The sequence below is a fragment of the Watersipora subatra genome, chromosome 2, assembly GCF_963576615.1.
Source record: "Watersipora subatra chromosome 2, tzWatSuba1.1, whole genome shotgun sequence".
NCBI lineage: Eukaryota > Metazoa > Bryozoa > Gymnolaemata > Cheilostomatida > Watersiporidae > Watersipora > Watersipora subatra.
Genome location: NC_088709.1, coordinates 59,128,882 through 59,273,060, shown reverse-complemented (window position 1 = coordinate 59,273,060; position 144,179 = coordinate 59,128,882). Strand labels below are relative to the sequence as shown.

The 144,179-nt window shown below is 35.9% G+C and overlaps 5 protein-coding genes across 6 annotated transcripts in view; 4 read left to right on the top strand and 1 right to left on the bottom strand.

Moving 5' to 3' along the window:
- The first annotated feature begins 60,203 nt into the window (after positions 1 to 60,203).
- On the top strand, positions 60,204 to 74,255 carry LOC137388610 (transcription intermediary factor 1-beta-like). The gene is made up of 10 exons (XM_068075089.1): positions 60,204 to 60,236; positions 61,593 to 61,757; positions 63,739 to 63,895; positions 64,511 to 64,697; positions 65,313 to 65,509; positions 67,028 to 67,198; positions 69,536 to 69,644; positions 70,451 to 71,155; positions 73,000 to 73,129; positions 74,135 to 74,255. Exons 2-8 carry the CDS (start codon positions 61,606 to 61,608, stop codon positions 70,678 to 70,680), a joined length of 1,203 nt encoding a protein of 400 aa, XP_067931190.1. The 5' UTR covers positions 60,204 to 60,236; positions 61,593 to 61,605; the 3' UTR covers positions 70,681 to 71,155; positions 73,000 to 73,129; positions 74,135 to 74,255.
- Positions 74,256 to 86,140: 11,885 nt separating this feature from the next.
- On the top strand, positions 86,141 to 86,704 carry LOC137388389 (uncharacterized). The gene has a single exon (XM_068074874.1). It carries the CDS (start codon positions 86,141 to 86,143, stop codon positions 86,702 to 86,704), a length of 564 nt encoding a protein of 187 aa, XP_067930975.1.
- A 4,352-nt stretch (positions 86,705 to 91,056) lies between these two features.
- On the top strand, positions 91,057 to 128,031 carry LOC137387485 (copine-8-like). 2 transcript variants are annotated; one of them, XM_068073919.1, is made up of 15 exons: positions 91,057 to 91,254; positions 92,727 to 92,814; positions 96,201 to 96,304; positions 101,853 to 101,892; positions 104,867 to 104,975; positions 105,865 to 105,997; positions 107,930 to 108,076; positions 109,058 to 109,175; positions 111,732 to 111,793; positions 112,003 to 112,155; positions 113,366 to 113,438; positions 117,107 to 117,234; positions 120,887 to 121,047; positions 123,384 to 123,457; positions 126,846 to 128,031. In XM_068073919.1, exons 1-15 carry the CDS (start codon positions 91,172 to 91,174, stop codon positions 127,311 to 127,313), a joined length of 1,941 nt encoding a protein of 646 aa, XP_067930020.1. In that variant the 5' UTR covers positions 91,057 to 91,171; the 3' UTR covers positions 127,314 to 128,031. The 2 variants fall into 2 exon arrangements, with proteins under 2 accessions (XP_067930020.1, XP_067930019.1); XM_068073918.1 differs by having other exon boundaries at positions 109,055 to 109,175.
- Positions 128,032 to 129,775: 1,744 nt separating this feature from the next.
- Positions 129,776 to 132,138, bottom strand: LOC137387828 (pyridoxal phosphate phosphatase PHOSPHO2-like). Its single transcript, XM_068074340.1, has 3 exons — positions 132,097 to 132,138; positions 130,993 to 131,465; positions 129,776 to 130,168 (listed from the first exon to the last, which is right to left on the bottom strand). The coding sequence occupies exons 2-3, from the start codon at positions 131,459 to 131,461 to the stop codon at positions 129,915 to 129,917; spliced, it is 723 nt and encodes a 240-aa protein (XP_067930441.1). The 5' UTR covers positions 131,462 to 131,465; positions 132,097 to 132,138; the 3' UTR covers positions 129,776 to 129,914.
- Positions 132,139 to 136,179: 4,041 nt separating this feature from the next.
- The window catches only part of LOC137388660 (uncharacterized), a 19,983-nt gene continuing 11,983 nt past the window's right edge, over positions 136,180 to 144,179 (top strand). Inside the window, exons 1-2 of the mRNA XM_068075126.1 lie at positions 136,180 to 136,251; positions 143,056 to 143,202. Of these exons, the coding sequence (XP_067931227.1) occupies positions 143,060 to 143,202 (143 nt within the window). The 5' untranslated portion in view covers positions 136,180 to 136,251; positions 143,056 to 143,059. The remainder of the gene's footprint in view (positions 136,252 to 143,055; positions 143,203 to 144,179) is intronic.

Sequence of the window (144,179 nt, the reverse complement as noted above, 5' to 3'; positions counted from 1 at the left end):
GCTGTTGAAATCAAGCCCAGAATCCTGTCACCGGAAATGGGACATTTTAAAACTCATAAACAGTCAAAAAGTTTAGGCAGTTCTTGCAAAGCCTGACCTGACTAAAGATGAGAGACAAGCGGGTTTTCAATTTTAAACCAAGTTGACAAAACCAGAGAGGGAAATCCAGACTGCAAATACAAGGTTTTCTTGGTAAAGTTGTGAAGATAAAAAACTCGATTTTTTAAGATGTGTAAATCAACGGCAATTTCATATCAGCAAATTAAATTTGATGGAGGCGCAGGTCGATGCGTATAGGCCAGATATTTTCTGCATTGTTGAAACAAAAGTAGATCCAACAGTCCATGATCATGAACTTTTTGGTGCATCTTATACAGTACTCAGATAGGACTATAAATTATGTGATGGTGATGTCCTTGCAGTTTTTACAACTCTTCACTATTAATTCTTATAAGAAGACATGAAAAGTTCTGGGGAATCACTCACATCCTTAGTTTTCGTCTTTCCACAGGTGGCTTTTGACCTCATTACCTACTACAGGCCAACTAGTGAGATTTACCTGAATAATCCTTTGAGCTTCTAAGACAAGGACTCCAAACTTTTCACTCTAGTGATTGGTGATTTTGATCTTTTGGATGTTTAATTAGTCCAATGAATCAGGGAGGGTTAAGATTTCCTTCAAGGGCAACACTTTCACTAGGAGGCTCTTGATATTTTAGAGTGTTCTTGTCTGATTCAACGTGTTCATGGCCTTACTCATAATAAAGGCAATACACTAGATTCAGTGTTCGGGGGATCAGAACTTTTAGAAAGTCGCACTTAAATATACACCGATACTAGAGTTCTCAGGCCATGATATGATCCTAATTGAAATTGAACCAGTACTATCACACCTACCAATTACCTTGATACTAGCAAGCTGAAATTCAATTTCAAAAATTCAAACTGAGGAAACTGGCATTTTATTCTCAGATATATTCGAAAAGTTTGAGTATTAATAATTACACCACAGATCAAATGTTGCACATTTTTACAAGTACCACATTATTTTTATGTCCAAAGTATTTTTCTACAGTGTTATCAAATTCAAAAGAAAACGTTCAAATAACACAGTCTCTTTTGTACCTAACTAGCTGCATTACCTAACTAGCTGCCTACAGGAACAGATTCACGCGCAGCATAAGGTCTATTGAGAGTTGTCTTTCATACTGTATAACAACTCCAAATATGCAGTCCGCTGAAATTGTTGCCCTGATGTATTATTATGTAAATTGTCTACTGAAATTGTTGCCCTGAATATGCATACACATATTGCATGTCAATAATGTTGGGGAGAATAATGGAAATCTGCAATGTGTTTTACGGCTAGATGCGTGTAAAATCTAGTAAATATTCTAGATTCATGTGTCTAGATTCATGCGTCTGTCCATACCCATCTATATTTGCAGCTGACGATCGCGCACTTCTGCTGTCGAGCCCCCGCCTTGGCTGACCAGTTTTTACCCGCCGAGCAGTTGACAATTGCGCTCTTGCACTTGCCTCGCAATCAATCGCTTCGCACTCGCAATCAATCGCCTCGCAATCAATCACCTCGCAATCAATCGCCTAGCACTCAATCGCTTCGCAATCGATTGCCTCGCACTCGCCAAGTCATTCATCCGGAAAGCCGCGCCTGGATGCTCTCGCTGCACTCGGGGCGAAGAAGGTCTCCCGCGCATCCCCGAGTGACGCCACAGCCTCAAACCGTTCGCTGCATTACCCGTCCACGGGAACAGATTCATGTACAGCAAAAGGTTTATTGAGAGCTGTCTTTCATAATGTAAAACATCTCCAAATATGCAGTCTACTGAAACTTTTTGCCCTGATCACACTATGCATACACATATGCAGTCATATATGTCAATAATGTTGTGGAGAACAATAGAAATCTGCAATACGTTTTACAGCTAGTCTACAATGCATCAGTCTCAAACCACTCAAATCGGCGTTGCCCTATTTGTGTACAGAGAACTGATAATGAAATTGACATTGCTAGGCTAACTGAAGTTCTTCAAACTTGCAGTATTGAAAGGTTTTGCATCGTTTAAAAAATTATACAAAATATTTTGCTAATTTACACTAATCATAGCTCACCAGTTTTTTGTCTATAGCCTGTGTTTTGACATGGTATATACAAACAATAATGACGTTGTGTCGATAAAATTTATATGTATAACAGCTCAGACAGTATGATGTCAAGGCAGATACAGCATTAGCACGTTACAATAATAAAACATAACGCCAACATGATAGCCTTTTCATGAGATACAATAAGGATAACGAATGCATGAAAATATATATTTACTGAAAAATATGTTAGAAAATGATGCGTGTAGTATAGCAGAACATGAAGAACATAGCATGACATAACAATAACACAATGTTAGTTCAATGCAACATTTGCGGATAGACAACATTTTTTGTTTTTCTTTCGGGTGTATGAACAAACAGTTTTCGGCTTGTGCCTACTTTTTAGCAGGCGGCGTACAGCTGGTCATGGCTAAAGCAGGGTGACAGTAAGTCGATACCGGCTGCTTTCTTTTCACCATCGCCTATCGCAACCCTCGGAATACTCGTGCAAGTTCTGTAGTAGTAAGTTACAGTAGGCCTACTCATAGCTGGAAAAAAATAGTAACTCAGCTGCTGAAGGAAATGAACTCGTCTAACTATCACAAACATTGGCAAATCCAATGTTATTAAGTAGTTGAGGTGTGGCAATTCATAGGCAATACAACATTGAATAAAACGTACTAATCTTTTCAATGTAGAAATTTAGGTAAAACGAAATAGCAGTACTCGTGCTATTTCGTAGTGGCTGTAGTTCTGTAGTACTCGTAGCTGGAAAAGAAGCAAAAGTAACTCAGAAGGAAATGAACATGTTTACTATCACAAACAGTGGCAAATCCAACGTTTTCAATCCTTTCACCGAAGTAGACTCATTTATGCGTTTTTTATGGTCGACCGCCGTAGACACATTTCTGCGACTTTCCCAGCAATTGCTAGTAACTGAATTTTATTATTCGTTAATAACATAACCAACGATCTTTAGGACTTTTATGGTAGTGATAGTGTTTTCCTAAGAGTTCTCAACAAAATTAGCCTAAAGTTTAATATTTTAATCATCGTTTGGGGATTTCCAACTTAAAAACGAACATTTTTGTGTAAGTTCATCAAAGGCGTCCAAATTAGAAAACAAATAACTACTTATGTTGATGACACTATAGCCGATTCAGATTTTTGTGACTGCACAGATAATTAAAATAGAAATATGAGCACTGACTCTGATGGCGATAATAGTAATGGTTTTGTAAGAATAAGGAACATTGTAGAGGATCGTTTTCTTTTGTAGCTTCACATCGCTTTATCAATGCACAAAATATAAATACAACAAATTTTTGTATAGCAATGCTTGTTAACATGTTGACAAAATGAAATATATAACCAAAAAAACCCTCTAGGTGGAGTTTGAAATTGAAAAAATAATGTATACATACTAAGCAATATCCGCAAAATGGCTGGCGGTAGGCCGATAGCTAAATTTGTACATGGACGCAAGTGAAAGGGTTATGTATTGGAAGTGTGGCAATTCATAGACAATACAAAATTGAATAAGAGGTACTTACCTTTTTTATGTAGAAATTTAGTAGGTGAAAACTGCAGTTTTTCCAGTGACCGCAAAAAACCAATGTTCGCGTGACCTTCTCGGTACACGTTGGCAGTGAATATTAATCGCATGTAAATTACTATTCATTAATTTATATTATTTAGTGATTAGTCCATTTGTATAGCGGTATAGGCACTTTTTTATAGGCCGCAGAACTCAGGACGTTGCTTTTTAACACGGCAGAAACTTCACTGTTTCAAACGCACCAGTGTTGTTGGCACCGTAAAGAGGCGCGCGCTAACCAGAGATGATGTGATTTGTGTAAAAACGCTGAATAGGTTATGTATTACAGAGGCGTGTACTAACCAGAGATTCCCGTTAATGCGCCCTAGATACCTTGTAGCGGCTAATAGTCTGAAAAGTACGGCACTCTATAAGGCGGACACTCAATCACGCAGCCAGACAACGATTGCCGTTTATATAGTAGATTAGAATAAGGGAATCAGAATAAGTTGCATAAAACACCAAACCAATACTCTGCCGAAAATTCTAATTACTTGAAACACCTGAAAAACAAATTAAAAATGCATTCAATGATGCCAATCTAACTTCATCAACTGTCAGGTGTCTCAAGAACCTCAAAAAGTCACTCTCTAACTTCATTAATAAATCATGAGGCCGAACAAACATTATTGGATGTCTAGATAATACTCCTACAGAGGATACTGCCAATACCTTTGCAGTTTATTTTTCAACAATATATAGTAAAGACATAAATCCAATGCTTAAGTTTTATTTGCGTATGCCATCTTTGGGATAACTGATAAAGATAATAATAATAACAGAGGTAAGAATTTCCAACCCAATCGACTCATTAAAAATTCAGAAGGCTCATGGCCCCTATAATATTTCGCTGTGCTGTCTGAAAGCATTCAGCAGTGAAGTAATAGATTTTATGCCTTCCACTTATAATGTAAACCTGTTTAGACCAAAGCTACATTTCTGATCACCGGCGAACAGCTAACGTTGTTCCAATATGTAAAAGTGGGAGAAGAGGTATTTCTAAAAACTACAGATCTATTGGTCTCCCTTCTGTTATCTCTGAAATGATTGAGCATGTTATAATTAGCTCCATCTAACAACACTCAGATTGTTTCAATATGATAAGTGGCAGACAACATGGTTTTCGCAGACGATGTAGCACTACAACTCAACTTCTTGCCGTTATTCACCATGTGACACAAGCTCTTGTGGAGTGAAAGGTGTATCGCCTTATTTTTTGCAATTTGCCAAGGCCCATGATAAGGTACCTCATCGAGTACTCATCCATAAAATTAAGGATTGTGGGTGAAATGTTCCTAAGTCAAGTTCTCATTTTATAATATAACTAGTGGAATGCCTGGCGTTGCCTAGGTTTTGAAAATCAGCTTATAAATAATGAGAGGTAATGTAGTTGCCTGTCATTTGCCATTGGCCTGGCACATTGTCCATACCTAATTTGAGTAAGCTTACTAATAAGAGCCAACTACTTGCTCTCACGGGAGGCCCTGTATAAAACTATGCTGCGCCATAATGAAGAGCGGTAGTGTGCTTTCATTCACATAGCGACATTTATCGCCCAAAGAATCTGTCAATCTCATGTAGCTAAATTGGTAAGACATTTGCCTGGCAAAAGGGAAGTTTCGAGATCAAGTCTTTAGCGATACAGATTCTTCATTTTCCCAAACAAGAGTGAAGCGATTGATTGGGAGATTTATGATAAATGCACGTGCGCACAACTCCTGAAAAATTATCCGTTAACGGCCGTCACCAAACCCATGCAACGAAATCCTATCAACAAATTTAACTATTTTTCAGTAAAGTTGTTTAAGTATAATAATGATACACAACGCATATAAACCTATTTAAATATGTTACCAAGCCTTTGAAAGGTTACCGCAAATTCCTAAAACTAACCCATCTGATTGGATTATACATAAATAGACAGATTTATTGTCACAAAATGCTTGAAAAGCTTGGTTTAATAAAAGTTAAGACCGGAAATTAAAACGCCGAGCGACAGAGAATAGAACAATAAAGTCTTGCGCATTTCACGAAAAAAAAACGTGCACTTTTCACCAGTCTAGAGCATTGTCGGATTACCGAAGGTTTCGACAATTAACATGGGAGTACAGAAATCGTTTCATTTTTGCCGATTTCAATTTTTTTCATTTTCAATTTCATTTGCCGACACATTTAAGTACTTTCGTATTCTAACTGATGTCCAACACAGTAGAAGTAAAGGGAATGACGATGATATTTTTTAACGGTTCTTATAAGATTATTACAATAATTAATTATAAGTTTGGATGACTACAGAACAATGACTACGTAGTACAGATTTTCTAAAAATCTAATGCAGTGTAAGTAAAGGGAAAGACGATGATATTTTTTCTAATGCTTCTGATGAGATTATTACAATATTTAATTATAAGTTTGGATGACTACAGAACAATGGCTACATACCCTAGGACACTTATATTTCGCTAGTATTTAGTTTCGTGAGTAGCATACAGAGTAAAATTTCGCTGCAACTTAATTTCGCAGCTCTGATGAGTGCGAAAATATAGTGATGTGAAAATAAATGTAGTGGAACAAACATCATTAGATTCCTCAGGTCCAGTTCACTGGTACGAAATATTTTTCAATTTGAGACTACAGTACTTTTCAGACTATAAAACGCACCTCGATATGAGCTGCATCTGCTTTATTTTCCAATAAACGATAATAAAACAATACATAAGCCGCACCTTTGAATAGGCAGCAGAACTAAGGACTATGCTTGTTAAGGTGCCAGCAACTTGCCTGTTTAGCACGGAACAGTGGAGAACGGCACCGTTTCGTATTATCCGACGCTTTTTAACTTAGTGCCTAACGAGACAATACCGTGAGGCATTGTTTCGTATTTTCTTTCACCGCTAGAAGCCACTAATTGGAGATTCTCGTTAGTGCGCCCTAGCGGTTAAAGAAAAAGCCACAGATTAGCCGCACCTTTATATAAGCCGCACAGCTCAAATCATCAGAAAAAAGTAGCGGCTATTAGTCCGAAAAGTACGGTAGTTTCTATTTGTGAACCACAGGTAGAAATGTGTAGGCGATATCAATAATGCAATTTGATCGCTTGCTGCCATTTGTTTCCTGGACTATCAATGACATCAAGGTCCCTGCCGCAGTGACCTATGTGGTACCGATATTAGAATTCAAGTATTTATAGCAAGGGCGGTGGCCATGGCTCCAGGTTGTTATTGCTTTTGGTTGGTAATAAAATTCATCACCACAATAATTATTATTCAATTGTATGACTTTCCCTATTAGACTGTCATCCTCATCAGTTACAAGTTCAATGACTAAACTAATACCATCATCTTCCTACTTTGTCTAGGCTTTTCCAAAATAACTTATTATCTTAATTTGTTTTGCCATGCTGCTCAGTCAGTGTATTAGCTATAATGAGTTTAGCAAAAATTGCCCAATGAGCCAACCACACACGAAACTTGCCTGCATTTTAATATGACGATTTTATTGTGAATATCAATGAACAAAGCCATTTAATTTCGCGTTTTCGCTCGTTCGTTATGATAGTTTAGTTTCGCTCATGAAATTCTCGCGAGAGTATGTTGCTGCGAAAATGCGAAAGTTAGATGACGCAAATACATAAGTGTCCTAGGGTAGTACAGATTTTCTAAAAATCTATATAAATATCACAACTTCGTGATATTGTGATATATATATGTAAACAAATTTATGCATTGGTTTTATATTATTACTATATTAATAATATTGGTTATTCTAATAATATCAGTGCATTTTACTTCTAATATTGGCCAATATTGCATTTCTCTTTTTGCAGGACGAGAGATATAAATATATAATCTTTTTCTTTCATTATTACTATTTGTTGTATATAATAACACCCACACCCAGTACATTACAGCTACCATTGCAGTTATCTCATTTGACTGCTAATATTGCATTTCTCAACCATCAGTACCCTTTCTTTTTTCCAATATCACTTTGGTCGAGGGCTGTATGACAGTCGAATTTCTAGTAGTATTTCAATAGCTCTAGCAACTAGCTCTGGACAAACTGAACTAAACACAGGCTTTGAGATATATAGATTAAGAGTTTTATTAGTTAGACGGGCGCCAATGTCATCTGCGAATAATTCCATGGTCCGTTTTAGTGAGACAACAAGAGGAAAAATAATTTTTTTGATAGATTTTCATGTAATGCCTACAAGTGTGGTGGATTATCTCGCGCATATATGCCCTAGCTGAGTGTACTGTACATTTAGTAAAAAGAAGGTTATAACTATTACGTTACCATAGCGACTACTTTACTTTTACACTACACTACCTGCAACTGTTTATAAGCTGCTTTATTATCCGATCAACACTGGAGATCCACCTAGTGAGGCCAGCTGGTAATCGTTACGTGTGACGCAATGCTGTAATGCATATTTTAATTCATTCAATAAATTGATTAAAATACTCACCGTTATTGATCACTATGCTATATTGTACGCCATAGTCTAGTGATTAATTACAAGCTTTCGTAGTCAGAGGTTCGGAGATCAAATCCTCTGCAAAGTCAAATTTTTATTATTTTAACTTTATTGCTATGAGCAGATAGATAGAAATTGAGATTTATATATGGATATAATATATATATATATATATATAGATATTTAATAACACTTTTAGGAAAAATATCGTAGGGTTGCAGGCCGGATTTAATGGTTTTTGTGTGCTTCTGTACAGGGTTGTCTCACAACCAAAAATGATCTAAATCGTAGATGTAAATCATCATTTAAATATTTGATTTAGAATCATGATTCAAAGCAGGATTTTTTAGGGAAAAGAATCTTGATTTTGTTAATTTTTTTGATGTTTTCACATTTTCGCCCGTTAACTCAGTTAACATTTTTGCCCGTCAGCTCTGTTAACAAACAATCTTGTTCTGCTGTTTTTGTAACAGACCTGTCAACACCCTACTATCATGGATTAGCGAGCGTGATAGAGATAATTGAATAGATACGTGGAATAATGCTACAGAAGGACTTTAGAATTTAGGACATACCTATAGTATGATTAGTTTTGTGTTGTTGCAACTGTAACTGATACAATTTTTTCTTACTATTCTGTTTGGTAAAGGAAACGATGGTATCAAACTTTTCACTGCGATTCAGTCAAGTGCAAATATCCACATTAAGGTTTATTCATTCAACTATAAGTAAACAGCCAGGTACTCAAAAGTCGATAAGTTGGTATTTATGCTTCTCGAAATTGACACCATCATTCAGACCAAAGAATAATATGCTTAAATATGTCATAGTTCTTTTTAACCGCTTTGGTTCATTCATCATTGTTTCTAAACTAATAGCTCTACTCGGCTAACTTACATGCAGTTTTCACATTATTTAGTCTTTTATGCTTGTTGAGTGCAAGAACTGTAATAATTAGGCTAATTAGAGCATTTTATTCACTGATACTAAAATTTGGGTTCACCAGTATTCTGACTTGCAGCACAATGATTTACGTGAGCAAAATATCCAATCTATCAAAAAACCATGAACATTGAAACAATGATTGAAATCATTGGATTTCTTTCTTCTTAACTCTTTTCTGTTGTTAAACAGTTTTTCTCTGATACAGTTTCTCTCTAGTACAGTTTCTGACTGATGCAGTTTCATTTCCGTACATTTCCTCTATAATACAGTTCATCCATGGTGTTATTACTCCATGGTACAGTTCATTCATAGTACAGTTCATCTACGATACTGTTCTTCTATGGTAGTTACTCAATAATGCAGTTTATTCATAGTACAGGCCTCCAGGGTGCAGTTCCTCCATGATACAGTAGTTCCTTTTAAATTGAAGTTCGAGTTCCTGTTGAATTAGCAGCTGAAGCTTGTCTGAAGTGCCCTAGCTAACTCATTTTTCGTTTATTTAGTTTTTACTTTTATTTCAGCTCTAAATAGTGGCAAAATAGTCTTACCTTTTTTAGGCTACATGTACATCACTCATAGCATATACAAAAAACCTTGTGGTATTCAGCTCGGCATTTTTAACCTTTCTTTAGATTTAACATTTATCGATATAAAAATTCATCAATCAAACCGGAGACTTGCCACACATCAAGACACTCGCTAGATTTCACAAGCTGTATTTTAACAACCATATTACTTTGTTAATAATAAGAGTTTGTTATTAATACATACCCAACAGGTCTTTCATATAATTTTCAAATGTGAATATTAATCTTTTATAAATGTTTTCTTGTTAAAGTGGTTGGCCTCTTATTGTTACAATTAAAGAGTGTAATAATCTCATAAGAATCGTTAGAAAAATGTCATCGTCATTTCCTTTACTTTCACTGCTTTGGACATCAGTTGGAATACCAAAGTACTCATTATAAGTGTCCAAAATGTTGGAGTCCAATAGAATCGGCAAAAAAGAAACGATTACTTTTTAGTACTTCTACGTTAATTACAGAAACCTTCGGCCATTGGACAATGTTTTAGACTGGTATAATGTGCACGTTCTTTCTCGTGAAATGCGCACCAGTTAATAGTTCTACTCTCTGTCGCACGGCCTTATCGGCGTTTCTTTGGCGGGTCTTAATTTTGATTAAAAAAGGCTTGTCAAGATTTTATTTCGATTTTAGGCCAAATTAATCTGTCTATTTTGTATAATCCGATCAGATGGGTTAGTTTTAGGATATTGCAGAAACTTTTCAAAAACTTGGTAACATATTTAAATAGGTTTATATGTGTTTTGTATCATTATTATACATAAACGACTCTACACAAAAATGGTTAAATTTGTTGATGAGATTTTGGTACAAGGGTTTGGTCACGGCCGTTAACGGATAATGTTTTGAGAGTTTTGTGCACATAGGCTATGCATTTATCATAAATCTCCCAGACCATCGCTTCGGCCGTGTTTGTTCTGTGGTATTTCATTCTCACACCAACCATTCGGTTTCACTAATATTATCTTCAGAGTCGAAAAGAGTTTGTAAGTTGTGTCTTTACGAAGAGTCGGTTGTTTTTGTTTCATTGAGTCAACTGCCATTTTACTGGTTCATTTAAATTGAAGCTTTATTTCCTGGTTGCACTCTTACTCATAACAGCTGCAATAACAGCATAAATCATGAATTTGTTTTAATAGAGGATTTTCAGTCGATTTGAAATTTGTCTGTGATGTTCACGTTGAAAAGAACAGTGTTAAATTTCTTTTTTAACACAGTCACTCGGGTTGAAAGGAATTTTTGGCTAATGAAGGAAAAACAACCCATTTTTCATAATCAACCACTTTTCTTTGTTAATATCCTGTCATTAAGCCACTGTTACAGCTTTATTTCTTGGCTACAACTTTGGCCATGACAGCTGTTACAACAACAAAAAAGAATGGATATGTTGTAATCAATAGTTTTCAATGAATTTTTAATATTCTGCGATGATTTATTTAAGTTGCAAAAACACTCTGTTGCTAAAGCTGCTTTTCGACACAATTGTTTCTGTTTTCTTCAACCTCGAAAACATAATAAGGTACTACGATGTAAGGTTCAAGTCATTTTTCTCTGCAATTTATTTGCTGTTGAAGTCAGCCAGCAGGTGCTTCATCAAGCATTTGGAGCTGAATTACTTCGGCTAAGATCTGGAAAGTGAGACTTACCCTCGTCCAGAAAATGGGATAACAAGATTCATGAAATATAATAATTTATTAAGATGTTACTACAAGCATAACCATTTCTAATTAGCTGAGGTATAGTTAATTTGCTATATAGCTAAATTGAAAGTAAATTTTTTTTGGTTAGTGATTTTCAATATATCGGTTATCCCTTTTGGATAGCCTGCAGTCTGCAACACCTCAATGACAGCGGCATCATTTTATCTACAATCACTTTTTATGTTTTCTATATTACGTGACAGCTATTTCTAACTGGACTGACTTCAATTTTGTCACAACATTACCAGTAAAATAAAATGTGATTACTAACTTCATAGCTCTACTACTTCGTTTATGTTTGTTGAACTGCATCTGGTTACTCATTAACCCTGGTGTTTATAAGTGTTACCAGTTTGATGAGTATCTATGTTCAGTCCTAGCAATATACATAAACTCTGAGTTTTTAAGAACAATGCACCGTTGCCATATAATTTTAATCCATTCCAGTGTTGGCATCATCTAGCGAAAATGTTGTATAGAGTGGTATAGAAACCCATAATAATGATATAATGCAAACATTCCCTGGTAAAAATCATCAAAATTTTGCATCGGTGATGTACATATTAAAAATTAGTAACAAAGTAGTGTGTTAACCTTAGTAACTATAGTTACCTACAGTAACTTAGTGGTTATGATCCGCAATAAAATGTAACATTGCAATGTACAATGTGTATGTGCAGTAGCAGCAGTACATATCGTAGGGAGGTCTTACCTTTGAGACAGATGAATAACATAAAATTTGAATTTAACTTACTAAACACACACTGAAAGGAGCATAACGTAGCTTCGAATTTAGCTTAAATAAATTTAGCTTATTAAACACATACTTAAAGTTTTAGTATGTACTTTACTAAACTAACAATTCAAAAAATGTTTTATTGTCCTTTAAGGCTGATCTAGATCTGTACTATGTATTGTCCTTTAGGAAAATTGCATTAAAAGCGAGGATCTTCTGTTGTTTTGTTCACTCTCATTGACGTTTAGTTTGTTGTCTTAGTTTCTTTATGAACTTTTTTTACAAACTTAGCAATTTTTTATATAGATTTGCTCATATCCGTTTTTGAATTGTTTCTGTTACCATTGTATATTAGTATAGTTCCTTTAATTTTGCAATTCTCACATACAACGCTAGTTATATTTACCGGGACAACGTACAATCAATGAGTGGTTGTTAAGTTTTGGTGATCGACATTATAGTAGTGATTCTTGGGATGACAAGATTGGAAGTAAACAAAGTGAGAGCACAAAAAGCAATTGGACCAATAAATACCCAGGAGTGTTAAAGAACTAAGGATTCTTGTCCGCTTTCACTTTCTTTTTCATTCGCAGGACCTGAATATAGGTCTGAATATCACAAAAATAAAGCAACAGATGCGGCTTCTTTAGAGCTTTCTAACATGTATTCTGATGATGGGCTAATTGAGCGTACACACATCCAAACAAAAAGTTGACGGAAAAACAGTGACAACCGGGCATCCAGTTTAAGAATCACAATTTGAAACTGTTTCTGATGCTAAATATTCTGAAGGGAATCGTAAACAAACCAGAAGACTTCATGTCTTGGATTATAAATCCTCTTCCTAAGATGCCAATATTTGCAGAACCCACTTTTTTAAGATGAGAATAATTTTAGAAAGGTTAAGTACATCTTGTAATTCATCCTTCTAAAGTTATCACTTGATTAGAACAGAACAATGTCTGCTCGACAATGACCTGGCGTGAGTAAGCAACAGCTAAGTACCCTCCATCTACATTTGTATTTCTCCAAGTTTGTCATCTGTTTTCTGTAGTCTGTCCTTTGGTGTGTCCAGCTATAACTATTAAAATCTTAGAACTAAGATTCTGCTTCCTGTCGAATTTGAACTCACGGAGATTGCGTCCACAGGTTTTTCTAACTACAAGCTCAACCACTGAGCTACAAAAGGCATATTAATCAGCCACATTATCATGTACCATATAGCGTATGCACATGCTAAAAGACATTATTTGAAACTCTATGAATTCTATTAACTTCTATTTCTGTCTTTTCATAAGGTTCAATTGCTAAATGGGCGTGAAGGTCAATACTTTTCACGCGGACAATTGTATTATCTCACGTAGGAATGGCCTCTATATTCACTCACCGTTCATTCAGACAAAAAAGACAGTACTGTATCTCATTAGGAGTAGGATTAGCCTCTACACTCATCATTAAAAAACAGTATGATATCTCATTTTCACATTTGTACCAATGTCGAGAGGTAGTAGTTTCGTCGTATTCAGAATTTAGATGGATAGCTTCTGGTGGAACAGTAATCTTATGCACACACTTCTATGCATAAATTGTTATTATTAATTCAACATATTCAGAATTTCTATCTTGTTTTCTCCGTCCGTATTAATTGTATCATTACTGAATCATCTCTTATTGTAATCATCATAAAACAGACTTGAATTAGCTATTACTTGCTAATTATCTCACTTTCACATTTAAACCCTTTTATAGTCGTTTTATTTTTAATTTTTTGAACTGCCTAAACCATTTGTCTCATGATATGAAGTTTGAAAGTTACAGTTGTTTGACAAAGTTTGAAAACCTTTACAGTTGTTTTCATTGCCTCTCTTAATTTATTTCTATTGCTCAAAAAAGCTTTCCTCGTGATATGTAGTTTGAGTCTGTTGGTCGGATTTTTGACATTTCATTCGTGTGTCCAGTTATAGCCGGCCAATCTTCAATGCTGGTTCGTTAAAATAGTCTCTCTTGAACCTGAACGTTTAAAGTTAATGACGCCATTATTTCTAAAGCTAGCTTAAGTTATAACAAAAGCTCTCATTCTAGTTTTAGCTTAAGTGACTGTCTTGTCAAATATGTTGCATTTTATTCTCCTCTGTCATCCTCAAGAAAATAATAATATACATGCATTTCAATGTTTGGCAACAACAGTTACCTCATTTCATGTATATACGAGAAAATGCAGTGTGGGTGGATGCGTTATCATGGTACAGCACACATGAACCTGTGTGTCACAGTTCAGGTCTTTTGTGTCTAGCTTTTTCCCTAAAACGTCTCAAAAACTCAATATAAACATATTGATTCACAGTATAACTTTGTGGTAAGTACTCATGGTGTACTACTATGAATATCGAAAAATGCAATCAAAATGGTCTTTACACCGAGAATTTTTTGCCTTTTTGGTCTTGGGGGGCCTAGAGATTTCCACTGGCTATTTTAGAATTTAGTCTCTGGGTCGTAACCATACACCCAAAGCTCATCTCCAGTTATTACCTTCAGAAGAAAGTTTTTTATCATTCCTTAAAGGTTGACTTGCAACAAAATTCACATTACAGTTATTTAATATGAAAAGATTCACCATGTCTTACTCTGTTGTGTTGTAGGTGCAAAATATGTGGAAAGGTGATTACAAGCTCTTAAAAGCTCAAAAACGAACACAAAATCGCAGCCACTCGAGACCGCCTTAGTTTGGACTCTCTTTTCAACGTGGCTCAAATGTGACGCAGTTGTGAGAGATGGTTTCTGTTTACACTTTCATGCAACCTTCTTCGTCGAAATATTTTCACAAATATACTTCACGCATTCAATAAAACCATTTCCATTGTTCTTATGCGTCTATTTTATCGTCATCGTAATGCTGTCACTTTTAGCAGTGATATCCTATAACTTACCGTAAAAATTCGTTCAATTTTTTAGCCTTAGCTTGAAGGAGTACATATCATTATCTGATAATCATGACAAGCCTGTTGGTCACTTGTGATAATCGAAAAGTGCTGAGGAGATTATTTGCGAAGTATTGGGTCACATGATCAGATTACGACTTGTCAATTAGCCCAAACCGAAACAAAACTGTGAATTAGCGAGCATCTATATTTGATACGGGTTTTCGGTAACACCCGAAGTGTTTGTCATAAACTAGTACTACGATTAGTTTTATATTTAGCTTTTTATTGGCCTTTTTATTCACGTGAGAACATCACGTGACAAGACAATAACCAAATTTCATGGATACGTCATCGAAATAAAGAGATTCCAATCTGCGGCGGCTTTTCGTTTTTGAGCTTTTAAGAGCTTGTAATCACATTTCCGCATATTTGGCACCTAAAACACAACAGAGTAAGACATGGTGAATCTTTTGATACCAAATAACTGTAATGTGAATTTTATTCCAAGTCAACCTTTAAAGCTTCCTTGAAATTTTTGCAAGCGTGCATCCTGAGCTCTTTTTGGTCATCAGTTAGCAAGCATGGCACGAACTTTGCTGCGACTCTTTTCATGTTTAAATCATGAGTTGAAACTTTTTGAACAGTTTCAGAACTAAGTCCAGTCTCTTCAGATATCCGTGTAATAGTTAATTGAAGATCTGCCTTGACTAGTGACCTCACACTGTCGATTGACAAGCAAGTTTTTGCCGAGGCTGGTCTGCCAGACCTCGCTTCATCTTCAGCGCTGTCTCTACCTTCATAAAAAACGTTTGTGCCACTCAAAGACTTGTGTTTTTTAGAGCAGCATTTCCAAAAGCAATATTTAACATTTCAACTGTTTCAGTACTTGTTTTCCCTAATTTAACACAAATTATAATGCAAATACAGTGTTCCGATTTATTGGAAATGACGATAAATTTGTTAAAAATTTGCCCAAAGCATCTGACAGACCTTGACATATCGTCGACTCGCGTGAGAATGCATTATCATAGCAGCTTGAAATTTTGTGAAAACACTCCGGAGGGGTTTCCCGGCAAGCGCTGCAATAGGCCTTTTCATCAGGCAAATATTTGAGTGTATACAATTCCATTCCAGGAACTTTTGGATCAGACCTTGTATAAGCCTGGTTCCCATTTACGTCGCAAAGCACCGGCAACAGAGCCAGAGGCTATTGCGGTGAAATGTGAACTTACACGCCGGGTACCCCCGGTAGTTGCCAGCTGTCAACGCAAGAGTTTAGCGCTGTTCAAATTTTGCGAAAAGCCGCAGGCAAAACCTTTCCGAAAAGCACCGCGCAGGTGAAGGTCACCATTATCAAAACGGCATGGCAAGCAAATATTTTATGTGATTATGTTTAGCGATTCAGCTTTATATGTAAACAAAAGCCGCCGAGCCAGCGTTGCTAGCATTTTGCTGCGCAAGTTACCGCCGTAGTCTTGCAATCAATATGGGAACTAGGCTATATGTGTGTTTTGTTCTCTTTTGAGTTTGCAATTGTAACCCTTGTTTATGCATATAAATTACACATTTGAAGTTTGTTGAACATTATTATTTTTAGTCTTGACAGTGTATTTATTGTACATTATGTAATACAAACTGATACACGCATCCGTAAAGATCTTCTAAGACCCGGTTTGTTACAGAAATTGTACTGTTTGAGGGAACTATGTATTAGAACAGTTGCAGTGCATTCACTATAGTCTTTATGACATAAATTCTTATGTAGTCGACTTTGGAGCACTTACATAACTTGACCTATTTAATTACCTGTATATGCAAGTAGAATAGCTCACACTAGCTCATTGTAAGTAAGTTGCACATTAATTTTCAGAAATCACTACGTCAAAGCTGGTTTGATCTGATTACCCACTCACCAATACGATATTGAACGTCGTTATGGACAAAAGCTAGAGCCCATTCTCTGTGATTTTTCAGAATCACTGGTAATCTATTTTGCTATCCATTGTGTCCATCTATGACATCCTTTCACTTGATTTCTCCACACTGTTCTGTCTTCAGCTATCTTGACCCAACTTCCTCGTAGGATACTTTGCGTGTTGAGATTTCGCTTTAAAGTGTCTTTGAAGCGGAATTTTGGCTGGCTTTTATTGCGAGATTCTTCAGATAGTTGTGAGTACAGGATATGTTTAGGTAGTCAATAGGTCAATAAGCAATAGGTAACGCGATCTTACATACTGTTAAGTAAATAATAGCTCCATATATAGGTCAATGGTATCTCTCGGCCTTATTTTGGTGTTAAAAACGTGGTTACACATGGTATTTGGAGTTAAGTGACTTTACTGCTTTCAAGCAGATACGTGTGCTGAGCGGAATGTGACCACAACAGCCTATGCAACAATGCTATATTTCATTGCATAGCTAAATGCTAGACTGAATCATTCAGTAAAGGCCAACTAAGAAGTACTGATGAATCTAATAATCTCCCCTAAAATCAAAAGTAGCTGCCATACATGAAATTTAAGTTCTAATTTTGCTTTGTGTAATGTGAAGTTTGAATATTGTCCCTGTTCAAACCTTTTGTCTGTGAGATGTTATTATTCTATGGAGCTTTAGTGCTATTATAATCCGTACAATTTATTTGGATAAACACAAATTATTTGTTTAAAATCAAGGTGAGAACAAAAAGGCATTCAGTCTAAATAAAACACTACTCAGCTCAAAACCATTCAGCTTAGCTCCAAGTCAAGAGTGTATAACGAAAGTATTTGTGCAAGATACTAACATACCGTAAGACCAAGAAGGTTGCTTTGCACTTTGAGATGAGCCATTAAAAGTACCTTCAATAATGCTTGCAAACGGCTTAAGCAACTCTAAATGGGTACATATATGATAATACAGCGCATCATATCAAATCATGCTAAAACAAGGCAGTGAAGTCAGAATAAAACACAACAAAATGAAAATAAAAATTAGTAACATCAGTACCTTAAAAAAATTAAATTAATTTTTCGAGTCATAATTGGAAGCACAGAGTTATAAATGCTAACAAGCAAATTGAAACATCCAAAAGCCACTTCTGAAAATGTTTTGAAAACACTCATTTACAGAATAGTTTTTTAGGGTAACACAAAGCTTGTATACCAGCATATAATCATGTCAGCAAACTTGCTGTATATGAGTTAGAAAGCTAAAATAATGCAACCTTCAGCTAGATACAATTAGTTGAGTTGGAAAGACTGTTATAATATTTTATCGCGTATGTAGATTTAGTAGACATCGTGAGAAGTCAAACAACTAAATAGTATTATGTGATGAGAGGTAAATAGTTTCAGAGATTCATTCTTGAGCAGAACATACTTGGCACATATGCAAGACTCTATCCATTGTGTCCAATACCTGCAGATTTCATAGCTCTAGCAGAAAAAATGTGACATTTTACTCTCTTCTACACTAATTGATAGTGTAGTACTGTTTTCTCTTCCTTTCTCGGGATGATCAGAGTGTCACCTGATACGCACAAATCAAGAACTTGAGAAGAAGTCCTCTGATATGGGTCTGTAATCTTCCACAGATGTATGCCTAAAAGAAATATAGAACCTACATATCAATACTTTTAACAAAAAAGGATTCTCACATTTTAATAGTACAACCTTAAAGCAAATCATTTTTGGAGACAGTCTGCTAAGATGTACCATGAATGCACTGATGTTTAGAACTTTCTACTTTTGAGAATGTTTCACGTATATCATTTTATTCATTCTACTTATAATTTTCCTCTGAGCATCTCACCATTACTATATTTGTCAGACGTATTCAAATTTTACTCAATTGCTAAAATACTATTATGTTATTATAGCATAGCTTTAGATTACCACTACAAGTAAAATTTCCAGACATGGCATTCCTTTCACTTCCATTATCACAATGTTTTTCTGATCTTTATCCTAATACTAATAAACTAATAATCCCTACTAATAAACTGATTTAATTCATTCTTATGTAAAACTTATGGTAACCCAATAAAAGAAACTAATCCCAGACTATGTAAAACTAGGCGAAAACGATACACGGCGCGATCATCCACTTGTTGCCTTTCCGAATTGAGGATCTTCAGCAAATGGTAATAATTGATTAAGGATGAAAGGGTCAGCAAACTGAAAATTTACTTCTTATCACATCACCTATTGACAGCAAGAATAAAAACAATAAATATAACATTGAATTACCAGTATCAGCCTGTAGTATGTGTATCTCTGTCTGTTCTGAGCGCAGAGGTGTCACTAGTATGTACCTCCCTTTATAACTGGCTACTCCACTAGGCTCCACCACCTTTGTACAAGTCCACACCGTCTCTCCTGTCTCTATATTCACTCTAAACACTGTTGATGTCGCATGAGAAGATACAACAACAGTTTTCTGGTCAAGAGCACAGAGAGCCATAGCTTTCCATTTACCACCTTGCAAACAAGGGATGCGTTTAATAACTTGTCCATATAGTGAGTAGACCGTGAGACATTTCCTAGACCTATCAGGGACTATTACTTTATCTCCAGTTACGACCAGCTTGTTGATATATTTACTAGTGGACTTAGACGGTTTCCAGCTAGTGATTAGGTTACCATTCAAATCAGTTACTAGAACTTTACATGGATCAACTAGGATATACAGACACTCATTATACAAACACAGTCCATCTATGTACTCTTCCTTTGGTGACAAAAGTAAAGTTTTTGAGTTGGCTGACTCATCTATACTATATAGAGTTAACCTGGCTCCACCAACATATGTGGATTTGTCATTATGAGTGACTGTGAAGCATGCGGATGACACTGGAACTTCCACATAGAGTTTGAGATATGTTGGAGGGGTGTGTTGGTGGACAAATATAGCAGCATCATCTACGATATTCAACTCTAGTTCCAGTCCTTTTGCTAAAAGCAATAACGAAGAGTACAAACATAAAACAAACCAGATGATGACACTAAATTGATTTTTACCCTCTTCAAGATAGTATTACTCTGACAAAGTCATTCGGACTGAAGAGTAGAATTGAACACAGTATGCTACCACACTACTTCTCTGTGTTTAAAATGTTTCACAAATCGTTTGAATATGACGCACAACTATTCTTTCCGTAAACATTGACCATCAAAAGGCATTATGCCTAAGCAAATACATGTACACTAGTGTAAAAGGCTCGACCGAGTTCCTCTACTTGCTCCTCAAGAAAACAAACCACTCGAAAGCAAGGCATCAAATGTATTATGTATATACCATAAAATCTCTAATCGAACGCCACCTCTATTTGAATGCCACTTCTATTTGACCGCCACTATGAGAAAAGGGTTGACAAATAGACCGCCACCTTTTATTTGAATCACATCCCCATTTGACCACCACTTTGACTATCTTTGTTTTTTATGAAACCATAATATCAAGTGATCAGTAAAAAAGTGTCTGAAAACCACATTAATACTGAATCATTTACTTTAACAATCAGTTTTCTCGTTGTCCAACTCCAAAGCTTTTTTGCTTGTTTTTTTAAACTTTCAAAGCAGCATCATAGAACTAATCAGTAACGGTCTCAAACTAATAGTAGCACTTTTTTAACTGCGGTCTTGATACTTGGAAGTAGCCTACATATATAAAAATGGTTTAAATTTACTATGGTAGATGAATTTTTAAAGCAACGCCATAGAAATAATTAATATCTGTCTCAGGCTAATAGTAGTTCCTTGTTCAATGCAGCCTTAATACTTATAAGAACTAAAAATATGTCTTTTAGCCTTCCCACAATTTAGATCTCAAACTAACTTGTCAACACATTACAACACTCGTCATTCGTTATTTTCATTACCCCTTCCACCCTCCTCCTCTACTGGAGGCCATAGACGGGTTGCCTATCATATGCCATCAGCAGGGAACTCTTTGTCAATTTAGCTTAAAAAAATTGATAGTCATCATTTTTTAGGACTGTTTTGAAGCAGTACTTGCTCGACCCTCTAGAATAGATTTGTTCTGATTTCTTCCGCTTAGGCTATCCATGTTTTCTTCATTAACAATCTTATTTGTTAATTTGGGCTTGCGGTGTTGGCGGTCTCTTCGGCGTCGGCTTGGCAACCGAGTCTGACCCCGACAATCCTCTACCGCATTCTCTTCAGTGGAAGCCCTGGGGCTGTCCACTTCACGTTAGAAAAAGAGATCAAATGTTATAGGGGCCAGTGGTGTCATGCATTGTCCTACAGGCACCGGACCTCAGTATCCACAAATGTACCGCCTTGCCCAGTTAGCTTTTAAGCGCACATCAATCTGGCGGTCTACAGAGTAACCTCCTACTAGCAACAATTGTCTTATAGCAGCTGGAGTGCTTTCTTTCTCTCTTTTTTCTTGCTGGTGATAAAGGGGTTTGTCAGCTGTCAGGCATTCTAACACTCGAACTAGCCGCTGTGAACACGGCTTTGTGCAGGCTGAAGGCTCTTCAGCACATCTGCTGGGCTAAGCAAGTGGGCTGTCTGTTGGCTTTTCAACTCGTTTCCTTGTCCTAGCAGGCAGGCTGTTGGCTAGGTCAATCCAGGCTAGCTCGGCTGTAAAGAGATGACCCGAGATCGCCGAGTCAGCTTCAGCTCCAGCAACTCTATCTTTCGTTCAGGTTGGCCTTTCTTGAGCATATGCCTGTCCATACCAATCAACCTGGCTTCCAGCGCCTTAGAGGCTGATGTGCCCTGGTCAGTGTAAAGGTACACGACTTCATGGAAAGGTCAGCAGGCCACAATCTTTCCTGTAGGAACATAAGCCACTTGACTTTGTCATTGAAGTAGACAACACTACCAAACTCAGCACCCTCAGGGCCCTTTGTTGTGACATGACTTGATCATGCCACAATGATCATGTGCCCTTGCCACCATTGGCAAGGGCACATGCAGATGGCGAATTGCTGTAATGCATGTCGCCTACTTTTTCAGATGCTTGTGGTGACATCACATAGTCCGCAAGTCCTTGGTTTGTTTTACAACACCTCGGTCACCCTCATTCAGGCCATGTTACTAGCAAAACGCTCCGTCTAGATGATAACTTTCTTCACTGCCTTGGGAAGCAAATTACAAGTGGTTGTGGAAGCTGGGTTGAGGTCTGCACTTTGGTCAATTTTTTTTGGTCAATTCTTCAATTCATTTTGGGCAAGTCAGCTTGGTCTCAACCAGGCAAGAGATCTGAGCTGTGTTGGCAAACTCGACACGTTTGACCTCCTCTACACCATTGAGTTTGTTGTGGCATCTCTTTAGAGGGTGCGTTCTGAGCTTGCTTTGGCTGACCATTGGAAAGCAGAGCACCAATGAGATGTGACTCAGAATGAGTGTCTCTGATTGAAAGAGTTGCTCATGGAGGCAGCCTGGCCAAGAAACCCTCTTTCCTCTATGCTTGAGGGCCTCACTGCCTCGTTTGAGAATGGCGAGCCCGTGCTCTTACACAGGGACACAGAATCCTCATCTGAGTCCAGGAAACAAGCCAAAACGTCCTCCACCGGCACCCGATGGCTTTAACAGACTCAACATATCTGCGATAGAGTTTACAGTTTTAGCCAGTTGAGCCATGTCAACAGGTTCATAAGAACCATAAAGTATTGTTCGGTAGGTATCTGTGTGTTTCTGACAGAGTACTTGCTCTTTGTGGTGTACAAAAACAATGGGCCAAAGCCAAATAAGCTCCCAAGATTAGAGCTTTTTTGCAGCCTTTGTATCTCTACTTGAAGGTTGCTCATGATTGGTTGATACTGTTGATAGCCAAATCCATTCTCTATACCAGTCCGGCTGCCAAAATATGCAAGCTGGCCGAGCGTTATGTCAAATGGCACCATGGTAGGTTGTCTCTGGGGTCTGGCTCATTGCCCTGTGGTATCAGCTTGTTGATCTTCTAGTTGTTTTCAGAGTTCTTTCAGCCAAGCTTCATGTTATTTGCTTGACTCAGGGTTGTTTTTAGCTTCGACTCACTGCTTGGCCAACTCCAGCCTAGCTTCCAGCTCGACTCCAACTTCTTGATTTCTGGCCCTGGCCCCTTTCATATTAGGGTTTCTGGGAGGCTAGGTAGTGGCTGGTGCTCATCCCAGCTCCTTCGGGCAATCATGGAATAGTTTGAACAGGCGCTCGTTTGCTCCAGAAACAGCTCTTGGTGTTCAATCAAGCAAGTATGGTTGGGCAAGGCTTTAATGACCTGGAACAATCCTACAAATTTCGCCTGAAGCTTAAGGTTGTCTTCTATTTTTCTTTTTTAATATAGCTTTCTTTCATGGTCTATAGTGCTTGTTCCTTTCTGTATTGCTGCCAGTATGGCCAAGGGTTTTTGTCTGAGAGCCGAATATACCTTTTCCAGCTTCTTGAGTGTTTCCTGTGTGACTGAGTGTTGACTGAGTCTCTGTGCATTATTGATGAAACTATAGCTGGTCTGGCAGGCCCAACTTTCAGCTGAGCTTCAATAGGCTTGTCGTCTCTCCTGGTACCAACTGAGCCGTAACTCGGTACGCTTTCATCAGTTGAAGGAGTAGCGAATTTCACTATTCCTGGACTCGGGCTAGCAGCAGTGCTTGACCGGAGTCACCCAACTGTCGGCTGTTACGCTCCACTATGCCATTGGCTCGGGGTAGTAGAGAGTGGTATGCGTCTTCTACGCCCGCCAGAGCTGGTACAGCTTGGTCATTAACTGACTGTCGAACTATCCCCCTGCACAGTGCGGATCTGCTTCAGCAAGTACATGTAACAGAAGATCCGCAGTTCCAATGCACTAGCCACTATTAGAGCCGTGGCTTGTTGAAGGGCCAAAGCGTCCTGCCGTCTTTTGAAATGGTCAGCCAGTGAAAGGACACAATTGTTCCTTCTAAGCATTGTGGGAATCAGTATCACTAGGTCCATGGCCATTTTCTGTCAGCGCATCCTGCATAAAGTCTTTGTTTGCTGTCAGCCTTTTTGTCTCTCCGTCCTTCGCTGCTTGGCGAACCTTACAGTTCCCGATCACTCTTCTCACTATGGTCATCACCCCAGGCCAAACAGTTGTCGCCCTGATGGCCGGTGAGTAGACAGCACACTACCAAGATTGGCCGTGGAGGCATGACCAACCGCTCAATACACTGTTCAGGGCAGTCGGAGAAATGGCTGGATCCTGAGTAGCTTTTGGCATTCTCAATTTCCCAGTTCCAGCCGATCTTTGGTGAGTTCCTAGGCTCGAGCGATGGCTTGGTTTATTGTGGCCACCAGTTCCCGGCCAGTTGCCTGTATCCGGGCCAGCTCCTTGTCAGCATCACCTTGAGTCATCACCTAAGTTGTTTCGCAGAGTGCCAGGGTACTCTCAGTCAGTCTTGGGTCACCTTGGCTGCCGTGATGACAGCTGGCTATCCCATGCAACTGCCCACCTCTCATGCAGTCCTGGTTGCCTCCTGACACGACTTTTGAGCTTCCTCAAATTTACTTGCTAAGGCCTGGCTTTCTATGGCAAGCTATTGTTCGCTCTTTGTTTGGCTCTGCCCTTTACTAGCATTGTCAACGCGACGGCTGAACTTGGACAAATCAGAAGTATTATCGAGGGCCGTGACTCCAGTCGAGACTCAGCCAAGTCCTGACGTCAGCCGCCTCCCCAGTGTTGGCTCAGCATCTGGCCCCAACAATTTTTGCATTTTTACGCAACATATTTGCCAAATTAGTTATAACTTTGCTTCAATTTATAAGTGGGGCCAGAAATCTTTGTATCTCATTCATGGCTATCGACATAGGATTAGATATGGTTAAGTGCCAATGAAACTGTTACCAAATAAGAAAATCACTGTTAAATGTAACGTTAACTTTCGCAAGTGGAAACGTTAACAACAATTAATCCGACAAAGCTCAAAGTGCAAGTTTTTTTCTTCCACATGAGTATGTGAAGTAGTCAAATATAAAGGCAGCACCTATTGTTCTCAAATGTACTGTAAGTGTCATACGTCAAAATTATTCAAAGGAAAACTTGCTAATGCATAGTCTGATGTCTAAACTGAACTGTATAGAAAAAACTGAGCAAACTTTTCACTCTGCTTTTGTGATTAAAAGTTTCAAAGCATATTTATTATGTGTAAAAACAAACTTTTATATTTAAAATGTTTAACCTCCGAAGTGAACTGTGTTCACGAACCATGTGTTCAAGAACATCAAGAAGCAGGAAATCTGAAAAAATTGTTTGGTCAGCTCGAAGGCTCTTTATAGGCAGTTACACAGAGATGTTAGCATGCAGAACATACATTGAGCACAGAGTGACTTATGGTTGGTTACTGTCAAGGAAGGCAGATCTTCATCAATAAATCTCCTGATCTCATCATGTACATCTGTGAAACTTTTTATCACGTCCACCTAAAAAATCGAAAAAAGTATTATGTTTGCATAATCTTATATATTGTTGATTATAGCACAAAGAGTTATATCAACATAAGTGGTGTATGTCTAACCTAATGAAAAAAGTATTGATGCTATTTCACAAACCAAGTAAAAGAAGATTAGCAACATTAACACCATTACAGCGAGCTTCAAACTAATTATAGTGAATTCAGCTATTAGTTGATTATAACTTGGGCGCAGATATATTAAAATGATTGTCATTTGGCGTTTTGCCTAATTATCTTTTGACACCTAATACACTGAAAATAACAGAAAAGTGTTTATTATCAGCAATTCTGGCTCTTTAAAATATGCAATTGTTATAAGTTTTGTTCATAGCTTTTTGAATTAGAAGGTTTACATTATTCTTTTAAAAATGGTATGGTGCGCCAGAAACGCTAACAGCCAAAATACCGACATCCACATTGCTCTGTTTACAAATCCTGCTTGTAACTAACAGCATGAACTAATCAAATTAATTTTTTCACAAAGCATGAAATTGAGAAATTCACTTCCATTTTAACCCTTTTCAAATATCTTTATCTACTTAATTTGTTATGGTAACACTTTTACTGAGGCGATGTCGCAATAAACATTGATACGACTCGTCTGTTAGTATGTCATGGATGATTGTCATGCAGACGAAGAATTATATGATGCTAACCATAATTTTTTAGATTAGTGTGAGTCATAAAATGATGATGAACATGTGTTTGATGGATATGATGCTACGTAAAGATTTTTCGAACTTTCAAAAATCGTGCAAATTATTTTGGTTTTAGCTCGAAGAACTGTAAAAAACATTTTTTCATTTAGAGACATTTGTTGTTTGTTGCTGGATTCTTTTACCAGAGTCATACCAAATGTCATTATATTATGAGCATATTTAGAAATAGTTCATAAAAGTTTCAAAACTTCCTACCGTTGGACCGATTTTTCAAGAAAACTGACACACATTGAACATTGGACATATTGGACATGGTCCAAAGGGTTAATAGTTTTTTCAACAGGCAGTCATGTGTCAAATAAGCGATCTTCTTCCTCTACTTCATGAGATTCACATTCTTGCAAAGTTTTAACAAGGAAAGTATGTGTAAGTGCTTAAAATGAAAATCTTAATACATTGCACTTGAAACCTGTTTTTTAGTTTGGAAGAAAAACTGGGCTTCCCCAAAAATACCAGGAACCGCGTATATAAAAGGTTTATCAGATCCAAGCAATGATCAGATTTGGGTTTTCATCAAATTAAAAGAAGCCGTGACTTGCCTCCATTACAATATCACACTTTAAATTTTGTGTTACAATTACTGATAATAATAAACAAGAAATGTTTTTGTTGTGCTTTTTTGTTTCACGTGATATTTATTTACAGGACGTTACCAGACTTTTTTTATAATTTTTTAGATCGTACCCTTCGTATAGGCTAGCTTTTGCTAGTTTAATTTTTTATGTTAAAAAAGCATAATTAAAGTGTAGAGAAGTTTTATGCTACTTTTTCCTGAAATTACAATATCTTATAATAAAATAAAATACACAATCTGTTTTTACCATTCTCATATGTGGTATGCAGTAAACGCAACTATGATTAAACAAAGCTGGAGTATGAGTTGATACAGTTTTGCCACAGTTGATAGATACTCCAACCTAGGCTTATCCATTAATAGATTTTTAATAAAACAATCACAGAATTTCACATTATAATTGCTTTTGCTACATATGTGTACAGTTTATAATGTGATAAAAAACTTTAAAAAATTGTTTTTTCACTTGGTGCAAATTGAAACTATTTACATGAATTCTAATGGGGAACATAGTTTTGGCTTTTAAAAAATCACTTTTCGAACAGCCTTCTGGAATGGATTATGGGTTAAAAAATGAAGTGCAACTGTATATCTAAAACTGAATTGGTGGAGGAATATTACATAGCCTTGAAATTTCAACATATACATATTTACTATTAATTTATCTGGAGCCGAGATACTATCAATGCACATCAATTATAATGAGAAGGTGGCCTGAGAGATCGACACAAACTTCTATGGTTTTAAAAACTTAGCCGTGTTCCCTTAAGTTTATCAAATAACCTGATATTACAGTTTATGTTTGAAAGAGCGTGAATACTAATGAAGGTACCAAATCTAAGTTGGTACCTTCATTAGTCTTGATTTTTCTTCATTAGTCTTCAAAACTCCCCTCATGAAAAATTGAAATAAAAACATGTACTTACCTGATGTGACTCTTTGAACTTAGCATCTTGTTGCAAAAGTAAAGTGTTCATCTCTGTTATCTTAACTCCTAGATCTCTTTCCATGAATTCTACTAGCTGTTCCTTGGAGGTCCTCCTGTTGTCTACCAGCTCTTTCTCTAGTTCATCGTACATTCTATTTAGTTCTGATAGCTAAAGTAATGAAATAGAAAGTGCATTAACCAAATTAATTGATAGACTAGATTGCTCGAAAATATTTTTAATCGAAATATTTAGATAAATTTGTACAGCACAACACATTTATCACTTACAAAGCATTTGTTATTTCATTTTCAAGGTGAATTTAGTCCGTGAAGGAAAGATTTGGCTGATGCCATAATAAAATTTATCTAAATATATACAATGCTACATTTACAATGGAACTAATACAATATTAGGTTGTTTGAGAATACATATAATGCTTGGCATTATTATTCTCCATAGGATAAATATTTACCTGTTTATCTTTTGATCTGTGCAGCTGATCAACAAGCTCCTTAGTCTTCTTTTCATGATCTGTCAGGACCTTGGTACTGCGCTTGAAAAGGGTGGCTAAGTCTCCTTCCTTAGCTCATGCCTTCACTTTCATCTCATCTCTTTTGTCTTTTAACAACTTCACCAACTTTTCAAGAGTGACAGGAAAATGGGCAGAACCTGAAACAAGTTTGACTTGGAACAAAGCACATGCTCTGAGAATGGTGAAGGATAGGTGTTGATAAAAGTGGTTCAATACTCTACAGGTTGCCTAAAGAAGAACAAGTAACAAACCGCTCACTAATCAGAAAGCTGTAACAATGAATATTTTGACAAAAAACCATGTGGAAGTCAATATAGAGCTTTAGGCAAAAACATATTACTGAACATCACCTGGGAATTTGCTAGACATAGAAAACCTGCAATGCATGCAGCAATATAGTATTACAGTAGATCATAAAACTGCAGTTTCAGCTCAAATCACAATAGAACCCTTAGCAATTCACTGCAAAGTAAGAATGGAATTCAGAAAAACCCCAGTCAATAGAGTTATCAACTACCTAGTAAATAGGAAAATATCATAAAGAACCTTTGATAAAGAAAATTATTAATAAGTGTGCAAGAGGATATTTTATGGAATAAATAATATTTAACAAATAAATTATTCTGAAACCATACATAGTCTTTCGGGTTACGCTCTACATTAGAATACTAATGATCCAGTGGAATTCTATTACCAAGTGAAGGTAAGTATGTTCTTACTAATAACTGTGGAAACTTGTACTAAAGATATTCACCATCAACACATTCTTCGGTACAATCCAGGCAAGTCTTACAAAATACTTGAAAGCATGTCGAACATCCCAAGGTGATTGGTTTGTCCAGATGTGTCACACAATTCTGTTCAACTATCATCTTAGCCTTCTTCTGATAATCTTTAAGGTCAAGGAAATCTTTATGTAGCGGGTAGAACTGATGATGTAACTGAAAAAAGTATAGTGCCAGCTCCATATTAAAAGTACAGTCAAACATGGATAACTCGAACTTCACGGGACCGAGCAAAAGTGTTCGAATTATCAGAGCGTTCAAGTTATCAGAGCACTGTCACAAGTCCATGTATTTACTTATTTATTAGTAGATACATGTACATATGCAAATTATAATATAAATCAAAAGCACAAATGGCTTGTTTCAAATTAAATGCTTCTAATGTAAAGTTTAAAACGTTTTTATCAAAAAGTATAGAGATTTTTCTATCACTTGAGATTGGTTTGTTGTTTGAGGTGATGTTATTGCCAGGACGTTTTTTAGATTGACATTGGCAAAACTTGATCGTTGTTGAAATGCTCAAAAGAAAAGACATCTTTTTCTTTTGAGCGTTTTACCCACGATCAATTTTGCCGATTTTTCTTGAAGTTTATGCAACTTCAAGAAAAAGTTACCGAAGAAAAATCCCTTACTTTACCTGGGATTCATTAAGAGCAACAATCCGAGGCAGTTCAATTAATAGTTTTACGAGGTTTAACGGTACATTGTATATCACTCACGCTTTTTGAATGGATACTTATTGAATGTACACACGTATTCTGTGTTTAGGTCAAACGATGAATAGTTTTTTTAGCTAAGACAACGTATACGTTTAATAAAAACAATTTTAAGACGTTTTAAACATTCAACATTCCGACGTTGATTCAACACGGAATCAACGTCGGAAAACTATTTGTCACGGGCTAGCCGGGTCACGCACTCAAGGATTTTCGCCACGCACATACAAAACAACATGCTGTTTTTGTTTTGTATGTGCGTGGCGAAAATCCTTGCGCGCGTGACCCGGCAAGCCCGTGCTATTAATCGTATAGCAGTATAAATCAAATTTGACCAAACCTTTAGAAAAGTCGTTGACAAAATTATTTTGCGGATGGTGGTAATAACAACGCTTACGAATTACGAAAATATGAGGTTTACCTCTATGGCTTTGAATAAAGTGATTTTCTAAAACGATAACAACCGTTTCGGTAGCCGTTGGGCAAAAAAAACAGTTCGAATTAACAGTGTTGAGTTCGAGTTATCTATTGCAATTTATCATTACGTGGGAACGGACCAAAGAAACCGTTCGAATTAACCATGTTTTCGAGCTATCCGTGGCCGAGTTATCCATGTTTGACTGTACTTGCATGATTGACTGAGATCCTAAAGTTAGAATCAACTTGAAAAATATTTTATAACCCACCTCCAAGTGTTTAGCGCACATCTTCCTGCTACAGTCGGTACAATAACTAACTGCTTGCTCCTCAGTTCCTTTGTTCTTTGAACAACTCTCACAAATTTGTAAGTTGTCTTCTCTCTTAATCACAGGTGGTAATCTCGCTAATGTCACATCAGAAACAGCTCTAAAACACCATGTTCAACAATTTAGAACATGAATTGAAAGAGTCATTGATGTGTTTAAATAAATTAGCAAATTGGGTGCAAATGCCTACTCAGTGGTACAAATGTGGCTTTAAAGGAATTACATGACACGATATTCAAGTGTCACGCACCTGCACTTCATTATTTCTATTTTCAGCAGATGGAATTTTCGCTAATGTCACATCAAACACAGCTTTAAAACACAATGTCTAACAACAATTGACAAAAATTGAAAGGATTACCAAAGTGTTTAAGTGAATGCTTACATTTTTGTGTAAAGATGCTGCATTTAGTGATGAGAATGTGGCTTCAAATGAAGCATGTTACATGACGTCATGGGTTAGAAATAACATGTTAATTCATTTATATTTGTTTGTTATCATTTTGAAACTAAAAAGTGTTTGACAAATTGTCTCATCACAAGAGAAATATTTTGTTGAAGTTGAAAAACTCATCTTCTACTTAATTACACAACTTGAACGTAAAAACACAGAAAAAAGTTTGAGACATTTTCGATATGTAGTCATGATGAAGCAAATTCCAACAAGATCTCAGACAATTGAAGGGAAACTTAAAATCATAGTAATGGAAGAAACTGCTATTGTCTTGGGGGCGTTAGACAAGCCATTATATGTTTTGCAGCATTTTCATAATAACGGCTTCCACCAGATATTATTGAGAGAAAACTTCATCCAATAAACTGCTATAGATTCACCGATCCAATAAAATGGCAAAAACATAATGTTTAGCAAAGATTGACACAAACTGAAATGATCACCAATTGATGTGTTCAAATCAATTAATACATCTTTGTGCAAATATGTTGTATTCAGTGGCGTATACTCAGCAATGCTAGATGAGTGAAATCCAGATAAGTAGCCGTGCTGAAAGGACGAAGAGCTTAGCGAGTTTTGCTAGTGCTGTAGCTTTGAGCAAACGCTAACACTGTGACAAAAATTCTCAACTAAATATACTTAGGCGAGTTGTGGATGAGGTAAATTAATTGATATTCATTGGTAACCAACCATGCAGGCGTCGACCTGCTTTAACATGCCTGAACTCCTAAAGACCTACTCCAAAATATCATGGCTCATTGCTTTGTGTTGTGTTCCAAAGAATTTAACACAAAAAAACACCAAATTAAATGGTTGACTACATAATTAGGTAGTAAAATAATATACAGCAATAAAATTAATAAACAAACAGTCAAACTGTTTAATTTTATCGGTAATCAATATTGCAGTAGAGAAAAACATAGAAACTTATCAAAGCCTGTTTTTAATGGTTCAACAGACTATACCACATGATAAATTTAACAGAATAATTTTTGTAGCCAGAATTGGTGAGAGTGTATAAAAAACATTTGCACTTTCATCGTCAATGAATCTGTCAATGCAAATTGTTTCGTAGTTATGATTGGCTTGGGCTCTCCATAGATTCACCAATCAGTAAGACAAATGCTTACTGATTTTTCACGTCAACATTCACTTCCTGCTAGTAAACATTGTTAAGCTGAATGACGCTCATTTATACTTACCAGGACGGTATCACTATCAAAAAGGCCCCAAAAATCGCTAGTGTTTCTTTATACATTGAGATGAGAATATCATAAGATGAAAATGTTGCAAATAAAGATTTTCTTCCCTTTCCTTGATGATCAATGAAAGCGAACATATTTTTAACTATAGATTATCAAGTACTTTTCCACTTACTTGCAAGTACCACACCTGACAATCCTATTAGCCTCAAAGTCTCCAACAAGACAAGGATAGCAGTGGACATGCTGACAAGGAAGTGACCTTGGATCAACCAGCTGTTCATCCTTCTCCATACAGTATCCACACACTACAGATTCTGAAGCCATTACTTTTTGAGCACCTTCCAAGCATAAAAGCAATCTTTTAGTTTATACAGACAATGTTAACTCATAGGTAACCTTGGAAACAGTCACTTATTGTGCGTCAAATGATGAGCGAAGAGCTCTAAACAGAAGGATTGATGATGGTCTGTTTTATTCCTCATTTAATATGTATATGATTTTAATATTCTTGCTAAACCTTTCATAAAAATGTAAATTATTCAAATCTGTTTGGTGAGCATACATCAAACAAAACACTCCATGCTTCATGAGATCATTCAACTAAATTTGACTCTACAATAAAATCCTGTAGATACACACTAAATATGGCCGCACTCAATTTAATTTTGACTGGATATTAAAAAAGACTATTTTGCAAATTTAGATGCTAAAACTGACAAATCATCTGACTTTCAGGCCATAGAAAAATGTCCATCACGACTACAACTTCTAAAAAGCTTCCAAGTCATAAAGACAAATATTAATATGAACAGAAAGTTGATCAATTCAAGTTTTTCATGCACATTAGAAGTAGGAGCTGAAAGACTCTCACATGGGTGTTGAATTTAACATAGAGGTCGCGATCTTGGTAAGCAAAGTTAAGTCGCAGATATTAATTTTGCGTAATAGCTATAGTAAGTTAGTAAAATCAATGCTGCGTGCATTTGTTGTATTTTAAAAGTTACATTTATTTAGGCCAATCAAGTGAGCTCTTTCAAAATCTGAACTCTACTTAACTAATAGAAGCTTAAAACAGCACTATATTGCCTCGCGAAGCCGTTTCTTTGCAAACCGAAAATAATAAAACATGGCGTCGCATAAGTGGAGCGAGTGTTTTTTTCCTTGACACGATTGATAATAAAGATATAAATGATACTTTCAAAGAATATTTTGGCAATGTAACTAATACAGAACCATCTGATGAAATGGAAGGTTTTGATGGAGATGATTTTCTGTGTTCAATCGATGCCGAAGATGATTATGAAGAAATGATTGCCCAAATAGAAGAGCGAGAAGCCTTTAGAGTTCAGACTGCGTTAGGAAATTTACAGCGTTATTTCACAAAAGTGAACTCCAAGCGAGTAACAAAAAATTTGACCTTCCTAACTACTCTCTTTTGTGTAAATGTTTCTGTCAATTGGGTTCAGGAAACTGCAAGTGTAGAATTTAATTTGAGGACAATGAAATCTGTCTCTGCAGATATGCTTGCTCTGAACTATCTATTACTGAGTTGGACATTGCTGTCTTAGCAAAGATTGCTGTCTTAGCATGCAGATTTCATGCTAGTAAGCACACAGTTTCTACAGAAAGAGCTAGTAATCCACTCAGACGGAAAGCTAGAACTGAGTATAAACACCATATTAAGCCAGTATGCAGACTTATGTTTGCGTATATGCACACTGTACGTGTCAACACGTTGGACAAGGTTGTAAATCACTACAAGTCAGTCCAGTCAATCGTTCCAAGGAAGCTAAATTTGGGAGAAAAACAAATACTAAATATTAACAGTCCGTATGCTTTCAAACATTCATGAAAAAATTTCTGCAACGGCACAGTTTAGTGCTACCTGGTAGTTTTAATGGAATACTCAGAGAAGCTACAGAAGTGTTGCCTTCACACATGTCTAATAATAAGTCTACAGCCAATATTGTGAGGCAAGTTCTAATGCTGAATCTTTGAAAGTCAGCATCTCTAGTTTTAAACAGCTGTGGAAGCAGCTGTTCCCTGAGGTACACTGCTGTAAACCAATGTCAGATCTGTGCTAGACAGAAGACTGAAGAAAAAGTAACAGTGAAGTAGCCATAACCAGCAACATAGTTCGTCCTTTAATTCTGACTTTGTATAGATCATTACTAATATGAATCATTACTAATGGAAAGATTTTAGTTGATTTATTTGGATTCAGAACGAAGTTTCATTGTATTGCCTATAAGGAGAAAGGTATTTTTATGTTACATCTTACCATATTCTTGTGCAATAACAAATCGAATTTTTTGCTATTAACAAAATTTTGTTACCAACTTGTAGCTTATATTATCTATAAACATGAAATAATTAGAACTTTCTAATTCAAATATTCAGATTCAGCATAAAATTCTGTACTGGAACCCATGTACATGTATTTGTGAAGTTATGGCTAAGATTAGTACTGGTTGCTATGGTGATTCTAACTGTAAACAAATAGTTACGTCATTCCAAACTAATCGCGATTTTCTAGGATTCGCGTTTCAACCGTTTTAAATGGAAATTAAATGGAAAAATTTGAATATAAAATCAGTTCAAACCAATGTTGAAACAAAATTTGTTTTGCAAGGAAGTTTTTAAATTTTCCTTTGTTAATTAAGCTGAGCAACTATCGAAATTTTGATAATTTCTGGCTTGACCTCACTTTCTGAGATCATGATCCATATATGCTATCTAATCTGATTTACATGAACCTACTGCTGGGTGAACGAGCTCAATGGCTCTGAATCACCAATAAAGTCACGACTTTGAAATACAAAACAACATCGATGGCTTGCACTACCTTATCTAACCCAATAAGCGAGTCTTTGCAGTCAAGCTCTTATACCTTAACAAAAAGGAATTGATGCTACAAAAACTTCTAAACAAATAAATTAAAACAAATCTTTCAATTAGTTTCCTTTTTTGTTAAAATCAATAATTAATCATACACGAAACCAGCGTGTGATGGGTTACTATTCTTGCAAATCCATGTAGGTATGTTGATGAAGCAGCTTGTATCCAAATCCTTTGAATTACAGCTTTAGGTAGGCATCGCATTTAACATTACCAATTACTCTGGAGCACCCTTAACGTGTACACACAGGCATGACAACTGAATGATGCGTGTTTACCTACCGGATGTACCGGAGTGGATAGAAATAATTTCGAAATAATACTTTCGTTTGTCTTGTCGTACCTGTTTATCGTTTGGGGAATCCCAAAAGATGACGGTAAATAGAGGAAATCCATATACTTCAAGCGATGCTGGTCTTATTAACGCAAAACAGCATAATATTCAGGAACAGAGGCCATGATAAATTGCATGATATCCTTGTAGAAAACAATAATGCAAGTGTCTGTTTGACGTAGGACGTCAGAGTTATTCTTGCTTTAGCTCCTAGCCTGCTGCGCCGCGTCCACACCAGAGCCATCGAGTGTTCTGGTGTGGACGCGATGGCTCTGGTCCACACAAAGAAGCTTGAACGCGTAGTGCGAAAACCGTTGTCATATTATAATGAACAGGTTGCCTTGTAGCAACTCTATTTCTATAGTATTCCGTGCGGTCCGACTTATAGCGAAAACGAAAAGTTTCATTTTTGTTCATTCTTGAAGAACATATATTGTTAATGATCAAGTTTATTAAAAAGCTTGTACATGTATTTACACTAGACTTTGTCCCATGATTAAATAGCTGTGAGTTTGACGAATACACGATGACATCTACACAGCAACAATGTTTGATTATTTTTGCACTCCTGACTATGTTACGAGTGTGTGATTAATTATTTCTGCAGTGTATCAATATTACGGAGATGGTTAAATGTTGCTGGCCTAGTCTGTAAAGCTCAGTCTCAGGCCTGCCAACCCAAGAGTGGGGCAATGCTTGAGATTTGGTTTTGGGGCAATTTAAGTATCAATGATAGTATATATAAAATTGTGGAAATTGGGGCAAAAATCTCACGCATTTCCATTTTTTCTTTGGTATGATTGCGTGAGTCTCACGCCCAATGCGTGAGAGTTGGCAGGTATGCTCAGGCTAGATCTCAATGCAACCTTAGTTATGTCAATACCACTGTTATGGGTGAATGTGGAGAAATTATGTTATGCATAACTAATCCGAATCCACACACAACACCAGTGTTGAATATGCTTTGCCATTTCATTCTATCTTGACTATGTTCAGTTTGTGTGCTTTTGCTTTGTCATGTGGGAACTAATTTGATTATTACTGGTTCAGGTGCAAGTGAAGGTGTTAAGCTGTTGTAAGCAATACTGATATTTATCAGTAAAAGTTAATTCTTTATTCCATAAGTCCAACAATTATAATACACAACTAACAAAATTTTAAACAATCATATTAATGACAAAAAGTTAAAGTAGCTAATAAAAGTTACACCCTCACTCGAATGGTGATCAATGTTTGCTTATTTGGTCCATAAGGCTACGAGTTTCGATAGTCAGATGAGAGTCGTGGTAGTCTTTATATGTACAGGCTTGGTAGTTGAGATAGGGAAGTAGAAAAGGGTCAACTGATGATGGAGAAGGAGACTCCATAGGTAGGGAAAGGATGAAGGTTCCAGATTCAGGGAAGAGAGAGGGATGCTCAAGAGGCAGAAGGAGGGAGGCTCCAGAGGGAAGAGGGAGGAAGGCTCCAGGGGCAGAGGAACGCGCCTCAGCAGGCGGAGGGAGCCTCAGCAGGTTCTTTGGGAAGGAGAGAGGTAGATCGATTGCCATATAGAGATGCTAAGGTTTTGGAGCTGTTCTCTTTGATAGATGTCTCTGTTAGCCCGTGAAAAAATTTTTAGGAGCTCAGGTTCTGTTCTTTATGTTGCAAAATGTCAGCAATTGAGAGAACTTATTTTAAGTACGTCATGAGAAGATAATGATTAGAGATGATGACTAACTCAAATTGTCTTGGTCATGTCTGGTACAAGTCTCATATCTTTTAACGGTTTCCTGGCGTATCAATTGATGTCTTTTTCTTTGTGAGCTACTTCTACGGGAGGCTTCTAAGCTGCTTGTAGAGGAATATATGATGACTGTCTTTATTGCTGGTCATCTAATGTATTAGGTGTTGTGTTCATTGTAATATTGCATATGTCTCCGGTGTTTAGTCATTTCTCCATTACGCTATCTGCTTTTGCTAATACTTCTATACAACACCACGCTAGTATTTGGCATCAAAAACGCTTTTTTTTAAACCAAAACCTTATTACACAAATAACAGAATTCTAAAATGGATAGAATAATAACAATAGTATAAGTTTCAGTAATAAGTATACCCTTACACTAAACAGCTGCTACGCTCTTAAGCTGGTCTCGTATGTCTACGATGCGGTGAATGCAGAAGAAAATGAGCAATTGAAACTGTCCTCTTTTCTAGATGTCTCTATTAGCCTGTGAACATATGTCTGCTTATTTAGGGTAGTTTTTAGATGTAGGTGGGAGGTTGATATGTGAATGGACACTGTTTCTGGGTACATCATCTGTTAGGTGCGGGTCAAGTAGAAGGTGATACCATGGTGAGGTGTTTCACCTCTGCCAGGAAGGTTGCCGCTTGTGTACGTCAAGGGGAATGTATCAGATTACGAAAGAGATTATAAGTTCTTGCTATTGTCATCATGTCTGGCAGTATCTGGTACATGTAAGTGTCTCCAGTTGCCTCTGACTGGTTCTGGCATGTCAATTTATGTTTCTTTTTTCATAGATTATTGCTTCCGCACGGAGGTTTTAATCTGTTAGTAGATAGGTACATGATGACTATCTTTTCCTCAAGGTACCAATTGTTCTGTTCGTTGAATATCGTGTATATCTCCGGTCGTCTAAGAGTTGTATCCTGTTGGCATCAGGATTCATTCATACCTCCATTCAACACTATAATAAGGATGGTTGTTACATGGCGATATGAACGCATTCAGATGCCAATAAAACACATCCCTCAGACAGAAGTACGCGTTTGCTAAAGGTTGTATTCTTAACAGAAAAATGCTACCTTTTTCAAGCTACATGTACATCACACATAGACAATTTGAAAAACCTCGTTGCTCACAATGATTCAGCCTTTTTATCATTTATTTAGATTTAATGTGTTTTGATCTAAAAGCTCATCAATCAAATCTGAGACTTACTAATACTTCATGAAAGGCACCAGATTACACAAGCTGCATTGCAATATCCATATTACAATGCTAATAATAAGAGTTATTTGTTAATACATACATGTACCTAAAAGTCTGAGATAATTTTCCATTGTGAATATTAGTTTTTTTATAAATCTCTACTTGTTAAAGTTGTTGGCCAACATCTTGAGTTTGTTATCTTGTAGTTTATCAATTAGTTGTTACCTAATTCGGCAACAGCGTTTTAAATTTTTATACATCAGCTCTCCGACCTCTGTTGTTAACAACACCTATGATGGAGTATATGACATTATAAACTGATGGAAAATACTCATAACTGTCCAAAGATTCACTTTTAGATATGCCCTCTTCGGTCATCGATTCCAACAGTATTTGTCATATTGCAAAAAGACACTTTTTGAAGACTACTACTATGTTCAGCCGAACTTTAATTTTTTTAAGCATGTCTCTTGGAACAAGGCTGAATTCTTACTAAAGCAAATTGATAATGGTTTAGCTAGGTATTGGTTTCCGTAATTCAGAATTGATAGTTTAGGCTAGATAATTTTTCTCGATTTCTAGTATTTAACAAATTTTTATGCAAAGCTTTGATTTCCACACTAACCATGCGGTTCCATCAAAGTTATCTTCGTCATCAAAAAAATTTTCATATGGTATACCTTTGGGAAGAGTGGGTTGTTTTTGTTTCATTGAGTCAAACACTTTTTTATTAATTTCTTCCATTTACCCACAGTTACAGCTTTATTTCCTGACTACAAACTTGGTCATAACAGCCGCAATAACAACAAAAAATGGCCTTGTTTTGATAGATAACTCTCAGTCAATTTAAGTTTTTTCTGTGATGGACATTTATGTTGAAAAGCCTTTGTGTGTTGTTCGACCTCAAAAATAAAATAGGGTGCTGCAATGGAAAGTTCAAGTCTTTTTTTTGCAGCAATTTGTTCACGCTTCAGGTCAGCCATTAGGTACTTTGTTAAGCAATCGGAGCTGAAATCACTTCGGCAAATACCAGAAAAGTGTGATTTATCGTCTATCAAACAAGGCTCCACGAAACAAAATAAAATAAGTTGTTACTCAAAGCATAATACATTGAATTAACTTGAGTATAATTGGCTATACAATAATGCTCCTCCAACGTAAATTATCCGTTCTGGGTTTGTTTGCTTTATAGGGATTTTAAGTGTTACAGAGTTCTAAAGTTGTAGTATGTATAACAGAGAGCCCTACATGTAGTTTTCTCTCTCAAGTGCGCAACATAAAAAGTGGTATTTTTAAGGAGAATGAATATACATGTATTCTCATTATTGAGATCGAATTTAAGAATTAGCTCCAGATTGACACTTTTAATTATATGAAAATCTATATGATGTACAAAGCAAAAACTTCACATGAATTCTTTACATTATGTGGAGTTGACATCATAGGAGTTTACGTCATAGGATGTTTATGTCATAGGGGAGTCTACTGTATAGCTTTTGCGTTTTACATCTGTTTCAAAGAAAAGAACTCCTCACGGTACGCTCAGCACATAGTACATTGTAATGTTACGTTTTATTGCAGATCATAGCCACTAAATATAATAAAGTTACTCAAGGTAAATATAGTTGCTAAGGTTAATATACTATTTGGTTACTAATTTTTGATTTGTAACCAAATAGGGTATATAAAGTTTTGATAATTTTTACCAGGGGGTTGCATTAGATAATTACTATGAGTTTCTATACCCTTCTAACCAACATATTCATTTATGATAACAACACTGGAACAAATTAAAACCGTACGACGAGTGTGCACTGTATTTGTAACTAGACTGGCTCAAACTGGGACATAACATAAGGAAGAGAATAAAATGTGATAACTAACTTCATTTTTCTGCCGTTTTGCTATATTTGTTGAACTGCATCTGGTTACTCGTTGACTCTGGTATTTAGAAGTATTACCAGTTTGATGAGTGTCCATGTTCAGTTTTAACGATATGCATCGACTGTATTGGAGTTTAAGTATTTTCTACTCTCCCCATCAGCTACCAGCTTTACAATAATAGTGGAGTTTTACTTCCTTTACAAAGTTAGTTTGTTAAGACTTTCATGCGCCGTCTGCCCAAGATTTGCTGGCTGTGCTGGTTTTGACTACCCTGGGTTTCTATTTGGCTCTATCTACTGTTGGTTCTAGCCGTTTACATTAAAATTAAGTATGTAGTAGCTTTCTTATCTTATTTTTGTGTGTGTGTGTGTGTGTGCGTGTGTGTGCGTGTGTGTGTGTGTGCTCACACACGCACTTTTCTACACGGTTCAACCATCTGCTTTTTGTTCCGTTACAAATGGCGCATAGTCAAGGCTTTGTTGAGTTCGTCTTGTAATTTCTTATTTGGTACATTAGCTACTGCTTTCATTATCCCTTAATGAACTAACCCAAAATAATATAATTGACACTGTCTCAAAATATTGGATTTGGCACAAGATATATTAAAATTCTTATGATGCGAAGAATAAACTACACTGCTATGTCAGCAATCTCCTCTACAAAAGTGAAACTACCCTGAGATATCTGAATCTACTAGTTTCAAATCACTAACAATTCAAGGAAAGCTTTATTGTTCCTAAAATGCTGACTTAGTTCTCTATTAAGTTTTGTCCTTTGGGAAAATTGCATAAAATAAAAGTATCTTATGTTGTATTGTTCATTTTTATTAACGTGTAGCTAGCTGTGCTATCCAGCGTTGCCCGGGTAATGATAGCTATGGTCGGAATGACAGACAGATATACGACATATGGACATAATATGAGAAATATATATATAGATAGCTGTGTTAGTTGCTTTATGAATCTTTGTACAACCTTTGCGATCTGTTCATATGGTTTTGCTCCAGTCCCTTTCCAATTTGCTTGTGGTACTATTGTATATGGCTATACGGCAGAGGCTCCTACAACGTAACTAATCCGTTCCGAGAACAGTTACATTATAGGGAATTTACATTATATGAACAGTTAAATACGCGTAAATTTCCTAATCCGTTTCAAGATATTTCCAAACTCACTCTTTTGGCCATACAAAAACGAAAAACTAGACTTAACAGATCGTTTTTAAACATAATCAGATTCCTGTCTAATCGTCATATTCATAGTCAATTGAATTAGTCATACAGGCATTACAAACACCAGCAACAGATTGTTATGCCGTCATTTTTTATAACATCATTTGTTGTCGAAAAAACTACAAGCACATTCCTACAATAGGAGTAACTATTAAACTGAATGTGTGAACTCAAGGCTGAACTAATTTCATCTATACACAGCCATAATACTTTATAGTGTCTTAGAGAGATCACGATTTTGGCATTGCCTTTCTTGAGAATTATGGAGTGTCTATTGCAAGTTGCATTGTCATTAACATCAAAGGTGTCTAGCCTATTTTGCATGAATTGTCAACAAAACTGCTATGTTACAAAAGTTGCACTTCAGCTACAGGATCAGCAATTTTTAAACCATTCAACATATTTACCAGCTCTAAAAAACATAAGCCTGATATAAAGGCCAAGTGAGACAGTCTAGGTTGTTGGGCTTTGTCTGATGCTTCAGTTTAATTGGTTAAGAATTGTCTACTTCTAGTTATCAGTGTAGTTAATGTAGCTGAGAAACTTTCAGCAATAAAGTGATGCAATTGCCTAATTTATAGTCAGCAGAGCACTCCGTATGGCGCGCATCAAACGTATACGTAGTGCATTATATGATACATACACGCATAGGAAATGCCAACAACACTGTTGTAAATGATAAAAGCATAAATAGTTATCCGTTAACATACAGTGACCTCTCCAAACTTAAAGAATCACCAAGTCTGCAATATTAAAAAATGAATTGAAGGTCACAAACAATGGGTTAAGAGCAATGAAGAGCTGGACGCTGCGTTGTCTCGATCATTTCTGTAAGATCTACATGTATGTATCAAACCACCATTACAATGAAACTTCTTATCTGAGATTGACTAACCCATTTTAGAACAAAAAGATTGTCTGACCCTCCGAAGTACACATAACTTTGATGCTTTTAAACAAATATTTTTGATGTTCTAGTGCAGAAAAGTGGTTATACTTATCCAAACCCAAATAGGTAACTAATAGTATCTGCAAACCCAGTGCATATCATGGTGGTAAATGATATGATAGTGACAAATTTGACAAGATCATCTACGCTTTTGAGTATGACTAACTTGTACAGTTAACAAATGTAGCCCATATCACTCTCACATGAATTAATAATATAACATTCTGGTGTCAGTATATCTCAATAGGATCATGGTGTTTCATAGATGCATCGGTCGGGTTTCCCATGATGCAAAAGTCATAAATAATTAAATGGATTTTCTTATGGTGTTAAGTTGGAGCAAACAGCTAGAAATGTTTTTTATACATATTTTACATATATATAATGTGTATAAAATATATAATATATATGTATAATATGTAACATATATTATATGTAATGTATGTATTATATTTATAAAATACATATAAATAGTTTTTATGTAACATATATTATATATATAATATATATCAGTCAAAATTGTATAAGTTTTACCGGTAACTAAAGGTACCTAGTGAGTGCTGTTCAATTCTAAACTGAGATGTTAACTATGAATTATATACAATCCTTGTTATAAAGATCTTCATGACAATTGGCATGATACCAAAAACCGTTCTAACTTAAATTCTTCTCGAGTCTTGTTGAAACTGGAATTACTTAAAACCATAACAAAGAATTATTTACACAAAATTGATGATAACTTGACAAGACTTAAAAACAATGTAATCAGTTATCAATTATTATAACCCAATGCATACATGCCTTATGATTCGAAATATCAAATATCATAAATTTTCTGAATGTTCCCCATATTAGAGTCAACCAAGAGAGTTAATAAACATAAAATGAGTTATTCAATAATGTTCAACAAACGTCAAATGTGTAATTTATATGCATAAACAAGGATTACAATTGAAAACTGACAAAACAACAATTCATGCATAAAGCCTAGTTCCCATATCAATTGCGAGACTCGGGCGGTAACTTACACAGCAAAATGCTAGCAATGCTAGGGGCGGCGGCTTCTGTTCACATATAAAGCTGCACCGCTAAACATAATAACATAAAATGTTCGCTCGCCATGCCATTATGACAATGGAAACCTTGACCTGTACAGTGCATTTTGGAAAGGCTTTGCCCACAGCTTTTCACAAAATTTGAACAGCGCTAAACTCTTGCGTTGACAGATGGCAACTACCGACGGTACTCGGCGGTACCCGGCGTGTAAGTTCACATTTCACCGCACTAGCCTCTGACTCTGTTGCCGGTGCTTTGCGACGTAAATGGGAACCAGGCTTATACAAGGTCTGATCCAAAAGTTACTGGAATGGAATTGTATACACTCGAATATTTGCACGATAAAAAGACCCATTGCAGCGTTTGCCGTGAAACCTCTCCGGAGTGTTCTTACAAAATTTCAGGCTGATATGACAATGCGTTTTCACGTGAGCTGACAATATGTCAAGGTCTGTCAGATGCTTTAACGACGAATTTTTAACAAATTTATCATCATTTCCAATAAATCGGAACACCGTGTTTGCATTAAATTTTGTGTTAAATTAGGGAAAACAAGTACTGAGACAGTTGAAATGTTAAATAAGGCCTTTTGAGATGCTGCTCTAAAAACACAAGTTTTTGAGTGGCACAAACGTATTTGTGAAGGTAAAGACCGCACTGAAGATGATGCGAGGTCTGGCAGACCAGCCTCGGCAAGAACTTGTTTGTCGATCGACAGTTTGAGGTCTTTACTTAACTATTAGAGAAAAATCTGGAGAGACTGGACTTAGTTTTGAAACTGTTCAAAAAGTTTCAATTGATGATTTAAACACGAAAAGTCGCAGCAAAGTTCGTGCCATGCTTGCTGACTGATGACAAAAAGGAGCTCAGGATGCACCCTTGCAACGATTTTAAGGAAGCTTCAAGGAATGATAAAAAACTTTCTTCTGAAGGTAATAACTGGAGATGAGTTTTGGGTGTATGGTTACAACACAGAGACTATATTCTAAAGTAGCCAGTGAAAACCTCTAGGCTCTACACGATCAAAAAAGGCAAAAATGTCTCGGCCAGGTGTAAAGACCATGCTGATTGCGTTTTTCGATATTCATAGTAGTACACCATGAGTACTTACCACAGGGTATTACCGTGAATCAATTTTTTTTATATATATCTATATATACATATACACGTACACGAATGCACAGACACAACCATACACAAATAGAGACACATACGCATGCACGGACACACACACACACACATGTATATGTATACTAGCTGTACTACCCAGCATTGCCCTGGTAACAAAATAGTTATTAGACAAAAAATTTATTTGTATTCAACATATAACAACATTTGCCACATTATCTTTCAAACTTCATATCACGAGAAAAGTGTTTTGTGTAATTGAAATAAATTGAGAGAAACAATAAAAACAACTGTAAAAGTTTCAAACTTTGTCAAACAACTGTAACTTTCAAACTTCATATCATGAGGATAATGTTTCAGGCAGTTAAAAAAAGTTAAAAATAAAACGACTATAATAGGGTTTAAATGTAAATGTGAAATAATTAGCATAGCTAAATCAAGTCTGTTTTATGATGATTACAATAAGAGATGATTCAGTAATGATACAATTAATACGGACTGAGCAAACAAGATAAAAATTTTGAATATGTTGAGTTAATAATAACAATTTATGCATAGAAGTGTGTGTGTATAAGATTACTGTTCCACCAGAAGCTATCCATCTAAACTCAGAATACGACGAAACTACTACCTGTTGATATTGGTACAAATGTAAAAATGAGATATCATACTGTCTTTTTCTGATCGAACGGTGAGAGAGTGTAGAGGCTAATCCTACTCAAGATAATACAATTGTCCATGAAAAAAGTATTAACTTTTACCACCACGATTTAGTAATTGAACCTTGCGAAAAGAGGGAAATAAAAGTTAATAGAATTCATAGTTCCAAATAACGTCTTTCAGCATGTGCATACGCTATATGGTACATGATAATGTGTTTGATCAATATGCCTTTTGTAGCTCAGTGGTTGAGCTTGTAGTTAGAAAAACCTGTGGACGCAATCTCCGTGAGTTCAAATTCAACAGGACGTGGAATCTTAGTTCCAAGATTTTAATAGCTATAGCTGAACACACCAAAGGACAGACGACAGAAAACAGATGACAAACCTCGATAAATACATATATAGATGGAGGGTACTGAGCTGTTGGTTAATCACGCCAGGTCCTTGTTGAGCAGGCAATGTTCTGTTCTAATCAGGTGATAGCTTTAGAAAGATGAATTACAAGATGTAATCCACCTTTCTAAAAATTTTCTCATCTTAAAAAATGTGGGCAAATATTGGCATCTTAGGAAGAGGATTCTTAATCCAAGACGAGATCTTCTGGCTTGTTTACGATTCCTTTCAGGATAGTCAGCATAAGAAACAGTTTCAAATTGTGATTCCTAAAGAGGATGCCCGGTTGTCACTGTTTTTCTGTCGATTTATTTGTTTGGATGCGTATAAGCTCAATAACCCCCTCAGAATATATGTTAAAAAGATCTAAAGAAGGCGTATCTTCTACTTTATTTTTGTGATATTCAGACCTATATTCAGGTCCTGTGAATGAAAAAAGTGTCAAGGCTGACAAGAATCCTTAGTCCTTTATCACTCCTGTTGAGTATCTATTGGTTCAGTTGCTTTTTGCGCTCTCACTTTGTTTACTTTCACTATTATCATCTCAAGAATCGCTACTATAATGTGGATAACCACACCTTAACAACCACTCATTGATTGTTCATTGTCTCAGTAAATATAACTAGCATTGTATTTGAGAATTGCAATGTTAATACAAACAATTCGGAAACAGACATGAGAAAATCTATACAAAAAAATTGCAAAGTTTGTAAAGAGGTTCATAAAGAAACTATGACAACAAACTAAACGTCAATGAAAGTGAACAAAACAACAGAAGATGTTCACGTTTTATGCAGTTTTCCTAAAAGACTATACATAGTGCAGATCTAGATCGGCCTTTTAAGGACAATAAAACATTTCTTGAATTGCTAGTTTGTTAAGGTACATACTGAAACTTAGCTTTAAGTATGTGTTTAATAAGCTAAATTCATTTAAGCTAAATTCAAAGTTTGCGTTATGCTTCTTTTTTGAAGGTAAGAACTCCCTACGGTATGTACTGCTGCTACTGCACATACATGTTGCACATTGTAATGTTACATTTTATTGCAGATAAAATGAGTTACTGTAGGTAAATATAGTTACTAAAGTTAACACACTTCTTTGTTACTAATTTTTAATATGTACAGCAGCTATATAAAATTTTGACGATTTTTACCAAACATTGTTTGCATTATTTCATTATTATGGGTTTCTATACCTTTTTATACAACATTTTTGTTCATGATGCCAACTCTAGAGTGGATTAAAATTATATGGTGAGGCCGGACTGTTCTTAAAAACTCATAGTTGATGTATATGGCTAGAACTGAACATAGACACTCATCAAACTGGTGATAGTTATAAACACCAGAGTTGATGAGTAACCAGATACAGTTCAACAAATATAAACAAAGTAGCAGAGCAATGAAGTTAGTAATCACATTTTATTTTACTGATTATTTTGTGACCAAATTGAAGTCAGTCCAGTTAAAAATAGTTGTCACCTAATATAGAAAGCATAAAGAGTGATTGCTGATGATGCTGCTGTCAATGAGGGGTTGCAGACCACAGTCTATCCAAAAGAGATAACCAATATATTGATAATCATTTAACAAAAAAGATCTACTTTCAATTTAGCTATATAGCTAATTATACCTCAGCTAATTAGAAATGCTTATGCTTGGAGTAACATCTTAATAAATTATTATATTTTATTGAATCTTGTTTTCCCTTTTTCTGAAAGAGGGTGAGTCTCACTTTCCAGATCTTTACCAAAGTAATTTCAGCTCTAATTGCTTAATAAAGTACCTGCTGGCTGACATCCACAGCAAAAAAGATGCAGAGGAAGTTGACTTGAACATCACATTGTGGTTTATTATTATGTTTTTGAGGTTGAACAAAACAGTTGTTTGCTACAGCGATATCAAGGAGTTGTTGTCGATGAAGGGGTCTAGGTTGACTGGTTGCCTCCCTGCCAATATTCCTGCCTTGATGAATATTACTACTTGTCTCTAGTTTTCGTAATCGGAGTAGGTTGTTTTATTTTCAATCTGCAGTAAACACAAAAAAGAAAAAATATTAACAAGTGTTGAGGAAGTACAAAAACAATAGCTGAAGTATTTGATGAAAGCGATCAGTTTTTAAACAAAAGAATTAACTAATGCAGTTGATTATGGAAAAACGTATCTGCACTGCAAATCAAATACATACCATAATGTCCCGATCAGAATCATGATCGTTCTTGACTTCGGTATTAGAGATTGATGAAGTTGATTCTAATGTAGAAAGACTAGGAGAGCTTTGTTGCTATGCTGAAGCAATGCCGAATAACTTGTAAAAATTTTGAATAATTTTGTAAAGTTTGACGCAATGGCAATAAAGCTCGAAGCCTTGTGATGATTTTAAAGAAGTTTTGGAACTCGGCTACGTTTAGTACTTCTGCCTCGCGGCTATTTTCGCGATGACGCCATTCTGCATATCTTGTGACAACCTCGAATAATTTTGTAAATAAATGTGATGCATTGCCAATGGTGTTAGCTCAAAGCTCAGGCAATGATTTTAAAAATGTTTTGGAACTCAATTACGTTTAGTATTTACATTAAAAACTAGGCTAGCGACTAGTTTTCAATTTGATGCAGTAGTTATTCTCTCTTGTGATTAAAAATAAAACTAATTATTCACTGAATTTAATAATTCGCGAGATTAACTGTTCGCGAAATCGCGAATTTTTATGACGACCGAATATTTTCATCCTGTAGGGTACTTGAAACCGATAAAAATGGTTGAACTCAACTGGTAAAATGAAATGGCCAACCACTTTAACAAGGAAACATAAAAGACTAATATCCACATTCGAAAATTATATGAAAGACCTTTTGGGTATGCAGTAATAACAAACTCTTATTATTAACAAAGTAATATGGTTATTGCAATACAGCTTGTGAAATCTAGCGAGTGTTTTGATGTGTGGTAAGTCTCCGGTTTGATTGATGAAATTTTATATCAATAAATGTTAAATCTAAAGAAAGGTTAAAAACGCTGAATTGTACACCGCAAGGTTTTTTGTATTTGCTATGAGTGATGTACATGTAGCTTGAAAAAGGTAAGACTACTTCACCGTTATTGAGAGTTAAAATAAAAGTAAAAACTAAATAAATGAAAAAGGAGTTAGCTAGGGTACTTCAGACAAGCTACAGCCGCTAATTCAACTGGAACTAGAACTTTAATTTAATAGGAACTACTGCATCATGAAGGAACTGTACTATGAAGGGCCGTACTATGAATAAACTGCATCATTGAGTAACTAGCATAGAAGAACAGTATCGTAGATGAACCGTACCATGAATGAACTATACGATGGAGTAACAACACCATGGATGAACTGTATTATGGAGGAATTGTACGGAAGTGAAACTGCATCAGTGAGAAAATATACTAGAGAGAAACTGTATCGCAAAGAAACTGTATCAGAGAAAAACTGTATCAGAGAAAAACTGTATTACAACTGAAAAGAGTTGAGAAGAAAAAATTTAATGATTTCAATCATTGTTTCAATGTTCATGGTTTTTTGATAGATTGTACTTTTTGCTTACCTAAATCATTGTGTTACAAGTCAGAACACTGGTGAACCCAAATTTTAGTATCAGTGAATAAAATGCTCTAATTAGCCTAATTATTACAGTTCTTGCACTCAACAAGCATAAAAGACCTATAATGTAAAACTGCATGTAGTTAGCCGAGTAGAGCTACTAGGAGTTTAGGAAAGATGATGAACGAGCCAAAGCGGTTAAAAGGCTATCTGTTATGGTGCAGCATAGTTTTACATCAGCTTTCCCGTGAGAGCAAGTAGTTAGCTTTTATTAGTAAGCTTACTCAAATTAGCTATTGATCATGTGCCAGGCTAATGGCAAATGACAGGCAACTACATTACCTCTCATTGTTTATAAGCTTATTTTCAATACCTAGGCAATGCCAGGCATTCCACTAGTTATATTATAAAATAAGAACTTGAATCGGGAACATTTCATCCACAAGCCTTAATTTTATGGAGAAGTACGCGATGAGGTACCTTATCTTAGGCCTTGGCAAAATAAAACAAAGGCGATACCCCTTTCGCTCCACAGGAGCTTGTGTCACATGGTGAATAACATCAAGAAGTTGAGTTGTAGTGCTACACCGTCTGCGGGGACCATGTTGTCTACCACTTATCAGATTGCAACAATCTGAGTGTTGTTAGATGGAGCTAACTATAACATGCTCAATCGTTTCAGAGATAACAGAAGGGAGACCAATAGATCTGTAGTTTTTAGAAATACCTCTTCTCCCACTTTTAAATATTAGAACAACGTAAGCTGTTCGCCAGTGATCAGAAATGTAGCTTTTGTCCAAACAGGTTTACATTATAAGTGGAAGGCGTAAAATCTATTACTTCACTGCTGAATGCTTTCAGACAGCACAGCGAGATATTATAGGGGCCAAGAGCGTTCTGAATTTTTAATGAGTCGATTGGGTTGGAAATTCCTACCTCTGTTATTATTATTATCTTCATCAGTTATCCCAAAGATGGCATATGCAAATAAAAACTAAGAGTTGGATTTATGTCTTTATTATATACTGTTGAAAAATAAACTGCAAAGGTATTGCCAGTATCTTCTGTAGGAGTATTATCTAGACCTCCAATATTGTTTGTTCGACCTCATGATTTATTAATGAAGTTAGAGGGTGCCTTTTGAATGCCTTTTTGAGGTTCTTGGGCCACATGACACTCGATCAAGTTACATGTAGATTTAGCATCATTGAATGCGTTTTCAATTTGTTTTTCAGGTGTTTCAAGTAATTAGAATTTTCGGCAGAGTATTGGTTTGTTGTCTTATGCAACTTATTCTGATTCTCTTTTTCTAATTAGGTATAAAAGAGACTGCGCTATTTGAACGTTTCCTTTTGGGTTTGATAACACTGTAGAAAAATATTTTGACATAAAAACAATGTGGTACTTTTAAACATGTCCAACATTTGATCTGTGGTGTAATTATTAATACTCAATTTTTCGAATATATCTGGGAATAAAATGACAATTTCCTCAGTTTGAATTTTTGAAATTGAATTTCAGCTTGCTAGTATCATGAATATTTGTAGGTGTAATTGCACTGGCTTAATTTCAAATAGGATCATATCATGGCCTGAGAACTCTGGTAGCAGTGTGTATTTAAGTTCAACTTTCTAAAAGTTCTGATCCCACGAACAGTAAATCTAGTATATTCCCTTTATTATAAGTAGGGCCATGAATCTGTTGAATTAGACCAGAACACTCTAAAATATCAAGAGCCTCCTGGTGAAAGTGTTGCCCTTGGAGGAATTTTTAACCCTCCCTGATTCATTGGACCAATTCAACCCCCGAAAGATCAAAATCACCAATCACTAAAGTGAAATATTTGGAGTCCTTGTCTTAGAAGCTCAAATGATTATCTAGGTAACACTCACATGTTGGCCTGTAGTAGGTAATGAGATCAAAAGCCACCTGTAGAGAGACAAAAACTAAGGACATGAGTGATTCCCCACAACATTTGATGTCTTTTTATGATAATTAATAGTGAAGAGTTGTAAAAACTGCAAGGACATCACCATCACATAGTTTATAGTCATTTCTGAGTACTGTATAAGATGCACCAAAAAGTTCATGATCATCGACCGTTGGATCTACTTTTGTTTCAACAATGCAGAAAATGGCTGGCCTATACTCATGGACCTGCGTCTCCATCAAATTAAGTTCTGCTAATATGAAATTGCCGTTGAATTACACATCTTAAAAAATCTAGCTTTTTATCTTCACAACTTTACCCAGAAAACCTTGTATTTGCGGTCTGGATTTCCCTCTCTGGTCTTTGTCAACTTGGTTGAAAATTAAAAATCCGCTTGTCTCTCATTTTTAATCAGGTAAGGCTTTGCAAAAAATGCCCAAAATTTTTTTTGACTGTTTATGAGTTTTAAAATGCCCCACCTCCGGTGACAGGATTCTGGGCTTAATTTCAACAGCCTTGGCATTGCCCGTCCCTCAGTGTCAGCTTTCATGCTTTCTACCCTACCGACCTATGCATCTCATTCTGGCTTATTGGCGATGTCAATGTGACAGTCTTTCATCATGTTCTGCCTTTTTTACCTAAATCCTGTTTTGATTTACCTTCGGAAATACCAAATCTGTTTTTTTCTCTGATCTGTCATTTTACTTGATTATCAGGCCTATTGAACAATGGTAAAATGACAGTCTGTGAAGGTGTACCTAGACTCAACCTTTCTTGTCTATCTCTCGCAACACAGCCAGTTTGAATTTCTATCATTGCCTCCTGCTATTTTGTAGTAAAATAAATTTGCTACCAGATACCTCTAAGCTCCTCAAAGCTAAAGAGCCGTACAATTAAATAGCGGGGACTTTAAAGTAAAAAACAAGCCCCCTAATTCTCTGTAAAGCAAGTCACAGAATAATTAAACTACTTATTATTGTATTAACTAGTGTATGTAATTACATCAGTTGTAGCCAAGAAAAAAACTCGTTTTTTCACCCATTCCTTATATACTACCCAAAACTGTCTAATACTACCTAAACCAATGGCCTTTTACACTGGCTTTATCCACTCATTGTAGCTGCTTTTAGTTCAGAGGCCAATATAGACTGAGCCCGGCAAATCTCACAATACAACACTTACTTCAACACAAAAGTAAGAAAGTGAAGAGAATTTAAATGAAAAAAAAAACCAAAACATTCCCAAACTGGATTTATAAAAACATCCGCAGAAGTGCTTGAGGCGGCTGACCCGCCTATCGCCAATAAATCAAGTAGGTAGGCTATGCTACTGCAAAACAATGTAGTAATGTTGTATAGAAGTATTAGCGAAAGCAGATTGCATAATGGAGAAACGCCCAAACGCCGGAGATATACATGCAATATAACAATGAACATAACACCTAATAAATTAGAGGACAAGCAAATAAAGACAGTAATCGTATACTCATATACAAGCAGCTTAATAAACTTCCTGTGGAAGTAGCCCAAGAGGAAAGATACATCAATTGATGTCCCAGAAAAGCATTAAAAGACAGAACTCTACCAGATATGACCAAAACACTCTGACGTTGCAAAAAACATGTTGCACTCTCATGATATACTTAAGACGAGTACAGCACTCATTGCTAATCCTCTGTTAGATAAAGAACAGAACCTGAAAGTTTAAACAACTTCTCACAGGCTAACATAGACATCAATAAAAAAGAGCAGCTCCAACAACTCAACATCTATCTCTCCTTCTCAGGGACCTGCTTAGGCTCTCTTTACCTGCTGAGGCGTGTTCCTCTGCCTCTGGTGCCTCACTTTCTCTTCCCTCTGCCCATGGCGCCTCTATCTTTTCCCTACCAATGGAGCCTTCTCCTCTATCATCAGCTGATCCTCTTTTACCTCACTATCTCAACTACCAAGCCTCTATATATAAGGAATTGCAATTGCAATATATAAGCAATTGTTTGGCTTGTAGAATAAAAAAATAACTTTTACTGGTAAATATCAGTATTGCTTACAATATCTTAATACTTTTACTAGTACCTGAACCAGTAATAATCCAATTAGTGCTCACAAGCTAAACAAAAATTCATAACCGAACTTGGAAAAAATAGAATAGAATGACAAAGCAAATTCAACACTTATGTGGTGTGTTGATTTGGATTAATGATGCAAAACATAATGTTTCCCTAACTATCCATGACAGTGAGAACAAAGACAAATAACAGTTTAAAAAATAAGGGCTTTAAGAGAGCTTCAAAATATGTCCGTCTCACACAATCTTACATTTGTAAAATCAAAAATTGTTTATAGCATCGTTTTGCATTGTTGTATGGAGATATTGCGAAAACAACATACCAACAGGGAATGCAGCCAGACCTCAAGATAAAGATATAATGTCTAAAAGCAGCGAGACGCCTAAAAGACATCAAAAGATCCAATAGTTTGAAACGTCAAAAGAAAATTAGAAACTTCAAAAGTAGAGATATTAATCATAGAAACTGGGTTAACACCACCCGCCAACACCACCAAAGGGATGTAGAAGCAATTAAATCTACCAACCACCGCCGACAACTGAACTCACCATCACCCTAACTCGGTACTTTTCCCTCATGTACACAAGTGCCAATGGAAGCAATGTTATGCAATCATGGCATCCCAACCTGCAAGATCAGCGCTCTTCAAATGATGCACCCAAATACAGTGTTCTTTTTAATGGACTAACTACTATGACATCAATATATAATCCTGTACACCTATGTACCTGCCCTCAGGCTATCCAAATACCAATAAAGGAGAACAATTTTACTAGCTCATCCTCTTTGTATGTTGAAGACTTGTAGATGTACAAGACCAAGCATTAAAACAGATACAGCTGTTCAGCGAAAGGGTATACTTTATACTACTTAGCTTTTACTGCTAGTTGTTATCTTTATTTTGGAATTTTGCAACTTATGTGTTAGGTGTTGGTTTATGAGAATAAATAATATTTCTATTGCTACATTTAAATACTTGCTAATTAACACAGTTGAAGCTTGCCTTAATGAATTAGGTCTAATGCTACAATCACAACCATCTACACACAACTGTCATAATAGAGGTAATAGGATTATTAATCATAAAAATCATAGTGTGATCAAAGTAGGTGTTACAATACCACTTGTTAGTAGGCATTCGGGTCAATGACAGAGGACACTTCCTGTTGTGCGCGGCATGGTCGGGCTGATACAATATACTTACAATATACTTGCAAATTAGCCGCATCTAAACATGGTGTCAGGAGAGGAATAGCATCAATAATTACCAGTCTCACTAACACTCACGACCAATAGACAGTACATAACTATAAATAATAGTGTGGGTTCAACGAGATGAAAGAACTAATGAATGGACTACTAATCTACTGCTACTGCGAGAACCACGACTCATCATCTCGTCAACAAACCTACGTATGAGCATAACGAAGTCAACGAACTATAACAACATACGATTACAGTAGCGCTATTAGGGGTAGAAGAGTGATTATGTGATATATATATACATAAAGACATACATCCCATAGCATTCGTTCGTGCACTCGTTATTGTTGCTATTGATTGACTACATCACTACTAGCTTATCAGATATACCCACGCAGACGCTCGCAGTATTACTAGAGGCACAAATAGTAGACTGTGTTGTTCTTATAAGCAACAGCATCTACTGCATGTATCATTCTTATAATTAAGAAGATTATATAGACAGATATATATAGTTTTTTTTTGTCCTTGACCTAAATTTTTTTTGTGTAGGTTATTTAGTATAGTGGTTGTTTGTTCTCATTTATTTACGGTGGTTCATAGTACTCATTATTATGGAATCATTGCTTCCAGAACCGTTGTCAGAAACAACCGATGCATCTACTTTAGCGACACAGTGGACCAGATTCAAGAGACAGTTTGATTGGTTTATAGCAGCTAACGATAAGGCAAAAGCTAAATATGAAATGAAGTTGGCTATACTCTTGCGCACAGTAGGGCCAAAAGGTATTGACATATATGACAATTTCAGTCTGACAGATGAAGAGCGCAAAAGTTATGCAACAGTTGTTAAGGCATTTGATGATTACTGCAAGCCTAGAGTGAATTTGTTTGCAGCGAGACACAAATTTCTGACAATCAAGCAAAGTGAGCAGACTGTTGATCAATTCTTGACAGCATTATGTAAGCAAGCAAGAGAGTATTGTGACTTTAAAGAAGCAGCCGAGGATTGGATCTTGCATGCGCTCACTTTGGGTTTATCGGATGAGGGGACGAAAAAGAGGCTCTTTGAAAAAGAAGACCTTGATCTGGAAAAGGCTATAAAGATCTGCAGAAAAGTAGCGGATACACAAAAAGAAATGGCAGGGCTTAAGCTGAATGAGGAAGCACATGCGGTGTATAAGCGTCCATCGCGACCGGTTAATAGCACAGTAGTCACAAAGAAGGAACCAAAAGCGAGAGATAATTGCAAGTACTGTGGCACATCACACCCTCATCGGCAGTGTCTGTCGAAAGAAAAATGAAGCAAGCGTGAAACTAGTCGATGAACTAAGAGAAGATCAGGTGAACATGGTGATGAAGGAAGGAGACATGTCTTCGGGGTCAGAGGATGCATGGCTAATCAGGGTTCAGGGTGAAGGCCGTAAACTGGTAACTAACCTACAAGTCAAAGCTGAGGGAATTAGGGCTCCAAAATGGCTAAAGGCTCAGATGGACACAACAGCTACATGCAATATTTTGAGCTTTCAAGCCTATGAGCAGTTAGGCAAACCACCATTGCAAAAAAGTTCTACGAAACTTAGCATGTACAATGGCACAGTGGAACTATCATTGGGTAGATGTGCTTTAACTGTTATGAACAGTGGAAAGCCAGTGATTTTGAGGTTTGAGGTGATAGATTGCAACAATCTTACATTGTTATCCTTGGACTCATGCCTATTGTTGCAGTTGCTAACAGTGAATGAATGTGTTGACTTGGTAGAAGGAAAGAAATCGGACACTATAGCATGGGCTTTAGAACAATACAAAGATGTTTTCACCGGCCCGAGAAAATTAGCAGGAGAGTACGATATTGAAGCTGATGAATCTGTCAGACCTGTTCAAAATAGGCCAAGAAGAATACCTTTTGCGCTTAGGGCAGATCTCGCCAAAAAGTTGAAGGCTTTAGAAAAACAGGAGATTATAGCTAAAGTGGACAAACCCCCTCCGTGGATTTCAAACCTACTGGCCATGAGGAAACCGTCAGGGTCTATTCAAGTTTGTTTAAATCCAACTGATCTCAACAAGGCAATACAAAGAAATCATTACCCATTACCAACTTTGGAAGATGTGTTACCAACATTGAAAAATGCCAAGGTGTTTTCGTTGGTGGACGCTAAGGATGTTTCCTGCAGATTGAGCTGAGTGAAAGGAGTAGTTTCCTTCCTACATTTTGGACACCTAAAGGCATATATTGATAGAAAAGAATGCCCTTTGCCTTGAATAGCAGTCCAGAAGAGTTTCAGAGACGTTTAAATGTAGCGCTAGAAGGCATTGAGGGATTAGCAGTTGTGGAAGATGATGTGTTGATAGTGGGCCGAGGACAGAATATAGATGAGGCAATGAGAGATCACGATAAAACCTTTGTAACTTTACTTCAGAGGGCCCGTGAGACAGGGCTAAAGCTGAATAAAAAGAAACTGAGATTAAGATTGAGAGAAATACCATACATAGGACATATCTTATGTGAAAGCGGAGTGAAAGCAGATCCCAACAAACAAAGGGATATAGTTGATATGCAAACTCCAAAGACAGTAGAGGAGCTTCAGAGGTTTTTAGGCTTTGCAAATTATCTTAGCAGGTTCATGCCTAATCTAGCCACGGTTACAGAGCCGCTGAGAGCACTGTTAGGCAAAGGGGCCGACTTCAAGTGGGAGCAAACTAAAGAGCTGTACAATTAAATAGCAGGAACTTTAAAGTAAAAAATAAAACAAAAATAAGCCCTCTAATTCTATGGAAAGCAAGTAACAGAAGAATTAAACTTCTTATTATTGTATTACCTAGTGTATGTAATTACATCAGTTGTAGCCAAGACAAAACTTCGTTTTTCTTTCCCCTTCCTTATATACTACCCAAAACTGCCTAATACTACCTAAACCAATAGCCTTTTACCCTGGCTGTATCCACTCATTATAACTGCCGTGATCACCCTCAACTGCTTTTAATTTAGAGGTCAATATAGACTGAGCCCAACAAATCTCACAATACAACACTTATTTCAACACAAAAGTAAGAAAGTGAAGAGACTATTTGAAAAAAATTACCCAAATATTCCCAAATCTGGATTTATAAAAACATCCGCAGAAGTGCTTGAGGCGGCTAACCCGCCTATAGCCAATAAATCAGGTAGGTATGCTATGCTACTGCAAAACAATGTAGTAATGTTGTAAAGAAGTATTAGCGAAAGCAGATTGCATAATGGATAAACACCCAAACACCGGAGATATACGCAATATAACATTGAACATAACACCTAATAAATTAGAGGACAAGCTAATAAAGACAGTAATCGTATACTCATCTACAAGCAGCTTAATAAACCTCCTGTGGAAGTAGCCCAAGAGAAAAGATACATCAATTGATGTCCCGGAAAAGCATTAAAAAAGAAATTAGAACTCTACCAGATATGACCAAAACAACTGATGTCCGTCATCAGTTCCAATCATTGCACTCTCATGACGTACTTAAGACAAGTACACTCATTGCTAATCCTCTGGTATATAAAGAACAGAACCTGAAAGTTTGAACAACTTCTCATAGGCTAAGAGAGACATCAATAAAAAAGAACAGCTCCAACAACTCAGCATCTATCTCTTTATCTCAAGGACCTGCTGAGGCTATCCTGCTGAGGTGCCTTCCTCTGCCTCTGGTGCCTCACTTTCTCTTCCCTCTGCCCATGGCGCCTCTATCTTTTCCCTACCAATGGAGCCTTCTCCTCTATCATCAGCTGATCCTCTTTTACCTCACTATCTCAACTACCAAGCCTCTATATATAAGGAATTGCAATTGCAATATATAAGCAATTGTTTGGCTTGTAGAATAAAAAAATAACTTTTACTGGTAAATATCAGTATTGCTTACAATATCTTCATACTTTTACTAGTACCTGAACCAGTAATAATCCAATTAGTGCTCACAAGCTAAACAAAAATTCATAACCGAACTTGGTAAAAATAGAATAGAATGACAAAGCAAATTCAACACTTATGTTGTGTGTTGATTTGGATTAATTATGCATAACACAATTTCTCTCAAACTATCCATGACAGTGAGAACAAAGACAAGTAACAGTTTAGAAAATATCTAAGAGCTTTAAAAAACAGAATGAGCTTCAAAAATACGTCCATCTCGCACGATCTTACATTTGTAAAATCAAAAACTGTCTATTGCATTGTTGTATGGAGATATTTCGAAAACAACATACAAACAGGGAATGCAGCCAGACCTTAAGATAAGCATATAATGAGTGAATGCAGCGAGACGCACAAAATGCATCAAAAGATCCAATAGTTTGAAACGTCAAGAGAAAATTAGAAACTTAAAAATTAGAGATACTCATCATAGAAACTGGGTCAACACCACCTGCCGACACCACCAATGGGATGTAGAAGCAATTAAATCCACCAACCACCGCCGAAAACAACTGAACTCACCATCACCCTAACTCGGTACTTTTCCCTCATGTACACAAGCGCCAATGGAAGCAATGTTATGCAATCATGACATCCCAACCTGCAACATCAGCGCTCTTCAAATGATGTACCCAAAGACAGTATTATTTTCAATGGACTAACTACTATGACATCAATATATAATCCTGTACACCTATGTACCTGCCCTCAGGCTATCCAAATACCAATAAAGGAGAACCATTTTAATAGCTCATCCTCTTTGTACATTGAAGCCTTGTAGACGTACAAGACCAAGCTTTAGAACAGATACAGCTGTTCGGCGAAAGGGTATACTTTATACTACTAAACTTCAACTGCTAGTTGTTATCTTTACTCTATTTTGGAATTTTGCAACTTATGTGTTAGGTGTTGGTTTATGAGAATAAATAATATTTCTATTGCTACATTTAAATACTTGCTAATTAATACAGTTGAAGCTTGCCTTAATGAACTATGTCAAACGCTACAATCACAACCATCTACACACAACTGTCATAATAGAGGTAATAGGCTATACATCATAAAAATCATAGTGTGGTGAAAGCAAGGAGTCATTAATTTTAGTTAATGTGGAATTCGAGTTACGGAATTCCTTAAAAATCACACAACAGCTTGTTACTGCATCACAAACGAGTGTATGGAAACATGTCAAAAACAATTGCAACGTGAAAATCAGTAACATCTAAGTATTGCATAAAGCTTCCAAATCACTAAAAATTTCATCTCAGAAATATTCTGCATGATCGGTAAGAAATCAGCTTCCCTAACTAAACCATTCCTATTTTATTCCGAAAGTCAAGAATTTATCTTGTACGTCAAATTCACAGCTGTTTGGCCACGTGACAGCGTCCAATATAAATACTTTAATGAACTTTATCATGAACAATATAAGTTCTTCAAAAATTAACAAAACAATAATTGATGTTCTCGCTTGAATCCTCGCCGTACCTAATGCTATAGAATTAGAGTTGCTACAACGCAACCTAGTCGTATAATATAAAAACGGTTCTCGGCTGACGCGTTCACGCTTTTCATTAGGATTAAATCGGCTAAGGGCAAGGATAACGTTGACGTCCCCACGTAAACCAACGACGTGCAATATTAAATCGGCTAAGGGCAAGGATAACGTTGACGTCCCCACGTAAACCAACGACGTGCAATAGTTTTCGATCACCACTTTTAATCGATCAAGCAGATTAGCTTCTGCTCCTCATTATTGGGCCATTTTACGCCAACAAACGCTTGTACATGTATTATTCTTTCGTAATATTATTTCGTCTATTTGTCATCCTTTGGGGTTTGGGATTTCCCTTTTCAACAGGAAGCAGATTCGCCAAGATGCGGGAGTAATTATATGAACTTATCTGTCCAGCTCTCTACAGTCGGTAGGTAGCAACATGTAATTCAGTTGTCATGCCTCTGTATAAACGTTTTGAGTACTCAAGAGTCATTAGTACTTAACCATCAATATTAAATGCGACGATGCCTATCTGAAACTATAAGTCATGAAGTGTATGATTTAAATACAAGCTGTTTCTTCAACATATTTTAAAGAATAGTTGCTCATCAGTTGCTGGTTTTGTTTATGGTTCAGCATAGGATTTAATATAAATAAAGGAAAACTTATTGAAACAGTTTATTTGAATTATTTTTTGTGAGAGTTATTAATAAAAAACACAGTTCTGTCACCTGCATCAACATACCTGCCAACTCTCACGCATTGGGCGTGAGACTCACGCAATCACCCCAAAGAAAACATGGAAATGCGTGGGAAATGCGTGAGATATTTGCCCCAATTTCCACAATTTTATATATACTATCATTGATACATCAATTGCCCCAAAACCAAATCTCACGCATTGCCCCACTCTTAAGTTGGCAGGTCTGTGCATCAATTTAGTTTAGTCAAGGTGTAAGAGCGTGACTACAAAGATTAGCTTATTGTGTTAGATAAGGTAGTGCAAATAATTGTTGTTGTGGTTTTGGATCGCAAAAGAGTGACTTAATCCTGATTGACATTTCGGAGTCAATGAGCTCTTTCACCTAGTTATAGTTTCGTGAATATCAAATCAAGTAGCAGATATGTTAAATTGAACACCCGTGTGTGAGTCTTTCAGCTCCTATCCCTAATGCACATACCAACACATAATAAACTTTCTGCTTATATTAATACTCGTCAATATATTTTAGCAACATTTTAGATGTTGTAGTAGTAAACGAAATTGTAAGTTGATTTCGGTCAAATGATTCTTTTAAATGTTGTAGTAGTAAACGATATTTTGCTACTACAGTAAGGTCAGTTGATTTGTAAGTTCCACCATGTATAATGAAAAAATAGTTTATTTTAATATTCTTTCAAAATTAAATTGTGTGCTACCATATTTAGCACACACACACGCACGCACGCACGCACACACACACACACACAAGCTGGTATAACATAGTCAAATTTGTTGAATGATCTCATGATTGTTTTTTGTCTTTTGTTTAACCGGGACAGATTAAACAGATTTTGGTAATTTACATTTTCAAGAGAGGTTTAGCAAGAATATTAAAAGCATATGCATACTAGGCATATGCATACTAGGCATATGCCTACATGCATTATAAAACTGGTCATCATCAGTACTTCTGTTTAGAGCTGTGAGCTCTTCATTCGACTCACCATAGGTGACTGTCTCCAGGATTACCTATGAGCTGACCTTGTCTGTATGAAATAAAAATAGCTTTTATTTTAAAAGGTTGCTAAAAGTAATGGCTTCAGAGTCTGTAGTGTGCGGATATTGCTTGGTGAAAAATGAACAGCTGGTTGATCCAAGGTCACTTCCTTGTCATCATGTCCACTGCTACCCTTGTCTTGTTGGGGACTTTGAGGCTAATAGGATCGTCAGATGTGGTACCTGCAAGTAAGTTGGAAAGTAATTGATATTCTATAGTTAGAAACTTGTTTTTATTTTTGTCTTTCTTTCTCAACATATAAAACACTAGCGACTACAATGGATCTCGCTACCGTTCTAGTAAGTGGGGATGAGTCTCGTTCACCTCAACTGTGTTTACTAACAGTGAGTGAATGTTAGTGTTAAGTGCAATAAGCATCTACCTCGCTGATTGGTTAATCTAAGGACAGCCTTAGCTAATCATATCATACCTTAAAACAACATGTATCGACAGATTTATTGGCATGGCGTACGCACGACTGATTTTTATATAATTCAACAATTAGATACCACAACCGTTCCGTAAAATTTAGCAAGTATTACAGTCTGTTGAATCATACAAGATAGGCTGTAGTTAATTACTACATTCTGATCTACTGTGTTATTGATTACTGATGAAATTAAACAAAGATAATTGGTTTTATTTATTTTACTAATTTGTATTATTTTACTACTTAGTTATGTAGTCATCCATTCAATTTCAGACGACCCTTTTGTTGTCCCTGTATGGGCAATTACTCAAAGCACAAACATGAGGCAAAATTTGCTAAAGTTTTTATACTTTTCTGTTACTTGTCCAGATTTCACACAGCTAGCATTACTGAGTTAGTTTTTGACAAGTCACCCCTCTAAAACTTTAAAAAAATGTCAATTCAAGGAAGCATTGAATGTTTTTTTAATATTAGTCTACTGGATTTGTTAATCTCTAGCGATTTATTGGATGAAGTTTTCTGTCAAAATTATTTGGAGGATGCCTTTAATATGAGTGTGCTGCAAAATTTATTATGGCTTAGCTATTATCACTAAGGCAATAGGTACTATGTTCTATCACTATGATTTTAAGTTTCACTTCAATTGTGGGAAATATTGTTGAAAATGGCTTGGTCATGATTACATATTCACTATGTTTCCATGGTGCGCAGTACTGCGAAGCAGCCCCCTTCGAAGTCGAAGGGGATTGTACGTTTCCATGCTGCGCAGTGGTTTTCAGCAAATTAGCAGAGAAGAGAAATTGTATTAATCGAATCGCCTGATGGAGAAATTGAATCGATCATGGATACCGAACGTCAGAAACAGTCGTTTTATGCTTCTGTCATCATAACTTCATGTCATCATAACTTCATAACATCATGCTTCATGTCATCACTTTTATTTACAATACACATTCACAAGGTTTTACAAACCTTAACACAATTTTTTATAAATTAATAAATTTTTAATAAGTAGTTTTTAAGTAATATATTATTTAAACGTTAATTTAGGACTTGCCACCTATTTTTCGAAAAGTGTTGGCATCGATAACAAAGTCTAGGAAAGTAATCACCTCATCATCCTCGTGGGTGCAGACCATAATTAAATATAGGTGAAAGAAGATCAGAAGAATAGAAAAAAACCAGATTAGCGAGATAACATTTGTACTAGTTCACGGCCCTCGAAGAATCCGTCTCCACGGCATGAGAGCTATGCGCAGCCACTGCGCAGCCACTGCGCAGCCACTGTGGCAGCTGTTTCCTTGCTGCGAATTTGCACTGGCTTCGCACTGATCAGTGCGCAGTGATTTCAGTGCGAAACCGCCGTTTCCATGATTTAGAGAAGGCGCCACTCCGAAGCACTGCGCATCATGGAAACATAGTGATTGAAAATGACTGGAACCTTTTACTGGCTTGCCATGTTCAAGGTGTATAAGTAGGTAGACAAAGGGTTTTCTAAGTTCACGTCAAATATTTCTGTTAAGATAGGATGATTCCTAAAATAATTGTTAGTTTCAATGTGATAACAAATAGATATAAGTGAGTTAACATGTTATTATCTCATAATATCGTGTCACGTAATTCCTTGAAAGCCACATTTTCACAACTGAGTAGGCCTTTGCACCCAATTTGCTAATTTGTTTAAACACGTCGATGACAATTTCAATTCATGTTCTACATGGTTAAACATGGTGTTTTAGAGCTGTTTCTGATGTGACATTAGCGAGATTACCGCCTGTGATGAAGAGAGAAGACAACTTACAAATTTGTGACACTTGTTCAGACAATAAGACAGAAGAGTTAGCAGTGAGCTACTGCACTGACTGTAGCAAGAAGATGTGTTCTAAACATTTAGAGGTAAGTTATAAATTTTTAGAATTTTATAAATGGATGCCAACTCCATGAACTCAGCTACTCATGCAAATGTTTCTAATTGTGAAATACAACGGTTCAAGTGTGGGTTCAGGTGTAGGTGTACTGACAAATTGCCAGGGCCTGCCACTCATTGGACACAATGATTTTTATTTAGAGCGTACTTTTACACTTTCATTGCTGGTTCAATAACTATTGAGAGCGAATCGTCATGAAGATTTATAGCTTTACAAATATAGTGGCTATTGGTGTATTAGTTTTTTGTGGGAATAATAGCTACATAGTTATCTGTGTTTAATAATTTATCTACGTGTACATACACACAAAATACATTGTAATTTGCAGTTGCCGCAACTAGGTCATATTCGTGGTTTCTTCTTTTGTGTTTGTGTTTGATTGAGTAACACTATTACCAGTTGCAAAGACCGCAATGTGCTTACTTGTTATTTTAGTCTGGATGATTATTTGGTTGGTTTGTCAAGAAGTTAAACCTTTGAGTTTAGAACGATATTGGCAATGTTGAGCGAAATAAACAGGTGAATATTTGTGCAAAAATGTTCCATTTGCTGCAACGCAGTTGGTGGTATTATACTTTTTTAGTCACATCATCAGATCTACCCTCTACATAAAGATCTCCTTGACATTAAAGATTGTCAAAAGAAGGCTAAGGGTATGGTGGAACGTTATTGCGCTACACATCAGGACAAAGCAATCACAATGGGATGTTTGACATGCTTTCAAGTACTTTGCCCGACTTGCCTGGATTGTACCAAAGAGTGTGCCTATGGTAATTATCACTATCAATGGTTTCCATAGTTTATTAGTAAGAACTCACCTTCACTTGGTAATATAATTTTACTATATATTTAGTATTCTAATGTAGAGCGTACCACAAAACACTATGTATGGTTTCAGAATAATTTATATTTTAAATATTGTTTTTCATAAATTATCCTTTCTTCTCACTTATTAATTCTTTTTCTTTTCAAAAGCATATATTCCTATTTGCTAGGTATTTGATCAATCCATTGGCTGGGGTTTTTCTGGTTTCCATCTGCTCTGTACATTTAATCGCTATCGGTTCTACTGTGGTTTGAGCAGAAACTCTGCAACATTCTGTCATCTACTGTGGTACTATATTTCTCTATGCATTGCAGATTTCTTATGCATGTCCAGCAGATTCCCTTGTGATGATCAGTAATAATATTTTTGCCTAAGAAAACTCTGTCCTGATCTCCACACGGTCTTTTGTCTAAAAGTCAGCGATATAGTTTTCTGATTATTGAACTGTTTATTACTGGCTTCTGTTAAACCAACTTTTAGAGTAGTAAAAAATTTCATCAGCAAACCTCTTTTACCATTCCCAGATTTTTTGCTTTGTTTCAAGTCGAACTTGTTTCAGGTTTTGCCCATTCTCCTGTCACTTTAAAAAAATTGGTGAAATTGCTAAAAGACAAAAGAGATGAGATAAAAGTCAAAGCTTGGGCTAAAGAAGGGGAGTTAGCCACTCTTCTCAAGCGCAGTACCAAGGTCCTGACAGACTATGAAGAGAAGACTAAGGAGCTTGTTGATCAGCTGTACAAATCAAGAGATAAACAGGTAAATATTTCTCCTATGGAAAATAATAATACCAAGCATTATATGTATTCTCAAACAATCTAATATTGTATTATTTTCATTGTGTACACGGATATGCTGAAATTCTTTTAGAGAAACTTCATTGGTGCATCGCTAAAAAGTTTTTTCTGTTTTACTCTATAGTCATCTTGAAAATTAAATATCAACTGCTTCGTAAGTGGTAAAGCATCTTGCTCTACAAACATGTAAATAAATACCATGAAACCTTATTTTAACCCTGTGTCGCTATTTGTCAACTCTTCTCTTAGAATGGCGTTTCTTATATTTGACGTTCAAATAAAAGTCCCTTTGTATTTTTCAAACATCTTGCAGAATGCTGAGAAGATAGATTTGACCGCTTCACAGGTAAATCGATTCACAGATACCTATATTTTCTTCTTTGGGCGGTGCAACATTAACACTTTTGAAACGCAAGAAGGTAGCCAACTTACCCTCAACTTGTCATAAACCTCTAAATAAATATTCACTAGGAAGCTGATACATGTCTCTACTAATTGATATCTGTTGCTTATGATTAACCTACGGTGATCTTACAGCTTGTGTTGCAATTTCTTAGCACTTTTAAGTTTTTATTTCAAATACATTTAAAGGCATATTTTCATTTTATAACTTTATTTAACAAGGTTACATAACCAGCACATTGCACTTATCCATATTTTTGCTACAGTTTGCAGCCAAAACTGACTTTTTGCCATAGAACAGGAGTTACAAGCGTTGATCCATTGTAAGCTGAGTTCAGATTACCACAATCGTGCTATCAAATAATGTGCAATATATCTGCAAGTTTTAAAATAATAATTGACAAGTGACATAAACCTTAATTATAAAACATGCAAAACAAAAATTATCATATTAAAACAAATATTAACATCGTCTGCTCGGCCAGTTACATTTTGATTGTTGCTTCTGTTTGGAACCATTTCATGTTCTTCTTACTGCTCAATACAATTTGCAATGTCTACTGACCTCAAAACTATTATCTGCGCAGCTGAGCCAATCAATATTACATCTAAACAATTTTTAGCAGAACAAAACTTTTACGCGATGCCATTTTGATTAGAAGTTTTTAGCGTAAATAAAGACAAACTGTGTGTAATCAAAATAGCCTCAAAAACTAGCTTCAAAATACGTAGTAGCATATTTTCCATCGTAAATGCGAAAACAGTTTTCCACATACATCGAAGTGTCAAGACCTTATTAAAAATGAACTACTATTTGCCTGATACAGTTACTTATTATTTCTACGATGTTGCAATCAAAGTTTTTATTGAATTATTATAAATCGTTCAATTAAATGGTGGCGCTCTGTTTTCAACCCTTTTGTTATAGTTTTGCTTAAATAAAAGCGGCGTTCACATAAAGGTGCCTTTTAAATAAAGGTGTCGTTCAAATACAGGTTTACGGTAGATTAAAAACAGTTTCAAACATTTTAGTGCATTAATTACCTCTGTTCATGCACTGTGTATTTTCTTTTCTCAGCTACCAGAGCTACGTAGGAAGTACGATGAGCTAGAGAGAGAGCTGGTAGACAACAGGAGGACCTCAAAGGAACAGCTAGTAGAATTCATTGAGAGGGATATAGGAGTTAAGATTACAGAGATGAACACACTACTTCTGCTACTAGATGCTAAGTTCAAAGAGTCACATCAGGTGAGTACAAAATTAAAACTGACACTTTTAATAACTCAAACATGAATTGTAATATCACGTTATTTGAGGGACCTGGGTGAGCATAGTTTGGTTTTTGCTATCATCAAAGTTTGTGTATATCTCTCAAACCACCATCTCATGATAATTAACCTACATTTATTGTATCTCTGCTCTTGGTGAATGAATAGTAATTTTCTACATGTCAAAAATTTCAGGTAGTGTATTCGGTCTCTGGCCAATGCAGCTTTAGATTTACACTGTACCTTTTGGTGCCCTGTTTTTTCTCTTTTGATGTAGAACACGACGCTTTTTGTCCCCTTAATACGACATTTGTTTTGCATACGACATCAACGAAAATGCGTCTCTGAATTCAAATTTAACGGTCGGTGTATTGAAATTGTTTGAATAACGAAGGTGACAACATGCTATTTGCCAATATTTCTCCGCAATGACACAAACAGATACGATGTTCACTCGCTTTCAGTTCACCATTCTTTCTGCATTTCGTAAATGCTCAATACTGCGTGAGTGAAACAAAAATTGTTGAAAAGTAAGCAGTGAAAATTTATTCTACATTTTAGCTTTAATATAATAATTACTGTAAACTTTAATTCATTATCTATATATAACTACATATAAAATTTTAATTGATTAGCCATGGTCCTAAGATTGATAATCATGTTAAAAGAAGAAGCAAGACTCATAACAATAATCATAAGCAGGTCATAACCACTAAATACACTAAAGTCACTATAAGTAACTATAGTTACTAAGGTTAATATACTTTTTACTAGGGGGTATTTGCATTAGATAATTACTATGAATTTCTATACCCTTCTATATGACATTTTTGCCTTGCGACGACAACACCCGAACGAATTAATGTTGTATGGCGGAGCTCGACGTTATGGTCAAACTTTAGGTTTCAATGCGTACTCCATTCCAGAATGCTGTTCTAAAAATTATTTGTTCAAATTCCAAACTATGTTCCCCATTTTAATTCATGTAAACTTTTATTCTGTCGGAATCAATAAAACAATTTTGTAGATCTCTCCATATCATAAGATAACAAAGTTAGCGATAACAGTCACAATGTGAAATGCAGTGATTATCTCATTAAAAATCCATTAATATATTAGGCTTTTGTTAGGGAATATACTGTACTGCTGTATCTGTAGCAACTCGTACCCACTGATTTGTCTACTCATAGCCGTGTTTAGTGCCTCCTAATTATGTTGGCTGTTAACAAAACTTACAGCAATTACACAGTTGAAAGAGCTTGACTTGCTGATAATAAACAGTTTTTTATGTCCAGGAAATTTGGTGTTAAAGAAAGTAAGCAAAACACCAAATGACAACATTTTGACATATCCGTGTGTCAGTTATAATCAGCTAGTAGCTGAATCTCTATCATTAGTTTAAACTTGCTGTAATATTGTCATCACTTACTAGTCTTATTCTGAGCTGTATGCTTCTACTCTGTAAAATGGTATCAATACTTTCTTCATTGTGTTATACATACACCACTTATGATGGTATAACTTTCTGTACTATAATCATAGGGGTTAATATGCATGGTCAACATGTACTCGTTGTGCTACTCGGCATTGCCCGAGTAATAAAAAATTCTTTGCTCAGAAAATTGATTTGTCTTTAATATATAACAACATTTGCCATTCTAACTTTCCGACTGAATATCATGAAAAAAGTGTTTTGTGTAATTGAAATAAATTAAGAGAGAAAATGTAAACAACTGTAAATTTTTCAAACTTTGTCAAATAACCTTTAAACTTTATATCATGAGGAAAATGTTTCATGCAGGTCAAATAATTTAACAAAAATAAAGCGACAATAAAAAAGTTGTAGATGTGAATGTGAAATAATTAGCAGGTAATGGCTAAATGAAGTCGGTTTGGCAATGATTACAATAAAATTTGATTCGGTAATTATACATTTAATACGAACTGAGAAAATAGAAATCCTGAAAATGTAGAATTAATAATAGCAATTCTTGCATAGAAGTGTATGTGTGTGTGTATAAAAAGATTACTGCTCCACCAGAAGCTATCCATCAAAACGTTGAATACGACAATACGGGGACATTGTAATTGTCCACATGGGAGGAATTGGCCTTGACCCTAGATATAGTAAATGAACCTTACGAAAAATATTTCTTAACAGAGGCATTGTAACGTTTGGTCGCATCGATAAAATAATCAGCGTGCGATGTGGCTATAGCTGGATCGACAGATCCACAGACGGACGACATACTTTGAGAAATATATACATATACATGTATATATAACATTATGTAAATGTGTTGTTTTCTATTTTTAGGTAGACCTCATAAAAAGTTTCACAGAAACATATAATGAGATCAGGAGGTTTATCGATGAAGATCTACCTTCCTTAACATTAACAAATCAGAAATCACTCGGTGCTCAAGGTATTCCATGCATATTTACCCTTTCTTTATGCAGCTGACTATAAAGAGCCTTCTTTCCGAACAAATGGTTTTATCAGATGTCCTTTTTCGTAATATTTTTGAACGCATTAGTTCACTTCTGATGTTGAAAGTATAAAGTATAAAAACAATTGTTTTATGTGTAGTAAATACGCCTTGAGATTTGTAATCACAAGAGCAGATCGAGCAATTTCCTCGGTCTATTTTACAGTATAGTTCACACATCAGACTATTTATTAGTAATTGTTCGTTCAAATAAATTAAATGTTTAACAACTACATTATATCTGATAACAATATTTAATGCCTTTATACTCAACTGCCTCGCCTGTTCATGCAAAGTTTTTAAAAATGTCCACTCTGAGTTTTATCAGAGCAGTTGTGGTTCAATCGCTATATTTGAACCGAGAACTGTAGCTCTCAGCAGTGTTTATTTTGTCTAGTAACAGTTTCCTTGGCGCCTGTATCTAATCTTATGTGGATAGCGATAGATGAGAGAAAAGACTTTTGGCCCTAATTAGAAGTTGAACTAAAATTATAACTAGTTATCGCTTTAGCTTAGACATAACGTCTTTCAATGGTCAGTGTTTACACAGAGTACAGCTTTATGTCACCATTGGTTTTTATGAAGTATTTTCAAAACATTGGGTTCTAGCATACTGTGTTCAATACTATTCTTTTTAGCCTGAATGACTTTGTCAGACTATTATCATATCAAAAAGTGGAATAAAACAATTTAGTTTCATCATCTGGTTCATTTTACAATTCTACTTTTGGTATTATTTTCAGATACAACGGAGGAACTAGAGTTAAAGATAGTAGATGGTGCTGCTATATCTGTCTTCCTACTCTCCCCTCCAACATCACTTAAACTCAAAAAAGAAGTACCTGTGTCATCAGCTTACTACACAGTTGCTCATACTAACGAATTCACATATGCTGCCGGGGATGGGCCAACTCTATATAGAATAGATGAGTCAGCCAACTCAGTAACTTTACTCACATTACCAAAAATATAATGCATAGATGGACTGTGTTTGTATAACGGGAGACTGTATACTGTAGCTTATCCATATAAAGTTCTAGTAACTGATCTGAATGGTAACCTAATTACTAGTTGGAGTCTGCCTGAGTCTGCTAGTGACTATGTCAACAAGCTGGTTGTAACCGGAGATAAAGTAATAGTCCCTGATAGCTCTAACAAATGTCTCACAGTCTATTCACTATATGGGCGGGTTTTTAGACACATTTCTTGTCCACAAAAAGGTAAATGAAGTAAAATGGCTCTCTGTGCTCCTGACAACAAATCTGTTGTTGTATCTTCCAACACCACGTCCACAGTTTTCAGAGTGAATATAGCAACGGGAGAGACAATGTGGACTTGTACAGCAGTGGATAATCCTGGTGGAGTAGCCTGCTATAAAGGAGAGTACATACTAGTGACACCTCTGAACTCAAAGCGTACAGAGATACACATGCTACAGGCTGATACTGGTAATTGACTGTTTTATTTTATGTTTTTACTCTTGTCAAAATCCAACATAATAAAAAGTCAACTTTCAGTTTGTTGATCATTTGATCATTTGTCAATTTTTAACTTTCTTTTGAGATCCTTTTTTAAAACGGTGCAACTGGATGATTGACCTGTGTATTCTACATTTGTATTTGTCAATTTTTACATAGTCTGCTATATATTTCTTTCATTTGGTTAGCAGAATATTTTCACATAGAAATACATTCTGTACGCTAACTCGGATATCTCAAGCTTATCACTAGAAATTCAAGTTCAGGTAAGGAGTAGATCAGGAAATCATTACGGTTATGAAAGTGAAGGAAATGTCATATTTAAGCATTTTGCATGTAGTGTCTATCTAATGCTAGGCTATAATAGCATAGCAGTATTCTAGCAATTGCAATAGATCTGAGCATGTCGGGCAAATGTAGTAATGGTTAAATGCTCTGAGGGCAAAAAATCACTAGTATGAATGAAACGGAATAAAATATATGTGCAACATTCCCAATAATGGAAAGCTCTAAACATCAGTGAATCCATGATACATCTTAGCAGACTACCTCCAAAATGTCATTCTTTTAGATTTTACTATTCACTCGTAAAACTCGTTTTACTAAAAATAATCCCACGACCAAACACAAGCGAAGCAATTGTTTGGGAGTTTTATGATAAATGCATATGTGTACGCAACTCACGAAAATTATTCATTAACACCGTCGCAAACCCTTGTACTGAAATCTCGTCAACAAATTTAACCATTTTTCAAGGAAGTCGTTTAAGTATAATAACGCTACAAAACAGGTATAAACCTATTAGAATATGTTACCAAGTCTTGGAAATTTGTAGACAATATCCTAAACCTAACCCATCTGATCGGATTATACATAAATAGGCAGATTAATTTGGCCTAAAATCGTTATTAAAACTTGACAAGGCTTATTTTTATCAAAATTAAGACAGGCCAACGAAACATCGATAAAGCTGTGCGACAGAGAACAGAATTATTACCTCGTGCCCATTTCACGAAAAACCCGTGCACATTTCACCAGTCTATGGCGTTGTCCAATTGCCGAAGGTTTCTGTAATTAACGCAGAAGTACTGAAAAGTAATCTTTTCTTTTTTTGCCGATTTCAAATTAACTGACATTTTGGACACTCATAATGAGTACTTTGGTATTCCAAGTGATGTCCAAAGCAGTGAAAGTAAATTTTTGATAAGTGACATTTTTTCTAACGATTTTTATGAGATTATTACAATATTTAATTATAAGAATAATAATTTGATTTTATAAGATTTAATTATAAGAATAACTATTCGAGTTTACAAGATCAAAGTATATAGTGACCAATGTTGGGCAATATGCTACTGTTATTATTTTTTCTAAATAGTTTTGTTAAATAAATTTTCTAAAAATCTATATAAATATCACAACTTCTTGATAATGGTTGCTATGACATTTTGAAATATAAACAAAATTGTGCACTGGTTTTCTATTATTACTGTATTACTATACTAATAATATTGGTTATTCTAATAATATCAGTACATTTTACTTCTAATATTGCATTTCTCCTATTGTGGGGGAGAGATTTAAACATATAATCGTTTCCTTTCATTATTGTCGTTTGTCGTACATAATAACACCCACACCCAGTACATTACAGCTACCATTGCAGTTATCCTATTGCACTGCAGTGCCATTTGACTGCTAATATTGCATTTTGTCAATCATCAGTACCCTTTCTTTTTTCTAATATCACTTTGGTCGTAGGCTGTATGACAGGGGAATTTCTAGTAATATGTAAGTTTTATATAATTTTACAGGCAGGTATCTGGGTAAGCTTACAGACCCGAAACCGAGGACTTCCTCTCAAGTTACTGATTTGTGTGTCTCAGGAGACAATCTGATCATACCGAGACCCACTGAGAAGACAGTGCTACACTATGAATTAAGGTAGAGGCTGGTAGAATTAATCACAAACGTTGGACTCAGTGGATAGAGTCTTCCATATGTGCCAAATATTGTCTGCTCAAGAATGAATCTTTGAAATTATTTCCTTCTCATCACACAATACTATTTAGTTGTTTGACTTCCTTACAATGTCCACTAAATCTACATATGCAACAAAATACTATTTTTACTCTGCTAACCACAACTGGTTCAAGTTTGTATTACCAAAGCTTTTTAACTCGCATCGAAGAAGTTGATCAACAAGGCTGTATGTTGTATATTATCTTTTAGGCACAGTCAAAATTGTTCCGCGAATGAAAGTTTTCATAAAATTTTCACGACATGATTTTTAAATTTTTTTATTTGCTTTTGTGCACTTTTAAATTTGCGCTTTTAGTCATGACTCAACAATTTTTAATTTTATAAGCAACAATTGTTAGCATTTTTATTTTGTCCATTTTGGGCTTTTTGCCTTGTTTTAGCATAATTTTATATGGTGAGCTGTATTATCATATCAGTTTGGGAGTTGCTTCTGCCATTGTTCAGCGTTCCTTTAGATGCTTATAATTGTTTTCCTGAAAGACCAAAATAACCTTCTCACTTTTATCTCTGTATCCTTTACAGATATCTTCATTATATAACCTTGACTTTGAGCTAAGCTCCATGTTCTGCAATGTGTCCTGTGTTTTTTGGAGTCTATATATTTTCTGTTCTCACTTTGATAAATACTTTTGTATATTCTAATAAATTGTTCCTAATATAGTAGCACTAAAAGTTCCATAGGATAATAACATTTTATATACACAAAAGATTTGGAACAGGGACACTATTAAAACTTCATATTTAACCAAACTATCTAGAAATTATATGTCAGGTGTGACATATCTCTTTGCTCACAAGATGGCTGACTAGATTTATCAAAATTGCTTAGTTCATTATCACTAAATAACCTAGCACAGCATTGAGCTGTGCAATGAAATATGCATTTAAGCTTTGCCTTTTTTGCAGTCACATTCAACCTAATCCACACAGCTGGCTGAAATCAGTAAAGTCAGTTAACTCCAGATGACTTCTGTCACCACTCTCTAACACCAACGGAAGGCTGAAATACCATCGACCTAAATATGGAGCTTTTATCTACTTAAGAATCTGGAAAGTGGCTTTACCTATTGCGTATTAACCTTTTATTAATCTTTACCAATGGCTTTAACTTTTATTGCTTTAATTTTTATTGCTCTACCTTTTTATTGCTTTACCTCTTCTTATTGCTTTGATCCATAACCTAATTCAGGATCTTATTGGTCAGTCAGTGGTCAATCAAATCAAACCTGCATTGACATGGTGATGGAAAAGTGGAAAGAAAACCTTCCTAATGGGAACTATTTAAAGATATTTTACCTGGATATACAGACAATTAGAATATCAGGATTTTGCTTCATTTCGGTGATTTGTGTTCCAAAATTGACTACATTAGAACTTAAATCATAAAAACTATTGAATGAATCACAAGTGTTCTGATGCATAGTTCACTCAAACAGTACAATTCCTGTAACAAACTGGGTCTTTGAAGATCTTTCCGGATGCATATACAGTATCAGTTTGTATTTTATTATAATTGTGACACTGCTAAGACTGAAAATAGCAATGTTCAAAAAATTTCAAATGTAAATTCTACATGCACATTGTATATACATGGATTACAATGGAAAACTGTCAAAGCAAAAATACTTGAAAATAGATAAAGTGAAGCATTTGACACTGAAAAACAGTAAATAATATCATGGTTATTTTGAGCCCTAGGATGAAAAAGCAGAATAAAGTGAAACATACTGGCTGGTTTTATCAAATCAGTTCACTAGATAAAGTAAGGAATATGGTCGACCCAAAGCTACTAAGGGTCTTCTTAAATGGACAACAACAATAACTTAAAAAAAATTTCTTTTAACAAAAGTAAAAATGTAAGAGTGTACCAGTTAGAGATATACTTTAACGCAGTTAAAAAAAAACATAGTTTATAATTGTACTGCACACCTCTCAAAATGGCTTTGATTTCTTTACTAACTGAGCATGGGGACCTTGGTAGCAAAAACATTTTAGAAAATATGATTCAGACTGGCATACATTGGTAAAATGCAAACTTGTTGCACAGAGTCATGTAGTATGAGACAATAGGAGATGTACAATGTTATATCAAACACACAGATACATAAAAAACGTTGAGATGCAAGATGAGGAGACACAAATACATAATTATTTACTAAGTTGCTAATTAATAATACACAAAAGAATGTTTTTTACCAAAATTAAACAAGAAATTACCTGAACAAAACATGCATCTGCAAAAAAGTATTACTCATGATATTTGCACCTAAAAAAGAGGTCTCATCCATGATCATGATAATACTCAATAAAACACATTTGATATGTGATATATTTGTGATTTTATTTCAAATCCTCTGTTTAACATTGATCAGGCTCGGTGCTACAAAATTGCAACATCCGATTCAAGGTGACCATAAACCAGTCAGCTGGGTGGTGTAAAGGTTTTATAGCAACTATTTTTGTTGCAAGCATACATTAGCTGAGCTCTGGTAATTTTGTCTCAACTGAACTGGATAATAACAGTGCACATTGACCAGAAATAAACAAGTTTGTTTTTGGTTAATAAATTAATATTATATTTATTTCTTATACTAGCATTACTAAAATTTGAAAAACTTATCATCTCGTAGCGTTGCCATTGCGAGAAACACTTATTTTGTCACACTGATAACTTTCGATTTATAAACAAACTGCAGACAACAATTTAAAATTTATGCAACAGTTGTCAACGTTATGCTATGAGTGCAGTCTACAAACGATTTAAACTCCATTGCTAGCCATTTAAGTCGCATGTATTAAATTTGCGAACTAGCGATAGTAAGTTAGTAAACTTAAAGGTTGACTTGCAACAAAATTCACATTACAGTTATTTGGTATCAAAGGATTCACCATGTCTTAATCTGTTGTGTTGTCGGTGCCAAATATGTGGAAAGGTGATTACAAGCTCTTAAAAGCTCCAAAACGAAAAGCCGCCGTAGATTGGAATCTCTTTTTTTCGATGACGTAATTATGAAATTTGGTTATCGTCTTGTCACATGATGTTCTCACGTGGATTGAAAGGCCAATAAAAAGCTCAATATAAAACTTATCGTAGCACTAGTTTATGACAAACGCATCGGGTATTACCGAAGACCCCAGTATCAAATATAGATGCTCGCTAATTTACAGTTTTGTTTTGATTTGGTCTAATCGGCAAGTCGTAATCTGATCATGTGACCCAATACTTCGCAAATATTTTTTGCAGCACTTTTCGATTATCACAAGTGACCAACAGGCTCGTCATGATTATCAGAAAATGATATGTACTCCTTCAAGCTAAGGCTAAAAAGTTAAACGAATTTATGCGGTAAGTTATAGGATATCACTGCTAAAAGTGACAGCATTACGACGACGATAAAACAGACGCGTAACAACAATAGACATGGTTTTATTGAATACGTGAAGTATATTTGTAAAAATATTTCGATGAATAAGGTTGCACGAAACAGAAACCATCTTTCACACCTACATCAAATTTGAGCCGTTTTGGAAAGAGAATGCAAACTATGGCGGTCTCGTGTGGCTGCGATTTTCTGTTCATATTTGAGCTTTTAAGAGCTTGTAATCACCTTTCCACATATTTTGCACCTAGAACACAACAGAGTAAGACAAGTGAATCTTTTCATATCAAATGACTGTAATGTGAATTTTGTTGCAAGTCAACCTTTAATGCTACATGCATTTGTTGTATTTTTAAAGTTACATTTATTTAGGCCAAACAAGTATGCTCTTTCAAAATCTGAACTCTACTTAACTAATAGAAGCTTAAAACAGCTCTATATCGCCTCGCGAAGCCGTTTCTTTGCAAACCGGAAATAATAAAACATGGCGCCGCATAAGTCAAACGAGTGCTGTTTTCCTTGACACGATTGAAAATAAAGATATATATGATACTTTCAAAGATTATTTTGGCATTGTAACTAATGCAGAGCCATCTGATAAAAAGGAAGGTTTCGATGTAGACGATTTTCCATATTCAACTACAGTGCACCCCCGAGATACGATGTTAATTCGTTCCAGGGTTGGCATCGTATGGTGAAAAATTCGTATATCGGGGTATATAGACCATTGTAATTAAACAATGCAAACACTCCCTGGTGAAAATCGTCAAATTTTTTTCATAAAAATGTGTACATATTGACAATTAGCAACAAAATAGTATGTTAACTTTAGTAATTATAGTTACCTACAGTAACTGTATTGTATTTAGTGTATTTTAATGGTTATGATCTGCAATAAAACGCAAAATTATAATGTGTGTACCAAATGCATAACGTACGGTAAGGAGTTCTTGCCTTCAAAAGGTACGCATAACATAAACTTTGAATTCACTTCAAGTAAGTTTAGCTTGCTAAACCTACACTTGAAACTAAGTTTTAGTATGTATCAACTTTTTATCACGAAATTTTATCCTTCAGCAATTCATATCTTCACTTTCACTATAAACTTTAGCCTATCTGTTTGAAACCTTTTTCAACCTAAATCAATAAGGCCGAGCGATGCAGTTATAGAAAGCGGCCCCTCGCACACTTGACCATTTAATGGCTACCGAAAAGAAAAATAAAATTTTATTTTCTATACAGGACGTACATACCTTTGGAGTAACGTGGCTTTAGCTGGTACATGTAGCGAGTAAAGCAGAGATGAGGCAAAAGCGTATCAATGCTAATTATGGTGCTGTGCACTTGAAAATAAATTTAAAACGTAATGAATTGGAATTTTTTAGTAGGCTAAAAGAAGTTGTCCATTCCTGTCCAATTCTACCTTTTCTACGAAAAAAATTGATGGTGCAATGCAGAAAATTTCTAGCTAGCGCTTGTAAAAGGATCCAGAGAATGTGGTACAGTAGTTTGTCTTGTATGAAATGTGCAAAAGAATCAATGTAACTATACATACAAAGTTTGTACGTATTTATACCCTAGGGGGGACAGGGCTTTAGCAAGTTTCAGAAAGTAATGTGGATGCTTCAACTATCCTGAGTAGCTAGTTATATGAGTTACATACATACATACGATGAATTGTATTCACGTAGAAGATAACAAGCCCATATGCAAAGACATGGTTAAACAAGAGAATAAAACATAAAACCAAAAGGAAACAAATAAAATGACTAAAATATGAAAAACATGCCACACAAGAGATAAATAATATATATTATACATGCATTGTTTTAATGTACCAGTCCACATCAGTAAATTAAACACTTAAAATATTTCTGCGAATGTGGGGTTTTCCGTATCTTCTACATCCTTGCCTTTACTAAATGGTTGCTCCTTTTGAATGCTGATCGCGTGCATGACCTAGCTCATTCAAATCTTCTGTCGGAAGCTCTTTCTTGTGCTTGCTTTAATGGAGTTCTTGTTTTAATAATAATTGCATAATAATTGCAAATGCTGATTGGTTGCGATCATATTCCTTGACAATGTTAATAATACGGGTCCCTTCTTATTTACGACATCCAACTTCGTTGACATAGAAATCAATTTTTCTTCGTTTTGTAACGTTTGGATCGGTCTCAGATTCCATAGATAACGAATTAAATGTAGATACTTGTAGTTATATACGTATGCTGACTTGAAAGTTTATAGCAAAAGCTATAATAACGCTACAAATGAATATTTGCTCTCGCTTGTGCATTTTACACGAAATTTTCCATGCGGATATGAGAGAAGTCGATCATCGTGTCTCTTCTAAACGTTCTAAGAATGTTTTCGGCAAACTATATTTCGGTGTCTTTTTTATTTCGACGTGTGTTATGAGCACACCGACGGCCAAATTTTAACTCGGGCGAAACTTTTCTCAAATTCGTATGGTGAAATAAAATTCGTATAGCGAGGTGAAGATATCACGATGTTTGACTTCGTAAGGTGAAAAAATCGTATATCAGGGTAATCGTATCTCGAGGGTGCACTGTAATGCGGAAGATGATTATTGTCAGAGTTGGAAACGGTGAAAGTTAGAGTCTGCCGCAAACAGCGTAACAAAGATCAACGACCACGCTAAGATTGGCATCACAAGAATTCCGACGCTAAAATAAGAGCGTGAAAAACTACAAGGCTAAGAATGCATTAGTGTTGGAAGCACTGACAGGCCAGCTTGAGAGTCAATATGAGAGTCAACGGAGATCGGAATGTAGGTCAGCATGAGAAACTACAGAGATAGGAGGCCGAAGCAACTGATATGGCATCTAGGAATGCATGATTGATTGAAGCTCTGACAGGTCAGCGTGAGAAACAACCGGGACTAGGAATGCATCTGCGTTAGAGGCATTGGAGCGTTACTAGGACAGCATAAGTTATAGTAGCTTTGAAGCAGTGTCACCCCGCTGCCACAAACAGCGTAGTGAATGATGTGCTGATGAAAATACCAAGCATATGAGCCATTTAACCATTACAGCTGATAAGAGACATTAACAAGCATGATAGACGTACCCCCTCCCCAATTATGATTATCAACATTACGCATGAAGGAGATGTGTGACCATCTACTAATCAATTATAATTGTCACCACTACATATGAAGGAGAACAATACATCACGAGAACTATCCAATGTTATTTTGCAGAGTGACAACGAGCACAAGCAGGGGCACATATACATCAAACCACCAACCGATAGAGTATTTACAACACTTTTCTACTTTATAAACGGCAATCGTTTTCGGCATTGGCATTGTAACTAATGCCAATGCCGTTCTGTCCATCTATCTATCTGTTTATCTGTCAGTCCGCTTTATAGAATACCATAATTTTCGGACTATTAGCCGCTACTAGGTATCTAGGGCGCATTAACGGGTATCTTCGGTTAGTACACCCCTCTAATACATAACCTATTCATCGTTTTTACATAAAAATCACGTCACCTCCGGTTAGCGCGTAGTAATTTAAACGCAATTAATATTTACTGCCAACGTGTACCGAGAAGGTCGCGTAAACGTTTGTTTCTTGCAGCCACTGGCAAAACGCAATTCTCACCTACTGAATTTCCACATTGAAAAAGTAAGTGCTTCTTATTCAATGTTGTAATGTCTATGAATTGCCACACTTTCAATCCATAACGCTTTCACTTGCGTCCATGTACAAATTTAGCTATCGGCCTACTGCCAGCCATTTTGCCAATATTGCTTCATGATATTTTTTCAATTTGAAACTCTATCTAGAACGTTTGTTTTATCTGTGTAATCACAAAATTCTGAATCGGCTTTAATGTCATCAACTCGGTTTATTTTCTAACTCGGTGGCATTTCCACAACTTGGACAAAAAATGGTTCTTTTTAACCACTTTGGGTGCAATTTCATAATCCAAATTTGCGTTCAGGTATAATTAAATCATGATGCTCTACAGATTGACATGGGTCAGCAAAATGTCATTTTAACCATAGAAGCACTCACATTTTCACATAGAACACCTATACTTTTTGGAAAGCAGAGTAAATACTGTATCTGATTGTATTGTCTTTATTGCAAAACTTAAAAAATAATAAATGTTGAAAGTAGGATGAAATAGCGGTTTTATTAAAGTTCGTGTTCTACGAACATATTTGACTATTAAGGGTAGCATATAAATGTATAAAATTATATTTGATAACAAGCAATTAAAACATTATACTTTGTATGAAATGCAATCTACAGTCTCTTCCATACCTATTAACTTATCTTCGGCACCACTCCACTGGAAGTCTGCCATTTTTATCGCTGAATTGAAGCCTATACGCATCCACTACTAGCTACTACGCGTTGTTATTAGCTGTTCGCGATGTTGGACTTTGAACGCAAATTACTTGATATTCTTTCATTTGGCCATAGCTGTTTGACCAGTCCATTGTCTGCAAATATGTCTGAAGGTCATGCTTAGTTTTGTAGATATTTTGTAACTGTAAGCAGGCTTTAAACATAGATGGATGAGTAATGCAACTACGCAAAGCCTAAAAACTGGCTGATGAACTGGAAAGGAATATACTCGAAGCCGCCATAGCGGCGCATGCATCCGAAGTGGTTAAGTTGGAAATTCTCAAACGAAGATTTAAAATTAAATTTTAGGCTAATTTTATAGAAAAATCTTTGGACAACACCGTCACGACCATAAAAGTCTTAAAGATTGTTGGTTATGTTATCAACAAATAATAAAATGCTAGCAATTGCTGGGAAAGTCACAAAAATGTGTTTACGGCGGCCGACCATAGAAAGCGCATGAATGAGTCTACTTCAGTGAAAGAGTTGAAAACGTTAGATTTGCCACTGTTTGTGATGGTAAACATGTTCATTTCCTTGTGCAGCTGAGTTACTTTTACTTTTGTTCCAGCTAGGAGTACTACAGAACTACAGCTTCTACAGAACTTGCACGGGCACTCCGAGCGTTGCGATGGGCAACGGTGAGAAGAAAGCGAGCTGCTTATATTACAAAAAAGCACACCATCTCATTCAATTTTAAAAATACTTGAAGCAGTACAATGCCTCCCAAAAAGCCTACTGCCCAAACGCAAGAACAGATTGATTCCCGTAGAAAAAGAGACGGAATTCGCAAAGCAGCAGCTAGACGAGCAGAAACTGCAGAGCAAACACAGCAACGCCCACAGCGAAACGGAACTGCTACTGCAGCTGCTAAAAGTGTAGAAACTGCAGAGCAAACACAGCTGCGCCTGCAACAAAACAGATTAGCTACTGCATCTGCTAGAAGTGCAAAAACTGCAGAGCAAACACAGCTATGCCTACAACGAAACAGAATAGCAGCTGCTAGAAGAGCAGAAACTGCTGAACAAATACAGGTACATCGAGAGCAGGCCAGAATACATGCTGCAACTGCTAGAAGTGCAGAGACTACTGAGTCAACCCAACAGCGACTCAAACGGCTCAGAGCAGCCGCTACATTGGCCAGATGTGCAGAAACCTCCGAGCAGATGCAGTGGCGACAAGAACATTATGCACTAGCTACAACAGCTGTTCGGCGAACTGAATTTTCAGAGCAGATGAAATGGCGACAACAGCGAGATGCACTAACTACAACAGCTGCTACCAGAAGCTGTGTATGGAGAGAAAACTTCGCACTTGACTACAGTCCTGCAACACAGTGTAGGGCCAAATTTTTCTATGAGACGAATGTCCAAAAATGCTCCAGATCTAATGCCTTACGTTAGAAAGGCGAGAGGCCATATATTTAGTTTATATAGTATATTCTATTGATAATAAATTTTATCAACACGAACACATTACTGCTGCACAGTTTGTATATACAATGTTAAAACACAGGCTATAGACAAAGAACTGGTGAGTCATGATTAGTGTTTCAAGCATGTAGAAGTCTCAATTCAATAAATGCTGGCGATAGCTTAGCAGTGCAATAGCAAAATATTTTGTATAATTTCTTAAAATATGTAAATTTAAAATATGTAAAACTTTTTAATACTGCCAGTTTGAAGAACTTCAGTTTGCCTAGCAATGTCAATTGCATTATCAGTTCTATGTACAAAATTAGGACAATTCTGATTTGAGTGGTTCGAGGCTGATGCATTGTAGACTAGCTGTAAAACACATTGCATATTTCCATTGGTCTCTCCAACATTATTGACATGTACGACTGCAAATGTGTATGCAATCAGATCAGCACAAAAATTTCAGTAGATTGCATATTTGGAGTTGTTTTACAGTATGAAAGACAACTCTCAATAAAACTATTGCTTTACGTAAATCTGTTCCCGAGCACGGGTAATGCAGCTAGTATATATATATATATAGCTTATCACATCATTTATTATAGATAAAATGACTTTGTGAAGTCGTAATATAATTGCGCATAAATTTTAATGTTATCAAAGACAAAAAAAGTTACTTAATAACTGTAGAATGCATCACATGAAATATGAATATCTCTTTTACCTTATGTTAGATAGATAACTATACGTGTAGCTGTCTCAGGAAGAGTATTATAGCAAAATTCATTCTGTACGAATCAGCTATTGACGGTTTCAAGTTATGGCCATTCTTGTAGAAATTATCGGCTTAGCCTCTTAGCTTATTGACTCATTAGCTTATTGGGATTCCCAACATCGTCATGGAATCCCACAAAGATAACGTCAGATATCAGTGGTCTGAAAGGAATGCTGGTTGACATCGAAGTTACTAAAAATAGACATTACAGGAATGTTGTGAGATACACAAGAATTAGCCTGGGCATGGCTCTGGTGGGAGATTGGGAGAGAGAGCCTGGGACACATAGCGAAAAAAGGTAAGATAACTTCTACAAAACGAGCGACATATGTTACATATGACGCTCAGACTGATACTAATGAAAGCGTGTCGATAGATTCAGATTTGTCTTGTGAAAGGCCTTATGTTTTTGATGGGCTGTGTAGTTATGTAATACCCCGTTTGATAACAAAACGATAAGAACCATAGGTTACTATTCTCTTGCGTTTTCACGTTTGCATTTTCATTTCATATACTGATAAAAAATGGAGCGATTCAAAAATTATCTATCAAAGCTAGGCATAGTCACGCTGAGACCAAAACAGTCTCAAGCTTTACAACATATTATCGCAGGTATTGACTAATTTATCGTTCTTCCTACTGGCTTTGGAAAGAGTATTTGCTTTCAGATGGCACCGTTTTGCAGTGGTAGGTCCGAGTTGTTCATAATAACTGTCGCGAGTAATCACAATACTCGCGAGTAAAATAAAACTGAGATTACTTTTTACTAGATAAACTTTTCTTTACTAGCAGCGTGCGATTTATTTCTGTTGTTCCATTGCTATTCGTTTGTGGTATTGTTATTATGAAAATCTTTTATTCAGTTGATTTAATTTTTGATTATAATTAAATCAAAACCTAATTAATTAAACATATGAAATAGTATCACTCCTATGATTGATTTATTATGCAACCAACATTTCATACTTACCAACCAGCGTTTGTTTGCTGCCAATTCAGATTAAAATTAAAACATAATACTCGCGAAGATCATAAAAAAGACCGTCACATGATACTCCTTCGGAAATAACGATTGTTATTTTAGCGACTGCAGAAGTCGACTTTTAGAGTTGTCTTCCTCGCGTGTTGCTATGTGTTCCAGGCTCTCTCTCCCTATCCCCCACGAGAGCCATGCCCAGGCTACACAAGAATGAACTCAGGCAGCCAATGACACTTGTCAACGATCTGAGAATAAGTATATAAGGAGGAGCTGGCAGCAGGCCAAAACAGAGCGTAACTAGCAGCGAGCCAGAGAAAGGCGGGGCAACTGGCAGCGAGCCAGAGAAAGGCAGGGCAACTGGCAGCGCAAGCCAGACATAGCAAATTGGCAGCGAGCCAAGCAGAAAAATGGGCACATAAAGAGAGGCTAATATAAGCCATAGAAGCCTGCAGCAGACAGCCTGCAGAGGATCACCCCATTAAGGAGGAAAACATACAGCAGAGCAATTTACCCCAGGAGTTGGGAAGCCAGGATAACTACTAAGCCCTGAAAGAATAGAATTCATTCAGCTTCCCTTGCCAGCAGAAGGAGCCATCACTACACGTCGCTTCACTACAAGCATCGCAGTCACGTAACTATTAAACCTAGAAAGGCTGCAACTAATAGGGCTAATTATACAAGAGTATTGTTATTTTTGCTTTGGCTAGTTAGTATTGCCAGAATTACTGTTATTTTTGATCTTCTAAAAAAATAAAGTTTGCAGACACTGGAGAACAAACCACTGGTACATTCTTGTTGTCTATTACAATAATTGCCTACAAGTAGTAGTAGGCCTTGCATCTCAATACTACTTGTTTTAAACTATGCTACTTGGGCTAATCATTGCAATAGCGAGCTACTGTGAAAACAAAATGCAAGGAGAACTATAGGAGTGCCCATCTCCATTGATTGAGTTGTTATTTCAATTTGGCATTATAGCAGCAGTGTGAATTTTGTGGGCAGAAGTGCCACTTTGTCTGCGTTCAGAATTTGTCTTGGGAGAAATTGAACTCAAGGTCCAGAGGCTAACCATTACACATAGAACCATAAAACCATAACATTATTGCACTCAGAGTAAATACACAAAAACAATACAGTTTTCATTATTATTTCTAAAATTCTAAAGTTAAAATTCTTATTTAAATATCAATTCATTATTATTATTACTTTTCTCTTAAATATCAAATTTAAATATTTCAAATTTTCTCCCTTGACTTTATGAAAAAATGATTGCCTAAATAGAAAAGCAAGAAGCCTTTAGAGTTCAGACAACATTAGGAAATTTAATTCACAAAAGTAAACTTCACGCGGGTAACGAAAAATTTGACCTTCCTAATGTTAGATTGCCATCATAAAGCTTAAGTCAAGCTAACTTTGCGCTATCTATTCTCATATAGCTAAATATTTTAATACAAGTAATGCTTTTGTTTAGCTATTTATTACATAGCCATAGCTCAGGCTTGTATAAAGTAGGTCTGAAAGGCAACAGTGCAATACATACTATGAGAGTGAATAAAACACATATTGTGCTATTATTCATACAGGAACATAACAGAAGTTATTGGCGACAAGGATGGGATATTCTTTAGCAGTACAACTGAGATTCTTACAAGAATGTAACCCGGAACCTATACAGCATTCTCAGTGTATTCAAATATGTCTTCGGAAGTGGATAAGTTAATTGAAGTAATTACAGCTCATCAAGAACAACAACAAGCTTATCTGGAAGAAAATAGGAAACTCATGGAACTACTGGTGAAAGGTCAAACCGAGACAGCAGCTAAGCTAGCACCATCGGCAGCCAACCAAACTATTGACTGATTACATGAATCAATATGACACTTTTGTAGCAGCTCACTCAATACCTGAAGAGAGAAAAGCTAATGTGTTCTTAATTAATCAGTCACCTGTTCTCTACAAACAGATCAGCAACATGGCTTGCCAACTGGAGACTCCAAAACTTATAAATGAAGTTACCATGGAGGAAATAGATAACTTTTTAAAAGAACAATATGATCCCACACGATTTTTAGTACGCGAGCGTTATAAATTCTGGAGTACCATGAAAAGGAAACCTGGAGAAACTATTCATGAATTAGCGAATAGAATTAGACAGGAAGCGACCACATGTGACTTTTCTATTATTGATGATCCATTAAATGAAGCTATGAGAACACGGTTTGTCTGCTCAGTAAATAATGAAGCAGTTCTCAAAGCAGTGTTCAAAGTAAAAGAAACTGAGCTATCTTTTAGAAGAGCTATTGAAATTGCAACAGAAACAGAAGATGCAGCCAAGATAGCCAAGGAAACCATATATGGAGAGCCACAAAAAATCAACAAGGTACAACCAGATCATAGAACTAAGACACCAACAGGAACTTCAAACTACAAAGAAGCAAGACAGACAACTTTCAATTGCTACAGATGCAATAAACTGCACATACTGCTAAGGAATGTCCATACAGATCTGCTACATGTAATTTTTGCCAGAAGTTAGGACATCTAAGAGTTGCCTGCCGAAAAAGAAAAGCAACTACTAATAAAAGGCCTATAGCATAGAAATCTACACCAAAACAACAGCTTAAAACTATTCGAAGAATACATATGGAACAACTTCAAAAGAGTATTGAGATAGAGGAACAGATCGTAGAGATGGAGTTAGATACAGGAGCCTGTGACAACTTCATCACTGAGGAAGTCTGGTGTAAACTTAGAAAACCTGTACTCTCTACAACAATGACAAACTACGAATCTGCTTCAAAACATCCGATTGAAGTAATTGGACAGTGCCAGCTGAACACTAAAACTGTAAAGGGAAATCATATTGCTTTAAACTTCGTAGTTAGCCGGGTTCCAAATCTCAACCTGATAGGAAGAGGGGCAATCAAACTATTGGGGATATTAATAGACAACCTGCTCAGTCAACAAACTACTACGACTTGTAAAGTAGTAAACCAGGAAACAGCTGACAAAAGTCTACAACAATCTCGCGAGCAACTCTGCAATGAATTTCCGGATCTATTTAACAACAATCTAGGCTGTCTAAAGGATTACGAGCTAGAAATAAAATTCAAAGCAGATGCAAAACCAGTATTTCACAAAGCTCGACCTGTGCCATTTGCTATTCAAGATGAATTAAATCTAGCCTACAAAACTGGAATTCAAAGAGGAATTTGAAAACCAGTAACCAGTATAAGTTTTAACTAAAGGTAACTATTGTGTGCTGTTTAATTCCAAACTCTGAGATGTCAACTATAAATTATATACGCTCCTTTTTATAAAGATCTTCATGACAATTGGTATGATGCCAAAAACTTCTCTAACTCAAAATTTTCTCAACTCAAGTCTTGTCGAAATAGATTTACTTGAAACTATAACGAAAAATTACTTACACAAAATTGATGATAACTGGACAAGACTTAAAAACAATGTAATCAGTTATCAATTATTATAACCAAATGCATACATGCCTTATGATTCGAAGGATCAAATATCATAAATTTTATGAATGTTTCTCCATACTAGAGTCAGCCAAAAGAGTTAATAAACATCCAGCGAGTTATTATTAACTGGATATATTATGATTGAAACACATTGAATATAATTTCATAACATGCCATGAATAACAAATCATTACATTGAGCAAAATTGTGTTATGCGAAGAAGTTAACAGTAAAAAAATATTAAAACAGTTAATTTTAGCATTTGTACCGATAAGTAATGAAAGTCTTTACAATGACTAAGCATAAACTTTTAAATTTAGCTTAAATGAACTTAGCTCAATTACACAACACCTTTTTATCATTTTATCAGAAAGTACATTGTGTTGGGAGTTTTTATAATTTGGCATTGTTTGATTTTTTAGGTGATCCAATTGCTAAAGAGTTTCAAAATTAAAATTGCTAAAACTTTGTCAAAAATTAAAACGTTCAGATCAATTGGAAGCACAATTACGACATTTATAATTGCGGAGAGACTGATAGAACAGAGATACAACTTCAACGCCAATGCTTCAACTTGAACATAATAGCTGATATCAACTACATGTAGGCTATATCAATATTATAACGTATTATTTGGCAACATCCTTACGTTATCTTAACTTAGCTTGCAATAGATTGATACTTTAAACTCCTCTTCTAATGCACACACAAGAAATACAACACATGTTGTTAGGAAGCACCATGCTGCAACGATAGCACACCAAACCCCATTGCGACTCTCTGCTGTCACCACTACAGCGATACACGCTCACAGCAGAATGCTGTCACCAATCTCGCAGCAGTCTTTACTGCCAACCCGTATGCAGACAGAATCAGCAGCTTTGTCACTACATGATGGTCTCTTATGCCTGACCACCACACACAGATTTCCTTTCAGCAAAGGTAGGGCAACTCAGTAGCTCAGGTCACTTCCTCTCCTCACTGAGGCTACCAACCATTCCAATGATTCACACCCATTTATATAGTAAAACCTGTTTGATAATTCTTTGGCTTTTCATAGAAGTAAGCACCTGCATTACCAGCTGATCACAGAAAAGTCTTAGATATTCACATAATACCTCACAGCACATGGAAAGCCTGTTTCGGCTGCAAACTGTAGCAAACATATGAAGGAGTGCAATGAGTCTCTATGTAACTCTGTTAAATCTATTTATATAGTTCAAAGTTTGTCGGTGTGTGTGTACTTCGGTGTGTACTTGGGTGTATACTTCAGTGTGTACTTTGGTGTGTACTTAGGTGTATACTTCGGTGTGTACTTTGGTGTGTACTTCGGTATGTCCAGCTATGACTATTAAAAAATAGGAATTCAAAGTGCGCACTCTGCTGGGTTTAAATTCACAAAGATCACAACCACAGGGTTTGTAATCTAATTTAATTGTCTAATCATGAGTCTAGAAAGGCTCTTACGATGCATAGCTCATACTATATACATGTAGTATATACTGAATGCACCCTTTTCCCGATTTCACCGTTAAATGATGCATTAGTTGAAGCTCTATTAACTTTATGAAACAAAATGCTTTTTTTGTTTTCGTGAACTTCTATTTTCATTTTTGTGTAAGTTCATTTGCTAAATTGGTAAAGGCCAATACTTTTCATGCAGACCATTGTAAGATTTTGAGTAGGGATAGTTTCTACATTCTCTCTCCATTTGGTCAGACAAAGACAGTCTGATATCTCATTTTTATATTTGTACCAGTATCAAGAGGTACCAGTATCGTCATATTCAAAGTTCTGGTGGATAGCTTTTGGTGGAACAGTAACCATTTTATACACACACACACACACACACACACTTCTATGCACAAATTGTTTTTATCAGTTTGACATAATAAAGGATTTTTATTTGTTTTCTCAGTTCGTATTAATTGTATCCTTACCAATCATCTTTTATTGTAATCATAGGAAAACAGGTTATTTTTGCTATTACTTCCTAATTATTTCACATTTACACTGAAACACATTTATATTTGTTTTATTTTGTTTTTTAACTTACTTGACCTAATTTATTTGAAAATTTTAAACATTTTTTTAATGATATGAAGTTTCAAAGTTACAGCTGTTTGTAAAAGTTAAAAAACCTATACAGTCATTTTATTTTTTCTCCTAATTTATTTAAACTGCACGAAACAGTTCTTTCATGGTATGAAGTTTGAAAGTTAGAACAGTAACTGTTGTTATATGTTGAATAAAAATTAATTTTTCTGTGCAAAGACTGTTATTTTCCGGGCAACGCCAGGCAATCATTTTGTATAGCTAGACGTATAAAATAAAAATATGCCTTCAAACTTGGAATGAAATAAAATACGTGTTGAAAGCTTCAACAAATGGCAATGCAGGGTACAGGCTATAACATCATCCCAGGTTAATCGCAAGCAACAGATATCAACTGGTAGAGATATTTCTCAGTATTTCAATGCATACTTATGTAGATAGTGTATGGGAAGTTAGAGGTAAGTTAGCAGATCGTTTGCTTTTTAAGGGTTAATGTATGAAGCTTAATTTAATCTTTAATGTAATGCAGCGTAAATCATATTTATGTATTAATAATATAAAAGTTTAGTGTAAAGTTATGGATTACATTAGTATCAGACTGCACATATGGATTCCACAAAACCATTGAGTGTGAGATACCTGCACATAGGTTATCAACTTTTAGTCTATAGTAAAATACATATAATATTTTAAAATTCAACAATGATATTAGGAAGTATCAAGAAAAGCTATAGGCCTACAAACTACCAACAATTTTTTTGCCTTGCAGTCAATGTTTTTTGCATTGTAACATTCTTCAATGACTGTGCTAGAAAGAGATGCTGTTTTTACAGGTTAAAAATTATCCGAATATCAAGCTGATAAACTTTGAAGCCAATGAGAGTCTGGCTTTAGACAAATAAAATTTAGACAGCAGTTGTCTAAACTTTTAAGTGTAACATATTGCCTAATAGTTGTCTTCTCTTACAACCTTTGGGCGACTTGGACTAAGGTTGACTTGGGGTGAGTGGTTTAATAAGGGGCGACTAGATTGAGCCGAGTTATTTCTAAAGCGACTAGTCATAAATTCTCGGCGAGCTTGCATCAAGCGTGCCCAACAATAGTTGCCGTTACTGACTCGTTGAGCAGTAGTCCAGGTTCTGAGAAGCTAGAGAGTACATTTAACGAAATAGTCCAGGTCTCGACTAACTTTTAACTAAGCAAACGAAAACTAAACATGTTTATTACCGTTTTGGACTGTAGCTTGTGTACTTGCTACACGTCAGTATTTTTCTTGAAAAATCTCATCGACAATCCCTAAGTTTACGACTACCATTTAAATTTCCCAGGCTTTCTCCCGTTGTGACTGGACGCGGAACATTGAATCATATGCTCGCGCTAGTCTCGAATGATTATCATTTCCTTATATTTAGATAACTTTCTTTTTATTGCCAGCTCGTAACGCTGATATTGAAATAAATCAAAAAATGGCTGCGTCGTTTTCTAACTTGGTCGCTTCAGGCACAAGTCCTGGTCCATCTTCAAAGGTAGAAGTCGGTGTCGCTTGCAGGTAGTACTTCTAAATTACCTCTGATGAAGTAGAACATTATTTGCCACCTTCGATGTAGTGAGAGTGCCTCCTATGTCTAACAGTGTTTTCCGATATAGTTGACCCAGAGGCAGACCTGCCAACCCAATAGTGGGGCAATGCGTGAGATTTGGTTTTGGGGCAATTGATGTATCAATGATAGTATATATAAAATTGTGGAAATTGGGGCAAAAATCTCACGCATTTTCACTTTTTCCTTGGGGTGATTGCGTGAGTCTCACGCCCAATGCGTGAGAGTTGGCAGGTATGCCCAGAGGTTCAGAAATACCGCCGATCGTGTTTAGCTGTCAACGTACTTCTACTTTAGTACTTTCAATTACCTGTACTTAGCGTTTAGTTTTAGATATATACTTTGCCAGCTATAGCAATACGTTGTTTTATTTGAGTTTCTTTGTAAAACTTACATTTACTGTATGTGTTTTCTGGTAACATCATGATCATACCTGCCAACTCTCACGCATTGGGCGTGAGACTCACGCAATCACCCCAAAGAAAAAATGAAAATGTGTGAGAAATGCGTGAGATTTTTGCCCCAATTTCCACAATTTTATATATACTATCATTGATACATCAATTGCCCCAAAACCAAATCTCACGCATTGCCCCACTTTTGGGTTGGCAGGTCTGATCATGATGCTAGGCTCTGAAGTATGCCTGTGGCATTTCTATGCAAATTTGTTTACACTTCGTGACAAGGATGTAGCATGCGTATTGAATATATCATAAATGTTATATTTTCAAACCAGTTAGTATTACCGATGCGTTGCAAAGTTCATATTGACCCTAGTTCTGACACATCTGCTTCTGAGATGTTTAACTTTCATCCAGTTGCAAGTGTTGACACGCTAGGTGCAGGTCTTAAAATTTATCAAAGAGTAAATCTTAGTTGCTGAGGAACAGACATTTGGTTTAGATTTATTTAAAGAAACTAACAATATTCATTCCTAAATTTTGGCTATATCAAATCATCTAATAAAGAAAAAATCTCCATATCTATGCTATCTATGTACACCTTCCCTAAAGTGTTCTGAACTTTGATGAAGAGGTAGGAAGACATAGACATGCGGTAATCTAGGAATTTTGTGTGTGCGAAACTCTAGTGTGAATCAGTTTAAATAATAACTTGCATTAGCTAAAGGTTTTAAAAGTATTTAAGCTTAAGTGTTAATCATGACTTTGTAACTTTATTCAAAAAATTGACTTTTCATTTTTACATCTAAGATTTTCTTTGATATTTGTAGATGAAATCAAGTTCGCAATGGTGCTTTTATGCTAACAATCTGGCTCAATTTAATATGACGTTTAGTATAAACAAAATATCAGTAAAATTCCCTTTATGTACTTTTGTAGGAACTTATATGTTTGTAATATTCATTGGTGCCGGTCTTATGGTTTTATGATTTCGGTTTTATAATAATGATATCTGATTTCAGAAATCTTCGGAACAAGGATATAACATCCAAATCAGATCCAATATGCATTCTATACATGTGTGAGTTTGGGAATGAAAAATATGTTGAGGTATGTGATTGTAGGTGCTCTCATTTGATTTATTGTCTTTGTCCTACTAGTACCTGTGCAGTCCCAGGCGCGAGAGATGATCATGTGTAATCAGTAATTATTCCATGATGTTCGAAAGTCCAGTAGTGTTTTTAGCAGTGTTTTTGTTACAACTCCCGTTATCCGAGTTCAGTTCTTTTGTGAGGTAATGTTTTTCCTAACGTTCCACACATGAATCCGTCAAGTAGAGTGAACAAAAACTCACCGTGATGAGCCTGTGCAATGAGCATTGTTCAACAACCTGCTTGCTAACGCTGTGAGCACGAATTGAATTTGAATTGCATTGCTAACAAGCTGGATTGTGATGTGTAACAGAAACTCTATTTGTTTATATTATGGTTCATAAGATAATGTTTAGTCTATATATATATAAATCTCAAGGTTTGTCATCGATCTGCGTCTGTCCAGCTATAGCGATCAAAATCTAAGAATAAGAAATATGTATCTGCGAACTTCCCATTCACAAAGCGATAAGCTAAGCCATTAAGCTACACGAGATGCAATGTATTCCTTGGGTGATATGAGTCATTATATAGGTTAGAATTTGCATAGTGACTCTGCGTAGAGCTCAACATCACTAAATCTTGCTATATATACATATATACATATATACATGCATATATGTATATTCAAGCATTCGGCTAGTATATTAGCTGAATGCTTGACATTTCATGAGTATTAGAAACAGCTTATAAACAGTGGCAGGTAATGTAGTTGCCATTAGCTAAAGTAGGCTAGTATCCGTATTGCTATACCAAACATCCACTTTGCAATGGCCTCACGAAAACAAGGAAAAGCGTAGAAACCTTTTGAAAAACTTAAAATACTCGAGCAAATTGAAGCAGGACAAAAATCATCTGCAATATCAAAAAGAGAAAATCTTCCAAAAAGTACATTGTCAACATGGATTAAACAGAAAGAAAGAATAAGATCGTTATGTGACCATCACCAAACATCTTTTCACAGACTACACTCGATAAGTTTTTTAAATGAAACAACTGATCAGATGTAAAGCATGCGTTTTTGCATTGGTCGTAAATGTGTACTACTCGTGTGGTTTTAAAAATTATCCGAAAATTTAAATATTTTTCTATCAGCTGAGATTTGTTTGTAGTTTTAGGTGATGTGACTGCCAGGATGTTTTAAGATTAAAATTGGCAAAATTGATCTCTGTTAAAACACTCAGAGGAAAATGATCGGTCTTTTTTCTGAGTGTTTTAACGGCGATCAAGTTTTGCCAATTTTAATCTGAAAACATCATGGCAGTACATCACCTAAAACAACAAACAAATCTCAAGTGATAGAAAAATATTTATACTTCCTGATAAATACTTTTGAAACTTCACATGAGAGGCCCTATAACCTGCAACAAGCAATCTATGATTTTGCTTTATACATAGTTTGTATATGTACATGTATCTTCTGTTAAATACATGCACTTGTGACAGTGCTCTGATAACTTGAACGCTCTGATAACTCAGACACTTTCGCTCGGTCCCGTGAAGTTTGAGTTATCCATGTTTGACTGTACATGTATATATATATACACATTTAAACATTGATTTAGGCAAGCAACGGCCTTTAGAGCCTCATTACATGTGTACCAATCTTACTAGTGTGTGTTTGCAAGTATAATGCACTAATGCAGCCACTTGTGCAAATTAAAAATCTTGTTTCTCCCCTTTATTCTCATGTCTCTATGTACAGTGAAACCTCGGTTCTCGAATGCTTCGGTTCTTGACCAATTCGGTTTTGGACCTTAAAAATTGAGATTTGTTCCTCTCGGATTTCGAACATAAATTCGGTTCTCGACCAAACCGGAGCATGCGCATTAGAAGAAACATTCGGAACAGTTCCGGAAACAGCATGTGAACATTCATTAACAAAGGAGATGCAAGGTATTATTATTACGCTTCATAAATTCTTTACAAAAGGAAGGAACCTTCTGGGACGACGTCTGTTTGCGGAAGAGATTTGCTAGAGATACAAATTCTCCAGTTGAGTTTCCCGAAATTGTTTTTGAAAAGGATTCTCCTTCAAAGATGTGAAGTAAATGTGCCATTGCTGTTTATATTTTCTTTTTCGCATGATTTTTTATGTAACTGATATGTTGTATTTTTCTCTGTTTTGTTATCAATTTCTGCAATTTTTGGTATTTTATCTTAACATAGAATTTTTTCGATGTTTTAAGAGCAAAACATACGAAATGTTTACTTTTTTGTTTTCTGTTTCCATCATTATACATGTAGATAGAAAATCTTTTATTGAAAATAAACACGATCTATATCTACCTGATTTTATTGATAGTATATAGTATACAGTACATTTTATGGTGTAAAATATTAAAAAAATGCTTTACCAAAGTTATCTCGCCTCGGAACGGATTAAAGTTTACATACATTATTTGTAATGGGAATAATTATTTCGGATCTCGAACCACTCGGTTTTCGAACAACCTTCTAGAATGGATTATGTTCGAGGTCCGAGGTTTCACTGTAGTAGCGATTGTGCTCAAAGTGGCCAATATTGTTCGTTGTTCAGTATTTCATGTAGCAGCACTGCCTATATAGACATATCTATGAAAAGAACAGGTTTGCCAGAGTTTAGTACTGGAAGGGAAGAGATGAAAGTAATCTGAACTTGGTGCTGCCAATTTATCTTTATATTGTTTGCTCATATTTATCAAAAACATTTTTATTCAAACTTTTATCATTTGTATGTGAAAAACATGCCTTATGTCATAAAATGTTCCTCTTGAAAGCTAAAAACACATTCAAAATGAACTAAAGTATTCTATAGGTTGATAGAGAGGCTGCACTAACGTATCCTCACTCTCCCTCTGCGTACTATCGATTAGTATGGGTGTGCTTATGTTATTCTAAATAGGTATATAGAAGCTGGCTCCATGAAGTCTTATATGTGCTAGCAGATCTGGTCACTCGGCGTTCATCTACATGCACCCAGACCTTTAAGTAATGCATATCGATTGCTAGACACCGGTGGTAATCTTTTGCAGGCAAACACTTGCGACGATAGGTTTTGTTCACATAAAGCTGCATCCCTAATAATCGCATAAAAATGTTTGCTTGCCATGCCGTTTTGATAATGCTGACCTTCATCTGTACAGTGCATTTCGAAAAGGTTTTGTCTGCGGCGCTTCGCGAAAGTTGAACAGCACTAAACTCTTGTGTCGACCGGCGGTACTTGGTGCGTAGGTTCACATTTCACCGCTGATAGCCTGCGGTGCTGTCGTCAATGCTTGCGGTGTATGGGAACCAGGCTTTAAGGAGTTATGACACCATACCAGTGTTTGTGCAGTATTTTGTAATACTTCTGTTGTATTGAAGGTGGCCAGAACAGAAAGAATTCAGGACAACCTGAATCCTGACTTTGTGAAAAAGTTTATCTTGGAATATCGGTTTGAGGAGCAGCAAAAATTAAAATTTCTGATGTGAGTAGATTAATTTAATCTAGATGTGATAGATCTATTGATTGAGGGAGTTGGTTAACGATGTAGGGATGCTGCATTATCAATATGATACACAGTGGTAACGGTCTGTAGCTATGTAAATGTGCTGCCATAAAGGCGTTGAATATAGAAATACACTGCTATTATTATAATAGCGGTATATAGCAATAAATGTTAGCGGCAGTAGGGTGGAATATACCGTAAAACCTCAATTTGAATGCCATTGTGCTGCATTTTTCCCTAGTGGCGCTGTATTTTTCAACTAATTCATCAGAATCTTGGAAAAATAAATTTAAACCTACTGGCGAAGCGATGCTAATGTCACCTATATTTTCTCCTCTCTTTCAGCAGAGCGACAATAATCTCATTGGCCTCAATATTTTTGCTAAACTATTTTCCATACATGTCAAAGCGTTTGAACAAGTTAAACAAGAAACTACTTTGACTAAAAAAGTGTTAGTCGGATACAGTTATTAATTATTTCATTAGTGTCACTTTCAAAATTCTAAAGGAAAAAATGTAGCGCTTTGGAGTTGAAAAATAGACTTTGATATGCTATAACAATGAATGCGATTATGTCATACGCTGTTCCTGAAGAGTATTCTCATCGGTCAGCAAAACACTTTAAAGTTTTCTGGTCACAGTTTAAACCACATTATGGTCGATTCTGAAGACATTTGATTAGATGCATACCTTAGTGACTGCATTCAGGGTGTAGTTCTGATGATTGTAACGATTGATCTTCTCAGGTACACCTTCACTAAAATTATGGCAACCACTACAGCAGCAACAAATTAATTAATTGTTGATGTAACCGAGTCATCATTCATTTATTGGTACCATTTTGTGGACACTTTTCTACACTCATCTTTTTATTATGGGTTCGTCAAGATCAAAGAATGTGACAGTGGCATTCAAATAGTGGTGGCATTCAAATAAAGGCCAGCACTGTATCTTTTAACCCTTCTCCTGTAGTGGCATTCTAATAGAGGTGGAATTCAGAAAGAGATTTTACAGTAGTTTTCTTGATGAATATGTGAAGCACACAATATGGGGCATCATAAAAGCAACCCGCAAGAGAGTTATTTTACAATAGAAGCGATCGAAATGAGCTGCAATCTGTGCAGCAAATGATGATGAGATCAGTAGAGGTATATATTAATTTAGCAGACTTGAGGTGAAGTAGATACTGGTAGATATATCTCATCAGGGTAAGGTAAAAGTATAGAATTATATTGTAACAAACTTTTTATTGTTGGGTCCAATAAGTCTTTCAAGACTTGTGGTTTTGAAAATACCACAAGTCTTGTTGTACTTGTTGTCAACAAGTACAACAAGCTTGTGGTATTTTCAAGCTTACAAAAAATTTAGTGAGCTAAAAACAGCAGTGACCCTCAAGTCATCATATTTAAGCCTGGTTTCCATATGACAGCGCAATGATCGCACACGGCCCAGTGATCGTGCGCAATGCACTTCTTGGGCCGCGAGGCAGTCAGGGTGGATATTTTCCTTACTTTTTCGTAGGAGAGACATATTTCTTCGGAAAAACAGACCTCCGTTGCGAAATTACGCTGTCATATAAAAATCAGGCTTACTCTTTCGTACGGGAGACCGATTTCTTCGGAAAAAAGCCCTTCACTGGAATTGTGGGATAGGTTGAAAAGGTCTAGCGGTGTATTGTGGGATACATAATCGCACACACCCATCGCAAGGATCCATTCTGTTGGATACTTGCGATCAGCGTACGCACGTCGCGCGACCGTCGTGCGTTGACGTTTCCATATCACAACTGGCCTACGCACGACGTCGTGCGCCTTGTTGCGCGCCTTGCCCTGTCATATGGAAACCAGGCTTCACTCTACATAAGTCAAGCCACTACTTCCAGTCACCTTAGTACACGGATTTCCTTAGACTCAACAAAACTGTGCAGAGAATATTTTACTTTTCACTTGTGTTAATGATTCTTGACATTTTAATAATAGTTGTTTTAAATTTAGTTTTGTACAAGTGAAGTGTCTGGTGGAAATCATTAGTCAACCGAAGAAATCTAAAAGTTTTAAAATGTTAAATGTATTCAATGTTAACAGTTTTTGAGTCAGAATAGGTCCAGGTTACTATAACCTTAACTCATAATACAGGGTGTAGCATACGCATAAAGTAGCCTGTGGGAGTTCTGAAGTTAGTTATTCATTTAAGGGCTGAATGATCATGAACTTTCACTTGAGTGTGTACAGTTAGCCAAGGTAACTGCAGGATATACTAGGAAATTAATTGACACCAACCTGCATCCATATAGTTTATGAATAGTATCTAGCAAGCCCATGGGAGTCTTCATTATTTCTAAGAAGAATTATTGACCGCTGCTCAGCGGATGTTATTAGCTAGCGATATGACTACATGTGTACATGTACTTCTCCCCTTTATCATGTACTGGTTAGTGTGGTGTCTTGAGCCAGTCTGACCAGAGTTCAATTATTAGCCAAGCGCAAGGATCATAAGACTTCCATATCGTCACCCACATGTTTAGGTGGTTGTGTTAGTCGATTCTGTTATAGGTACTTTGGTAAAGGATATCTTATGCTCTTTACATGGTGATTGTTTTTGCTAAATGATCCAGCTTATAGTTTCAAAGTTACAGTAGATGATGAGATTTTATCATTCAATTTGTGATATAGTGGCCTAATTTATTGCATATTAATGTACGTATTGGTATTTCAACTCTGTATAAGTGTAAGCGTTAGGCAAGTACAAGTCTTGCAAATGGCAGATATAACATCGGTTAGTGCTCAAGGTGAATGCTAACTTTGGTTCTTAAATTATAATTTCGTTTATTGTGCTCTGCATAGTTCAAGGAGATGGGTGCTATTATCATTTCATTCCTCAAACAAACAGTATCGATAGTTTGGAGGACTTGTCTTCGCTTCATAGCACATCTTACGTTATGTGACAGAACGACCAACAATCTGTTACGATATAGTCAAACCTTGCCATCGATGTTGATGCGAAATTTTTTTACTGATTTGAATCATTTTTTTATTGTTGAAAAGCAGTTGTTTATTTTTTTTATAATTTTTTCGAAATCGATGCTTCTTGAAAACCTGGCAAACAACCTCTTTTCGATGAGTGTGGAACAAATCTATAAACACTTCTTTTTTATGGATTAGTGAGTGTGATGGAGATTATTGACTGAATGTGTAGTATAGACTGTTACTGAAGGATCTTGGAAGTTATGACTCGAGTTTATTTAATAAACCTCGAAGCAGTATTAATAGAGCTGTGGTAGGTGTAACTGGTAGTTTTTCCTCACTACTCTGTTTAGGAAACGACATCATGACATCGAACTCTACTGCAATCAGCTCAAGTGCAAGCATTACTTTCGTTCATTCAAAAATCAGAAATCAGCTAATGAAAAAAGCTGGAGAGCTGCTATTTATATGTCATATGATCAATCACACCATGGAAGAGTATGGTTATATACTTTATTTTATTTGTGATTTATGTACAACCGTTATCAGCTCTATTCTACTAAATATCGTTTAATTAACAAATTACTATTTTATCTTGTCGTTAAATGCAAAAAATATAAGAATATGTCAAATTAAAGCATGTAATACGTAATACTGAAAAGTAAGTTGGCGAGTATTCTGATGTGCAATGAAATACACAGCTGATCTGCTTGAACACAATTGGGCGAAAAAATTAATTTTATTATAAAGGTTATGAACATCAACAAAATCGTTGTAATTAAAAAATCCAAGTCTTCCAAAAAATGCTGTTTCTAATCCTGATCACCATGTAGAGTTAATCTGTTCCTATATCCGTTTTTTATATATATAAACCACTGTATGCCGGGATAAACTGACATTGTGATATTGTGTAATTTTTTGTTGCAGTGCTTAAGAAATAAGCCTAAGTTCCTCAAATAAAATCACCTTTAAAATTAAAACCGTTTTTATATAAAATTAATCAGACAAAACTAATTTTAATACTCAAATTTTTATGCCAAATGTAAGTTAAATTTAATAATCCGTAAACAGTTTGTTATCGTTACTTTATCTTGACAGCAGTTGAAGGGACGCGAAAGCTCAGAAATTGATAAGGGTGGTCTGCGTGTGAGTAATAGGGAGCACCTATGTACCTTACGCTAACTTACATTACCTATAGTTTAAATTGCCTTCACGAAAATTGATTTTCTTGTTATTACAATTTTTTAATTGTCGCTATCACGTTCACTTTTACATACAAAACAGTATTGTCACAACAAGTTTTAAATATCACATTTTAGAAAGTACTTTCCCATGTCAATACAAATATTTTCTTATATGTGTCATGATCACAGAAACCATGGTTAAGTCGGGATTATAAGATTTAGAGTTATCTGCAGTAACAGAAGGGGAAAATTCTTACAGTTATTTTGCAAAAAAAATTTTGATTCTAGCTTAATTACAGCAGATTTTATGGTCAATAAACTGAATGCTTGTTTACCATCAGTGCGAAAACATAGTTCCGAGAAAACTGGTGTTAAAATCTGAGAAACGAAAACCGATGCACAGTTTTGTTTACATTTCAAAACGTCATAGCAACCAATATTAAGATGTTGTGATATTTATCTAGATTTCTGTCATTATATCAAAAACATTATGCTGAATTTAAAAATCTAAACAGATTTTGGCTGGTTGTCATAGAAATGGCTGTATATCTATAAGAAAATGTATTACCTAATTTTGCAGATATTAAAAACGGCTTGGCAGTGCCGCGATATTGATTACAACCGTAGTATGATCAACAAAATGTAAAAAAAATAATAACAGTAACATATTGCACATCATCGGTCACTCTATACTTTGATCTTGCAAATTCGAATAATTTTTCTTATAATCAAATCTTATAAAATCGAATAATTATTCTTATAATTAAATATTGTAAAAATCTTATAAGAATGGTTAGGAATATATCATGGTCATTCCCTTTACTTACACTGCTTTTGGTATCAGTTGGAATACCAAAGTACTCATTAAAAGTGTCCAAAATGTCAGAATTATCCCTCAAATCGGCAAAAAAGAAACGATTACGTTTTTCGGACGCCATTTTTCAGTACTTCCTGTTTAGCATAGCAACGGTTTTAAGGGTTTTTTCCGAGGTTTTAAGAAATTGATTATCTAAACTGACTTCAGATTCAGCAAGATCACTCTTTGATTGGTCCAGAAGCACGTGTTACAAAAATTCTTACCAAAATTATAAATTCAGTTAGTGCAACTTTAAAGTCGAATAACTCAACTTCGTGATTTGCGACTTAACCATGGTTTCTGTGACCGCGACCCATATTCTACTTGATCAAGGCCAGTCCATTCTTACCTTCATAGAATTAACCAACATATGAACATACTTGTTCATTTCATTTATTTTGTGTTATGGTGCGTACAGTATAATAAGGCATAGCTGCTATCTAAAGACATTAATGTTCAATGGATCACCCTGACAAACCAGCTGTAGCATAAATGATAGCAACTACAAAATGTGTCTTTTGTAGAATGGATATGGACAGCTCTTCTGGTGATGTCCGGCACCATGTGAGTCGATATCAGCGTATTATTTTACTAACAAAAGCTTTAGAATTCAGGTTCTATCAGTGCTTTCATTTAGTTAATGTACTTGATCCTATTGTAGTAGTTTCAATGTATGTACGCTTACTGTGAAAACTAAGTGCTGTGTAAATTTCTGAGCCACTGAAGCTCATCAATAGAGCGTTAGTGCAATGCTGGTTATGCTAGTTGGATGAGGTAATTTTCTTTTCTGGGTCATGCTGTTCTACGATACATAGGTCAGTCTTGATTTGAACAGCAGTGTTTCTCTCATATCCTTCGTTTTTTTCTGACGTAATTTTATCGTTGTCGGCCATTTTTATAGACAATTTTATTATTAAAAACATGAAGCTTTAGCAATAAATGATTGCAAACTATGCTTTTGTTTGCGATTTGTTTATTATAGTCTCAAAACAACACCAAAAAGTACTAGTAAATACAAGAAAAGCGATCGTTTTCTACAAAAATGGCGGCTTTTCCGTGAACGAGCGCATGTGCCAACGGCAAAAAAAATTGTGGATATCTGAACCCACCAGCCTATGATTAGCTTCTTGAATCTGCCAACAAAGGCACAAATATTTACCTTTTATAACTCGTTAATAGTAAAAAAATGTAACTAAACATCAATACTTTGCAATAAATTAATAACATCAGATATTTAGTAAAGTGAAATCTTATATTTTTGAAAAACTTTGTGAAGTTCAACTTTGGGATTCAAGTGTAATACAGTCAAACATGGATAACTCGCCCACGGATAGCTCGAACACATGGTTAATTCGAACGGTTTCTTTGGTCCGTTCCCACGTAATGATAAATTGCTATATATAACTCGAACTCAACACTGTTAATTCGAACTGTTTTTTTGCCCAACGGCTACCGAAACGGTTGTTATCGCTTTAGAAAATCACTTTATTCAAAGCCATAGAGCTAAACCTCATCTTTTCGTAATTCATAATCGTTGTAATTACCACCATCGGCAAAATATTTTTGTCAACGACTTTTCTAAAGGTTTGGTGAAATTTGATTTATACTGCTATACGATGAATAGCACGGGCTAGCCGGGTCACGCGTGCAAGGATTTTCGCCACGCACATACAAAACAAAAATCGCATGTTGTTTTTGTTTTGTATGTGCGTGGCGAAAATCCTTGAGTGCGTGGCGTAACCCAGCTAGCCCGTGATGAATAGTTTTCCGACGTTGATTCCATGTTGAATCAACGTTAGAATATTGAATGTTTAAAACGTCTTAAAAATTGTTGTAATTAAACGTATACGTTGTCTACAAAACACTATTCATCGTTTGACCTAAACACAGAATACGTGTGTACATTCAATAAGTATCTATTAAAAAAGCGTGAGTGATATAGAATGTACGTAAAACCTCGTAAAACTTCTAATTGAACTGCCTCGGAGTGTTGCTCTTAACGAATCCCAGGTAAAGTAAGGTAATCTTTGCATAAACTTCAAGAAAAAACGGCAAAATTGATCGTGGGTAAACCCCAAAAGAAAAAAATGTCTTTTCTTTTGAGCATTTCAACAACGATCAAGTTTTGCCAATGTCAATCTAAAAAACGTCCTGGCAATAACATCACCTCAAACAATGAACCAATCTCAAGTGATAGAAAAATCTCTATACTTTTTGATAAAAACGTTTTAAACTTTACATTAAAAGCATTTAATTCGAAACAAGCCATTTGTGCTTTTGATTTATATTATAGTTTGTATATGTACATGTATCTACTAATAAATAAGTAAATACACGGACTTGTGACAGTGCTCTGATAACTTGAACGCTCTGATAATTCGAACACTTTTGCTCGGTCCCGTGAAGTTCGAGTTATCCATGTTTGACTGTATTTATCTCAAGCTGCTTCCCAATTGCAAGGAACATTGTCCATAACATTATGGCAAGAAAGGTATAACATAATATGGAGTGACTTTGGAACAGCGAAGGCTCTGATTTTGTGCTCTAGTTAGGGTCAGGCAACTGTAATACTTCGTCAATTAGGTGAAACATACCAGCTTAACGTGTGTCTACTCTACGCACTACAGGCTGTGGGCAGAGTGGACAAAAGAGTTGTAGAAATTAATTTACTTTGACACCCCTTTTTCAGCAGCAATTTCTGCTATGATCTAGACTAATTTGGGTGTAGGGGAATTTAAAACTGAAAAATAGCCGCTGCTACCATTCTAACCTCTTTCAGAAATGTGATACAAATAATGTTTTAGGGTTTATCTCCCCTGTCAATCAGATTCTCTCAGTACAGACAATTGAAATCAGATTTACAAGTAACTTATGCTTATAGTAACTTTCTCTTATACAACGCCATTATTCTGCGCTGATTTGGGATGCCATTTGTGAAGTCAAAATTCATCTTCTATCTATTTTCTAACATTCCATGTTCCATGATTGTTATATGTACATGTAACCCGAGGGAAAACTAGAAAACCTTACTAGTTTACCATTTGTGAGCTCAGGGTTCTTGGGAAAGTTACTAGCCCTACCATGCGTCTACTCAAAGTACCACATTTTTGCAAAGGTTTCCGTGCATGTTAAAGCTCGCTGTAGATTATTTACAATACAGAAATGTTATATAACAACCAGATCTGTGCTTTTTGCATATTGGCCTGTGAAATTACGCATTCAAGGCTCACTCAATGGCTCTGTATTTTTATTAGTTGTGAGAAAAAATAACGCAGTGGAATGTTCATAGCTGCTGGTAGCTTTTCCTGACGCATGAAATAGTTGAATCCATCAATCAGACATGATAAGTGCGCAAGATTTACAAACAGATGCATTTCAGATTTAGTGCACTTGTATGTAACATCAGCCATCCTATTAGTTGACAGCATCTCTTCTCATCGTCCATGTTTATCTAGCGAAGGGGTTTGTCGGTATGGGAAATGCTGCTGCCTGCAAGACAGATTGAGTCAGTTAAAACAATATAACTTCTCTTTGCTAGGATTTCCTTGGCCAGTTTGAGTGTACTCTCGGTGAAATTGTTTCCTCTGGAACGACCAATCAGAGACTTCGTGATAAATCAACCACTCATAAATGTGGCTCCATCATAGGTAAGGGTATTGCTTAGCAACTGTTTCATGTTAAATTTTTGGTCTCATCTCTTCCTAAGACATTTTAATCTAGATGTTCTATAACCGCTTCACGGAGCCCGAAAATGGCCATTTAGTGCTTATACATGGTGTTATAATAACATCATTATTGATCCAACAATAGCATATAACAAATTAGGCATCAGACAGAAAGTACTGTAGAAGTTTTTTTTCAGGATAATTGAACCCGAAAAGACGCATTGTAGAAGGATCTGACATGAAGAAATTACTGTATTCTACAAACAAGACGTAACATTTTATGTGGGATCGTTTGCAAATCTAGTAGTTTTGCCGGAGTCTATTCCTTGGTAAAATAGTTTGCTGCAATATAATTGTCACTTCACTCTCGTCCAGTGTTTCCTATTCTGTGAGCGAAAATCAGGTTACAAAACGATTAATATGGTAGATGAAACAAGACAAGCTGAATATTTCAAAAGAACTATGGTTGTTATTTTCAAAAGTAGATGTAGTCAAGTATTGAATATTTTTAAAGGAAACGTTGGCAAGACCGGGCTGCACCAGAATACGATAAATATATTCATGATAATTTTTTTCGTGACTAGTAGCTGGTGACTAGTAGCTGGTGACTAGTAGCTGGTGACTAGTAGCTGGTGACTAGTAGCTGGTGACTAGTAGCTGGTGACAAATTTGCCAGATATGATTTTTTCTAGACTCATTTTTCATCATGTAAAAAAGTCTTCATTTCAAAGTAGTTCAGCTTTATACTTATTTGCACAATTTGTGAAATCTACATATCGCAGCAGTATATGGTAAAATGTCCCTCTTTGAACAAGCGTTTAGGCTAACATTATGCGATTGCTAGTGCTAAACTTGAATACTAACGTTTTAGTTCGGTGTGAAGAGGTCATTGCTTGCAATGATGTGCTTAAGATTAAACTTCGTGGCACAAAGCTTGACAAGAAGGACACTTTTGGAAAGTCAGACCCTTTTTTGGTATTTTACAAAGCCAATGAAGACCAGAGGTAAGTTAAAGATGTGGAAGTCATAAATAGCCTGTTTTTATATTCATAGTAGGTCAAGATTTCATACAATAAAAACCTTTGCTTGAACGCCACCTTTATTTGAACGCCACCTCTAATATAGCACTTATTTGATATTCATTATGTTTGATCTTTACGGACCCGTAATAGAAAGTGATCAGTAGAAAATTCTCCACCAAATGGTGCTAATACTGACTAGACTATATCAATGTCTATGAATTCTTTCATTGTTGCCGTCGTGATTTCCATGGTTTTAGCAACGAGTGTGTCTGAGAAGATCGATTGTCAGAGTAATTCAAACTAACCTTTGATTTCAAGACAGTAAAATCTAAACCCAACCCATCGTCTTCAGATTCATCCATAAGGCTGTCTACAGCCTGACCTGAATACTTTTGTTTTTTAAATCCAAAGCTTGTCAGTGTTCTCTCAAAGCTGTGAAAGCATCGCGATCAAAATATTTTTATCAGTCGAATTTTTTATTCAATGTAGTTCTTTGTTCAACTTGGTACTATACTTTGACATAATTGAAAAACCGTTTGAAAAAGCTGACGTCAAGGCGTTAACTTCACACAGTCCGAGAGAGTGCAAAATATAGGCGACATAAATGTCACTTTTTCCATCCAAGGGTCACATTTATTTTCAAAAAATCCCGACTAGTTGAAGAACAGTGCCCCACCCTCTATTTGGATGCCATATTTAATAGAGTGTCAGTATAGCGGAGGTTCACAAAAGACAGCGCTGTGTCTCTACTTGTTTCACTTGTGATTTTACATGTATCTGTCTGAGAATATGTAGTCTTAGCTCAAAGAGAGTGATAGTTTGATAATTATTTAGCTTTAGTTCCTGATTCTGTTAGCTCATATTGCTATTTAATTACCAGAAACAGAATGCAGCATTTGCATTTTACACGCACTGTATAACTTGTCAACAAGGGTGAGTTTCCAAATGATGAATGTTGCCCAAATAGTGTGTGTTGGCCATGGTATGTGTGTTGGCCATGATCTGTGTGTTGGTCATGGTCTGTGTATTGGCCATGAGCTGTGTGTTGGCCATGGTCTGTGTGTTGGTCATGGTCTGTGTGTTGGTCATCAGCTGTGTGTAGGCCATGGTCTGTGTGTTGGCCATGGTCTGTGTGTTGGCCATAAACTGTGTGTGGGCCATAAGCTGTGTGTTGGCCATGGTCTGTGTGTTGGCCATGATCTGTGTGTTGGTCATGAGCTGTGTGTTGGTCATGATCTGTGTGTTGGTCATGAGCTGTGTGTTGATCATGGTGTGTGTTGGCCATAAGCTTTGTGTTGGCCATGATCTGTGTGTAGACCATGGTCTGTGTGTTGGCCTTGGTCTGTGTGTTGGCCATAACCTGTGTGTTGGCCATGAGCTGTGTGTTGGCCATGGTCTGTGCGTTGGCCATGGTCTGTGTGTTGGCCATGAGCTGTGTGTTGGTCATGAGCTGTGTGTTGGTCATAAGGGTTGTTCTTCATAAAGTAGAGTGGTTTTATAGTCATGATAGTCTTCTGAGGGTCATATTCATGTGGACATTAAGGCCTTGCAGGTGTGATGGCCGCGTGATAGGAAGGCCATGAGAAATGATTTCCAAAAGACACTGGGCAGCATTTTAAGCAGCTTGGGCAAGGTTGCATTGGATAAACGACCTTGTTTTAATTATAGGATGTTTTCACTGAAGATGAAAAATTGATACCATTCAAGCCACTGCATTACTATGACTTCTACTGTGAATCGTTTTGTTTCATATCGTCTATTGTAAGCATTTTGGCTAATCATACCAGTTTGTATGAATTTGTAATCTGAAACCAAAATAATTTTAAGTAGGCAAACTACTTATTTGGACTAAAATCGATTACTGTTTGGAAACTTCCATTTTCATGTTGTACTAACAAATACATCTACTTGCAGCTACTCTGCAGTGCACAAGTCTGAGGTGATAAAGAATACACTAGACCCTGTCTGGAGAGAGATGTCTATACCTGTGAGTGCCTTGTGTAACGGCGATTTGAACAGAACTTTGAAAGTAGAATGCTATGATTGGGACAGCGATGGAAGGTAAGGATGCAGCTCTTGCATACAAGAGACTAGATTTCATGGTGATTTACCGCCAAAATTTCTATTTCCTATGATCTTCAACAGTTTCATTAACTAATTTTTCAAAAAGATACAGCAGATGTATTATATAACCCTGCTTACAATGACTAAATATCATCGAACTGTTAAGTCGCGTTTACACGAGGATTATTTGTTGGAGTTGTGTTTTCGCCAAGCGAGTTGGTGTCAGAAGTCTTCAAGTCGGTTTATGATTTGGAATAAGTTTCTTTAAAGACATCATACCAAACCAACTTAAATTCCAACTGTATAAATGTGTCATCACTTTCATCCGAGAAAATACAAAATCGATATCTATTCAGTTTTAACCGCTTATCAGCATAAACACAAAGGTTAATCACTTCGTTGCTTCAATTCATGTACATGTCTGCGTAATGATGATATTAAATTGTAATTACGACCGTTATTACGCATACATGTACATGACATGAAGCAACCGAGTGATTAACCTTTCTGTGTATAATAGTAATTTGTAATTACTGTTTAGTGTTGAATTTAAGTCGTCCTGGTGTAAATGTATATATTGCTGTTAATGCTGCTTTAAACTGATCCTCTAGAAGAACACGATGTATTGCCACTGTATTTTCGGCACTTTTCCAAGATCTGATTGATTATAACCATGCGGTACTCCGTCAAAGACGGCCATCAAAATTATCCCTACGTAGAATTTAAATCACTATGGGAGACCGGAGCAAAACCGTTTTACAACCATTTTTCGTTTTACATCAGACTTTGTCGTAGTGGCAGCAACTCCAATAAATTGTTCTGGTTGAAATACACCTTTAGCATTCATCCAAATACTGATACATGTCTGGTATCAAACTAAATTTCCTTAGCTATAGTATTGCTAAATCGTTCATTCGTTTGGTGTTGTTGCAATGGTCAAATGCTAATGTCTATGTCTATGCTTTTTTCTATAAGCAGCCATGATATGATTGGAGTATTCTTGACCAATGTAGCTGAGCTCTCCTCCTCTCAAGCAAGGTTTGAGCTGAAACATCCGAAGAAAGCCAACAAGAAGAAGTATAAAAACTCTGGAATGGTTCGTCCTTCTTTCCCTCCTATACAATTTTGTTAATAACAAACTGTTATAATTTGCTTTTCATAATAGAACGAAAAATTACTATTGTTTCTGAGAAAAATTAATTTTTTCCTTCACTTTTTGGAGTGGCCGAACATGTTTAATTTTAGCGGTAAAGACTCTGTTCTATTTCAGAGGCTTTTTGATGTCTTCCAAGTCCCACTTAACCTGGGTTTGTTAAGAATGTATGATCAAGGTTTCTGGTAATATCGAGGGGATATTTTAGCTTCTCCAAAATACTTTGACCCAGTATTGTCTTCCTATAAAATGGAAAATGGGTATTAATAGTGGCTTAAGTATATAATTTAACTGGTGAATGCCCGGCGTTGCACGGAAAATAAAATTATTACCCAATGAGTTTGGTTAACCTATGATAGTAGCTTGAGCGAGTCTAAATCTTAGTAACGCTGCATCTTAGGTCGGTACAAAACATGCGCAATGCACATACAAGGCCCTTGCAACGCACAAACATTGTGCATACAATGTGCATACACTATCATCACAACGCACATACAACGATCAATAGAAAATAAATAGAATACTTTGTGTAGTGTTTTAGACCTGTTTTATTAACAGGCTATCAATATAAATAGAATAATGAATAATAATATTATTATTACTACTATTATTATTGTTACACATTAATATTATTAATAATATTAATGTGTTAACAGTTTCACGTTGTGACACATGCGTTGTTACTTACTTGTGTCAGTGTTGTATCCACAATGTTTCTGCGTTGAAAGTGCTTTGTGAGTGCGTTGCAAGTACCTTGTATGCGCGTTGTAACGACCCAACATGCACCGTTACCTAAATGTTTACTGTAATAAGAGTCGTGAAGCCTGCTTGATGTTACGATGCATCATGACATTATGCATCAGTTCTGCTAGTATTTTCGCAAGCGCTGCATAAGTTTGTGCACAGTTATTCCTAAGTATTGCCAACTGGATGCTTAATTCAGTGGATACTACGCCTGTCTAAAGAGCTGGAGGTTCTGGGTTGAAATTCCGTGCCAAGCACATCTTCTATTCCTGAAACCTTATCGCTATAGTTAGACATCCGGATGATAAAAACTGAGATTTATATATAGATTGGCAACTGTACAAACATTTCAGATATTGTCAAATTTCTACTGTATATCAAACATTGTAAAACTTTGCTTTATTGTTGTTATCACTTTGGTGATTGTCACAGTTTTAGTTTTAAAATGATCACCATAAAGCTCTATGTAGCCGCTCCTTTAGATTACCTAGTCCCTCCGTCACCTTTCAATGTGGGTGTCTCTTCAGACCTTATTCTTCTGGGATCCTCAGCTAACACCATTCGTCTAGCTGCTTGTTTTGATCTTGTCCCAAATCAGTGTCAGTTAAAGAAAATCGCATAGCATTTTCTAATTATTAATTTATTTGTAATGTTCTGTAAATACCTACAAACCTGTGATCAATGCTGTAAAGCTTGTCAGTTAATATGTTTTAGGGCAGGTGAAAGGGGGTAGAACACTATTCCTATGGTATTCTGCTAATTAAAATTACCAACCACTTTTCATGAAACTTGTACTGTGTTTAGGTGAAGATGCACATGGGTTATTGCTATAGCTCATGAATCTATTTTTAGCACTCTATTGCTATAGCTCATGAATCCATTGCTAGCACTCTATTGCTATAGCTCGTGAATTCATTGCTAGCAATATATTGCTATAGCTCATAAATCTATCGCTAGGAATGCTAGCAATATACTCTACAGCTCGTAAATATATTGCTAGCGTTATATTGCTATATAGCTATATAGCTCATAGAGATATTGTTGATATTATATTGTTTAGCTCATGAGTCTATTGCTGCAGTTTAATACATTCATATTCGTGATTTTAATGTAGTTCTGTTCAGGCTGGATGAATATTTTTTCAATCTTTAATAGCAAAAAAATGTATCTTAGATGTCCATGTTAACCATTTGTTTTAGCTATATGTGTTTTTTTACTAGCTGAATACAATTTATTTATATAGAGGGAGTGTCTGTGAAGTTTATCTAGTCAACCGCTGCGCTTACTTACCAACTTTTATCACAATTATAGCAGGCTAGGATTATATCTTGTATTCTTTCTGTTTCATAGTTTTTACAAAATTATCACAGTTGCACTTAAAGTGCTTCAATGATGGTTTGTAAATACATCATCGATTGTTTTTCAAAACGAGATTTGTTCAAAAAGTTTTTATATACCTTTTCACGCTTGTGAAAGATGTTTTTCAATTTTACTATTGGTAATATTTGACCTCCATGATGGGGTCTCAGACTTGTACAGTACTTAAAAGGCTGCAACATTAATCCTAGCTAGTTGGAATCCGTATCTTATTTCACGTTTAATTTGCTAAATAATGCTTTATCAAACTATAAGAGTTGAAATTCTGTTGGCACAAAGTGTCCTAACAGAAATGGTCATTTTATAACGATAATTAATTATTTGTATCTTTACTATCATCTCTCTTGTTCTTATTTTATACTGAACTGTGTTGTCTAGATATCTGTGGATCATGTGAGGATGGAGAAGAATTACGCTTTCTTGGACTATATCAAAGCCGGGTATGTTATATACAAGAGTAAACATACATTGCTAGATGTTTATTTCTCAAGGCATTGTGTATTGCATTCCAATATATCTAACCTACTCTTGTTACTTATAACTACTTCCTTCAATCTGTTCACTGCATGATGCAAGACTTGACAGTTGTCTGCTTTTTTGTTGTTTATCTTGAAATCACATTTCTGATGGCTGTTGATATGTGCTTTAGGGTTCAGATAAACTTCACCGTAGCTGTGGATTTTACTCAATCCAATGGAGCCCCTACAGACCCAAAGTCTCTCCATTATATCAATAGTACCGGATTAAATCAGTACGCTTTGGCCCTCCTCTCCGTTGGAAATATCATTCAAGACTATGATAGGTTGGTTTTCCGAAGCTCTATTTATTATGTGGTTGGATATTGGAGATCAGTTGTCTGGTTTCAGCTGTGTGAACCTTTCATTTAGAATATCTTTAGAATTTTTAGCTTGTGATTGGTCAACTATTATCAATGTGAACAATCCTTTAAAAATAGAGTATGCCGTATGCGTAGTTTACTGCAAGCAGAGGCTGTAGCTGTTTCAAAAGTATTGTTGTACAAACCCCAACCTGTTGTATGCAGTTCAGTCGTTTTGGACCATTAGGCCTCGGCTGCTTTCCTTACAGATGCTGCAAGTTAGTCGACATGGTTTCTAAAAATCACCAAGCGATTTGATATTCAAATGGACAAATTGCGATATATCGTTATATTATTTTGTAAAAAAAACTTGTAACTTTTTGTTAATATTTATTTTTATATTTTAACTTAAAACAAGTTTTGGGTTTGTGGTAACTATAAACATTTATTTCATGAATGCATGTGTGCGTGGAAAGCCATGAAATGAACTTATTATGGGACTAAAAGGCCTGTGAGTTTTAGTTCTTGTATCACTCACCCTGAAATCACCAGGTGTGAGATAACCCGCCGTTACTCGATTATATAATTTATAGAATTGGTCTCTTTAAATCTCGTCTGCCTTAAAAATTGCTATCAATCTCTCGCCATATCGTGAAGCCCTAGTTATAAAGTCCATTATTGTAAGATAGGTTTTATGGTAGTATCGCTCAAGTAGTGCTCATAATTCCTTCAACATATCAAAATAGATACATTATGCACTTATAGGGTAATTTTTGATTTCCTCTATTTGAGGAGACACTCGCATGAAATACGGGCATGTAGATTGCTGTTGTTTACCTCCTGCCATTATAGTAAGTGGAATACAGCAGTTTTTGAAAATTGAAGCAGTAACAAGAAAAGCTGTCGTGATCAGAGTTGTAGTTGCAATAAAGGGACAGTGGGTTTGACTAATAGCATGGTCTGATTGTATAACTGGTTCATCTCCATTGTTTTTGATGTCTGTACGCTCACTGTGTGACACCTTGGTAGTTTTACTATGACGAATGTAAACATGAGCCAGCTACAGACTATTCAGTTATTGAACTGTCTCTTGTTTTCATGAAAATGAAGCGGCACTTCTGGAGGCCTCAGAGGTTTTAAGCATCGGATACAAATTCTTTAGCCTTCAGTTACATATGTATGAATTACTTTGTAGCGATAAAATGTTTCCTGCTTTGGGATTTGGAGGGAAACTCCCAGATGGCACTATATCCCACGAATTCTTTCTGGTAAGACTTATTGCTTTGTTAGGTGTTATCTGTGCAGTAAAGCCTTTGCAAGGAAGTAATTGGAGTTAGTTCAAGCTGAATGCATTAACATCGTTGAACACAGGTGTATTATTACAGTTCCTAGGCTAAGGGTATTAATGTCAAATGGATGGAGGGACAACTATATAAGTTAGCTGCAAGCTGGGACCCCGACCAAGGTCATGTTCATTGAAAATTTTTAAAATGACGGCATACAGTGCACCCTCAGGATAAGATTTTGATCCGTTCCAGGGTTGGCATCGTATGGTGAAAAAATTGTATGTAAGGGTATAGAAACCATGATCATATACATGTAATGCAATCATCCCCCGGTAAAAATCGTCAAAATTTTATATATAAGAGCTGTACATATTAAAAATTAATAACAAAATAGTATGTTAACAACCTTAGTACAGTCATACTTCAACTTACGAGCTTAATGCGTTCCGAAACTGAGCTCGTATGTCAATTTACTCGCATGTTAGTGCAATTCATTTATATATAGAACAATTAAATATATATTGATTGGTTTCCATACTCTAAAAAAAGCAAATAAAACACTCAAAACAAGATATTGTAACAGAAAGAACATGTTAGTTATTGTCCTTACGTACTACATGCTTTCAAAAAGCAACAAATAAAAAATAATGCAAAGAAATGTGATTAATTAAAATGTAAAATTAAATACATACAATAGCAGTTAACACTCGCATTTGCCAGGGAGGGAGATATAAGTTATCCTTTGTTACAACAGTTGACTTTGAAAAATTTGGATTTTACCAAAGTGTTAAAAGACAAACTTAGAAGCAAACCTAAAAGCAAACTTTCATTTTCAACTAAACGTAATTAAAATTTCTTCGGCGTTCATAGTTTGAAATTTCTCGCTGGTTAGCGAGAAATTTTTCCTTTTTTTTCGCTTTCACGACTAGCCGGCCGTTTTAAGATAAACCTGTCTAAGGATGTTTGCCTTTGTCGCCCTTGCAACATGTTGCGATTAGGACGAACACAAATGTCGTCACAAAGGGTTAGCGCACGACCATTGGCCAACTTGTCCGAATGTTTATTAAACAGTTTGGATAGATAGCGCCGGCCTTTTCACATAGCATCGTTTCCGTTACGCTGTCACCGGCCAATTGTTTGTGCAATGCCATCAGCGGTCGTGAAGATCGTTGCACCGTCTAGAAACTATGGTTAGTCCTTTTGCGAACTAAATGCCCTGAATATAATCCTTCTGTTTGATAATTATGAATGTATTTCTGTCATATTGCCGAGCTAGCTGAATCACTCATACACGTTTCGCATATTTTTCAATATTTTTCCGTTTAATATCGACTGTTATCATTTGCTTTTTCTTTGTATTATCTTTCATTTTACTGGCAAACTTTCGGTCTACGCACAGTACTTTTAATTCACATAATTCTGCACAGAAAATCGTGCACAAAAAACATGGTACAACAGTATAACCTGAGCAGTTGAAAAACACAGAGTGATGCTGCTCTCATAAAACACCTCCGGCATACTTGACAACTGACTCAATTGCTCGTATCTCAAACATGGCTCGTATGTTAGTGCTAAAACTTGCTTGAAAGCTGGCTCGTATCTCAAGTTTCTCGTACGTTGGAGCACTCGTAAGTTGAAGTATTACTGTAACTATAGTTACCTACAGTAACTTTATTGTATTTAGTGATTATGATCTGCAATCAAATGTAACATTATAATGTACCATGTATAGTACGTACCGTAGGGAGTTCTTACCTTCACGACAGATGTACTTATAACATAAACTATGAATTCACCTCGAGTAAGTTGAGCTTACTAAACACAGACACTTGAAGCTAAGTTTTAGTATGTATTTTTAACTATTTTATTGAATTTCAACTTATCACTAAAATTTTATTGCTTATCAGTTTATGTCTACGTTTTTACTATATAACTTTTCGCGGATTTGCTTGAAACATTTTTTAACCTAATTCGGCAAGAAAGCCCGAACATTGATGTTTTTTGTAATGGAGTGGTTTTGTTAGCAGGTTAAGGGAAGTTGTCTGACCACATTTTGAAGGAATCGCAACTCCAACTTTGCTACTAATTTAAAGGGAAAATAATTATTACTGTTTTATCCACTTGAATTGCTCAACTGAAAGAAATCGGTCAGTGCATCTCTTTTAAGCGTTGAGTAAATATTTTCGACGAACAGCTTTTCATTGTCTTTGTTATTTTGATGTACGTAATAAGCACACTTCCAAATTTGAACTCAGGCGAACATTTTGTTAAATTCGCGTGGTGAAATGAGATTCGGATGGTCAGGTGAAAAAAAATCATCATGTTCCACTTCGTAAGACGAAAAAATCGTATATCAAGGTAATCGTATCGTGAGGGTGCGCTTTATAGCCAAGCGAATTAAGTTGATTGAAAACCCAAAAATATGTTCCAATGGGATCAAATAATGATGTAATGAGCGTTTGATATGATTTTGGGGGCCAATTATAATGACAACGTGGGCCAAATGTGTACCGCTGCCGGTGTTTGACATGTGTGTCTTTGACCTGGATACCACAAACAAAACAGTATTTGGCTAGCTAACTTCATAGATTTAAGTACTCAACTATAAGGCAACAGTTCGGTATTGGATAAAATTTTCATGCACCATTTACGGACTGAAAATATTTCCGAGTTGTAAATAGTACTCTCTTTGAAAGGCCAATAGATTCATGTGGGAATGTTTGCCTCATGTACCATGAGCCATTAATATTGGTATTCTCTCCTCAAGGTTTTAAAAACATGCTTGTCCATTAGTGCAGCTCAAATATTGAATTTACTAAATCAGTTTACCTGTTTAAGATAAACAGTTGAACTTTTTTGTCATGTCCAAGTGTATTCAACACATCTTATCATCTTTGCTTTAGTCAAGCAGGTGTATTTCAACTCAGTATAGTAAATATATCGGAAGATGTAATTTCATTTTGAACATCTGCTCTTTTTTGTGAAATTGAGTTGAACGCATTTTGACTTGATCGATTACACTGTTGTCTCGGAGACCAGTTATATATAAAACTAATACATCTATTTATTTGGGTTAGTTTTTAATTGTTTAGTTTATTCATAGTTTTTGCTCAATTTTTTCGTGTATAAACAGAAACTGGTGAAATATTGGAATTGTCTACTCCATAAAGGCACGAACCGGTGACAAAGTAATGCCTGCCTGGTTTGAGCCTCATCTAGATGCACAAAAACTCTTGCAAACATGTTATATGATTTATATAGTATGATTTATATAGCAATGCCCTGTTCACAGGGATTTATGTGCAACTAGAGGAGGTCCAAACACGGTAGGCATTATTTGGCAGCAAAAGTGATAAATAAGGCCAGTAGATGCTTATGGTTTTTTTATCTGGTTTATAAAAGACGCATTTTGTCAAAAGACTTCACCAAAGGCATGTGCCGAGCACATTTCCTCAAAGCACTAACAATGTAAACACAGCCCTAGAGACTGCACCTACAGTTTTAATTTATTTCCATGGTATTCTTACTATGTGTATTTTCCATAATTTCTTCGTCTATAGTTTATGTTTTGAAACATCTAAAAACAAGTTGATTGGATGAAGGTAACTAGCGGAACAAAGGTGTATAGGGTGTGGTATTTATTCTTGTAGAATATGAACCCAGGAAATCCTTTCTGTGCTGGAATTGGAGGTGTGATCTCAGCGTATCAGAGTGCTATCAGAACTGTGCAGCTCTGGGGACCGACTAACTTTGCTCCCGTAATCAACCATGTCGCACGGTTAGTGCTTCGTCCAGTAGTACTACTAGGGTGAAGTTTTGTGACCAAAGAAGCTGTTCAGTTGCGGTGAAGGGTTTCAATCTCCTCACCATATTTTTTTTCTCCATAAAAACATTAGTGTTAGAAAAATTACGCTTGTAGAAATTAGCAATGGTCAAAATTGTCAACATCAAACATTATTAATTAGAATCAGGATTTGTCTGCTCAGGCGAGAAAGTCTAGCCAAAAGAAGACAACTTTTAACCATTGACTCAGTTACATTACTTAATGTACTAAAGGTTCGGCCACACGTAACGAATTATTCGTTCAATCTGACCGAATCCACGAATTTCACAGAATTCACAGATTTATTCTGCCGAATATCTTAGATTCGTCTGAGCTGTGCATGCACACCTAATTCGTTAACGAAACGCGTTTAATTGGCTAACCAATTGTTTTAGCGAGCACGATTCTAGTAGCTTTGAGAAGTGGTATAGTCCAAGACACGTACGACGACACACAATAAAAGTATCACCGCGATATGACTTGATACATACGATGCAACTGCCTATATGCGCTAGAGATAGCGATTGTTTTTGTGACGGAGCTTTTGTTGCATAAAAAGAAATTATTATTATTGAAAAAGAAATAATTCATAGCTTCTAAAACATCTAAAAGAAAATTCTGGATACACGATGAGAAGTTCCTGTCATGGTGAACCAACGAGAGAGAACCAACAATAGCGCATATAGGCCGTTGCATCGTATGTATCAAGTCATATCGCGGTCATACTTTTATTGTGGGTCGTCGTACGTGTCTTGGACTATACCACTTGTCAAAGCTACTAGAACCGTGCTCGCGAAAAACAATTGGTTAGCCAATTAAAAGCGTTTCATTGACGAATTCGGTGTACATGCACAGCTTAGACGAATCTATGATATTCGGCAGAATAAATCTGTGAATTCTGTGAAATTCGTGGATTCGGTCAGATTGAACGAATAATTCGTTACGTGTGGCCGGACCTTAAGCCAGGGATGGCCAAATAATTTTGACCATGATCCGTTACAGACAAATCTGATGAATGAAAGATCCACAACAAGCTAAAAATGTGTATTTTTATTTTTTATCATACATAAACATGCAATTATTTATGTACATCTTGAACAAGGCGTCAAATACGATTTTACAAAATTTTGCTTGTATACATAATTTGACTAAAATTCAATGAATAAATAGTGTATAATATATAAATAAATAATATAATAATATAAATAATATTGCGCTGCTATAAATATGTCTGATATCAGTGAGAAAAATGAGGAGTTGGCTTTGACTTCACAATACTGTCAAAACACAGTTTTCTGCTACTTACAGCGACTCTTCAAGTTTTTTCTCTACTTTTTACAAAATTCATTGCTCAAAACAATGAATTTACCAAAATTCTGAGAAAAGTTTACAAAAATAGTTTTTTAAAAACAATATTTCAAAAAACTTTTCCGACAGCTAACTTGAAAGATCCACAAAAAAACTATAAAGATCCGGATCTAGATCCGCCATAGCTTTTAAAAAAAGTACATCATAGCTTAGTAACTAAGCTATGATGTACTTTTTTTAAATTAACCCAAACTACATTTCTTTCAGGCGAAAGTCAAATTTGTTGCTTAAATATCTCACTTTGGTTACTTTAGTAAGGGCCACATTCTCATCAGGGCTACTTTGAACTTCTGTTACTTACATAATTAGTTAGCAATCATTTGTGATGTACTCAACAAGGGGTACATTTCTTACATGACTCATTTTAGAATTCACGTGGTAATAATCCAGAATACTTGAAACTGAACCATTTTGTTCATAAGGCATGTGATATTTTGGTAGAACGTTAGAAATTTTTTTATTTCAGTTGGGCTTATATATCTGGTATTCACCTCTGGTTTGTTTTATTACTTTTTTTATATTGTTTGTTAAAAGTTGACTTGCAACAAAATTCACATTACAGTTATTTGATATTAAAAGATTCACCATGTCTTACTCTGTTGTGTTGGAGGTGCAAAATATGTGAAAAGGTGATTGCAAGCTCTTAAAAGCTCAAAAATGAACAGAAAATCGCAGCCACACGAGACCGCCGTAGTTTGGATTCCCTTTCCAAAACGGCTCAAATGTGATGTAGTTGTGAGAGATGGTTTCTGTTTACACTTTCTTGCAACCTTATTCGTCGAAATATTTTCACAAATATACTTCACGCATTAAAAAAAACATGTCTATTGTTCTTACGCGTCTGTTTTATCGTCACCGTAATGCTGTCACTTTTAGCAGTGATATTTTATAACTTACCGTAAAAATTTGTTTAATTTTTTAGCCTTAGCTTGAAGGAGTACATATCATTGTCTGATAATCATGACGAGCCTGTTGGTCACTTGTGATAATCGAAAAGTGCTGCAGAAATTATTTGCGGAGTATTGGGTCACATGATCAGATTACGACTTGCCGATTAGACCAGGCCGAAACAAAACTATAAAGTAGCGAGCATCTATATTTGATACGGGGTCTTCGGTAAAACCTGAAGTGTTTGTCATAAACTAGTGCTACGATAAGTTTTATATTGCGCTTTGTATTGGCCTTTCAATTCACGCGAGAACATCATGTGACAAGACGATAACCAAATTTTGTGGTTACGTCATCGAAATCAAGAGATTCCAATCTACGGCGGCTTTTTGTTTTTGAGCTTTTAAGAGCTTGTAATCACATTTCCACATATTTGGCACTTACAACACAACAGATTAATACATGGTGAATCTTTTGATACCAAATAACTGTAATGAGAATTTTGTTGCAAGTCAACCTTTAAGCTAGGTTTGTTATGTGTGTTATGTTAGACCATTTGTTATTGTTACAGACTGACTTCTATTTAGGAATTACATTTGATAGAGTTGAATTGCGAACAAGAAATTTGACATAAACTTAGATTAATGCTCTAATGGGATTGAAATCCGCATCCTCAAAGGACACAGTCATTAAAAAATTGGCTCGCTATCCATTTTGCCTCAACATTCGCAATTGGTGATGTTTTCATTGGCATCTTTTTCTGGTTTGTTATATCCAAGTGGGTTTTTGAATATTATCGTTGTTCAGTGCGCAGTTGAATAGTAACGAATATGTTAAGGCTTTGAAAATTAGTTTTTGAAGTATTTTAAAGCTGATGGTGATCAGTGAGGCAGATAAATGTATCACTAGACTACCATCATGCTGAGAATAGTTCAATGCTGGTCATGTACAGTATTAATTTAGCAGAAGACACTAACTGACCTACATGTATTTTGTCTGGTATTGTAGATGGTCATAAAAGATTTGCTCATCACATAAACAGCTCCTGTCAAGCATTGTAGTGTCTGAATATGTTTGAGTCCGAGCAGTTCTCAACCTGTCCATGTTGTATTTATTGTAGCATTTGTCGTTCATCATCCATTTGTCAAATTCTTGTAGGATGTTTCTGATTTTTAGGCCACAATACAGCTTAAGTTTTTATTTGTCTCGCAGTTCATTCCAAAGATTGTCATTAGGTTGCTAGCTAAACAGGCCTCATTGCAGGAAATCATCTCGTTCTTTATCTCATGTCTAGTCTAGCTATGTTAATTTTATTCTCATTGACTTAGAGACTTATGATTCTATGCTATAGGTTTGCTTCGACAATGAGAGATGGAAGTAACTATTTTGTGTTGCTTATTATCACTGATGGAGTCATCACAGACATGCCTCAGACAGTTCAGGCTATCATAGCCGCTTCCGCTCTTCCCATGTCTATTATTATAGTTGGTGTCGGGCAGGCTGACTTCTCAGGTAATGAAGTATGCTGCAGTTGTCATGAGATCACCAAAACTAATAGCATCTGGGTAAAGGTTTCAAATAAGACTATTTAGATACGCCAAACTGTAAAGGTCCAAACACGCTAAGCGATTTTATCGCGAGCGCCATGAGGAGGGCGGGGATATCGCTGGCGTGTGCATAAACACACTTGAGCATTTCACTAGCAAACGATATAATGGGCACACTCACATACTGCCAATAAAATTCTGTATTATTAGTTTCTTCGGAGTTGTCAATAAATTTAGGTAAGTCAATATGGCGCCGTCCAGGCGACAACGTAAACAACTTCCGCATTTTTTTTAAACCTATCTCATTTTCACGGATTGTACACTGCCTACACTACAAGAAGACAAGAAAAAACGATTATTGTATTTTTAACTGCAATATTTTTACGATTTTTATACATGTTTTATCTTGTAGTGATTTTTTATATTTAATATAATAGATATTCACCATTCTCAAGATGGTCAACCTGCGCAACGATTGACTCCAAATGTTTGTTTTCAACTCGGTTTTTTGTAATTTTTGTTTGTGATGTTGTACAGGACTGGGAGTGCTATTATTAAATTTATGAACTATTCAGGGTTCATTCTGAAAATGTTTCAATCGTAACAAAATAGCAAATTGTCACTGCTGTACGTTGGTGAACAGCGATAAGAAATAATAACCCGCCATAAAATTGCATTCTCGTAAAATCCAACCAATCGAAATGCATCTCGCTAGCGATAAAGTTATGTAGAGAACGTCTAGCGTTATCTCTCTGCATGAGCACGCTGAGTGAATTCTAGCGCAGATTAGCGCCACGCAGCGCGATCGCTCTAAATATCGCCTAGTGTGTTTTCACCTTAAAAAAAGACCTTTGACACTGCGGCGACTTTTGATGCTTTTGAAAGCGAATTCATCAAAGCGTTAAAAAGATTGTTTCATGTAATGGACATCTACTGTCATTTCTATGCATTCGTGAGTTCATATATCTGACTGGTGCTAGTAACAACCTCATTAATGACAGCCAATGATTGTCTCCCAACTAGTAACGAGTCTATTTGTTTAACTTTGTTATCAATGTGTAAAGCATTTTTCTATTCATGCAACACACTGGTTGTAGATCGGAAGTTAGTGCCATACACTCAATAATTAGCAGTAATTCCGTTAAATTTGTCATTTGTAAATAATGGATGAGGTATGTAAGCAAGATGAGCTAAGATGATGTAACAAGATAATGTAAATTTTATGTAAACAAAATAATCTTGTTTACATAAAGAGGATGTAAACAAGTTAAGCTTGTTCACATCCTCTTTATGTACCCATCCACAACCACATCCTCTTTTCAAGGTTCCCTTTTACATCAGCCCGTAAAAGAGTACCGACAAATGTTGTACTTTATTTATCACTAGTAACTGCACTCTTCCATTAACGATCGCAAAAAATAAAGTTATGCAAGCTGTTGTATGAAGAGAAGTATCCATGCATTTGGCAGCAGAAAAGTGCCATGGTTACTAAGAACCATCAACTAAGAACCATGAAATTACTGAATGGTTATTAGTTGATCATTGCTTAAATAAATCTGAGACTTCAGATCGCTTCTACTGATCCACATTAGTTCCTTTTAATTGTACCTTTACCATGTCAGAATGACAGTCTCATGAAATGAATGATTTTAATCTTGAAACATCCAGTCAGTCAGATCATCTCGAACATCAAAAACAATCGCAAACGATAAAAAAAAATACCGAAACTTTCTAATAAAATCTACTAAAGTTTTGTGTAAGTTCATCCTTGAAACTGGTGGTGTTGACTAGTGCTGCCGGCAGCTCCTATGTTAGTTTATAAAGTCAGCAGTCCTTTGAATTCAATGTTCTCATTTTTTTCAGATATTGATAGGTTTAGGGAACTACTTACAAAAAAGTTTAGCTTTTCGTCTGGTCATTTGAGGCTTAGCTGACGGCTCAAGGTAGCCGTGAAACGAAAAAAGTTCCTTTTTCTGAAACTTCCCACAAGGTTTATATGCAATAGATCAATTATCAATGTTCATACGCCTTTTCAATATTGGCTCTAGTGATTGTCTGTTTGCTAAATGTCAGAATTACAGTTCATTCGATTTCTTGCTTCTTTAAAGAATTCTGCACTAAGTTGTGTAGCAGATCTCTGTTTTCTCTGCTTCATCCATTCGCTGATCCAGCTGTTTTCATCTTGTAGAAACCTTGATATCACGTATTAGTGCGTAATGTGTTTAAACTCTCTGCATATTTCATATGAATTAAGACCTATTATTGTTTATTACCATTAGTTCATAATTTTTAATGTTTCAGCTATGAACTTATTGGATGGAGACAACACAGTGCTCAGGTCAAAAGGCTGCACTGCCCAGAGGGATATTGTGCAGGTAAGTCTTGGCGCCTGATGTTATCAGTTAGAGTTCTTTACCTGCAGTTTTGTTAGCTAGCTTGCTTTATGAATACACTGTGTGAGATAAGATTATCAAAGCTTTGCATTAAAGTTGACAAGGGTATAGGTGTTTAGGGCTTATAGGTGGGATGTTATCTGTATTGCTCTTTCTAAACATGATTGGCCCGTCTCCAGTGTCCTGGATGTCAACTGCTTCACTCGTTTCAATTATCCAACATATGCTATATGTGGACAAAATAGCATCCTAAGAATTATATTTTTGTCATACGCTAATATTTTTAGTATTGTTGTCATATGTTGTTCTTTCGCAGTTATTTTTAAATAATTCAACTAGTTGCATGAGAAAAATCAAAATGTAAGTGGGAGTTGTTTTCCCCAAAAAAGAGTTGACAACTTTATATTTTTAGTTGTATTTCAAAGCTTGCCAATGTCTTTTGTTACAGTAATGTTTACTTTATAGAAAATCATATTTATTTATTCATTGTTCTTATTTTTGTTGCCATTAGATTTCAGTAAAAGTGTTTTGGTCGACAAGACGAGCGCATAAACATTTTATGTGCGACTCGCACAATAATCTTACCGCTTCGAGTGTCTGTGGCGTCATTATATTCATTGCGCGTAAAGTGTGTGATATGCGTTGTTTATGACCAGCTGGCCCTATAATAAGTTATTTTTTATTTTACTCTATTACAAAGAAAAAAGTATGAATACTTTCAGTTATCTTACTTTTATAAAAACTTACGTTTATTGTCAATTGTATTATCATTCATCGCTATTCTGACTTTCTGAAACTCTCAAATGGAGGCTGTGAGAAAGATCTCTGTTCGGTATCATTGTTATGGAGTGTTGAACCGATGACCAATTGTTTACTGACTCTTCTAAAGCTTTCACCATTTCACAGCAGGTGTGACTAGCTCTTCACCTACTACACTCAATGCTGCTACAGTAGACGCTCTTACAACGTAAATAATCTGTTCCAGGAGCGTTTATGTTATAGGAAATTCACTCATATGAGCAATCAATACATGTGAGTTCCCTAATTCGTTCCAAGATCTTTCCAAACTCACCCTTTGGTCTTACAAAAAGAAAAAAATAGTCTTTTTAATTCATTGGCTGTACCATAACTGCAGCATTATTGGTTTGGATTGACAAATTTTCTCCTTTTTCTGATCGATTTCGCTGGTTTTACAGACCATAATTGCGATAATTTCACAATAAGTTGATGGGAGTGCGCATCCATAGTTTATCAAACCAATCGACGTCCTTTTATGACGATATGTTTATTTTGTCTAGACGCTAAGTCTATTCTGCATAGTAAATCGAATAACAAATCTTTTGTACGTCTACTATAGTGCAAAACAAAAATATATTTTTATCATAAAAAGAGCGTTGTCTCCCCGTTCATCATCTATCTGTATCTAAGGGTCAATGTTATTATAAAAGATAACTTTTGACGTTCTCGTTGCATTCAGATTGGTAGACCGAATCTGTAACATCTGTGCCAATTGATCACCTTCAAGTATTTATGAACGATTGCGCAGCTACCTATTTTCTGTTTTGTCGACACATCTGACGATTTACCACGACAAACTAGAATGTCATGGAAGTTGTATATGATAGATATAATGCTACTTGTACGTCATTTTTCTCACAAGTGCGGCGAGATAGGTTACCATTCTAGTCGCATTTGAGAACTTGACCCGACCTGACACTTTACATTATATGGAATCTTTTAGGAAGTACGAAGCAAAAACCTTACATAAATTTTATAGCGGAGACCGGGGCACGTAGAGCAAGCAAAATGTGATTGGCTGTCTCTCTTTTGTTTATTATACAATCAAATTGACTTTCATAGCATAGATGCGGCCCACTACATTTTTTCAATGGGCAGTATTATTTTTCCAGTCCAACTAATCAAGTTCTTATAAAAATTAAACAACCCCAAAAACATATCGGGGCGTGTTGAGCATAAAGAATACTGAGCAATAATTGCTGAAACTTTTATTTAGGATGTAAATTGGCAAGGAAAAGTTAAAATAGAGGAAACTCAAGTAACTAGAAGTATAAATGTGTAAAAGTAATAGTTACAACCCAATGCATAACTGACATGAACTCTCCCTTGCCAGTCAATGACACGCTCTGGCAGCACTTAAAAATATTTTTATAGTCCAACCATTGGCTGTCTGGATAACGAAAGGATGCTCGAGTAGGAAAGCTCTCTCCTCTTTAAATCAGATAGTTTACGCAGACTACCTTATCGTCTTCATCAATCATAGTAACACAGAACATCCAATGGAGATCAATTTGATTTTTCTAGTTACCCTGCTATTGGACGATCTGTAACATCAGCTGCTACAAAGTCTGATTCACAAAACACATCACGATTCAGATGGATCTACCTGACCTCTCAAATCGAGATATAATGTTTTTAGGTGTTAGAGCATTGAGAACAGCTTGGTTAACAAGCTCTGCAATTTTTACAATTCGAACAGGCTCATCATTTTCAAGCCACATCCCGTCATTAATGGCAGTGTTAAAATTTGTTCTAAATGTTTGGTACACTGTGATTCAAGTGGCTGGATACGATGAGCAGTATGAGGAGATGTGATCAGCTTCTCCAAATCTCCAAATCTGCACATTTTACTTTTTCTATAATATCAATGCTGATATGTGCACTATGATTGGCCAAGTTGAGCATGCTCCACTTGCCCCAAATCAAAAATGATCAACTTGTCCCACATGCAACTTCTCAGGTGTTGTGATCAAAGCTCGGAAACCTACACGTGGAAGCACAAAAAATTATAATATTACTTCAGAAATGTTCCATTTAATAAGTTGTAACAACAACGTACTGGTCACAGACTGGCTCAATTTGGCCTTTTGCACAAGTATGGTGTACAGAAAAGTTACACGAAAACAGAAAAAATGACGAAGCTCTGAATGAATGGCTTACCTCTCTGTCTTTCACCTTGAGTTTGTAAATACCTGCATATAATGTTCATGGCCATAAAGCTATGTCACAAATGTAAACAACAAAGCACATGGTTGGCAGGAAACGGCAATGCTCAACTTGCCCCGATGCTCAATTTGCCGCGGTCTCCCCTACTTATCTGGAGTTTACATTATTGGAGTCATACATTATAGTATGAGTTAATACACAAATACCTTCTGCATTTGTGTAACAACTCTACACCTAAACTGAGTCACTGACTGTTTTACTTTTTTCAACAGAAATAAGAGTATCCTTTTTACACATAAATTTACATTCCTTTGGTTTTTTTTCATTTATATCCTCTATCTGTATGTAATCGCTATGCATATCAAAAACCCATCACTTGCATGTTAAAGGATTCACATTTTTTCAGTTTGTTCCTATGAGGGACTATCTGGCTTGTGGAAACAGCACCATGGTACAAGCAAGGCTCGCCAAAGATGTCTTAGCAGAGATTCCTCATCAGTTTCTTAGTTACATGAAAGCCCATAATATTTTACCTCCTAAACAGCGTCCAGGCGCAGCACCTTCATCTGTACCCGGAGCACCTCCTCCAACAAATACTGGAATTCCACCCACCTTTTCCCATAATGCCCCACCCACAACATTTCCCGGACAGCCACCTTCACATTTTTCTGGGGCACCTCAAACTGCAGCGTACCCAGGAGCTAATACCATGTCTTATCCTGGAGCCCCGCCTCCGGCATACGCTGGAGCCCCACCTTCAAACAACCCTTCTGCTCCATACTCAGCTCCGCCTGGAGCCTTCCCAACCGCACCGAGTGCACCGCCTGCTAGTCCACATGCTCAAGGTTCAGGTCCACCACCATATCCTGTGTGATTCGTCTTCAATGTTCTATTGTATATTTGGCACTATGTGATGTAACTATAAAAGTCTGAGAACATTTATTTTCAAAAACTTACCGGAACAATTTCAATTTCTTGTACTAGAGCTCTAGGTCTTGCCATTGTCCTCTAGAACTACATTCTGAATCTTTTGGTATACTATTGAGTTACGACTTTATGAAGTATCTCATCCATCACATTTCACTATTTTTTCACTGATTTTTTCCTGTTCTATGGCTATTTATAATTTATAGTTTATCCGACCATATAGTCTATCTACCTTGAGAGCTTCCTATCCGATCCGATACCTTTGTGGTAGCTAGACTTTCAAATCTTCACAATCGTATGGTCTTCACTCATATAGTCTACCTACCTTTATTGCCTCTCAACTTTCGTTGCCGCTTAAACTCTATATTATACCTATATTGTTAAACTCTTTAAAATACGCCTATATATGTGGCTTACCCAGTATTCCGGTTTACCCTCATTTATGGTCTTATACGATGACTTGGATTTCATGAGCTGCTGGTTATCCATGACGTGTCCTCGATAGTTTTTAGTTACTTGCCATTAGGTTCTATTTTGTACATTGGTAGCTGGTGTTGTTGGAGACGTGTCTTGTTATTTATTTAATCACACTTTATTGTTGATGGATCAATTAAATATAGATGTCGTTTATATTTTATTAAATCATGCTTTATTCAAATATACCGTAAAACCTCTATTTTAATGCCATGGTACCGTAGTTTCAACCCTTTCCTTATAGAGGTGATCTATTAGAGGTGATGTTCAAATAGAGGGTTGTGCTAAAGTTTTCGCTCAGCCCGTCAGAATTTTGAGTTGAATTTAACCCTTTCACAAGGGAAGCAATGCTCATCTCGCCTATATTTCACATTCTTCTTCGAAAATAAGCGATGTTAGCGCAGTAAATCTCAACATTTTTGCTATACCGTTTTCATATATGTTGAAGTATCAGGCCAGGTTAAATAGAGAAATTTAAAACATTTCTGTCTAACACATTTTGTGTAAAATGTGTTAGACAGATACACTTATTACTTATTTTAATAGTGTTTTGAACGCTTCAAGAAAAAGCTGAAAAGTTGGAGTTAGAAAATGGACCTCGATTCGCCGTAACAATGGCTGCCATTACGTCAAGTGGTGCCACTGAAGAGATTCTATATGTCGATCGAAACATTTTAAAGTGCTTAGATCAGGTTTTATACCACTTTATGAATGAACCTGAAGACTGGATTGGATTTCAACCTTAGTGACTTCGAAACCGAGTGTAGTTCTGATAGTTGTGGCTATCCGATCTTCTCAGGAATGCGGTCAATATAACAATGAAAACCACTACTGTAACAACCAAAGATTTAATTGTTTTTAATGTAACCGAGTCATTGTTAGTACCATTTTGTGGACAGTTGTCTTTTGGTCACTTTCTATTATTGGGCTTGTAAACAGCAAACATAATGAACGTCAAAGTGATAGAGGTGGCGCTCAATTAAAGTGACAAAGTGACGCTCTGTATTTTTCAACCCTTCTTTCATAGTGGCATTCTATTAGAAATAAAGGTGGCCTTCAAATATAGGTTTGATGGTTATCATTACAGAGTAGGAACACATGGCATGTATGTTTAGCTTATATCCTTCTACTATAGTCATCATGTAGCATAAACAGGCTAGATTAAGTTTAAACTAAAACAGTTTCATATCTCTGTCGATGACGGTGAAAAATGACCAGCCAATTTTATCACATTAGAAATCCTCTTGATCATTCTGCCAACTATTTTCTTGATAAATTATTTTAAAAAGCATTCATTGCAAGTATGAACGAAGTGATTTACATTCTGAGAGTGATTTAAAAGGTAAAATGCAAGATTCATGCTTTGCGACTTAATGTTTACAGTTCTGTTAGATTCCTACATGTACTATAACATATGTCACTAAAAATAAACTTCACAAAGTTTAAGCAGAATGTATCAGACAGTAGTAGGCATTAGTGGTATTTTTTCTACTATTTGCAATGGGTCCGAGGTGACCTGGCTGTCAGGATGTTTCAAGATTAAAATCGACAAAACTTGATTGCGCTTACAATGTTCAGATTTAAGCAAAAAAGCAATTATGACGTCCATTATTGCACTTCAAGAGAGAAGTCAACAGAATAGACATGTGTAATGCTACAGTTTGAATGCCATAGCCGATATCAATAATGAGAGAGACGGGCAAACTCGCAACTAGTGATGGCATATATTTTTGTCTGATTGTTTGAACCCTGATCAAGTTCAGTCAAGGAATCATTAGGTTCATTTCTTTTCAATGATAGCTTTTGCTTCCAACCATCCAACTTCCTTTCATTAACTTCCTCAAACACAGTTTATTTCTCTAAATTCAATCATGAGTTATCATACCTCATCTGTTTAGGGAGTGAATAGAATGAAATGCTGTGGAAAATGAACAATACTGATTATCGCATAGTGAAAAAGCCGTCATTTTCCCCACCATGTGTTTTCCTGCTTAGTTTATCTAAATCATTCAGTTATTTGTGTAGTTTGATTCCGTCTTTCTCTTATCAACGTTTAGTTGCTCCACAACTCAATCTATTGCTGTATATCTTGTAATGCTTGCAAAATCTCTTTTCCCGATTCCCAGTAGAACACCTTTGCAGCAACTTCCGATATGTTGTCTTTAATTTTTCTCTCCAAGTCAAAGCTCTTTCTTGCAAAAACGTAATCACCAGTTGATAGTTCCAATGTCGGGCAGTAATCATTCTCACCATCTCCGATATAAATGATGCGTGAGTAAGTAACTCCGCTTGCCCTTTTCTGTTCTACATGATCCTTCAAAGCCTTGCCTAAAAGAAGAAATATTGTAGGTAAAGACATAGATATTGAGTAATGGATGAAAGTTACTAGACATTAATTATGTCTATGCAAAACTAATAATAACTGTCAGATGGAAAAGGTTCATAATATACTGCAGACCTTCTAAAAACGCTTTACTCAATATTATTTTAATTTTCCCAATTAGAAAACTTTTCTCTAACGACAAGATTGATGTTAACCCACACACTTGTTGCAAAAGATAATTTTACTACACGCCTAGCTCATCGCACAAAAAATAAACATCGACACTGCTGCCAATTTTGGCTTGTTTTGAATGTAGGCGTAATGATTCTTGTGTTTGATACCAAGTATCAGGTGTAGAGAAGTTACGGTTGCCTGCTTGGTACTTGGTTTCTGGTGCAACTACAACTTTACAGTGTATTTTTTCTAGTTAATGGCAGCTAGAGGCACGGCCTACAATGCTTCTGGTACTTTTCAAAATAATGTTTGTATTGCAAAAAGATGCATCAAAACCAGAATTAATCGACAGCTGACCATCCATCTTCCGTTTTCAGTTCGAGCCTGCCTAGATGACTCAAGATGGAAAGTACAAAGGAAAATTAATACAAAAGAACTTGGCGATTTGTTATTTTGATCTGTGAATAAAATTGTATCCACAAAGAACAAACAAAGATTTTATCAAAGCAACCAGACTACAGTATATGAAACGAAGACCATAACCAAAACATAAAAAAGATTTCCTATAGAAAATTATCCTAACACGATGATCTGATCATGTCACTCTAAGAAATCTGGGTTTACAACATGTAAAGAAACAAATAGCATAATTTACCTTTGCAAAGGTTTTTTGAAGACAGACTGCACCAGTCCTGATTCTCATGGTAGTATGTTTCAATGAGCTTTCCATCGGAACACTTCACTGGGTTGGCATACACCTGTTCCACCTGCTCATAGATGCCATAATCCTTCAATAGCCATTCAATAAACAGCTGGTTGGCATCAGACAGTATGATGACTTCATACTGTCCTTGAGCAAAGTGTTGGAACAATTCCATCATGCCTTTGACAGGGCGTGATTCCAGAACGGTTTGTTTTATGACATCACTAGTAATACCCTGTTCATGCAAGAAGGAAAGCAGACCATTCATATATGCCGTCCAACTAGTCTCTACGAGGTAGAGAGCCTTCAGATCATCAGGGAGAGGCACAGCAAGCAACTTGACTAAACTCTGATCATAACAAGTCTCAACGATTGTGTAGTCAAAATCAAGCACAACCAAGGACTTCGGCCCTCCAGCCATTTCTCTACCTAAACATAAAAATGGGTTTCAAGTCAAATGATATATTCAATTGCCTACATTTTAAGCATTAAGGACAAGTATCTTTCTTTGTTAGTCATTAACCATTTTGTGGTTAACAGTTTTGACCACAAAATGTCAATAAGAGGATAATAACAAATACAGTTAGTTCATCGAAGAACGGTTAGTCATCTTCTCATCAACAAAACGAAACCACCAAAACAAAACACTTTCAAAATGCTTGCCCTATTTCCTAAGTGTTTGACTAATTGTTATTGCTCAAATTCGTCTTTATGATATCGCATGGCTAATATTGAAACGATTAGAAACAATCATAGCAGCTTCCTTCATTAAAGTAACCCAAACATCCACGGCTGTCCTTGAAACCTGAACTACACCGCTTCAATTGCGCATATACTAAGATTTACACTTAGAATTTTAAGAGACAGCTCAAAGCATAGTCATACATTTACTTTGTAACATTCATCATAGTTGCAGTGTATACATAAGACCTTTTACAAGCTTGGAGCTATCCATAAAGCTATACTCATCACTATGAAAGCATGTATAACCACTGAATTAAATCTGATGTCCTTTTATGCATACTTTTAAAAAGATTTGTGACTACATATGCTTACCCTCTTAGCTGCTAATATGTCCTTTCTCCAACGTGTGTCCTATCTCTTTACCACAGTTAGCTATATCAGTGTGTTAGACTATGAAAACACACTGATAACATATTACACTGAACTCTTGCTCCCGGATTAGGCTTGACTTTTAGACTAAGATTGTTTAGGGAACCTTTTATAGCTATCAGACAACCCAGGCATACCAAACGGTGTTGGATCAACTAAGGGAAGCTTTTAGTAAGCCGGGAAAGCGCAATAATTTCTCTTTAGCCTATGAGCAATTATTTCTATTAACATCTAGTAAGATAAAGTTTGAAATTTTAGAACCAGCCCTAAATTTGTTTGCTTTTCATTTCTATTAAAAATATTAATATTATACTTATTAAACAGCCAGCAAAACTTCATTGGCACAGATGTTTCAAATTTTCTCTCTTGAGTGTTTGCATCCACTACCTCTCATCAGCACCATTCATATCTTTTCATTTTATTATCTTCATTAGGTACTACATAGTTACTAAAGAATATTTGCTACTATCGGACCTTTTTTATGGTATTTTTTGGTAATTGCTATCAGTTTTAAATTTTCACGATTTAAACTTAACAGTAAAGGTTTGCAGTTACTCTTTAAAATCTTCTTTTTATGCTGATTTTTCTGCAACAGTTGTGTGAGCCAAAGTTCAGCATAAAACTTCGCATCGAGTCTGTAAAGGCAGTCCTTTGGTATCACTGGATGACATGTATATTTTTAAACGAGTGGTTATACTCCAAAAAGTTAGTAACTTTATGGAATGCATTCTGTGTTCCAAACTATACCAAAATTATACACAAAGGTTAAAAGATGGATTAGTTAATTTAGCATAAGCAGGTACAAATGTGTGAAGTTGGAACATTGTTATTAAGCGTTGTTGAGCTATTCTATCCCTTCAACATGTCTCAATGGCTGAAAGACTGGCTCCATTGCTTACAGCTTATTATATTATTTATGCATACAAAACAGATCAGCTTGTACCATATATTCTGTTTCAAACACTTCCTTTTTTATAAGTGTACAAGTTAATAAAGTTATAATATGGAGTTGCTTTCTCAATAAGGATTTATCAATTGTATGTAGGCAACTTAATAATAATAATAATAGTAATAACAATCTTCACACGGCTGCTAACTCACCATTAAAATAATAATACATGTGATGCAAAGGTTGTGTATAATAATATTGTCTCATTAATAATTATATGTAATAAATATAATGACTATATATGATTGTATTTATGTGTAATTGATATTGCGTATAAAAATATAAAGTCTCATAAATAAGTGTTTACCTGGCATTTGGCTCAATAAGTTACTTCTATATAAAGATATTGATTTTGTAAAAGTCTTGTTATTTGCATACTATTCATATACCGTGGGCTGAGCGCAAAATTGCTGTAACGTCATATAGAACAAAAGAAAACTTACAACAATTTTGCGCTCAGCCCACGATACATGCTTGACATTTCTTGTCTCTATACATGACTACTTCTTGTGCTTTGGTGTTTGATTAATTAGACTACTACAGCAGCCACAACCACGACCAAAATTAAATAAATAAGGTTGATGATGTCTAGTATAATCGAGACATCAGACCGTAAAGAAAACTGCCGGGGGGGGGGGGGGGGGGGGGGGGGTGCTCTTTAGTTGCGCTACAAGAGCCAAAACCAACAAGTGCAAGTACCAAGACAAATATATGTATTTGAACAATATATGTGAATAAATGTAACTTAGTGTGTGCACATACAACAGAACAACATCCAAGAGACTGCCAGCGATCTCTGATCTCTCATCTTCTCTTGCCTCCTTATATACAAATTGGGTATCTTGCTGGCACCGCCCAATTGACCCCTCAGTCTTCTTTCAATCCTCGTTCAGTTTTGGCTGCCATCACTTGACTGGCTGTGTCCCCAATGGCGACTGTGCCTCTCAGTGAGAGGCTCTCACTAAGCTGAGACTCAGCTCTGTATACTGAGCCTCAGTCATGTCATTGATCCTGGAGTCGGCTAGGCAGCCGGACCTGGTTTTCCGCTTGTTCACGACGCTTTGCCCCTTATTCTGGGTGACATAGCAGTTTTTCTTAGCTGTTGTCAGAATCTTGCTGAAGAAAGCAATAACCTTGTTGCTTTGACTCTGCCTTTGTGCTAGCACAACCCTTACTCCGCAGCCACCTGCATCCGTATCCAGGATATATGGTGTGGCTCGGATCAAGGTAACCCAACACAGGTGCAGAAGATAGATCCTCCGTCAGCTCCTCCAAGGTCATCCGCTTTTCTTTGCCTCGCATTCCCTTCTCATTCTTCCCTGTCAAGTGGCGCGACGGCTTGAGATATGCTGCCGATAGTAGCCTATCGCATTGAAAAAACCTCACGCCCAGTTCCCTTTAGACGCTAGAACTCTTCCTTCAACCGATGCAGGTAAGTGTTCAAGTCAGGGGCAATGATGATGATGTAATCTAGGTAGAGCAACAGCATATTACTATGCCTCTCTATAGGGCACGAGCAAGTCTTTCCAAGCCATAACAAACTAGGCGCTCTACCTGGCGAGCATACTCTTGGAAGTTAGTGGCTGTGACTCTCCTCAGAGTGGTCAGTTAACACTGAGTCAACCTAAAAGAGATCGAACCGAGCTTGCAGCATTTCAAAGATGTCCTCTACTCAATCAGCTTACCCATAGTTTTCTGCCTCCTCCTGCAGAACACTTTCACTCTAGCCATTTGCCTCTGCAACCTCCTGTAGCCAGTTAATAAAGTGTTCGATGTCTCCTGAGTCAGAGTACTGAGGTGATTTGAATTGGTGACCTGGGCCCGGAGCCAGGGGTAACAACATCATTTTCTCAAGTACTTTGGCCAAATTATCAGTACCTCTATTCGCACTCCAAAACATTCCGCATTTATCTTAAAGCCGAATCTTACATGATTACCGCGCAGATCAGTGGAATTGGGCTGCCCGTAAGCAATTACGACTTATTGTGATCAAGAGATGATCTCGCGTTAGAGCAAATTTTATCCTGGTGCTTTTCCCTTACCATTACTAGCATAGACTCGGCTTGAGCATCTAGATGTCTGTACATTTGTGTGAAGTTGGGATGTACAGTCCCAATATTGTATATTAACCAAAACTCAAGTTCTCCTCATATTATTTTTTCAAATCATTATTGTTCCAAAGGTCTCCATAGGTTTTGTGGTTTGTCAATATAAGCAAAGTTATAATGCTATCACAAAATTTTACAGCCCTGCCAACTTTATACAAAGTCAATTTACAATTTAAGTATAAGTAAACCGTGTAACCTAAAATTTACTATTTAAGTGGTTTTAGAAATATAAACACTTCAAATTTTAGCAAAGTCTCATTTATTAAGCTATGTTTTAAACAGTCAGCAGAGTTTGGATGTATGATTGCACAGAAAGTACGCCAGAAAAGAAAATTCAAAACTTATTTTTCATACAAATTAAAGTAGGCCTATGAAGATTTTCTTACATTTTAAAGTTTCCATGCTTTGCATGCATTGTTAAAAGAGAGAGGGCTGTGCAGACGTTAACCCATCCCATTAAAGGTTAGGCAACTTTCAAGGAGAACAGTGACCTGACAATTTCTTAGTGTAGATTTCAATATAGTTGAGTTGAAAAGATTTGTTGCGTTCTACATAGGTTGAATGGCTTGGAGCATTGTTCTTTTATAACAATCATACAATACCATCATCAAATGTTCAAATCACTTGACCAAGATTATTCCGAATGAAAACGCATAAAATGTATCCATTAATAGCATTGACTAACTGCAATTTATAAGCTGTTCTACTGTAACTTTAATTGGAAGGACATGTCACTCCAACCTCACCAGGTGACCAGATTTATGCAGTCTCTATGCGCTTGTATTCTGCAAAAGCACTGAGGCCTCTTTAACACTAATCACTCAGTGTTCTCATTATTTGACTAGTGCGCTAACCGCAAGTAATCATACACCTCGCACAAATTTTGAAAAGCTTCATTGTTAACGATAGAAAATCAATATTCACGGCTGACTGGCCAGCATAAATCAGAATGTATGCCTTCATTAGTGTGAGCACCTAGTGCTACTTGGCAAGCACCTGGTAAACAACGCAAACACCTCACAGCTTTATTGACAACAGAAGGTAGGTGCTTACTTTGTGCATGTTATTGCGAGGAATAAAGGTTAATTATATAACTTGTACTCTTGAATAAAACAAAAAATATTAAATGAAACGCTATGCCGTTTGCAAAGCTAAATTTTTGGCAAATTGGTCTATACATAGAGCGCTATGGAAGTCAGCAACAGACTAGCAAGCTGTCATGAGTTAACTGAAAAATATGGCTGAAAGCCTAGTGCATTGGTGACTAATGGTGAGCGTGAAGTCTTTTAAATTTTTTAACTTTTAGCTGTTCTGTCACAATCACTATGATTGAACAGTCACTCACATTAAAAAAGATTTAATTCAAGAGAGTTTTCATGTCAAAGTGCTTGCGTCCAAGCATCCTCACTACCAAAATTTCACTGAAAGATGAAGCAATGGCCTTGAGTAGAAAACCTAGCAAAATCTACCACTGTAGCTTTTCATTTGAGCCCAAGTACGTATTTGTTGCGTGACCCCTCACCCTTTTAAACACCCATAAGATTAAAAACTCATTAATGCTCCTTAGCAAGCATTAAGGATGTGTGCTCTCATATCCATAGATACACTCAATATTCATAGACACAATCCATAGATGCACGCAGTGAATACATCTTTATTGCGTGACCCCTCACAAATGTGTGACTAGAGTCCATGTGCTAATGAACATTAATTAACAATGTTTTCAAGCCTAATAACCAAAGGATTTACATCCAGATCCGGGACTTTTGCGAATCATTTTTTCCCTACTTCGTTGTGTTTTAAATTATATGTTAAATAATCATTAGGATGTAAAAACATACAGTAAAGCTTGAATAAATAATAACTGCTTAAAGCTTGTTAAAATATCACATCAGACTGAAAAATTCTTCAAACAGGACAAACTAAATTACCATAACGGATATGCAGTCATGGCAATGGTGCTTGCCAGGAATGCCACAATTGACAGTTTTAGTAACAGTAAAAACATTGTAGGCCTACTACATTTTTTTATATAGACAAAAGTAAAAGGAATTTTAGCATTAATTACTCATCATAGAGGCTATTTTTATTGCCTGGAGTTGAAATATCTTCCTGCTAACCTTGCTACTTTGAATGGCCACATGCAGAGCTTGTCACCATGCACTACCACTCTTAATGTCTTGAATACATACAATGGTAAAAGTTTGCATTTTAAGATTTTGAATTTTTGTTTGTAATATGGTACAAAAGTCTATGAATATGAGTATGGTGTCGCAGTAAGAGAACATAAAGCTGTATCTAAAATCACGAGGATGTGAGTTAGAGCCATAGAGAGCCACCATAAGCAGCCACTTGTTAGACTTGTCACTTGTTAGTCACTTGTTGATGGTGTCACTGTGCGGATACCAAGATGCTAGACATGTGACAATCAGTACTCACTAGTTTAACTTGTCAATCGCGTTCCGTTCCGTAGACATATTTAAGAACTCTTGGATATATAATTTGACAGCTTTAGAGCAGACACAAGCAGCAGGTGCTCTCCCATTATTATTACGAGACACACCTTTACAGGAATTCTGATCTTCTACAAGTTGTTAGCTTTGGCAGCCAATCAAAATAATGCAGGTTTTATATTATCAAATAGTCTGTACCACCGCCTTGCCTTGGTCAGATCATACCTCTGTGTAAATTGCTCAGAGGTATGATCATTGCTCAGTCTTAAATTTGCATTGACTGACTAAATTCTACTTTTCATTACCTTTCAACATAGGCTACTTCATGAGACATGCTGCCACTATGGTCTTTAGATGGCCCTACTCTGTTTCTTTCTTTGTTAGCAGTTTTGCTGCTCTACACAAATTCTTTACGTTTTTGTAAACTCATAACATGTCAGAGTGACTTAAACTCTTACATATATAAGTGTTGTTGTTTTAAGCAATGAAAGTATTTTCTTATAGTTTATAATACTATCAAGATACGAGTTTAATCAGGTAAAACAAGAACAAAGCCACACATAAAACGCATTGCATTAAACTCATTTGCAAAGTAATTGTTTTTGGTGTTATTGTAAGATATGTTCTAATATCTAATAAAATTTGAATATTTTTTTCAATTTTTTATTTGTTATCTTGTAACTAAATTTTCATTACAAATTTACAGAGTCTCTTCACGTTACACTAGATTGGTTTTAGGCATTCTGTTCATTTTAAACTTTAGATGAAATTGATCCATAAATGACACTGAAACCTGATACAATCAAACATGGATAACTCGCCCACGGATAGCTCGAACACATGGTTAACTTGAACGGTTTCTTTGGTCCGTTCCCACGTAATGATAAATATTGCTATAGATAACTCGACCTCAACTCTGTTAACTCAAACAGTTTTTTCCCAACGGCTACCGAGACGGTTGTTATCGCTTTAGAAAATCACTTTATTCCAAGTCATAGAGGTAAACCTCAACTTTTCGTAAATCATAGGCGTCGTTATTACCACCGTCGGCAAAATATTTTTGGCAACGACTTTTCTAAAGGTTTGGTGAATTTTGATTTTTACCAAACATCCGCTTAGCGATCGCTTTTCGGAAGCATGGAAAAGTGAGGTGACCTTCACATAAACTTCAAGAAAAATCGGCAAAATTGATCTCGGTTAAAACGCTCCAAAGAAAAATATGTCTTTTTTTCTGAGCATTTCAACAACGATCAAGTTTTGCCAGTCTTAATCTAAAAAACGTCCTGGCAATAACATCACCTCAAACAACAAAACCATCTCAAGTGATAGAAATATCTCCTATACTTTTTGATAAAAAAGTTTTGAACTTTACATTAGAAGCATTTAATTTGAAACAAGCCATTTATGCTTTTGATTTCTATTATAGTTTGTATATGTGCATGTATCTACCAATAAATAAATAAATACATGGACTTGCGACAGTGCTCTGATAACTTGAACGCTCTGATAACTTGAACACTTTTGCTCGGTCTCGTGAAGTTCGAGTTATCCATGTTTGACTTTACTTGTGAATGATTCAAAGGATAGAGTGTTAAATGATTACACAAAGTAGGCACATAAAGAAAACTAGTTGACGCTGAAATAGTTATAATAATACACTTTCGAATCTGGACAGCTGTAGCTACAGATAAATCACCTGATCAACGTAATGCTACCATTATAAAAACCACTTCTGTACAGGCCATCACTTCCTCTTCCCTTATGTGTTCAATAAGGAATCATTAGGTTTTACAATTATTGATAAAATAAAGTTAGCTTCTGCATTTCAGTCTCAATAATATGCTATTAACACAAACATTTCTTTATTTGTGATAGGATAACTCATGACACCATGTAGCATTCGTTGAACCTGAGGAAAGCTCCAGTTATGATAATTCAGCTCCAGCCAACAAAGGATGAATATTTGTGGCTATGATCTTTAATGAAATATTGACCCAAGGATAGGCTAATCACATGACAACAAGGCCTACCTAATCAAATTATCACCATTTTACAGCCTTCGATGTAAAAACCTAGAAAAAACCCTCATAAAACTCTCGCAGACATGAGATTAGAATTTGAACACTCCCCTCAGCGTGTCTAACTACTGAACATAAAAAAATTTTCATTTATGTTTGACAGGAATGTATTTAGAGTAATGTATCAAGAATTATTGTCAGTCTGTAATTAATAGTGCTGCTGACTCTCCTAGCAGCTGACCTTGTCAGTTATGCTAATGTAGTTGGAAAAATATTCAGATTTGCCTAGGTAAAAGTATGCACACATTTTAGTAAGTCATTCTTGGCTACCGACCCTTTCTTGGTATCAGCATTGCTTGCTCGTCATAGCTACAAAGTCTAGCTAAAAACGTAATGACAATCAATAAACTAAACATTAAGGATGCTTTTGGATTTATAGCTTCTAGAGGGAATGGGTAATGAATAAACATAATGGCACTTTTCCTCCAACTGCAAACACTCGCAATTGTAGATGAATGAGAATAGTTTTCTTGTAATAAGAGGAATTGATTACTGACTAGCAGAGTACTTTCTGCTGGCAGGTAAGCAAATGTCACTAAAGACATATTCACAAGAAATAGATTAGGTCTCTGTGTGTAGCCAATGTTTAAAGTCTTTGACAACCAAATGCTTGCCTTATAACTAATAACTAACTAATGAATTTAGAAAATACTAAAAACCTTTTCGTTGAATTTTTAACACATTACATTATAATCAATAGAGTAATATCACTTTTGATCACATGTTTTAGAAAGTAGCATTCAGAAGACAACTCCTATTTTATTCATGCATGTCAAATTGTTGTTTGTGGCTTGTGCCTTAAGAGTTTTGTTTCCATTTATTCGCATGAGTAAAATTATGGAATGCAAAAATCTCATGGACCGGTTTTCAAACTAAACTAGCTTTTATGTAGCCGTAGTTTTTCATTTATGAAAAATGACTGACTTCGTAGTTATTTCTTAGCCTTTACTAGTTAACTTTACTACTGATTTAATTTGAATAATTTCATTGGTTAAATTAATTAAATTAAGTGAATAGTGAAATTACGTTAAATTAAACTTAAATGAGTTTAATTTTGAGTGGGTTACAATTCTCGAGTTGATTAAATGAGCATGCAAGCTTAATAAAGTCTAAAGGTGTTTTTGCACCATTTAATTGAAGTTGCTTTCACCTCTAAATAATCTGAGTTGGAATGGGTTGTAGTCTGTTTACAATTTGAAATTTACACCAAATCGACTCAAATTCTAAATATACAAAATGGGTCACAATTTTTGACCGATGAAATACAACATCGATATTCATTCCATTTTGACCGCTTATCCCCGTAAACACAAAAGGAATTCTTGCCATTGCTACATATTCTGTACATTCTAATCCCTATTATTAGTAATCTTTATAATAATTTGTAATAATAGTAATAATTTAGCTTGTCTAACATTAGGTCTTGCAATGATTGAACAAAACAAATGATCCCAATGTGTGTGATTTTAGATACAAATAGATTTTGGATACATATTTTAGATTCTGAATAAAAAGTTGTGGCTGCAACTCAGTAATAGCTTGCTCAGTATTTATCAATTTTAATACAATTTTAAACCGACTCTTGAGTTTTTAATCCTTCAACTTTTAACTGTTATTTTTGGCGCTAGTGTGAGATATGATTGGGCAATTTCTTGGTGTACTCCATCAATGGCGGCCGTAAAAAAATTGACAAACATGGTATGCGTCATTTCGCAGATTTTGTGTCGATGACTGAAGCAAAACAGCTTTTACAAACAGCTTGCATTTTACACCAAACCAACTTTGACAGCAATGAAGCCATTCTAAAGAATTGATCTGATAGGAACATACCTAAATATGTTGTTAATAAACCTCTACTCAATGTACTTTTAGCTCCACTTTGTGTAAAAGCTATACGATGTGGCCTAAGAGTGAGATTCAGTTTCGTCTTACCACCTCAGGAAAACTACAGTAGTTTTAAAGATTTGATTGGATTCGTTATCATATACTCACGTGTATATGATAACTACACTAAAAGTTAGTAGAAAGTTGGCTAAAACTTATTTACAATAAATGCATTATTAAAAACTATAGCCTGAGAATTTTACATATCATTAAGTATATGCTTCCGATAAATACTAAAACTTACCTTGCAACATGTGCTCAGTTTAAAATGTGAATGTTTGTAATGGATCTCGTTCATAAGTCATCAACTGATCACAGATCAATATTAATCAATCATTGACCTTAGTCCGCATTCGTACTTCTACTACTTCTACTACTTCTTAAAACTCCTACTAGTGAGAGGCCCAGACATAATATCACACAAGAAATGTTACACCAACCTAAAGTTTTCTCAATTGTGAAGCGCTCGAGCTGAGCTCTAAAACGTGCCTTAGACATTAAAACCTGTGCCAACTGCTGTTGTTGATTGGTTCACTGACATTCTACTTAAAAATTTTTAGTCCTCTCATCTCAACATTTTTTCACTATTTCATTAACAAAATGTCACTCCATAGAAGCTTTTCACTCAGTGCAGTCATTGAAAAATACCGTTGAAGTTTTAGGGGTTGCATCATAAAATAACCCTTATTAATTGTTTTGTGTGCTAGTTTGTTAGCATGTGCCACAGAAGATAGAACAGATACATACTCTAGCTTTAAACTAGAAATCATTTCTTGATTACAAAGTGCTGACAGGTTTGAAGTAAAAATTGCCAAAAAGTCCGGATTGGCCTCAAATAAGGTATTATAAGGTATACTAACAAGCATGATGAGCAGAATTTGTAAAATTACAGCTATGTATACAGGCTTTTAATGACATGAATTAACAATCTTTAAATAACATGTGTTAGTAAGCATAAAATAGCACATTTTAGCAAGCATTTGATAGCAATTAGTACCAAGAATTTAATAACATGCTATAGCAAACCCTTAAACATAATGGTTAACTAGCTTTTGCTAACACTTTTTAACAAGCCATTGATAACACTGAGCCTTTCAAACACAAGTTAATAGGGCTTCAATGATGCATGCTAACTGGCAGTTGAGTGAACAAGATAACAACTTGTTAACAATTGCTAACAGGCCATTTATAATTTTGGTTGACAGACTCCTAATAATATTGGTAGACAGTTGTTTGATATGATATGTTAGAAGTACATGTTAGAAGTGTCAGAAACCATTGCATAACAAGTAGGAGTTTAAGCATGCTTTCAGCTGTCAATAAAGCATGCCATGAAGTCTATCACACCATGGATCATCAATCTTTCAGCTCATTTATGTCATTGTTTGAAGCTTGAAGATTTTACCCTCATAATAGTCTCTATGTTACAGACAAATGGCAGAGGTATACCAAGGCGTAGAGAACCGAGGCTATGGAGTTAGTCCAGGCTCTAACTCGGAACCAGGACATGAAATAGCTGACCAGCATGTTGGCACCAAAGGGATGCTTCATGAAAAAGTCAAACATTCTATGAAAATGTGAGTAGTGACTTCTCTAACGTTTATCTTTGTGTGAGAAAAAGAAGTAGAATGAATGGTTTATTTCAGAGTCAACAGATTAGATAATTTATAGAGCCATTAGCTAAGTCTTTCACATGACAGCTGCTCAAACGATCCAACAACCAATCACAAGTCAGCTTTCATATAAAGATTAAAACATTAATAACTTATGTAGAGGTTATTTTAGGTCTTGAATATTTATATTGTAATTTATGGCTTTATAAATATTGGAAGTGTTGAGGCTAAATATACATATTGGGCTGCCTAATTTACATATGCAATCGGCAGCTGATGCCTTAGTCTACATATATGTATGTAGTGAGCAAACTAAAGTCTGGTTTTTATATAGCCTATGCCGCAAACATCGGTAGCGGGATCCCAAGAGTATCTGCGGTGAAATGGGAACTTACACCCCAAGTACGCTGGTAATTGCCGGTGGTCCATGCAAAAACTCAATGCTTTTCAACTTTCGCAAGGAGCTGCAGGCGAAAAATTCTCAAAATGCACGATGTGAGTGAAGGTCAGCACTTTTGAAATGGCATGGCGAGCGACCATCTTTACGCGATCATCAGCGACTCACTTTTGTATGAACATAAACCGGGAGCTTAGTGCCGCCGGCGTTTTGCTGATTACTGTCTAGATTGTCTAAATATAGGTCTAAATTACTGTTGGGGACTCGCAACCGATCTGGAAACCTGGCTTTGGGTTCCATGTGTACTAGGAAGCCTAAGGCTACACATGTAATAGAATAATGTTGTATGTTGATAAATACAATCGACGAAGGCTTATCCATTGGGCAAAATTCTATTTGATATACACAATTATGAATGGTATGGGATACATTCAAATATAGTATACATTGTACATGCTCCATAAATGTTATTGGTCATAATTCGAGATGACATACATAAATTCTGTTGGACACATCCAATATGTCATACAATACATATTATATT

Coding starts and splice junctions, on each gene's coding strand:
- LOC137388389 (XM_068074874.1), top strand. CDS start 86,141: ATGGCTTGCCAACTGGAGACTCCAAAACTTATAAATGAAGTTACCATG.
- LOC137387485 (XM_068073918.1), top strand. CDS start 91,172: ATGGCTGCGTCGTTTTCTAACTTGGTCGCTTCAGGCACAAGTCCTGGT. Junction 92,815..96,200: donor GGAATGAAAAATATGTTGAG/GTATGTGATTGT, acceptor GTTGTATTGAAG/GTGGCCAGAACAGAAAGAAT. Junction 108,077..109,054: donor GATTGGGACAGCGATGGAAG/GTAAGGATGCAG, acceptor TTTTTCTATAAG/CAGCCATGATATGATTGGAG.
- LOC137388610 (XM_068075089.1), top strand. CDS start 61,606: ATGGCTTCAGAGTCTGTAGTGTGCGGATATTGCTTGGTGAAAAATGAA. Junction 63,896..64,510: donor TGTGTTCTAAACATTTAGAG/GTAAGTTATAAA, acceptor ATACTTTTTTAG/TCACATCATCAGATCTACCC. Junction 65,510..67,027: donor ACAAATCAAGAGATAAACAG/GTAAATATTTCT, acceptor TTCTTTTCTCAG/CTACCAGAGCTACGTAGGAA.
- LOC137387828 (XM_068074340.1), bottom strand. CDS start 131,461: ATGGCTGGAGGGCCGAAGTCCTTGGTTGTGCTTGATTTTGACTACACA. Junction 130,169..130,992: donor TTCAAAAAACCTTTGCAAAG/GTAAATTATGCT, acceptor TTCTTCTTTTAG/GCAAGGCTTTGAAGGATCAT.